At 40.2% G+C, this 144179-nt stretch overlaps 1 protein-coding gene across 2 annotated transcripts; it reads left to right on the plus strand.

The window, feature by feature from the left end:
- The first annotated feature begins 17735 nt into the window (after positions 1 to 17735).
- LOC144260508 (cadherin-9) lies at positions 17736 to 117169 on the plus strand. Of its 2 annotated transcripts, XM_077809155.1 has the most exons (11): positions 17736 to 17963; positions 66170 to 66464; positions 88871 to 88990; positions 90301 to 90468; positions 94274 to 94461; positions 96857 to 97110; positions 99450 to 99586; positions 100940 to 101061; positions 112158 to 112275; positions 112505 to 112756; positions 116682 to 117169. In XM_077809155.1, exons 1-11 carry the CDS (start codon positions 17736 to 17738, stop codon positions 117167 to 117169), a joined length of 2370 nt encoding a protein of 789 aa, XP_077665281.1. The 2 variants fall into 2 exon arrangements, with proteins under 2 accessions (XP_077665281.1, XP_077665282.1); XM_077809156.1 differs by lacking the exon at positions 88871 to 88990 and having other exon boundaries at positions 17895 to 17963.
- Positions 117170 to 144179: the final 27010 nt, after the last annotated feature.

Below are 144179 nucleotides of genomic sequence, written 5' to 3' on the forward strand. Positions count from 1 at the left end.
TGAGGTTCAACAAGGACAAGTGCAGAGTCCTGCACTTAGGACAGAAGAATCCCATGCACCGCTACAGACTAGGGACTAAATGGCTCGGCAGCAGTTCTGCAGAAAAGGACCTAAGGATTACAGCGGACGAGAAGCTGGATATGAGTCAACAGTGTGCCCTTGTTGCCAAGAAGACCAATGGCATTTTGGGATGTTTACGTAGGGGCATTGCCAGCAGATCGAGAGACGTGAGCATTCCCCTCAATTCGACATTGGTGAGGCCTCATCTGGAGTACTGTGTCCAGTTTTGGGACCCACACTACAAGAAGGATATGGAAAAATTGGAAAGAGTCCAGCGGAGGGCAACAAAAATGATTAGGGGACTGGAACACATGAGTTATGAGGAGAGGCTGAGGGAACTGGGATTGTTTAGTCTGCGGAAGAGAAGAATGAGGGGGGATTTGATAGCTGCTTTCAACTACCTGAAAGGGGGTTCCAAAGAGGATGGATCTAGACTGTTCTCAGTGGTAGCTGATGACAGAACAAGGAGTAATGGTCTCAAGTTGCAGTGGGGGAGGTTTAGGTTGGATATTAGGAAAAACTTTTTCACTAGGAGGGTGGAATTCACTGGAATGCGTTACCTAGGGAGGTGGTGGAATCTCCTTCCTTAGATATTTTTAAGATCAGGCTTGACAAAGCTCTGGCTGGGATGATTTAGTTGGGGATTGATCCTGCTTTGAGCAGGGGGTTGGACTAGATGACCTCCTGAGGTCCCTTCCAACCATGATATTCTATGATTCTATGAAGCCTACATAAGAACAACCATACTGGGTCAGACCAAATGTCCATCTAGCCCAGTATCCTGTCTTCTGACGGTGGTCAATTCCAGAGGGAATGAAGAGTGATGAATGAAGTGATCCATTCCCTGCACTCATTGCCAGCTTCTGGCAGAGGCTAGAGACACCAGCCCAGCCCATCCTGGCTGTACATCCCATCCCATCCCATCCCATCCCATCCCATTCCCTTACACTGCCCTGTCTGTACCCATCTATTGTCTCTTGTCTTTTACTTAAATCGTAAGTTCTTTGGATCAGGTACTGTTGGTTTTGTTCTGTGTTCATACATCAACTAGCACAATGGGGTTCTGGTACAGGATTAGGGATTTTAGGGGCTATGGTAATACAAATAAATAATAAGTTAAGGGAGAAATGAGAAAAAAACTTGTTTCAGTAACATATGTGAGACATACACCTGAAATATATAATAGAATGCATTGATGTAGAAGCCACACAATGAGAGAGATGAGACAGCGGTGTGTGTAGTGATAAAACAAATCAGCAGTACCAGGTTTACAAGGGCTCCCATGGCACCAGGCCCACACTTGGAAGGGGCTCACAAAGGGTTAATCCAGCCTGGGCCACAGCCCAGCAATGTGAAGAGTCAGCAACTTCCTGGCACCAGCTGGGACACTCAGCAGCCTGGGGAGCGCAGTGCACAGGTTCAAAAGGGACTGGGTGTTGCAGGGAGTTGTAGTTTGCTGCTGTGTTCTGCTGAGGCCCTGGGACCAGTGCTGCCAACTGCACAACTAGTCCCAGAATGCCCCATGCCATGCTACCAGCCACCCCAGCTGAAGTTGTCGGAGCGGACCAAAGAGAAACCCCAAGCAAGGAAATGCTCTGGTGCAGGGAGAGGGTTCATGGCGCTAAACCCACTGCGCTCTCCTCCCGCTTGGAGCTCCTGGCTCCCCCCACCCCTGAGTCTCCCCCACTCTTCTGGGGTGTTGGGGAACTGGGGCAGCCCCCCAGTGAACGTGATGCCCGGGGGCTCCTAGGTACCGTCTTGATCCTGCACTTCAGGGTGGGAGTGGTTATCTGTGGTCCCTGGGAGCAGGGCAGGGTGGGGACAGTGGGGCTTGTCAATGCTAGCTGCCACACCCCCTGCCAGTGGGAATGCCCAAAACTGCCCCCTTGCACTCTGGGGAGGGGAGCGGGCGCAGCCCAGTTTTTGAGGAAAGGAGCAGTTGTGAGGCAAGTTGTGGTACAATGGGGGAACTGGCGGTTTCTCTGTGTGGGGGGTGTAGGAGAAAGGGGTGTTAAGGTGGGGGTTGGTGTGCAAAGGGAGGGAGGGTAGAATCTGGGTTGAAGGTGGGGGTTGGCTCATTGTGGGGGGTGTAGTAGAAGAGAGGGAGGTGACAGCCCTGGGGTGAAAGTGTGTGTCAGGGGGTGGGCAGTAGCAGGAAGATTGAGGAGAGCCTTTGTTGTGGAGTTAGTTGTGTGGGATGGGGACAGTAGGAGGGATGGGGCGGGGAGGGGGAGAAAGAGCCCAGATGTGAAGATTGGGATAGGGGCTTGAGGCTTGATTGTGGTAGCCTTTGTGGTAAAGTGTGTGTTTTCTCTCAGGGGCCATTTCTCCCTGCAAAAGATGGGCACCAGCAATTTTCCTCTCCACACTCCGCCCCAAAGTTTTGTAAACATTATTGTACCAAAGTAGAAAATGCAGCTTTCAAAAAATGTATTTACAAAACATAACTTTGGGTGGAGAAGGTGGGGGGGGGGAAGGGGAAATGCAGGTGAGACACCACTCACTGATACATTCAGGCATAATATGGCTCATAAGTGTGCTAATTAAGCATTTGTGTTCAGGTCCCCAAGCAGGCCCTGAGTATTTAAAGAAAAAAGACAAAACTAACAAACAACCCCTCTCCCACACAAACCAAATTCAGTGGTGTTCAGGGTACATTGATGTTAGCCCAGTTTGTTCTCTATGGGCTGAGTGGAGGTCTCATTGTGGCTTTAAATATCTTATTTTGTTTTTGAATAAATGTTTTCATTCCCATCCCGGCAGTACCACATTTACTATGGCATCAGTGGTGCTATCACACTAGGACCACACTTGCAAAGGGCACATCACAACCACATGGGGGCCCACAAATATGTTTGTGCCGGGTCCAGAAAAAAGTTAATCCAGTCCTGCAAATCAGGCACATTCTACCATGCTGAAACAGTTATTTCAATGATGTAATCCACTCTAGTGGTAAAATAATTAGGAGACCTTCCACAGGTAGGGCCAGGCCAGGTCTTCCCCTCCCAGGATAAAGGGCAGAGGAATGAGCCCAGTAAGGGAAATTTCTGCAAGGGGTATTTCCTCATGGGGATCCCTCACATTCTTCTTTGGGGAAGGGGGGGCATGGCTTCTGTCTTCACCCAAGAAAAGGGTAGGAGACCCCAGCCCAACCCTTGTGCATCTGTGGTAAGCCATGACAATCACTGTAAAGGCTATGTGTTTCTACACTGGTTTGGGCTGCTGGCAGGGATCTCCCACCTCTCTGGCAGTGAAGCTCCACCTTCAGGGACTCTTCCTAGGCTGTAGCAGTCTCCCCCGTACAATTGAAAGGTAGTAAAACCAGAGGGGGCTAATGTCTTTTCTAGGTGAGGTACACACATGACTAGAGGGTTGACAACATTTGTCACCACCTCTAACCTCATCCCATCTACTCCTCCCCTCCAACAATGCAGATTCCAGACATTCATTAAGGGTTTCACTAGTTTCCACATAAAAAGAGGATATGCATGTGAAGACCCACCTCTTCATATGGATCTAGTGGGGTATGATCCAGCTCAGAGTGATGAATGGCACTGATGGATGTGGTCAGCTTGCTGTTCTGATTTTTAAGACGGGACGCAGTATTTCATCATGTTAATATTCAGGTTTCTGACTTGTAGAATGTTACCTGTTAAGTTGTTGATTCTGCAATACTCTTTCTTCTGGCCAGGTCCCCATTTAGCCCACCACTTCTGGCGTTACAGAGTCCAACAAGACCACAGTCCAAATGCCATCTCCAGATAATGGTCAGCCAAACTCTGTGTCACTATATCAGTGTCTGGCAGGGGAACCCAGGTCCACCTGCTACACTGGATTCTGGCTCAGGAACCCTATAAACCAGCAGTCCTCTTCTGCTCAGTGCCCGTCTCTCTTGCTGTGTCCCATGGCTCCTGACTATCCAGAATCTCTCCCTTCCCTTGCCAGTTTCTGGGTTTATCATAGGAACTTACTCTATTGCCCAACACTACTTCAACCTCTCCTACACTCTTGCTAAACTCCTTACTCCAGGGCAGGATTTCATGGCTTCTTCCCCTGGATTTCCTTCTTGTCCCTGACAATGTCCCTCATCTTAGGGAGTGATAGCAGACTCCTCCTTCTACAGCCCCAGCTTTGTAGTACTGTCCCAAACCTTCCCCAGCTGGGCTCCCCTCTCAATTAACCCTTGCTCTACTTCTGTCAGGTAACACCAGGTAATCTAATTAGCCTCTAAAGTCCTCATTAACCCTACCAGGGCTGGTATTGGTGCACAACCCAACACACTGATCTTACCTCCCCAGCTGACAATTAGAAACTTTGAATTAATATTAGTGAAAAAAAACCTATATTTCTTATTTCAATACCTATTGCTAATTAACAACAAGGAGGGACAGTAAAAACTATCCTTTAAAGCCCATTTCATATGGCTATGATGTATAAATATTTAACTAGAGAGTTTGGCTTTAGGCACAAAATTTGGATTTCTACCCAGATCTGGGTCTATGTCTGTATGAAATTATCCCCTAAGATTTAAGGGTTTTATAAACTAAGGTTTTCGTTTGGACCCATTTTTCTTTTCACATGGCCACTCTGTAATACCATAGTTATATAACTCTCCTATCTGTGTACTGCTGTTTCTTCCAAACACACAGTGCATCATCATGGAAGACCTTTAAAACTATGTGTAAAAATAATGTAAGAGCATCAAGAATGGGTGATATACAAAATCAGCCAGAGTTTGCTTCTCAAAGAAATTTTCAAACCAAAACTATGTTGTAATTTATCTGTTGGACAACTAATTTATCTGTTGGACAATTTGACAACTCAGGGTCCGTCCTGTCACCACCGCCTCTTCTGTCAAAAGCTGCAGGATACCTCTTCTTATCTATAGGGGTACTCTGGAGCTCACTGAAAGTAGTAGCAACATTTGGGAGGGAACAAATAGAAGCTCCTGAAGTAGTTAGGAAAATACTATACATTTATCTACTTCTCTATTGTATTCCTAAAAGGCAGACACCTTTGTTTACTGGCATCCCAGCTGAGAGAACAATCCCGGCCCATGTTTGGTAAATTTTTCAGAGTGTGGGTAGAGATTTGTGAACACAATTTGCTTCAAAGTAAAGTCTCACTTTGCAAATAATAATACTTGACGCTTGTGTAGAACCTTCCATCCAAAATAAAATCTAACAGTGTTCTGCAAATTTATTTTTTGGCCCACAAACACCCCGCCCCTCCTTGTTTGGTAGCTAAGTATTATTTTTCTCCATTTCATAGAAGGGGAACTGAGGCAGAAAGAGACCAAGTGACTTTTTCAAAGTCACATAAGAAGAATCTGGCAGAGTCAAGAAATCAAGAAAGAGCTCCTGACTCCCAGTCCTCTGTCTTATAACAAGATAATGGTTATTTTCCGCTCTCATTCAAGTATTGACATTCAATGTGACTTTTTTACACAATTCTAGTTAAAACTGCTAGATCAATTAACTGGTTAAATTATTAGTACTGTATTGTTTGTGTATATAAATACACAAGAACAAAAACCTCAAAGCAAAATGCATGTTTACACTGAAAATACAATGAAAAAGGTATGCAAGTCTACAGGCACATAAAATTGAAAAATAAAGCACAATGTTATGGCTCCCTCTTTTGGATATCGGATATCAAGTATTTATTTGTAAGAAAACTCTGTATATTCTCAGCACCAAAACATTATACAGGCATCTAAGTTTTCCTGAGGTACTATTTAACGACAGTGGAAAACAGAGTGAATAAAACATGTGTTTTCATAACAGTTTCTTGTAAAATGTAATCATAATGCACACAGAATTTGGGCACTGTATAAAAATAGACATGCTTTTGCCACTTAGTGTTTTGACTACATTTTCAATGAAATGTTTTAAAATATTAGTGCATGGTAGTAACTGTAAAAACTGAAAAGTAACAGATCTTCATGAACAGCTCTATTTTTGCAACGAGGGATGTGCTGTGCTTCAAAATAAGAGTATCAAGGGAGTGTATATGGAGAAACATTTTTAACTGACTTACTTTTCAGACCAATATATATAAATCTATTAAAAAAAGGCAAATTGTCTCCCTCTCTTAATATTTTGTCTTCAGCTACATCACTGAAACATAAATCAACTGTAGATTTTTTGGGGGTGAGGGGAAGGGGGCTAATCCAGGTTTGATAAAATGTGGCCAGATCCAAAGGTCCCTTGAAAGCTTCAAAGAGTTTTGAATCAGTCCCCTGAAGAATAACATTAAAAGACTGCTTGCAACTTAGCACAAATACATATTATTGTAAAATAAACGGCCATTTAGAGGGAAAAAAAGTCAAAATGAAGTTAGAACTTAATCATTTAAATTAAGGGCCAATTTCTGGTCTCAGTGAAGTAAGAATCCAAGCTCTCATTTACTTCAAATCTTTAGCCTAATACTGTGACATGAACTACCAAAGCATAGAAATAAAAGGGCCTATATTTGATCCTTAACTTGCATTTTGGGTTCCTAGGCTTTGCAGCACACCACCAGACTCCTGCAATAAATATAGAGATACAGTTACACATTTAAGATGGTTCACTACATTCAATTTTCTTAATTTCCTACTTTCTATTGCTGTAGGTCAACTAGGAATGTGAATTTTTTTGGCAAAAATTATATGAAAAATTTGACCGTTTCTCATCAAAGTTTCAACCAGCTTGAGTGTCAGCTAAAACATTCTCTTTGAACTTTTCCACTTCTGCTTTCAGATTATTCTTATAGAAAATGTGTGTGTGCACATAAAAAGATACACTTTCTCTACAACATGTTAAAAGGTTTGTTTAGCACCCTTTATTATCCAGACAGCAGATCACACAACTGCTCCACTGAACATTTAAAGGTCATATTATTAAAGAATGTTATAGATTTATATATTTTACTTTTACAACATTGCATCATTATGATTATGTCACTATATCGTTACCTTCACTCTGTTATTAATAATTCATAACATGTTAGCCAGCAGGGAAATAACATCTCAATACACTTTATTATTTATTACTAATATCTAATAGTAATATTTATTATAAATGTCATATCATTCACTATCAGGCAGTTTAAGGTATTTTCGCTGCCATGAACAGCTGCTTGTTCACCCAAGTCCTTTAGCCCTCATCTTAGAGACTCCTATTTAGGAACAATTTACCGTTCTTTTGGGACAGCTGCAGTAAAAGCATTTCAATAGATTCTACTGCTTAACCTCTGCCTGACATCATAATATTCTATAGTGACACCATTTCTACAATATGATGCTGTAGAAATGGTTAGGATGTCACAGAGGATGGGGACATCACCCAGGTACTGCACCTAAAAATATCCATTCCCACGGAAAGCAAGGAAAGAGAAAATCTGACTGAACATAATTGTCTGTAGTACTTACCTATGCATTCCGTTGATACTGCTATTTCTTCGTATAGGGCTAATTCCTCTATTATATTTTAGGTCTGGTCTACACTTAAAAACTCTGTCAACCTAGACACATTGGTCAGGGATGGGAAAAATTTCACACTGAGGGCGACCTAACCCTTGGCCTACCAAGCTATCACATCTCGGAGAGGTGACGTAACTACATTGGTGGAAAAACCCTTCATGATGTAGGAAGAGTCTACGCTGTGGTGCAGTGGCAGCATCATAGCTATGCCACTGTAGCGGCTATAGCGTAGACATGCCCTGAGAGTAGTCAAGGGCCAAAACCACAGCTGAGGATTAGTGTGATGGAGCAGGATTCAGACATGATGCCTTTAACCTGCTATGCATGTAGCCTGGGAGGAATGTTGTGTTGTGTAAATGCTCTTTGTCACTGGTAGATCACCCTGACTTTGATCCTCTCTGGGTGAATTAAGATGGTTTGGGGGCTCAATCATGCTGGTGAGATGGAGCAAGGCAGCTGCACTGCATTGGGGAATGTGGCCCTCTGTTTTCCAAAGTGTGTCAGAGAAACCAGACAGGGTTTAATGCAATCATTTCCTTTGTTTTTTATTGTATTTGACTCTGAAGGGCAGTGAGAGACAGGGAGCTAGATAAATCTTGAGTGACACCACTAAATTAGTGAAGGTACTCTGGATTCATACTGGTAAAACAGATCAGAAGTTCTATAATAGTGTAATGCAGATCAGAACCTGAGCTAGGAGTTCAGACTGAAGTTCAAAACCTTCCTCCTCTAGGTCACCAGTTCAAATGTGGCCCAGGATGGCAATGGCCAAAATTTGTTTTCAGTGTCACATAAAGCCTATTTGGTGGTCTAGATGAAAGAGGTAGCGGTCTCAGTCCCACTGCTAGTGAACAAGTGTCCAAATCATAAAAAGGTATCAGTACAATTAAATGCAGTCTCAGTAGAGAGGCCAAGGATTAAATGGATAAGAAGACTGATATATTGCCTCACCCCTAGAATTAAACCCACCTGGCCAGAGTTAGAGCCTAACTCTCTACACCGGCTTTTATAAGGTCATCCATCACTGTGGCATATGAGGAATTGATGGTGTAGTATAAGAAGCTTGCACTAGTAGGACCAGTGCTATTCCTGTGGTTAAATAGAGACCTTCATTGTTCAGAGTTACCAATTTGGCACTTTTAGTAGGAACTAGTTTAAACAAACATCTGAGCTTGTACAGTTGAATTATAAAAGCTGGCAGCAGGCAGGTGTAAGAAATCTGAAACAACCTGTACCACAGGAGTACAAAGCACTACTGTTATTAACACTGTCTGTGATAAGGATTTGCTGAGGTACTGTAATTTTCTTTTATGAACTACTGTCGGTGATAGTTGTAGGCTATAACAAGTTTTCCTCTTTGTAACTCACTTTTAACAAAGCAAAGAAAATGCACAAGTCATCAGAACAATTATTATGAAGATGGAAGGGAGTTATGATAAAGATTCTTTCTGGACAGACATAAGGACAGACACAAAATCTCAACCTCATATTTATATTGACATTCCCTGCACTATTACTGTAAGTTTCAATGAGTGTATTGGGTTCTTGGAACTATAGGGCCAAATATTCCACTGTGCCAGATGTCTATCAGAATACATGAGGCAACGGGGTACAAAGGTAGCTTTAAACATGTGGGACTGCCCGAGGCCAAGTCAGATCCAGACACAGCTTAGAGCAGCCTCATGTAGGAATGTACGGACTATGAACAAGTCACCTCTTTAACTTCTCTTTGTTAAGCTAAATATATTGAGCTCCTTTTGTCTTTCAGGATAAGGCAAGATTCCCATCCTTGTCATTCTCAGGGCTCTTATCTGAATCTTCCCTAGTTTATTAAAAATATTCTTGAATTGTGGACACCAGAACTGGACACACAATTTCGGTAACGGTGACAACAGTGTGAAATACAGAGGTAATATAACCTCCTTATTCCTGCTCAAGATTACCCTGTTTATACGTCCAATAATCACATTAGCCCTTTTGACCATAATGTTGTATCAGGAGCTCATGTTCAGCTGATCATCCAACATTGATCCCTGGGTCTTTTTCAGTTTCTTCTCCCCAGGATACAGTTCTTTGTTCCTAGATATATGACTTTACATTTGATCATACTGAAAAACACATTGCTTGCTTGGGCCCAGTTTACCAAGCAACCCCGATTTCTCACTCTATATCAATGCCCTGTCCTCCTCATTATTTACCACTGCCCCAATATTTGTGTCATCTGCAAAATTTATCAGTAAAGATTTATTTTTTTCCAAGTCATTGACAAAAATGTTAAATAGCGTAGCACCAGGAACCCATCCCATCCCACAAAGAACACACTACTCAATGATTCCCCGTTCACAAAAAAAAAAAAAATTGAGACCTGTCATTTAGTCAGCTTTTAATCCGTGTAATGTGTACCATGTTGATTTTGTATTGATCGTGTTTCTCAATCAAAATGTTATGTGGTCCCAAGTCCAAATGCCTTAAAGAAGTGTAAGTATGTTACATCAGCACTATTATCAACTAAACATGTAATCTCAACCAAAAAAGATATGAAGTGAGTTTGACAAGATCTATTTTCCCCAAACCCATGCTGATTGGCATTAATTATATTACCCTCCTTTAATTCTTTATTGATTGAGTCCTTTACCAGCTGTTCCATTATTTTGCTTGGGATCAATGGCAGGCTGACAGCCTATAATTACCCAGCATTCTCTGGTCACATTATATGCCAGCGGAGAGGATGGCACAGAGCCAGCTTCACCAAATCTATATCCCAGACTGGAAGGCAGGAGATAGGGGAAATCAGAAGCTACCCTGGTAGGGCTGCTTTCCTGCACATTTGTATCACCCGGGTGGTGAAAAGGGACTAGACTAAGGTGGGGAAGAACGGGCGTCAAGATCGGGACCACTATCTATTCAAACAACACACACACACACACACACAGAAAGAAATGTAGTAACATTTTAACACCACTTGAGCTTCTAAAGTACATTTCCATAGCCTCTTATTGCTTCTTGCACACAGGATGACTTGGACAGACAGACCTGGAAAATAGTGCTCTGTAGCTCTGACCCGGAGTGGCCATTTACCTCTTTGGTTTTTTGATAGGCTTGCCCGAGCATCTTAAGTTTCACATGGCACTGCTGTGGGTCCTGTTATAGCCTCTGTCCATCATACCCTTGGAAATTTTTTTCAAATATTTTGGCATTCGTCTTTTGGAACAGAGTTCTGATAGCATGGATTTGTCTCCCCCTTACAGCGATCAGATGCAGTACCTCCCATTCAGTCCATGCTGGAGCTCTTTTGCAATTTTGGGACTCCAAGATCACCTGTGCTGCTCAGCTTGCCACAGTGGCCAAACAGGAAATGAAATTCAAAAGTTTGTGGGGCTTTTCCTGTCTACTTGGCCAGTGCATCCTGTCCAGAGCAGTCACAGTGGAGCACTCTGGGATAGCTTCCAGAGGCCAATACCGTTGAATTGCATCCACACTACCCCAAATTCATCCCGGTGATTTCGATTTAAGCACTAATCCCCTCATTGAGGAGGAGTACAGAAATAGATTTTAAGAGCCCATTAAGTCAACAAAAATGGCTTTGTTGTGTGGACAGGTGCAGGATTAAATCGATCTAACACTACTAAATTCGACCTAAACTCGTAGTGTAGACCAGGGCTCAGAGTGGGGTAAAAGTGTACTCTCCCACTCCCCAAAAGGGATTCACTGTTGGGGAGGGAAGATGGTGTTTTCACCGCCACGCTCTTCTAGGGATATGCCAGTGGACATCAAGCCCTTACCCATGGGAACTATTCAGATATGAATCAACATATCCTCCTGCCATCTTCACTCACATATGCGACTGTAGTGGCTCAGTGAAGCAGGGATTGAACTACTGCAAGTTCCCTCCAGGGGAATTTCAAGCTCTAAGAATTTCAAGCACCAAGGGTCTGAAACCTTGGATAAGCAAAAAGAAGTCTATTTTATGGCTGAACCTAGCCCAGTATCTCCACCTAGAATGTCTCTAGGACTTGCGGTATTTTTAAATATAATGCTAACTCTAATTTCAATAATAAGATAAATATTTATTTTAATAACTCCATTCATCATAGATTTATTTGCCGATAGATGTGGATATAGACATGAATTCAATAGACTTTCTAATATTTCAACACAGTGCAGCATTCACAATACTGGGCAGATTTTTCAAAAAAGAATTCATCTTCCATAAGTACCAAAGTAAGGGGACATCTATTTAAAACAGTTCAGCAGCACACTGAGTGCTGAACTTCTTTGAAAACCTGGCCCAAAGTGTCTCAATTAAAGAGTGAGATAATCCTCTCACCTCAGATTCAGAACAACATGGGATTTGTAAGATCCACATCCTGCTCTTCCTGATTTGGGGCAGGAGCTTAAACAAGGGTCTCCCATATCCCAGCTGAGTGTCCTAACCAGCTATCAGGTATTCAGGGGCAGGATCATAGAATCATAGAATAATAGAATCATAGAATATCAGGGTTGGAAGGGACCTCAGGAGGTCATCTAGTCCAACCCCCTGCTCAAAGCAGGACCAATCCCCAATTAAATCATCTCAGCCAGGGCTTTGTCAAGCCTGACCTTAAAAACTAAAGGACTCTCAGTCTCGCCTGTTGAAGCTCTACCACTTCGTATAACTAATTAAATAGCTCTTGGCCAGAGAGAGGGATTGACTCTATAGTTCAAGTTCAAGTCCCTGCATCTCCCAAGGAAGTACTTAGCTATCAGGGTAGGTCTCGCACTCTTAAAACATTTTTGTTTTTCTTGAATTGGCATTTTCTGAAGAAAAACTGTTTTGTCAGAAAATTACTGACCAGCTCTTGTCACAAAGGGCGCTGTTGATGCTGATTGTTCTTAAACATCTGGCTCTTGTTGAGGTACCTAAATAGATCAGAGCTCTTCTAAAATCTGGCCTCAATTGTAGGTGCTGAGCACTTGAAAATCTGGTTCTTAATTATTTGGAATCATTTGTTCATTAATCGTGTTCCGCCTGAAGTAAATGGCAATATTTCCACTAACCCCACTGGGTATAACATTAGATCCTTAATACTCACAGTCTGTGATAACCACCATTAAATCTATTTAAATTCTACTTTTGTGTCTCCCTAAACCCCCCAAAGTATTCTGCTAATGACATTAGATTTGGCTCACGTCCGCTAGGCTTCTTAGTGCACACACTTTAATTGATTTTTTTTTTCACCCTTTTGTTCTTTTTAGTATTTTCCCCATCTTTTATATTTTGGAGGGGGAAAAAAGGACACGCACTCCACATTACATCTACAAATATCTTGCTCTTTAAAAGTCATACTGATCTCACACCTAATTCTACAGCCTTTACTCATGTTAGTAGTTTCACAGAAGTCAGAGCCAGGGACTACTCACATGAGAAACGACTACAAAATTAGGCCCACACTGCTGCGTATCCTATATAAAATATGTGTCCCAGCTTTGTAGATTCTTTGGACCTTTAAGAACAAGAAGTACATCATTTTTATGTAAAGACTTAGGAGAGACATATCTAGTGCTTCTACTGCAGATAAACATACACTTTAGTCAGTTGAGATATGATGGACCATGCTTATGCATCTATATTCCATTATTTTTATTTTTTCATTTGGAATGGAACTTTATTTCAGTGTCAACAACTGAAACAAACTATTCTGCATGCTCTATTGTAAAGTTGCTGAAGGTTAGAATAGACGCATATCATGCTTGTGAGTGACTGTGCAGCACTAATTAAATACATTACCATGGTGATTGCTATAGTAACATTTAAATTGGCATCATTGCTAACAAATCCCTGCTATTGATCCCAGCAGGCCTTATTTCACAGTACACCTCAAGAATCTAAATAGAATGTTTTACATTCAAAAGGCTTTAAGAATTTTTTTTCAATTGCTAATGTATTAAGGAGAATTATGTCTTTCATATGAAGATAATTCATTTACCTGGAACTCCCTAAGGACTTTGATATCAAACTCACTCACTGCATTGGAAGATTTTAATGATTTCAGGTTACTTCCACAGACAGCAAAAAGCATTCATTTTCTACCATTCAAGAGCATCAGATGTAACTGGTTTGCAACCTGAAGAAAGGATGCAGGTCACAATATGTGCATTCAAGTGTCTATATGAATAGCGTGTCATAAATAATGTCTTTAACTCATATGTAACTAAGGAAATAAAGTGTTTTCCATTGTGTAAAAAGAAGGATAGATCGATTGACTGGATGGTGGGAAAGACTCAAGCAACAGATGCTGGATAGATGCTGTAATATAGTATCTGACACAGTACATTTCACAAGTTAGAAAGAAAACAAACAAAACCTTTCCTTCCATTCTCAGACTTCCATGCCACGCTGCTCCTATTGAAAATCAGAGAGAGTTTTGCTATTGGTTTCAGCGTAGACATTATAACATCCCACCATTATAACACATTTAACTCTACAGAGAATGCATACATCTACAATATTATCACACACAATGGGAAAAGTTAGATCCATGGTTCATTAGCTCCCAGAACACAGGCCTCTACCGATTGAGATGAAAGAGTTTGGCTGACAGTACAAGACCTATTGCCCAGTAAGCAAGCCCAGTGAACCATTCACTAGAGGGCAGCACCATGCAGAAAGCCAGTTCACTATAGTATTTAACTCCTGCCCTGACTGGAATACAATGTGGAAGCAGACAGTCTTTCCAGTATATCCTCTGTTAAAGAATTACTGCTTAGCAGGGCAGAATTTCTCATTGCAGAAATTCCTAGAGCTGCTGCCTTTAACCTCACTCATGGGTAGAGCTTGCTGTTGACTTCAACCTACGTACTACCTAGCTAAGTGGGTTAGACATGTCCATTGGTCCATGGTTCTGCATTGGAAATAGAGTGTATTGGCCGATGTTGAGTTTCTAGTGTTTTCTTGAGTAGGTGGATTTGGGAGGAATAATTATGTAATCCTAGAAGCCTTAAACAGAAGGCAGATTCTGTTGTGAGATATGTGGATGTATGGGGGTTCAATAAACAACAGGAAAAAGTCCATATATTCCATGAATATAATAAAGTATATTGAGAAAGACATGAAAAAATAAAGAGACAAAGTGGATGAAGAAATATATTTTATTGGATCAACTTCTGGGCCAGCTTTCAAGCTAAACAGAGCTTTCCTCGGTTCGGGGGGTGGGGGTGGGGGGATGGAAGCTGAAGAAGAGCTCTGTGTAGCTCAAAAGCTTGCCTCTTTCACTAATATTTTCCAGTAAAAGATATTTCGTCACCCATCTTATCTCCCTAATATTCTGGGAACAACACTGCTACAATAACACTGCAAACAAATGAAAAAATAATTAAGCATTGTAAGTACAAAATAGCAGAAAGTAAAATGTACTCCCTAGATTTTCTCAAGAACACTTTTGTCCAAAAGTTGATCAGAAACTAATTTAATGTTGTATATTGCTCTTGTTGCTTAATGAATATACATTTAAATATATATTTTCACTGCAGAGTATTTGGAGTTGCTCATGGAGCTAGGCAGGAAACAATTTGCCCTTCCTGAAAACATTTTTGAGATTTCAATAAATGTCCTGCTCCACACCAGGATGAAACTGAGAATTTAAAAAAAAAAAAAAGTGAAAAACAAGAGGGACCCACTCCAGACTAGCAAATAGCCCAGTGATTAGGGGACTCAGCTGTGATGTGAGAGACTCAGGCTTAAGTCCCTGATTCAAAACAGATAGATGAATACGGATCACCTGCTTCCCAGATGAGTACCCTATGCACTGGCCTATTGGATAATCTGGGCTCACTCTCTGTTGTTTTGATACCCTCCAAAAATGCATCCTGGACCTGAGAAACCCTCCCAATTAAAGTTTCAACAAAATGAAACATTTCTTGCAAAGTTATGTGGTTTCAACAAATTGGGATTTTCTGATGAGAAACTGTTTCATTAAAAAAATTCAAACCAGCTCTAGTTGCTTATAATTAAAATGAAACTTAGATGAGTTTGTCACTTAAAACAAAATAAATTATTTAAAAAAAAATAAACTCCATTAGATTTGAGTCAGGTGAGTCTGAGTTTTATAGTAACACACTATCTATTACGGGACACATTCTTCACTTAACAAGTTGGGAATTTACAGGTGTTAAATTAGCCACAGGAGAGCTCTTCCATGGTTCTCTGAACTCAACAGGAACATACTGAGAATAACAGGAGACAAAATGAGATATTGAATATACCTACAGAATTCAAACAAAACATGTTCTCTAATTTATGCCAAGATCTATGTACATGCACGATTTTATGCAAATCAGAGTTCATTCACTGTGTGCTTTGATTCTTCAATTAAAAAAAAGAAATGAAGAAAATTAGAATTTTCCTGCATTATAACTATAATTTTCTGCATAAATTAGACACCTATTAAAATGTTTTCTTTTTGTTTTTAAAACATGATGCTAGAGAGTGATAAATATTTCAAGCCTTCACTTCTTTCTCAGATAAATCTCTGATTGAAGTAACTAAAATACACCAAGGCTTTGATCCTGCTTCAGAATCCCTGTGTCCATGTAGAGGCTCACTGACAAACTGGATTCCCCACAGATGCAAGGATCTGTACTAGCCAGGCATGGTGAAGAATCAAGTCTAACTTTATAATCATTAAGCTCATCAACTTTTCCACTGAAACTGTTTGTTGACAGAAAGTTTGTTTTCAGCTAAATTCACTGTTTTGTGAAAAGTGCCTACTTTCTGCAGAACATTTTAACTTCTTAAAAATACAGACACCTGAAAAACAAAACAAACAAACAAAATTATGGCTGAAAACCACAACTTTGTTTCAGAATTGTTGCCACTGTGTCTTATGGCAGTTTAGGTGCCTCATTCTCCTCTTTGGGGCAGGGTCCCCAGCCAGACCACATCTCCCGTAATGCATCATTGCCATGGAACTCTCATAATGGAATGCAGCTGTTAAGAAAAAAATAAAAACCATGTAGCTGCATGGGAGTTGTAGTCCAGCCAGGGAGCCCAGCCCATGGAAGAGAACGACGCCGTGGGTCATCTGAAGGAGAACTCCCATGAGGCACCTCAGTGGCATTTGCAAATCAAACATTTTGGTTTTCAAATGAAAATTTTCAACTTTTGGTTAGATTTGTAGGGTTTTTATTTTTCATTGAAAAGTTGAAATTTTCTGTGGAAAAATTAAACAAAAATGACTTTTTTTCTCTTTTTTGATTTTGTTTCTCTATGGGGGGTTGACGGGTGGGGAGGTGTTGGGAGAGACATTTTCAGATCAGCTTTACTCCAAATGCAAAATGACTCCAGTGGAATTTTCAGACATAGATATCTTACAGAATTCATCTAATAAATATAATTAATCCCAGTTCAGGGGACCTGCAGGAGGCCCTTTTCTTCATTTACGCTCTTCTGAACAAATCCTGCATCTATAGCACAGTAAGTCCCTTGGCAGAGGAACTGATGCAGTTCCACTGTATAAGCAAAGGCAGGATTTAGGCGGTGGGTACACAGGAGGTGTGTGTCTCTCTGCACTGCAAATCTTAGCTTCTCTGGAACCATTGTGCAGAGGGGGAAGGTGGGATAGTAGCAGGCAGGGGCAAAGCCAAGGTGAGCCATGTGATTGAGTAAATCGAAATCTTTGTTTCTGTGTGGATTCTCCATTAGCATCATAGTAGCAGCTAGGAACTGGCTCTGTGATTTAGAACCCAGCTAAACATTGTACCTAAATAACGGGAGCCTGATTAATTTTTAAGATCAAGAAACATATTACCTGATTCAACAATTATTTGTGCATGAAATCATATACCTGGGAAAAAGAGGGAGAGAGAGGAGGACAGAGGAGACTTAAAGAGCCTGATACATACAAATTAATCTAATTTTAGTAACAAACTAAAATACAGTGGTTGTACAAATGATTGGCCCATTTCCTGTGCTGGCCTTTTGTGTGTGCAGTTTTCTGATTTACAAGCGCAGCTGTGGCAACCAACCGCATGTGCAAGTTAGGAATGCGGTTTTAACAACCAGGCTGCAAATATACTCTAACAAATATTGATCTAGAGACGATTACAATTCACCCAGAAACTTTTGTCCATTTCACAGGTCCTTTAAAAGTGGAATACAACCTTTCAAGAGTTTTGTTCTGGTGAAACAGGAGAGACGTCAACTCCAGCAGCGTCCTTTCTAAAGCTGCAAACAATGAGGACTTGCTACTGCTTGTCATTTCTGTTCTGGACCTGTATGCTTCATGTGGTTCACATGACACCATCCCCCAAAAGGACTACCAAGTATTCACAAAAAGGAAGGATACTGGGGTTTTCACAGGATGTTGGGAAAACCCTGCACCGCAGCAAACGTGGCTGGATGTGGAATCAGTTTTTCTTGCTGGAGGAGTACACAGGTCCAGATACTCAGTATGTGGGCAAGGTAAGCTTTGCATTTAAAAGACCACATAGGATTGACAAATCAGACAAGTGGTGCTTTGCACAGTTCTTCTTACTTGATTTCTTATATAAAACAGGTGGTCTTATTTTCTCATCAGCGCTAAAGCAAAGCACGCATAATGTATTATAGTTTGAGGGAGAAGGGTTAGGAACTGGGAGGCGGAATGTCGTGATGAAACGGCAAAAGTTCAGCCTAAACATTACTAATTCTTGGTTAGACAAACACACATTTGTGGGGGTGTTTCAATCACTGTATCATTTCAAGTCCGTGTTCAGTTGTCAAAGATAAATATTACAAGGGAGAGCTAAAAGATAGGTTCCCTCAATGACACCCAATCTTTTGTGATATTTGCAATTATGCAGAGATATATTCTCCACTAGATGCACACAAAATTCCATTTGTTAATAATGAAAATGTTATCCATGTACAGTGGAGACATTATGTTATTAAGAATGGTGGTTGAGAAAAGAAAAGATCTTCAGCCTTTTTTCCAGCAAACAAACTCTAATCTTTACTTAGATTACTTGAAAAAAAGTGAGTCCTCTTCCAGCTGTTAGCTCCAACAGCATCCCTGAATTCTAACTGAATCTTTGTGACTTCAAGTTGACCTCTTGCCTTTCCTGGTGATAATTACATCAAGGAGTTTCAGATTTGCAGCCTTTGCTGTGCCTCACCATCTGCCCTGACATTCCCTGTTTTCTGGCAAGGCCTTCACAAAAACAGAAATCTCTGTCTTGGAAAATCATTTAAAAAAAAAACAAGAAATAGGAAACTGCAGCAAATTCGGACCTCAGTCACACAGATGTGGATACAAAGTAATTTGATTGACTTCAATAGATTTATGCCAGTATAAATCTGGAATAACTGAGATCAGAGTCTGAATCTCTCTCTCTTTCTCCCTCTCTCTTTAAAAAAGAAAATGTATCTATGAAGGAAGGGACAACTTTGTTGAATCTACAGCAGATGGTATGCCCACCTCACCCAGTCGTGCATTCCTTCAATGCCCAAAATTCCCACTGACTTTCAGGAATGCACTACTGGACCAATAAAGACACACCCCATACTATGCATTACCCTTAAGACCTGAGATCATTTCATGATCTGACAATGTACATAATGGCCATGATTCTGCTCTCAGTGTAAAACAGGAGTAATTCCATTTCAGCCAGTTATGTTATCATAAAAATGGTGTGAGAGATGTAGCAGGCCCAAAGTATGACAAACAGGAAAGTCATCTAAGGGTTTTGTTTTGTTTTTTAAAACAACTCTTAGAGCAATATCTTTTCTGAGAAAAGCTTAAGTCTCAGTTTAGTATTCTGTCTCTGAATCTGATGGCAATTAGCAAATTGTGTTACATGTGAGGAGAGAACACTTTTATTCAGACTCATGGGGACGAGTCGGTAGCAAGAATTCCTAGCCAGCCCTTCTTTAATATGGAGAGACATAGACTGAAGGACTCTTAGAGTAATATAATAATGTTGTACTAGAAAGAGAATGAAATGAATTCAGAAACTCTCATTGTAAGCACACTTGTTAGAGGATCAGATAGTTGACAAAATTAATATTTATTTTTCTCTATAGTGGATTCAATTTCTGATCAGTCCCACTGAATAATGTACAACTACATTAGTGTATTTTGCCTATGACATAACAATGTGTTATTAGGAATTGGCTGGGAATGGATTACTTGGCTGTGCTATCTGCTTGCATATGAAAGATATATTAAACATTATATTTATAGACATCTCATATAGGTGAGCATTATGCTTTTATGTCACTTAAAATTTTGACTTGACTTATACCTGTGGATCCCCATTTACTTTAAGTGCAGCACTAACTAACATCAATTTTGTGTCATTACTTCTGAACACACTTGTACCATATTCCACAGTAACTTTCAACACACTTGTTTCATGGAGTCTCAATTACTGGGATTCCTCTGGAACACATGGGTCAGGTCCGGATTCTCGTGGCACTTCTTTAAAAGTGATGAGATTGTGTTTGTTCACAAGAAGGCTTCCAAAGAGAAAATGTGCCATAAGTACTGGTGTGAAGCTCTGTTTGCATAAGGAGTCACATCAGACATGCTTCCACAGCCATCTCCTAAAAGCCATCTGTGGCTTAGGAGTTGGAAAAGGAAGGAGGGAGAGAAGCAGGAAGAACAATAAAATAAAATCAACAGTATCCATGAGAAGGTGGAAGAGTTGGTGGTAATTGCGGGGGAGGGAGGAATAAACATCCTTATCATTCCCTATCCCCAGTAGCAGCTGCAGCATTCACAGGGTAGCAGTACTTCCCAGGCTCTATCTTCAGTGTGTGTGTATATGTGCATATGCACCCATGTGCATTGTACATTGTGTAGCCTTTTTTTTTTAATGTAAAGTGAATTTTGTAATGTGGTGTTACACCACCGAGGGTTCAGCTACAGTTTCAAGCTCAACAGAGTGAAAGTCACATCTGATACTTGCTTCAGATTTAGAGTCTCTAGGATCACAAAGACCAAGGATGGTGACCACACATACATTTCACAAGTATAAGGTCTAGTCTGTTTTTACAAGTTTTATTAAAGTTACAGTTAAAGTTGTGATTACTCAGGCATATAAAAATCCTATAAAGCCCTAAGAACAAGTTACAAATATAGTTATACTCACATCCATAAGGATATTCTTAAGATCTGATGGATGCATTGTCAAGTGACCATTTGTAGAGGGATGGTTCCTGCTGGAATTTTCTATAGGAAACTCAATTTTCCTAATCTGGGCACACTCTTTTTATAATGTGGTTCTGACTATACCTCATTATCATTTACACATATATTGCACCCTGCAGTTAGGGCATGTGTTAGAAAAACATGACTGCTGGGTATCTTGTAAGAAAAAAAAATACTCTTACTGTGTTTTATTTTGTTTTTTTGCAATATTGCCCCTTGGTACATCTTTTCCCATAATTTTATGGCATCGGGTTATTCTTCGGTCACTTACTTATGTCAGCATTTCTTATCTGTAAGGCCTAAAATAGCTAAGCTAAAATCTTACAGGCCTCAGCCTACAGGTCTTGCGTTTCAGCCTTCCTTCCTTAGATACTTTCTACACAATTATCCCTTCTAAATACTGATCAATTTTATACTTCTATAATCCTACAATTTAACTCAATTTAGCGTACAATGATTACATTGACATAATGTGAGTTAATCATAACATCACACAATAAATGAACAATAAACTAAAGTCATTGGCTGCAACTGCTACACTAAAGCAAAATATAGTCAAACCCATCTCTTCAAACAGGCACTGCAGTGAATATATGCAAGTTATGTAACAGAATCAGAAGCTGTGTTATTAATTGCCACATTACATAGAGGGCATCGCATTGTATCACACAAGAATCAGGCCTAATCCTTCACTCACTGAAGTTAATGGGAATGTTGCTATTGACTCCGGTATGTGAAAGATGGATCCCATATGATGCGATATCATGTGAGAGGATTCAGGACTAGAACTCTACCAAAAACAACAGGAGCATTAGCAGCAATATGTCACTCATATAAGCATCACACAAACATATGAACCCCCTCCTCCACCATCCTGTGACCGGTCAAGAGCATTCACTGCATCCTCTGTATTCAAAATTTCCCCATCTCAATCCTGCTTTTTCCAATCAAAATATATTAATTATACTGATATTTCTCTACAGCACTGTGGTTTGCCAGTACCAGACTGGCATAGGAAATCTGTTGGTGGTGTCCTTCTTAGGTCTACTTCCTAGAAAATGCATGGGGCTTAATCATACATTCTTGGCTCATGCAGACCACTTTCTCCTTCAGAACTATGAGAACCTCTCTTGTTCACTGTGTACACTGGTAACCAGGAAATGTAGTTATTAATGGGACACTGTTTAATATTAACACAGCAGGGGAATCCCAAGTTATTAAAGAGATCTGACAATACACTTTGTGTTTAGAACCAAGCAAGAACACAATTACTACAAGCTGTCTGTAACAATAACTATGTTAAATCTATGAGTCAATTCAATCAACGTACTTGCTCTATGTAATGTTGTTTATAGGATGCACCACAAACACAACAGTTACCCAAATTTTCCTGTCCTAGTGCTGAGGCTATTAAATAAGATAATGGTACGCTAACAGATCACGCATGCCCTACCAATTATTATTGTATTGCCTTTGTTAATAACAGTGGTGAATGGTGATATGTGGTAGAAAAAGGAGCTCAGTAAATTCAGTTAATGCACTTGGCAGATATAGGAAATATTGTTGATTAGGATACACATATGGGGTATTTAATACAGTTGGCCAAAACCAGGGCACTGTGTAAATTAACAATCTAGGAGACACAGACCACAGTGTATCTTTCACTAGTAGGACACATATGCCACATGCCATTATTTTGTATCAATTGGCAAGAGAAAATTGAATGTAAATCTGCAGAACAGTCAATATATCTGTGATGTGTCTCTCTCCCCTTTCCCACACACTTGGTCAGAAAGGGATCCATGTATTTTTTTTTCAATCTGGGATCTACATATACAGCCAAATATAACACTTGTCCATATACAAAAATGGAAAAGTTTAAAATGTCCTAAAATTCTCTAGGCTCACTACTCTCTCATTTTCTCTCCTGAGCTTCCCGTTCTTTTGCCCTTGAAAGGATCAAAGGCAGACTAAACTAACCTTGCCCTTCTCTGTATTCTTCTTCATCTCAATTATATTATGGTAGTGCCTAGAGGTTTCTGCTGATAACTGGGCCTCATTGTACTAGGCGGCATACAAACACATAGGGAGAGACAGCTTTTCTCCAAAAGAATTTACAATCTAAATAGGCAAAAGTAAGGCATGCAGAGTCAAAGAGCTACTTAAAGGCTAGGCCATCCAAACTGGGAATAGAAACATTACTATGTCACTTAAAGGGATCAGTCACCCAGAAGGTCTATCTAGTATCTAATACCAAAATGAATAATCACATTATTCATCTGAGTAATCCACAATCTTAAATTTGTCAAATACTTGCGAATGATGAGCAAAGCTGTCAAATTCATTTGACAATTCTCAAACACAGTAGTAATGAATTGTTCACTATGAGTTGTTCACCCAGCTATGTGTATACTTGGGATAGATTTCCTTGTAAGAATCCTAACACAAACACCTTTAGAAGAGAGGGGGTAAATCATTTGTTGAGTTATTCTGGGGACAATAAAAATATTTAATACAAATCACACCCATTGGGTCCACAGGTCCCAAGATCTCCTTTGCCCTCTACAGGGAAGGAACACATATCCCAAAAACTCAGTTCCACTCCCCCACCCCACCATCTATATGCAAGAGTAGGGATAGAGCAGAACCCCTGACTTCTCTGCAGGGACTAGGGAAATGGCACTGCAACTATTATGAAGTCCTATATAATTTAGCAAGGATCAAACTGGTAGAATTCTATAGAATTTACTCCAAAATCTATAGAATTTAATAGAGAATCAGATCTGTTCCATAGTGGATTTTTAACCATTCTATAGAATTCCATGACACATAAGTCTCATGGGGTAGTCAAAAAGGACCTAGAGAAAGGATCTCATTCTCTATTAAATTCGAAACAACTTGTTCATAAAGAAAGTGAAATAGCCAGGAGGAGAGGTGAGGCATCATGATCCGGGAAAGACCTGAGGCCCATGCAGTTTTCTTCATAAACTGCTTTGTTTCAGTCCCATGTTCAACCTCTTCGGAGAGTAAATCCCCACTGAAAATCTTTGGATTTCCACAAGATCGTATAACTCTCCCCTCAATAATATTTTAAAGTGGCTACTTATCTTTTATTCAGTATTTTTCTTTTCCAGTCCAAAGGAATATTGAGTCGGTGCAGGCACTTCATTAAGCCTCTGAAATCTAGCTCTAACTTGTGCAGCTTGGAAGCTGCTATCCAAAAGGTCAATCGAGAGCAGTTTTCTATAATTCAGGCTCACACGTAGCCTAAGAACATATTGCTTACAAAATGAGATATTGGTTTCTATTCTTTCTTTCACTGACTCTTTCATGATCTGGGGTAGGTTCAATTTACCTGCTGCACATATTGCTGCCAAAAGCATTTCATGTGACCTTTACTCACCACCCACTGTTGCCTAAGAGAAGAAGAACATGTCTAGATTTAGCCAAATCTCCGCAGAAAGCATTAAAACAAACCCCAAAGCATGCATCCAATACAAAAAGAAAGTACCCATAAGGATCATATTCTTTCAGAAAAGGCAAAGCTAAAGTAAATGAAACCAGGCTATGATCAGATAGTCTGTTAGTGATAATTACCTACATTTTTTAGAGACAATATTGAATTCAGGTTCCTCAGTTTTTGGGCAGCCAACTTCACACCCCTTAAATGGGCCTGATTTTCATAAAGTTATGGTGACCCAACATCTTAAATATCAAGACCCTAACAAAGGAGCTTCTAGGTGGCCAAACATTCCAGCAATGAAAACCACTCGTAGTTCTCGAAATTTTGTCTGTTATGACACACTGTAGCCAAGGCAATTGAGTCCTGAGCTGCATCCTTGTGGCTAGAGGTCAATCTGCAGTGCCTTGCTAATAACTTCTCCCTCAGCCCTGGTCTACACTACAGGGTTAGGTTGAATTTAGCCATGTTAGGTTGATTTTATAATCATAGAATATCAGGGTTGGAAAGGACCTCAGGGAGTCATCTTGTCCAACCTCCTGCTCAAAGCAGGACCAATCCCCAATTTTTGCCCCAGATCCCTAAGTGGCCCCCTCCAGGATTGAACTCACAACCCTGGATTTAGCAGGTCAATGCTCAAACCACTGAGCTATCCCTCCCCCTAATGAATGCATCTACACAAGCAACCCCGTTCCGTCGATCTAAAGGTCTCTTAAAATAGACTTCTGTACTTTTCCCCGGCAAGGGGAGTAGCGCTAAAATTGACCTTGCTGGGTCGAATTTGGGGTAGTGCAGATGCAAATCGATGTTCTTGGCCTTCGGGAGCTATCCCAGAGTGCTCCGATGTGACCGCTCTGGACAGCACTTTCAACTCCGATGCACTAGCCAGGTACACCGGAAAAGCCCCAGGAACTTTTAAATTTCATTTCCTGTTTGTCAGCGTGGCGAGCTCAGCAGCACAGGTGATCATGCAGTCCCCCCAGAATCATGAAGGAGCTCCATCATGGAGTGAACAAGAGACACTAAATCTGTATGGGGAGAAGAATCTGTGCAAGCAGAACTCAAATAAAAAAGAAGAAATGCTAATATATATGCCAAAATCGCACAGGGCATGATAGACAGAGACTACAACAGGGACACACAGCAGTTCCACGTGAAAGTTAAGGAGCTTAGGCAAGCCTACCAAAAGACAAAGGAGGCAAATGGTTGCTCTGGGTCAGAGCCCCATACATGCCGCTTCTATGATCAGCTACACAGTATTCTGGGGGGGGGAGTACCCCACCACCTGTCTGTGGACACCTGCAAAAGGGGAATCACACCACAAGGAGGAGGATTTTGTGGATTGAGGAAGAGGAGGAGGAGGAGGAGGAGAATGCGCAGCAGGCAAGCACTGAATCAGTTCTCCCTGGCAGCCAGGACCTTTTCATCATCCTGGAGCCAATACCCGCCCAAGGTGGGATCCCCTCCACTGAAGGCAGAGAAGGCACCTCCGGTGAGTGCACATTTGTAACTACAGTATGGGGTTTAAAAGCAATAGTGTTTAATGTTTGATTTGCCCTGAAGAATTGGGATGCATTCGCGGCTAGTACAGCTACTGGAAAAGTCTGTTAACGTGTCTGGGGATGGAGCGGGAATCCTCCAGGGACATCTCCATGAAGCTCTCCTGGAGGTACTCTGGAAGCCTTTGCAGAAGGTTTCTGGGAAGGGCTGCCTTATTTCGTCCTCCACAGTAGGACACTTTACCATGCCAAGTCAGTAGCACGTAGTCTGGAATCATTGCAGCACAAAGCATGGCAATGAATGGTCCTGGGTTTTGGTCGCATTCAAGCAACATTCGGTCTTTATCTTTCTGTGTTAGCCTCAGGAGAGTGATACCATTCATGGTCACCTGGTTGAAATAGGGGAATTGTTGTAAGGGAACAGTAAAAGGACCCTGTTCATGCTGGGCTGTTTGCGCTTGGCTAATAGCTACGCGGAGGGGGGAGGGGTGAAGGCATCATCCCCAGTAGCCATGCGGAGGGGTTGGGGCAGGTGTGTGTTTCACGTCCACCCAAAAACCGCAGCCCCTCCTTTTAAATGGTAAACCCAAGTGACATTGCTTGTTACGGGAAAGGAGGATGCTGCAGTTTGAAAACATTCCCACATGTTATGAAGGCATTAGAAGCCAAACCCACATACCCTTTGGCTTACCATGGCTGCCTGGAAACTGAATTCTGTTGCCCAGCCGTGTGTGATGTGTCACCGTACCTGCAGGTGCGCAATATAAAAGGCAAAATGTGACCTTGTACCTAAAGCACATGTGCTGTCTGTTGTGAATTGCTTGATTCACTGCGGAAGAGTCTCCCTTTTGTTCTCAGAAATGTATCATCTTAAATTTTACTCTCCCTTTTTTCCCCCTGCAGATGCAAATGTGTCTATGCTCCCCCATCACCTCCATCCCTGAGGTTATCGCAGATTAGAAGGCAAAAAAACTGCATTCGCAATGACATGTTTTCCGAGCTCCCACACTGATAGGGCACAGCTGAATGCATGGAGACATTCAGTGGCAGAGTCTAGGAAAGCATTAAGTGAGCACGATGAGAAGAGGCAGGATGCAATATTGAGGCTAATGGGGGAGCAAACCAACATGCTCAGGTGCCTGGTGGAGCTGCAGGAAAGCCAACAAGAGCACAGACTGCCGCTACATCCATTGTACAACTGCCTGCCCTGCTCACCAAGTTCTATATCCTCCTCACCCAGATGCCTAGGAACACGGGGGGAGGCTCCAGGCGCCCAGCCACCCCACTCCAGAGGATGGCCCAAGCAACAGAAGGCTGTCATTCAAACAGTTTTGATTTGTAGTGTGGCTACAATAAGCAATGTGCCTTCCCTCCTCCCCCACCCCACCCTACCCCACCCAGGCTACCTTATCAGTTATCTCCCGTTTTTTTTTAATTAATAAAGAAAGAATGCATGGTTTCAAAACAATAGTGACTTTATTTCCTTTGCCAGCTGTGATCAAAGGGGGGAGGGTGGTCGGCTTACAGGGAACTAAAATCAACAAAGGGGGAGGGTTTGCATCCAGGAGAAACACACAAAACTGTCACACCGTAGCCTGGCCAGTCATGAAACTGGTTTTCAAAGCCTCTTTGATGCCCAATGCTCCTACCTGTGCTCTTCTAATTGCCCTGGTGTCTGGCTGTTCAAAACTGGCAGCCAAGTGATTTGCTTCAACCTCCCACCCCGCCATAAACGTCTCCCCCTTACTCTCACAGATATTATGGAGCACACAGCAAGCAGTAATAACAATGGGAATACTGGTTGCGCTGAGGTCTAAACTAGTCAGCAAACAGTGCCAGCGAGCTTTTAAACGTCCAAAGGCACATTCGACCACCATTCTGCACTTGCTCAGACTATAGTTGAACTGCTCCTTACTCCTGTTGCCGGCACCCAGTGCCCAGAAGCAAAACAACAGCAGGGGTTTGTTGCCCAGTGTGCGTCACCCAATAAACACAACGGGGTGGAGAAGCAGAAAAGTTTATTTGGAATTTTAAAGAAAGGTACAGGGAGATAAATCTTAAATCCTGCACACCAGAGCTGGTTATTATATACATTTTTATATTTTTTAATTTTACTGCATTACATATTAGCTAATTAAAGCTTTGCACAAATACTTTACCTTTTTATATGGGTTATAATAATGTTTATTTTTTGCAATTTTTAACAAGCATTTTTAGCAACTTAAACAACTAGCACATTCTGTCTGGCCTTGTAGCTGGTTCTTTTTTGTTATTTTTAATTTGGCATTAGCAAACTTTACACTATGAGGCATTATTTACAACTGCAACATTGTTTTAAGAGCAAAAGAGCTTACTTAAACCAGCCAGGCCTGAGTTCTATTAAGGGGGATTGACAAGAAGCCCTTAGGTCTTCAGCAGGGAGATTTTCTCGACCCTTATGGCCTTCCATTCTCTCGATTTAACTAGTGGCCATGCCCTGGGGTTTTCAACACTCCTGTCCAGGCTGCCTGTGTATGTCTTCATGAGCCATGGGAGCAAGGGGTAGGCTTGGTCTCCAAGGATAACTATTGCGTTTCAACATCCCCAACAGTAATTTTCTGGTCTGGGAAGTAAGTCCCTTTTTGCAGCTACTCAAACAGCCTGGAGTTCCTAAAGATGCGAGCATCATGCGCCTTTCCCAACCATCCCACGTTGATGTCGGTGAAATGTCCCTTATGATCCACCAGAGCTTGCAGCACCATTGAGAAGTATCTCTTGTGGTTATGTACTGGTTGACTAGGTGGTCCAGTGCCAAGATAGGTACATGCGTTCCGTTTATTGCCCCACCACAGTTAGGGAAACCCATGGCAGCAAAGCCATCCACTATGACCTGCACATTTTCCAGAGTCACTACCCTTGATAGCAGAACGTCAGTGACTGCTTTGGCTATTTGAATCACAGCAGTCCCCACAGTAGATTTGCCCATTCCAAATTGATTCCCAACTGACTGGTAGCAGTCAGGCGTTGCAAGCTTCCACAGGGCTTTCACCACTCTCTTCTCAACTGTCAGGGCAGCTCACATCTTGGTATTCCTGCGCTTCACGGTGGGGGAAAGCAACTCAGAGAGTTCCAGGAAAGTTTTGCAGCCACTGAGAATCATCCCATACCTGCAAGACTATGCAGTCCCACCAGTCTGTGCTTGTTTGCCTGGCCCGGAATCTGCGTTCCACTGTATCAACCAGCCCCACTGCCGCCATGATGTCCCGATTTCCACATACCATGCTTGCAGGAACGTCTGTGTCATGTCCTCCTCACAATCATCCTCGTGCTGCCGTGTCTTAGCCAGGTATGCACCTACTGCAGTATAATGTGTGAGGTGTTTACAAGGGTCGCAATAGCAGTGGTGAGCTGAGCGGGCTCCCTGCTTGCCGTGCTATGGCGTCTGCATAGGTAACCTAGGAAAAAAGGCACAAAATGATTGTCTGCCATTGCTTTCGCAGAGGGAGGGGCAACTGACAACATGTACCCAAAACCACCCACGACAATGTTTTTGCCCCATCAGGCATTGGGAGCTTAACCCAGAGTTCCAATGGGCAGCGGAGACTGCCAGAACTGTGGGATAGCTTCCCACAGTGCGCCGCTCTGTAAGTCAATGCTAGCCACGGTAGTGAGGACACACTCCGCCAACTTAATGCGCTTAGTAGGGACATACACGATCGACTGTATAAAATCAATTTCTAAAAATTGACTTCTATAGAATTGACCTAATTTGGTAGTGTAGACACACCCTGCCATTAGACTGCTGCAGTTGACCTGTGCCAGCTGACTCAGGCTCCTGCGGCTCAGGCTAAGAGGCAGTTTAACTGTGGCATAGACATTTGGGCTCAGGCTGCAGCTTGAGCTCCGAGACCCTCCCACCTCACAGGTTCCTAGGCCCAGGCTCCAGCCCAAGCCCAAAGATCTATACAGCAATTAAACAGCCCCTTAGCCCAAGCCCCTTAGCCTAAGTCAGCCGGCATGGGCCAGCCACAGGGTTTTAATTGCAGCATAGACATACCCTCAATGGGCTCCATACACAAACTCAGCGCAGATTTGTCTTATACGTTCACCACCCTTTCTCAGAGTTTATTCAAACAAGTAAAGCTCCGAAATAAAATTCAAAGTCTCAAATCAAAATCCATCAGTTTTACCCTCTTGTCGGGGCACTCATGGGCTTTTCCTCCCTCTGGTGTCTTTAGGGAAACCCCATGACCCAGGTCTTCCTGCTGGAGACTGTTCCCTTCCAGCAGTCTCCAAGTCACCCTATTTCCAGGCCTTCTTGCATCTGGTCTTTCCTGTTTTGGCAGGCCACTCCCTGCTGGAGTCTCAAATTTCTGACCCTGACTTCTAGATCCTCTGGTATTGAAGTCATCCCTGCAGGAGCCTTTCTTACTACCTGCAATTTCCTAAATTTTCATGTTCATTTCCATTTTCCTCTTTCTTTCCCCTCTCTCCCCCATTACTGCAGCCAAATGCTGCCCTTCACAGGGAATGTCCTGACTCCAGTAGGTTAGCCCCAGGCTCTCCAGCCCAGGGGCAAGCCATCCTGTTAAACTCACTAACAATACATTTCTGTGATTTTTTCAAAGGAATAAAACATGTCCAGTCTTGTTAAGGACACAGCTTGTAGCGATGCTCAACCAGCTATATTGTCTCAACATGAGAGTTAAAATACCTCCATAGATGAAGGACACTGGCTTGCAAAATAAAAGACAGCTACTTAGCAGATAATGGGTGAAGGTCTTGATGATTTCTATTAGAACCCTCATAAATTACACAATTAAAGTCACCAGCTAAAATCTATTATAAGATGGGCAGTCTGATAAAAATCCACTCAGGTTTTTAAAGAAGAATCCTTTCTTCTTCTTCATCATAGGGATAAATGTCACTCAAAATGTTGATCAAAACTATCCCAAACCATGAATAACCTATCCTTAACAACTTTCATGACAACAGATGAATCAGGCTTCACTTTACCAGAAATAAAATATCAACCCAACCAACACTTATACTGAATCCCTGGCTAAGAAAAAACTCTTCTCTTCATTCAGTTAACCAGCCATTTACATTCAAGACATTTGCATGTGTCCCTGGTTTAAAAACAAAACATGATAACCCCACTTAGAAATTAACTTTCTTTTGCAACAGATATTCAAACACAACCATTCTTTTCTCTACGTCTCTGCACTTGTTAGCATTCAGAGACAGGGCCGGATTAACTTTTTGTGGGCCCAGTGCCAAACATATTTGTGGGCCCCCATGGGGCAAAGTGCAGGGGGGCAAGATGGTCAGTCTTTAGAGTGAAGGGCGGTCTGGGGGCAATGAGACACAGCGCAACGGGAGCAGCCCGGCTCGGAGCAGCCCAGCAGGAGGGCACTGTTTACAAACCTGCAGCTGCCAGACACACACTGGCCTGCCCAGCCCAGCCCTATGCTGCCAGCATGCCCCTTCCTCTTGAGGGCGGGCCTGCATCACACCACCCCCCTGCCCAGTGCCACACTCTTATGCCCAGCGCCCCCTCACCCAGAGACCTCCACCACAGATCTCTATGCCCAACCCCCATCCCTCCTAGAGACCTCCCCCGCTGGCCTCCCACCACAACTGCACAGCACCCTCCGCACCACCCAGCTCGCCCAGCGCCCCCCGCCCATAGACCTCCCCACTGCCCACCAGCTTCCTCACAGTCCCACCATCACAACTGCGGAGCACCCCATATTCCTGAGGGGATTCTGAACCAAAAAATTTAAAATTCTGTGCACAATATTTTAAAATTCTGAAAATTTTATTTGTCAATAAATAAATGTGGAGGCTCCAACATGGCAGTGGGGAGCACAGGCAACTGGTTGCATGGAGGTGGGAGATTACCCTGCAGCCTCTCCCTGCCCCACACCCCGGGACAGGGACTCGGCAGTGAGGCTGCACCCAACCCTGACACTGTGCAAGGGCCAGGCCTTGCCGCAGAAACAACCTGGGGCCCTGCCCCCCTGTGCCAGGCTCACCCCAGCAGCAGGATCTAAGTGCAGAGAGACTTAGTGTGTGGGGATCCAGGTGGGGTAAGAGAGTTCTCTGTGTGGCAATCTGGGTGCAGGTGGCTGAGTGGGAGATCTGGATGCACAGAAGCTCATTGCGGGGTGAAGCAGCAATGGGACTCTGCATGGGATCCAGGTGAAGGTGTTTGGTGCTCAGCATGGGGGTTCTAGGTGCAGGGGAGCTGGGGTTCATTTGGGTGGGGGTCCAGGTGCAGGTGGTTGGGGCACAGTGTGGAGGATGCCTGGGGGGCTCATCGAGATGGTACAGATGTAGGGGGGCAGGGCTGGTCAGGGTGAGGGATCGATGGGCCTGCTTAACAGGGGAGCCCCAGCTTCTGCCAAGGGGATGCCGTATGCTCGGCTCCAGCTTCCCCCCTTCCCCCACATTCCCCATCCCTTTCTCTTCCCCATCCCATGCCCCTTCCCCACTACCCCATCTCCTCCCCATCCCAAACCCTTCCTTCCCCACTGCCTCTTTTCCTCAGCCCCCGCTTCCCCAGCCCATGCCCCTTCCTCATCACTCCATCTCTGCCCCAGGCTTGGTGGGGGCAGGAAAGAAATCACCCCCAGTACAAGCCAGCAGACCGGAGTGGGCTGGGTCCGTGTCACTCCACTTCCTGCTGCCGGTGATTGCAGGGCGGGCCCGACCCCGCACTCATGGGATGGCAGGAAGTGGAGTGACCCAACCGCAGCCTGCTGCGCTCTGGTCCCCTGGCTCCTGGACTTTTGGGGGCGCTCCACTTCCTGCCGCCTGGTGAGTGCAGGGCGGGCCCGACCACTGTCACCATGGTAAACCCGGTACTGTTCAGAGTTCCACAAGTAAGGTGGCTTACGATAGCAGTACTCATTACAAGACGAAGGGGAGAGACAAGGCAGAAAGAACTACAGAAGAGAAAACAGAATATTTCATTAGGTTACTAACCCCCCAGCATTGCTGCTATATAAAGTCTCATGATTCTCTGTCTCTCACACACACCACATCACACCGACACACACACACACTTCAGCCATCAGTTTCTACATTTTTTTATCTTTTTTTCTTACTTAATTGAGCGGTAGAGTATTTCATCTTACTGTAAAGCAAAACAGATTGGGATCTGGAAATTTTCTTTTACATCAACTCCACAATTCCCTTTGGTTGCATTAAAAAAACAATTAGCATTTTCCATGATATATTCTGTTTTAATATGCTGAGTAGCAGAGTGATAGAACACAGAGTCACTGATGGCATCATCACACCCATCACTCCCATTAGGCTTCAGCCATAGAGCTGATGCAGGGAGCCCCAGACAGATCAGAAGAGAGAGGCTGCTGGCACTGAGGGGATGACACAGTGCTGGGTGCCTAACACCACTTAAAGTGCTGCACTGAGCAGAAACTTCATTTTGCCAAGTAGAATTTTAAAATATTTCCCCCCCAACCTCAAAACCAAGATGAATCCTTTTTTTGCAATGATGTCATCGCTCAATTTATTTTTAAAGATCTCTTTTCACTGTTGGATTTCAGTTCACGCTCTAGAGACTGACCTGTAACATCTATATTGCTTATCCTGAGCTACCATTGCACTTTGGGACTCAATTTTGGGGGCATTCTCCCTAGTATCTACCATATCTCTCAGTGCAAAATTGGTGTCACCCTTTCTTGGGATGGATACATGTGAAACATTCTCAGGAGCATCTGTACTTTGCTCCCATCCAGTCCTGGCACAGCTTCAGATGCAGATTCATCCTAAGACCTATCGGTTGTCGGGCTTAGTGTGTGGGTGCTTGGTGGCGTTGATGGTCTCTGATATATAGGAGGTTACACTACTTGATCTGATGCTGCGTTCTGGTTTAAACTCTATGACTGAGCCTCACTCCAAAACACACCTCCTGTTAAAGTCATGTGCATCTTCAGTTCTGCCCACAGATATAAATTCCCTCAAAGCTGCCTATTTCTTCCCCTGATATTGGTACCAATGTGCCAAACTTCCAGGCCACATATTCAGTTGAGCCAACACCAGTGTAATCACACTTTTCAAGCTTATAGTTTAGAAAATGTTTAAGGATTTAAAAACACAATTCAATCTCAAAGACTTCTTGGTGAAAATTCATAACATTTCACCTAATGTGCACTACAATCAAATGGCATCTTTTTACACAGAAGTTGTCAAAAAGTTTTTAAACAATGGCTTTTCCATTGAAAAATAACCTTTTTTTCCTAAAACTAAATTTCACAATTCTAAGGAAATAATTCAGGGTTTTTTAAATTAAACCAGAAATGAAAAAAGTTAGTCCTCCCAGTCCTTTTCCACCACCATCCTCCTTTTTCCCCCACCTGCAACTGTCCTTTTACAGCTGTGCAACCTTTCATAAGTTCCAGACTGGCCAAACAAGCAAAGTATCATTTATGCTATATTGCATGCAGTGGCAAAACAGGAAAAGAAATAGAAGGCATGGGGTGGAAGAAAAAAAGTGGGGAAAAGGCAGAGGAATAAGCACAGGGGAAAAGGATGAAAATGAAAATTCACTGTTTTTCATAAAAAATAAAAATGAAAACATAGTTCTATTTGAAAAGCTGCAGTACAAATATGTCTTCAAAAGTATCTGAATTTTTTATTTTCTTTTTCAACTTGTTCTGTTTTTAAGTGTGCAGTTAGCCTCACCATAACTAGCCAGATCAATAGCCTGCTGGTAATTACCAAATGGTGCTAGACTGGAACTTGGAAATAGTTATCTTAACAACTGATATGGAAAAAGGTAAACCATGAACAAAGGAATGTTAGTTTACAACAGTCTCCTCCTCAATTACTTTATTAGCTAAACTCAACAAACCATGAACAGGTTTGCTCATTTGAGAATCATGATTGCTCAAGAATCTTAGAGCATATGTATTATTTATTGACAGTGAACTGGGTTTTCTACAGACAACACTTCATTGAAACATTTCCTGGAAGCAAGGTCTTTAAAACCACAGCTGTGCTCCAAATCTTAGGGCTTTCATTCAAAAGTGGTGGCTTTCCCTGAATGCCAGAATGGCCAGGAGTTGAAGACTAAAATCCTGATAAGAGCTGGTTGAATTTTTTTAATAGAAACATTTTATAAAAATTCAAATCCCTTGATAAGCTTGTTTAAAAAAAAGATTTTTTTTCACAAACAAATACATATTTATTATTGTTTTGCAAAAGTAATTTCAGCTAAATTTCAAAAAACCTGAAAATGTTTGAAGTGGTTTAGTCCCTATCATTCATATATTTATGCATGTTTTAACTTCATACTCACGGGTAATCTCATTGACCTCAATGGGACTATTCACATGCATAAAGATAAGCATGTCCATTGGCTAGGGAACAAGGCTAGAATTAGGGAGACTTGAGTTAAATTTCCTGCTTTGCCACAGACTTCCTAGGTGACCTTGGGTATCATAGAATATCAGGGTTGGAAGGGACCTCAGGAGGACATCTAGTCCAACCCCCTGCTCAAAGCAGGACCAATCCCCAACAAAATCATCTCAGCCAGGGCTTTGTCAAGCCTGACCTTAAAAACCTCAAAGGAAGGAGATTCCACCACCTCCCTAGGTAATGCATTCCAGTGCTTCACCACCCTCCTAGTGAAAAAGTTTTTCCTAATATCCAACCTAAACCTCCCCCACTGCAGAGGTAAGTAGTAAGTGAAAGGGGTAAGTAGTTTAGTCTCTCTGTGCCTCAGTTCCCCATCTGTACAATAGTGATAATAGTGCTTCACTACATCACCAGGGTATTGTGAGGATAAATATATTAAATAGCATGAGATGTTCGATTACTGGAGTGTTGGGGTGATAAGTATGTAAGTTAGTTAGATACTTATGAGTTTGCAAAATTGGGAGCTAAGTCCACTAAACCGCACATGGGAAACAGAAAAAAAACCCCAAAAATATTACAGAAGAAAAAAAATGTAATTAAACAAATGTACAGCAAAAGGAAAAGAAGAAAAGAAAAGCAGAAGACAACTCAATTGTTGCTCAACCCAGCCTCCTTCTCAAACACTTTCATATTCCCAAGCAAGACAGGGATATTTTACTTAAATTGTAAGATCTTTAGGGAAGACACCAACTTTTTCTTATATGTTTGTACTGCACCTAACACAATGAGTTCCTAATCCATGGCTGGGGCTCCTGGGTACTACTGCAACAGAAATAAAAAATGATAATAATATAAGGGGTATGTGTATGAGAGAAATCAAGGGATATGTGTATGTATGCACAATTGTATAGATATTTGGGTGGTGTGGGGAAGGAAGATGTGTGTCTGGCCTGGTAAGTTTTCTTAAGAATTTTGCAAGGCTAATATCACCACCTTTATCCATATACATGATATAAACTGCACATGTGATAAACAAATGTATCATGCAATTTTTGATGTTCCTCCTGTCCTCTGCCCAGCATTCCATCTCCCCTGGGTCTTATTCTAATAGTCCAAGTCCCTGGGCAGCTATAGGCAGCCACCTTTAAAGAAAAAAAATCAATAAATCCCAGAAAAGTTTCCCCCTTTCCACTCAAAAAATGTGGAATTTTCCCTAAATAATTACACTCACCAAAGGCCTCAGATGGGTCACACTCTGTCTTAGACCAGATTTTCTCTCCATAAAAATGCTTTATCACCTATTCCTGCAAGTTTAAGCCACTGGAAATGAGCGTTAGACCATGGAAATTTCCAGATGTATCATTTGCCTCTTGTCAGGCACTCATATGCTATATAAAAAAGGGGGGGGGGGGCAAAAGGCATTTCCTGAGATGCTTTCCATATTGCATTATATTTAATCACATTGATTACAACATCGTAGAGATGCTGAAAGGGGGAAGCATTTGGACTGTATTGTGGTTTTCTAGTATCTGCCAATCTAATGATAAAATGAGTGTGAAACCCATCAGAACAAATCAACATGTAACTACCTAGAAAGGGCAATTTACCTGTCTGCCTCAGATGGTGGTATTGTGCAACTTCTTGTTTCTCCCAGGAAGGCTTTATGTAGGGAAAAAAGGGAAGCTGTCAACAAGCAACTGTCAAGAATATCAAATCTTTTCTTTGCCTCCCTGTACACGTCTGATGCATCAATCCTGTCCATTGCATGAATCAGCCCACAAAAAACTGAAACATAGTGAGCCTCAAAGAGTGATATGATATGTCTAGCCAAGATAATCTGTCAATTTAACACTATACCGTACACCAATCAGCAGAGCAATCTGTAATCTCTAATCAGTTCTTATAGGGATGCATTGCTACAGTCAAAGGGTTGCTTTATATGTGGACTAGGAAGAAATCATTTTTTAAAATAATTTCAACAGATAACATTGATGTTTATTTTTAATCTTTTTTGTGTTTTAAATTTTCAGTTATGCAGCATTATGGCTTTTAAGCTTTTTTATTGATTAAATTTCCACAGTGGGGGAAATTATGGAGTGAATCAGAAACAGGAGAAGTGAGACAATAATTATTTAGTGCAATAGACAAAGCTTTATAACCATTACAAAACAAACTGTCAACCACACACCTATAAATATATACAAGGTAAATATCCAAATCTAGTAAATTCTCAAGCAGCGTTTTTCTTACTTTTGCCTATCTGTAATTTTTGATTATCATTGATGGAAAAAAGTTGTCTTTTTTAGGGGGGAGGATTTACAGTGAAATTGATATTGACTAACATTTACCACAAAAAATCTATTCCTTCCAAGCCTATTTATATGTATTGCAATGGCAAACAGATTTAGTGTGAGCAAAATTATGCTGTCAGTTACACCAGTCCAAATTGAAGAAACTGCTGAAGTCTCTCCTTTCTGTTTTTATATTACATAGAGGCAAAACAAGTTAGAAAACTCTTTAACCTCTGATAAACAGCTATATTTTAACATGCCATGAATTATGAGCCCCTCCCTTGATTAATTTACTTCAGATCTCATGGAAAAACTCAACTTGAAAATTAGATCTCATATACTAATACAGAAGCAAAGATTCTGTGTGTGTGTGTGTGAGAGAGAGAGTGATTTGAGAGAGGGGGCTAATGTCAGATTATAATGGAAACTGAGTTTCAGCCTTAACTCTGCACCAACTTTCTTTACGGTATTCTCCATTTATATGCATGAACTTCACTTGTAGGGGGAATGCCATCAACTTCTAGATTTACATTGTCTAAAACTTCCCATAAAAAAAAACACAAAAACTTGCAAACTTATTTGGAAAAGCTGTTACAGATCCATGATCCAGGGGGGAGGGATAGCTCAGCGGTTTGAGCATTAGCCTGCTAAACTGAGGGTTGTGAGTTGAATCATTGAGGGGGCCATTTAGGGATCTGGGGCAAAAATTGGGGGCCTTGGTCCTGCTTTGAGCAGGGGGTTGGACTAGCTGACCTCCTGAGGTCCCTTCCAACCCTGATATTCTATGATTTTAAGGGCAACTTTGAAATTTGGCATCGGGATAGTCCTGGGATCAAAGAGGTGCCTTTTGCTGGACTCCCATAAATCCTCTGTTTGAGGTGAGTTACATAAAGTTAGTCCTTTAGATAAAGCAGAGGCTTGTGCTGCAGTGTTCAGATTTAGAGTTCAGATCCTGTTCCTGATGCATATTGATTGGAAGGAGGGGTGTATTACTGGTGCACATAATCCAATTTGGTTTTGATTTTTTTTCGTTTTCAAAAAAAGAACCCTAAGAAATTACAAACAAAAACTATGTTAAAATAAAATTATTCAAATTGTAAAACTAAGCACTCAAAAGTTAGGAAATGAAGGATTTAAGGTTGTTTGTGAAACCTTATGTTGGTCTCTTTCTGAATATGCCCTATGATACATGATCACAAATTACTTTTTCCACAGGTCCCTTGCCTCATTCAGTGCTTAGGAAATGAATCAAGTTTGTGCAGTGAATGAAGCTGTTATCTTTAGGATCAATTCCTTTTTCACGCTAGAAATTGAGGTAGCTGTGAAGAAAGAGACTGAGGCAACAGCAGGGATGGTCTTGTGGTTAAAGCAGGTGAATGCCACCTAAGATAATGCATTTCTATTCCTACCTGTATCACACAGTTCCTCTGTGATGCTGAACAAGTCACCAAAGTTTTCAACACAAATTGCATGTTCCTCATTTTCAGTGCCCTGGGACCTAAATTTTAGAAACTGTGAGCCTTTGCAATGGCAGCTGAAGTGAATGAGAGTTGTGGATGGATGCTCAGCACTTCTAGCAGTAAGTCAGCGTAGTCTGGAGAAAGGTGTGCTGTCTTGGAAGTCAAGATGTCCGGAAATCTAATTCTAGATCTACCACTGATACATTGTCTGACATTGGACAAATCACTATCTCTCTGTCTCAGTTTCCTCACCAGTAAACTGAGAATACTACTACTTACTCATCAACCTCAATGGAACAGTAATGATGAGTGTACCTACAAGATGCTAAGTACTCAAGAAATCAGGCTCTAGGTTTCTCAACATGGGGCAAAATCAGTAAGTCACTGAAAATTAATGTGTTCTTCCCCTGGTAGTGCCCTCCCTCTACCCCTTCTACATCCACCCTCAATCCCAAGCTCTTACCCAGAGAGGTGGTCAGGCTTAAGAGCACCATCCCTGCCAGAGACCAGGCAGTTCTGGGAGCCTCCTCCTCCTCCTGCATCTCCACTTCCCCAGGAAGCACCAAAAGCTTGGATCCAATCCTCCAACCCTCCTGGGGACTGGGGTTTTCTGATGCCCCATGCTTTGCTTCTCCCTGGAGGCTGGCGCTGCCTGGTACCCATGGGCACCAGAAGGAATACAAAGGTGTGGGGAGTAGCAGGGGGCAAGCAGGTGCTTGAGCTCGTAACACCCATGACAGTGAGGCAGCTAGGTGTGTAGCAACCAAGGCAAGGTACTAACAAACTTCAACAGGACTTTATTTTTAAAGTGGAAACCTTTTTACCAAGGTGCTGCTGCACCCTCGGTAGCTCTCACTCTGCCTCCTCAACTTCCCACCCCTCCTTCCTGTTTCCTGTCCTTTCAGACTCCCAACAGCCAATGCTCCCAGTTCTAATAATTACAAGCAGCATCTAAACACCACATTCCCTCCTCTCTTAAAAAACTCTCCCAATTAAAATAAACATTGTTTTCCTAACCACAGGAACAAATATGAAACAAGACACTATACCGTAGGCAGAAATATTACACTGAAAACAGTGTAGACACTACATAACATAGTCTCTAGTCCAGACAGCTGGTTGTTTGCGTCTGACAAGCCATCTCTCAAGCCCCGGTTCCAGTGCAATGTCTTGTTGTGTTGATACTACGGTGAAGTCATCCAATGCAGAATGGGTGTTGGCATAATCTCCTCTTGGTGCATAGGCAGGTGAAAATAAGAAGCATTCCATACCCACCCATCAGAAAGTTGATAGGTGTAAGGTCCCTTCTTCTCTATGATTTTAAGAGAAGCTGTGAATTTATGGTCCCCTTTGCATAAAATTCCAGGTTTTCGTATTCTAATGAAGGAACCACACTCAAACTTTGGTTCCTTAGCACCCCGCCACTTGTCTGTGAAAGCCTTATACTTTACTTGGTTCTGTTCAACTGTTTTTCTCACATCATCCTTGGTTGGGGCATCAGGTCATGCCTTTAACAGTCCAGCAATGTTCAGTTTAGTATTCGTCTGTTTCCCTTGCAGTAACTCTGCGGGTGATCTTTGCGTTGTGGCATGTCGTATAGCCTGGTATGCTTGCAAGAAATCAGTAGTGAATGTTATCCACAATCACCCTTCCAGTTTAGCCGTTTGCAAACTGTCTTTCAAACTTCTGTTAAACCATTTGATTTCCCCATTGGCTTGAGGGTAGCATAGGGATGAACTTCTGTGTAAAATGTTCCTCTCTGCTAGAGAAGTTTCAGACTCCAGGGAAGTAAATTGACTAACATTATCAGAAACCAGTTCTTTGGCATTACCTTCCCTGCTAAAAACTGAAGAGAGGAACTTAATTACTGTAGCAGAAGAGATTTGTGATGTAAACACTACCTCAGGCCATTTACTGAAATAGTCAATTAAAGTGATGGCATAATGGCAGTCACTTGGAGCAGTATCAAAGGGTCCAACAATGTCAATTGCCACTTTTTTCCATGCAGATTCAGGAAGAGGAACAGGCTGTAATGGAGTGGTACACGTCACTGCTATCTTATCATGCATTTGGCAAGTGACACAGGATTTTATGAGCGCTTCAGGTTGAGAGTCCATCCTGGCCACCAATACAGATCCCGTAGTCTTTGTTTGGTTCTAATAATTCCTTGATGAGTATCATGTGCCAGGTGTATGAGTTTTGACTGTAATTCTTCTGACACAAGTAGCTGGTATGTACCTCGTAGCACACAGCCATCAAGCAAAGAAATAGAGTTCATCCTGAACTCTAAAATGAGACAGCAAAACTGGGTCAAGGTTTTTAGAGTTATTGGGCCATCTCTTTGTCAGAAATTCCTGTAGTTTTTGTTGAATTGGACACGCTGAACAAGCAGCTTGAAATTGTTCCCTTGTAACTGCAGTACGAGTGCTTGTAATAAGTGCAACTACTACACCCTCATCCTCCGGTGGACCATCTGGTGAAGGCAAAGGCAGGTGAGAAAGGCAATCAGCTACCGCATTTTGGTTTCCAGGCTTATATTCCAGTTCATAATTGAAACAGAGTAGTCTTGCAGACCATCTAGCAATATGATATCCTGCTCTTCCCAGTCCTCTTATGGTGAACAACGTCGTCAAAGGGCTGTGGTCTGTGCGCAACTTGAACATGCAGCTCCACAGGTAACTTCTCCATTTTTCAGGAGCCCAGACACAAGCAAGTGCTTGTTTTTTGACTGTATAATATTTTCTCTCAGCATTATTTAGTGTTCTTGAAGGAAATGCAACAGTTCTCTCTGTGTTGTCCTCTTGAAGTTGTGTGAGGACAGCCCCAAGTCCATAATCGGAAGCATCAGTAGTTACAATTGTGGGCAATGCAGGACTGAATAGTGCAAGTACTGGACTATGTATAATCAAGTCTTTCACCGTTTTGAAACTAGCTTGTGCATCCATTGTCCACACTAAGGTTGAACTTTTCCATAGTAATTCTTGTAACAGTTCAATGACAGAAGCATAATTGTGAATAAATTTTGCATACCAGAAGGTAAGGCCCAAGAAGGAACATAAGGTTTGCAAATCTGTTGGAGGAGGAGCATTTGAAATTGCCAGGATATGATCTGGATCAGGTTTTAGTCCAGCCTGTGAAATTGTATGCCCAGAAAGGAGAGTTCAATTTGTCTAAACTTTCACTTGGACCTAGTGAGCTTGAGGCCTGCTTTGATGATGCAGTTTAGTACAGACTGCAGGTTATTGTCATGCTCCTCAGAAGTATTTCCAAACACAATAATATCATCCAGATAGCACTGAACTCCATGTTGATTCTTCAGAATCAATCACATCATTTTTTGGAAGGCACTCGGGGCAGATGCGAGATGGTATGGAACACGTTTAAAATGAAATAGTCCCTCATGTGTAATAAATGCTGTGAGGTCTCTGCTATCTTCATGTAACATAACCTGGTGGTATGCGCTCTGCAAATCAAGAGTAGAAAACATCTTTGCTCCATGGAGTTCTGTCAAGGTTCCTCCCCCACTCTGAACTCTAGGGTACAGATGTGGGGACCTGCATGAAAAACCTCCTAAGCTTATCTTTACCAGCTTAAGTCAAAACTTCCCCAAGGTACAAAGTATTCCACCCGTGGTCCTTGGAATGGCCGCTACCACCACCAAACTAATACTGGTTACTGGGGAAGAGCTGTTTGGACGCGTCTTTCCCCCCAAATACTTCCCAAAACCCTGCACCCCACTTCCTGGACAAGGTTTGGTAAAAAGCCTCACCAATTTGCCTAGGTGACTACAGACCCAGACCCTTGGATCTTAAGAACAATGAACAATCCTCCCAACACTTGCACCCCCCCCTTTCCTGGGAAATGTTGGATAAAAAGCCTCACCAATTTGCATAGGTGACCACAGACCCAAACCCTTGGATCTGAGAACAATGAAAAAACATTCAGTTTTTTACAAGAAGACTTTTAATAGAAAATAGAAGTAAATAGAAATGAAGAAATCCCCCCTGTAAAATCAGGATGGTAGATATCTTACAGGGTAATTAGATTCAAAAACATAGAGAACCCCTCTAGGCAAAACCTTAAGTTACAAAAAGATACACAGACAGAAATAGTTATTCTATTCAGCACAATTCTTTTCTCAGCCATTTAAAGAAATCATAATCTAACACATACCTAGCTAGATTACTTACTAAAAGTTCTAAGACTCCATTCCTGTTCTGTCCCTGGCAAAAGCAGCATACAGACAGACACAGACCCTTTGTTTCTCTCCCTCCTCCCAGCTTTTGAAAGTATCTTGTCTCCTCATTGGTCATTTTGGTCAGGTGCCAGCGAGGTTACCTTTAGCTTCTTAACCCTTTACAGGTGAGAGGAGCTTTCCCCTGGCCAGGAGGAATTTCAAAGGTGTTTACCCTTCCCCTTATATTTATGACACGCCCCCCAAATCTCAGCTAGGGTGAAACACTGGCTGGGATTTCTTCCTGGAGCTCTAGGAAAAACAGAGTTAATAAGACACATGCATCTCTAAATATACTACCAAGTACATAAAGACTAACAATATTTTCCACATCTTAAGGACGATTTTAACCAGTTGATTCTGGGAAACTTTCACGGGAGAGTGCATCAGCCACTTTGTTAGAAGCTCCTGAGATGTGTTGGATGTCGAAATCAAAATCTTGGAGAGCTAAACTCCACCGAAGAAGTTTTTTGTTAGTTTCTTTGACGGTGTGAAGCCACTTCAGTGCAGCATGGTCGGTTTGCAGGTGGAAACGCCGTCCCCAAACATATGGGCGTAGCTTTTCCAGAGCGTAGACAATGGCATAACATTCTTTTTCAGTGACTGACCAGTTGCTTTCCCTCTCAGACAGTTTTTTGCTGAGAAACACTACAGGGTGGAATTCTTGATCAGGTCCTTTCTGCATTAAAACTGCTCCCACACCACGCTCGGATGCATCTGTGGTTACTAGGAACGGTTTGTCAAAGTCTGGGGCCCTTAGTACAGGGTCAGACATGAGTGTCGCTTTAAGCTTGTTAAAGGCCTTCTGACACTTTCCGGTCCACTGAACAGCATTTGGCTGTTTCTTTTTGGTTAGGTCTGTCAGTGGGGCAGCGATTTGGCTGTAGTGCGGTACAAATCGTCTGTAATAACCAGCCAAGCCTAAGAAGGATTGAACCTGTTTCTTTGACTTTGGGACAGGCCACTTTTGGATAGCATCCACTTTGGCCTGTAGGGGGCTGATAGTTCCTTGACCCACCTGGTGTCCAAGGTAAGTCACTCTGTTTAGGCCTATTTGACACTTCTTAGCCTTAACAGTTAGTCCTGCCTCCCTTATGCGCTCAAGGACTTTTTGTAGATGTTCCAGGTGGTCTACCCAGGAATCCGAAAATATGGCCACATCGTCAAGGTAGGCGACTGCATATTCTCCTAATCCCGCTAGGAGACCATCTACAAGTCTTTGGAAAGTGGCGGGTGCATTTCGCAGCCCGAAAGGGAGTACATTAAATTCATACAGCCCGAGATGTGTGATGAAGGCTGACCTTTCCTTGGCAGATTCATCTAGCGGTACCTGCCAGTACCCCTTTGTTAAGTCCAAGGTAGAGATGAACTGGGCCCGTCCCAGTTTCTCTAACAGTTCATCTGTGCGTGGCATTGGATAGTTGTCTGGGCGAGTTACAGCATTTAGCTTACGGTAGTCCACGCAAAAACGTATTTCCCCATCTGGTTTGGGAACTAGAACCACTGGAGATGCCCATGCACTTTCAGAGGGGCGGATTACACCCATCTGTAACATATCCTGGATCTCCCGTTCTATAGCAGTTTTAGCTTGAGGAGACACCCGGTAAGGTTGGACCCTAATTGGGTGAGCATTACCTGTGTCAATGGAGTGGTATGCCCGTTCAGTCAGTCCTGGGGTGGCTGAGAACGTTGGCGCGTAGCTAGTGCACAGCTCCTGGATCTGCTGTCGCTGCATACGCCCAAGGGTCATGGAGAGGTTCACCTCTTCCACACCACCAGCACATTTCCCTTCGTAGTAGACACCTTCAGGCCACTCAGCATCATCATCTCCCTGGGCTGTAAACTGACAAACCTTTAATTCTCTGGAATAAAAGGGCTTTAGAGAATTAATATGGTACACCTTAGGCTTTCGGTTGGAGGTGGGGAATGCTATGAGATAATTAACAGCTCCCAGGCGCTCCTGGACCGTGAATGGCCCTTCCCACGATGCTTCCATTTTATGGGCCTGGAGCGCCCTTAAGACCATGACCTGGTCTCCTACTTTGAAGGAACGCTCTCTGGCATGTTTATCATACCAGGCTTTTTGCTCTTTTTGAGCATCCTGTAAGTTTTCTTTAGCAAGGGCTAAAGAGGTTCGGAGGGTGTTTTGTAGGTTGGTTACAAAGTCCAGAATGTTAGTTCCTAGAGAAGGTGTAAATCCCTCCCATTGCTGCTTCACCAACTGCAATGGCCCCTTAACCTCACGGCCATATACAAGTTCAAATGGGGAAAACCCTAAACTGGGATGTGGTACAGCTCTGTAGGCAAAGAGCAACTGCTGCAACACTAGGTCCCAATCATTGGAGTGCTCATTTACGAATTTACGTATCATGGCCCCCAAAGTTCCATTAAACTTCTCCACCATGCCATTTGTTTGATGGTGGTAAGGAGTGGCAACCAAGTGATTTACCCCATGAGCTTCCCAAAGGTTTTTCATAGTTCCTGCCAGGAAATTAGTCCCTGCATCTGTGAGGATGTCGGAGGGCCAACCTACCCTGGCAAAAATGTCTGCTAGTGCCTGGCATACACTTTTAGCCCTGGTGTTGCTTAGAGCTACTGCTTCCGGCCATCGGGTGGCAAAATCCATGAAAGTCAGTATGTACTGCTTTCCTCTGGCTGTCTTTTTCGGAAAAGGACCCAGAATATCCACAGCTACTCGCTGAAATGGAACTTCAATGATGGGGAGTGGCTGGAGAGGGGCTTTGACCTGGTCTTGGGGTTTTCCCACTCTTTGGCACACCTCACAAGACTGGACATAGGTAGAAACATCCTTGCCCATTCCCTCCCAGTGGAATGACCCCCCCAAACGGTCTTTGGTCCTGTTCACCCCAGCATGGCCACTAGGGTGATCGTGGGCTAAGCTCAAGAGCTTGGCCCGGTATTTAGTTGGAACTACCAACTGTCTCTGAGGATGCCAGTCTTCCTGGTGTCCACCAGAAAGAGTTTCCTTGTATAAAAGTCCTCTTTCTACAACAAACCTGGATCGATTAGAAGAGCTGAGAGGCGGTGGGTTGCTCCGTGCCGCCGTCCAAGCTCTCTGGAGGCTTTCATCTGCTTCCTGTTCGGTCTGGAACTGTTCCCTTGATGCTGGAGACATCAGTCCCTCATTGGATTGTGGACCTAGGCTTGGTCCCTCTGGAAGCAATATAGGGGATGGAGCTGTTTCTGTTGACTGTGAACCGCTCTCCGCTGGTGCACTATTTTGGGATTCAGGCTCCGGCTGAGCCTCTTGTGTAGGGTTATCGGCTGCTGCCAGTTCAGGTTCAGTGGGGCCCTCTGGTGTTGAGGTTGCAAGTACTGGATTCAGTGCTGACACAGGGTCTGGTGTTGGTTGTTCGGCTGGTTCCGGTTCTGGGACTGGTTCCGTCTGGGTCTCTGGGACTGGATCCACTACTGCTGTTGCAGACATTGGCCTAAGGTCCAGGTCCATCACCTCTGACTGGGTCCTGATAGCAGTTTCCGGAACAGAGCTAGGCCTCACGGCTTGTTTAGCCTGGCTGCGGGTGACCGTTCCCACCCTCTTGGCCTGCTTCACATGATTGGCCAAGTCTTCCCCCAACAGCATGGGGATGGGATAATCATCATAGACTGCAAAAGTCCACATTCCTGACCAGCCCTTGTACTGGACAGGCAACTTGGCTGTAGGCAAATTGAAAGAGTTGGACTTGAAGGGTTGAATCGTCACTTGGATCTCTGGGTTGATTAAATTGGGGTCCACTAAGGAAGCATGGATAGCTGACACTTGTGCTCCGGTGTCCCTCCACGCGGTGACCTTCTTCCCGCCCACACTCACAGTTTCCCTCCGCTCTAAGGGTATCTGGGAAGTATCTGGGCCTGTGGACCTCTGGTGTGATTCCGGTGCAATGAACTGTAATCTGTTGGGGTTCTTGGGGCAGTTGGCCTTTACATGCCCCAGCTCGTTACATTTAAAACATCGTCCAGCTGACGGGTCACTGGGGCGAGGAGGGTTGCTGGAGAAATGGGTGGCAGGACGATAAGGGGTCTGGAGGGTTCTTTGGGAGGTAGGTGGGGCCTTGGGCGGCCCCCGGTAATAGGGTGTGGTCTGGGGTGGTCCCTTCTGGTCTCCGCTCCAACTGCGACCAGTTTTCTTCTTCTCTGCCACCTCCACCCATCTGGCTCCAATCTCTCCTGCCTCGATTACAGTTTTGGGTTTCCCATCTAGGATGTATCTTTCTATTTCCTCAGGAACACCCTCTAAGAACTGTTCCATTTGCATTAGGAAGGGCAAATTTACTGGAGATTCAACACTTGCTCCTGATATCCAGGCATCCCAATGTTTCACAATGTGGTAGGCATGTCGGGTAAATGACATGTCTGGTTTCCACCTTAGGGCTCTGAACCTCCGACGAGACTGCTCGGGTGTTATCCCCATTCTGACTCTCGCCTTGGATTTAAACAGTTCATACTTGTTCATGTGTTCTTTAGGCATTTCAGCTGCCACCTCAGCTAAGGGTCCACTGAGCTGCGGCCTCAGCTCTACCATGTACTGGTCAGTAGAGAGGTTGTATCCAAGGCAGGCCCTTTCGAAGTTTTCTAGGAAGGCCTCAGTATCATCGCCTGCCTTGTAGGTGGGGAACTTTCTGGGATGGGAAGTGGTACTTGGAGAAGGATTACTAGGGTTTGTTGGGATATTCTGCTGAGCCTTTATCTTCTCCATCTCCTCCACATACTTCCTCTCTTTTTCCTTCTCCTCCAGTTCTTTGTCCCTCGCTTCCATAGCTCTCCTGTGAGCAGCCGCTTGGTGTTGTTCTGCCTCCCTTTCTTGTTCCTTCTTCAGCCACATGAGTTCTATCTGTCTTTCATGTTCCCTTTGTCTTTCCTCAGCCTGAAATTTGGCTAATTCCAGCTGTAGTCGAGCTGAGGATTTGGTCATTCTAACCTCTCTGTTTTTAACTAACTTTACACCCGAGGTTTAGAAATAAACAAACAAAACTTGGCTGTAAAATTTTGCTGTGCTGGAATAGAATACCTATTCTCTGATAGTGATTGTCAGCCTACAGAAAAAGACAATTCCCTTGTCTCTGTTCTGGGCCCAACTTAAAGCAAAAAACCTCCAAACTACTTGGAAACCTGCTTACCCAGCCCAAAGAAAAAGCAAATGGGTAGAACACACACCCCCTATTTACTTTTAGGAAGAAAAGAAAAAAAAAAAACCTCTGGGTTGGAAGACTGTGAATTTCCCTGCAGGAGTTAAGTACCCTGCCTCCAGGCAAAGAAAACCTGCAATTCACAAGATAATCCCCTTTTGTCTCTGCTTGGCCACAAAGCAGGGAAAACCCAAGATGCTTTCAGTTTCAAAGCTGCTTCAAAGCCACAGGAAAAAAAAATTCCTTTTTAAAATCTGTATTTCTAGTTCAAAAAATCTCAACTGGATCTCAAAATGATTTCAGGTTAATCCCACCACTATGCCACCATGTCAAGGTTCCTCCCCCACTCTGAACTCTAGGGTACAGATGTGGGGACCTGCATGAAAAACCTCCTAAGCTTATCTTTACCAGCTTAAGTCAAAACTTCCCCAAGGTACAAAGTATTCCACCCGTGGTCCTTGGAATGGCCGCTACCACCACCAAACTAATACTGGTTACTGGGGAAGAGCTGTTTGGACGCGTCTTTCCCCCCAAATACTTCCCAAAACCCTGCACCCCACTTCCTGGACAAGGTTTGGTAAAAAGCCTCACCAATTTGCCTAGGTGACTACAGACCCAGACCCTTGGATCTTAAGAACAATGAACAATCCTCCCAACACTTGCACCCCCCCCTTTCCTGGGAAATGTTGGATAAAAAGCCTCACCAATTTGCATAGGTGACCACAGACCCAAACCCTTGGATCTGAGAACAATGAAAAAACATTCAGTTTTTTACAAGAAGACTTTTAATAGAAAATAGAAGTAAATAGAAATGAAGAAATCCCCCCTGTAAAATCAGGATGGTAGATATCTTACAGGGTAATTAGATTCAAAAACATAGAGAACCCCTCTAGGCAAAACCTTAAGTTACAAAAAGATACACAGACAGAAATAGTTATTCTATTCAGCACAATTCTTTTCTCAGCCATTTAAAGAAATCATAATCTAACACATACCTAGCTAGATTACTTACTAAAAGTTCTAAGACTCCATTCCTGTTCTGTCCCTGGCAAAAGCAGCATACAGACAGACACAGACCCTTTGTTTCTCTCCCTCCTCCCAGCTTTTGAAAGTATCTTGTCTCCTCATTGGTCATTTTGGTCAGGTGCCAGCGAGGTTACCTTTAGCTTCTTAACCCTTTACAGGTGAGAGGAGCTTTCCCCTGGCCAGGAGGAATTTCAAAGGTGTTTACCCTTCCCCTTATATTTATGACAAGTTCTGAAAATACTTCTTCTATGTGAGGAAGAGGATGGCTGTCAATCACAATAGCTTTATTTGGCTCCCTTAAGTCCACACAAAGGTGAATGCCTTCACCTTTCTTCTGCATCACTACTGTAGGTGAAACCCATTCTGAGGAGTCAATCTCTTCAATAATGTCCTCTTGAACAAGTTTTCTAAGTTCCTCTGAAACAGCTCCCCTGACTGAAAATGGTAAGCACCGTAATTTCTGTCATACAGGCATCACATTATTCCGCATTTTAACTTTATGCAGAAACCCATAAGCACAGCCAAGTTTCTCCTCAAGCTGGTACTGGGTCCCAGCTGAAACTGGTGTGTGTACCGTAAGAGTGCTTTGCTGAGGAAGATCAATTCGTTCATTAACTACCCTGAAATTTAAAGCAGCCAATAAATCTCCACCAAGTATAGGAGTGCCTTTGTGGACAACGTAGAACTCTGCAGTTACACAGCAATCACCAAAAGTAACTATTGCTGGCAGGCAGCCATGTACTGGAATGTGGTTTTTCAAATAGCACAGCAAGTGAAGTTGTGTTCAGTAAGAGGCACATCTTTAAAGTAATGCAAATAGATGGAATCAGATAGTATAGAGACTGCTGAGCCAGTGTCCAACATTAGCTGAATAGAGCGTGATTTGCCTGAGGGTATGATACAAACATTTACAGTGCACTTTATTTGTTCTGGAATATGTGCAGTAGTAATTTTGCTCAGCACAGTAACATCTGGAATTGTAACTGCATGCACCTGTTAATTGAACTAGCTGCTGCGACATATTTTAGCAAAATGTCCAATCTTTTTGCAATGATTGCACTGAGCTACTTTTGCCAGACAGCCTATGTAGCTTGCAAGGTGATGTGGGGATCCACAGCGAAAGCATGCTTTTACTGTATTTTGAATTTGCTGATTTGGTGGTTTTTCATTAGGTTTCCTCTTGTAATCATTTGTCTGCAGCAGTAGTGAACTTTTCTGCAAAGAAGTCACAGCCTGGACTGTGCCTCCTGTATCCATGCTCATTATTTTGGCTTCAGCTGTAGCTGACTCAATCTGAGTAGCAATGGTTATTGCTTTTTTTAGTATAAGTTGTGGTTCTAGAAGTAAGCTTTCTCTTACACGAAGCATGGTTGTTTTCTCAATGAGCTGGTCTCTAATCATCTCATCTGCCATATTCCCAAAATTACAATCAGACTCCTCAGGGAAGCAATATACTGCATTATAGTCTCCCCTGTTTTCTGCTCATGCTGGCGAAATCTGTAGCGATTAGCTACTATATTCACTTTTGGCACAAAAAAGTTCTTTAATGCAGTGAGTGCAGTCCTGTATTTATCATCTGCAAGGGGAAAAGTGTAAAATATACACTGCCCTTCTGCTCCAAGGCAGTGGATTAGCAGAGCACGCTTTCTTACTTTAGAAATCTCTGTAGCACTGATTGCAAGCAGATAAGTCTCAAACATATGGATCCAAACAGTAAAAGCAATTGGAGGCTCACCTGGGCTTTGCAGAAAGGGTGCAGGTGGGTTCAGAGGCAGAAGATCCCATCCTCGTCACCAAAATGTTGTAGCAACCAAGGCAAGGTACTTACAAACTTAAAACAGGACTTTAGTTTTAAAGTGGAAATCTCTTTACCAAGCTGCTGCTGCAATCTCGGTAACTCTCACTCTGCCTCCTCAACTTCCCCCCCTTCTTCCTGTTTCCTGTCCTTTCAGCTCCCAATAGCCAGTGATCCCAGTTCTAAACACCACACTAGGCCAAATTTCTAGCTCCACTTAGGGGCCACGTGGGGCCCCCTACCTCCCGCACATTGTACCCCTGCTAATAGAGGCAGCAAGATATCCCTGTAAGGCACAGATGTTCTCCTTTGTAGCATGTCTTTAGGAGATATTCCGAGACCATATATCCCTAAATACCAGGCTGTCAAAGAATTCTTAAGTTATTCCATTTATTAACACTGTTCTGTGAAAGGCAAAGTCATCAAGTTAAAGAAACTGCATCCCAGGCAAAAATCATAATTAGCACACAGTTATGGCTGAAAGAATCTGAGACTCACTTCAGCTGGAAAATCCCTAAGAACATTGTAAATGTTTGAAACCCTGCAATTTCAACACACCAATCTCCATGACATGTTCATGGCTTTAGATTTAGTGGGCTGTCTTGTTCAAGCTTCTAAGGGTAATACAGCTAAGGAGGGGTTCTAGGAGGAGAACAGGGCAAGTCAACACTCAAGAGAGTGCATCTGAGATGGTGTGGCTGCAGTGTCTGATTCCCTCTTCGGTGTGCTAAGAGCACTGAGGGAAAAAGTAGGCAGTCAGAATAGCAAATCTTTTATGTTGTTTTATTTGCAAAGCACTCTTTAAATAATCTTTAGTGAACAACACTTCAAAATGTTTTGAGGGTTTGTCTATTGCATGGGAGCACTGAATGGCATTCTTACTCTGGGCTAGGAGCGTGACTAGGAAACTGTGGTTTTTTAATGCTTTCTCTGTTTTCTTTATTAAGTTGACAGTCTGTTCCTTGATTTGTGCATATGTTTTGGGAAAATATTATTTTCCATTGTTTTTGTTATATCATTGTAGTCAATAAGTAGAAGGTTCAATAAAAAAAAAATACCAACACCACACATCAAGTGCTCTCTCTTCCACTAGCACTGGTGAGCTGTCCCAGGGGTTATAGCAGAACATTGTTTTGATTTGTTTTTTAAAGCAATTGCTGTATTTTTCACTCAGAAACTCTTGTACAATATATGATGTTCTGTTAACTAGGACTATATAAAAATGGCATATTCTTAACCAGTGGGTCTGCTGCTGTTAGAATACTTTTCAATGCAGTTTAATCTAGATTCTACTCCTCCTTATGTATCTTTGATGGAGCTGTTTATTGTATTTCAAGTTATACCTGTGCAAACCTATTATTGGCAGTCAGGTTACATGAGTGACACTGAAGGCCAAATATGACCTGCAGAACCTTTAGTACTGGTTTTGAAGAACGGGGAGGAAAGAACTCAGTTTGTTTAGGCTTTCAGTTCCAATAATAGATTTGACAAGTGAAACTCATTGAAACACAGTAAACAAGTGTGCTGATGATGCACAAGAAAAACAGAATCTAGTTCACTCTCTTGAGTGTTTTGGTTCTGCAGGGCTAATAGAATTAAACTAGATTAAAAACTTATTTTCAGTTTGCAGAGCTAGTAGTTCGGGGAAAAAAAATCTCCTTAGTTATCAATTAAGCATGTTTGATCTGAAAATCAAGAATCAATAAATATAGAACACAATAGCATCACCTTTGGGGCCAGTTTTCAGGACAGAGCCACTCTGGAAGAAAAATACATGAAAAGTGTTTCATGGTTGGCTAACTGCTAGAGCTCTGTGACTTTTTTGGATGACTAGTTTATTTGTCAAAAAATGCAATTTTGGTTGACCTGAAACTATTTGTGAAATTGATGCAAATTCACCAAATAGTTTAACCATTTTTCCCAGCTAGATTCCAAGGGTATTTTGGCACTGCTCACATAATGGGGGGACAAAGGGGTGGCCTCCTTATAACTTTTAGACAAGTGGTTAGGGCACTCACCTAGGATTTGAGAGACCTCTGCCTGCTGTGAAGAAGTGACTTGAATTTCCCACCTAAAAGTGTCCTAACACTGGACTATGGGACATTCTGATATGCGTAGTCTGGTGAGAGCATCTCTCAATCTTCCATGCTGTACAAAATGGTTGAATAATCATTGGATCAGAAAGTGAGAATGATTCTCTAGCCCTGTGCTTAGAGCACTCACCTGGCATGTGAGAGATGTAAATTCAAATCAGTGCTTCAATGAATATTTAATTTAGAGCATCTGTGGACATTTTGGTCATTCATAGAAAAGTAGAAGTGGGTGGATGGTTTGGAAATAATCTGAATTAGAATCTTCTGGGTTAAATGTAATTATTATTAATTTGGTTCAGAAGACATAGATTAATATTCAGAGTCTCAGATTGTAAAAGCAGAAGGGATTATCTAATCTAAACTGCTGTATATCTCAGGCCATAGAATTTCACCCAGTTACACATGTATCGAGCTCAATAACTTGTGTTTGACTAACCATATCTTCCGAAAAGAGACCTAGTCTTGATTTGAAGACATAAAGTTACCCCTCCCCCCAAACACACACACACTTGTACAGTTTGTCCGCAGGAATGAAGTCCTTCATAGACCCCCTTATGATTCATATATTTGAAGGCCACCAGGGACCACTGTGAACTTTTAGTCTGGCCCCCTGCATAATACAGGCTGTAGAATTTCACACAGTAATTTTTTCATTGAAGGGATCTTTTAGGAAGACATTTTAAACGCTCTCAATTTAAAATTTCCATGTGATGATGAATTTACCACTTCCCTTGAAGTGAGCTGTAGCTCACGAAAGCTTATGCTCAGATAAATTTGTTAGTCTCTAAGGTGCCACAGATACTTCACTTCCCTTAGTTACCTGTTTCAATCATTGATTAAAGTGACTGTTTCATGCTGTACCATGATGTGATTATTTCAGAACTTTGAAGATACATGGGGACTATACTGATATCTAGTAAGCCTGGATTCAAAGACTCGGGACAAGCAAATCAAAATCTAGACTGTTTCACAAAACACTGTGATGGGTTAGTACTGTAGGTTCGGGGACTACAACCCAGGGATATATCCATGGAATACATTAAAGAGGAGAAAACCCTGTGCTTTAGGATCCAATTCTCAGAGTATAGGGAAAAGCAATGAGCCAGCCACATCGTGAGAGTTGGCCCAGAGACCCTGTAACCTGAAGTGCAGGAGCCAGCTGAATGGGGAAGCTGGAGGCCAAGGAAAACCCTGATCTCCAGAATCCTGTCCCCAGAGTGTAGAAAGGAGAAACTGGCCTCAGCAAGTGAGTTCACCAAATATTTTGGACATCAGAAGAACTCAGAAGTTACTGAGTAGGCTCTTCAGCCAGTCCTAATAGAATGGCAATTTTCCGCCCCTCCAGCCCCAGCAGCATCACTACTACTCAAGCAGGAATTGCCAACACATTTCAGAGTACAGTACTCTGAGAATTTGTAACAGTGGAATGATGTACACAAGAAGCATATGCTGGAAAACAGAAGATAAGGAAAGTAAATGTCATTTCTTTTTTTTAATATTCAGTCACTTAGGTTACCATCACACACAGACTAGCAATGTTTAATTAAGAAGTTAGTGCTGATGTCACAAATTCAGATCAGGTAAATATATTACCATTTAGTACATACATAAAACTTTTGCTTAAACACATAGGAATAGGAAATTAAACCAAACCAGATATTGCCACTATAATCCATACTGAAGACCTACTGCAGTTATTAAGCTGCCTTTAGACTTTTAAATTAGTTAAAATGTTAATGTAGTAGAATATTGGCTGCTGCTGCTGTATAATTGACTGCTTTAAATTTCAAGGGCAGTTATAAAATCTTACAGTGGGAACACTGGCTTATTTCCTACCTGTAACTAGATTTCAAGATATTTTCTGTGAGGTCTCTGGATTGGCTGTGGGATCACAAATTATTATTACAACTGTATGTTATCTGTATTTGTGATGGCAATTTAATTAATTTCTCATGATTTGTGGACCAAGTCTCTCTCCTTTTCTATCACCACCTTCTCTCTCGCGTTCATGTGCAGATTTACCCTGAAAATAAGAATGAGAACAACCAGGGAGGAGTATTGGGTAGTGGTTATGTCACAGGCTGTGATCCTTGGGGACCACGTAGTCTCTCTACCAATGCAAAAATATATGAACTTGTTTGAAAATCTGTGCTAGGGAGCATCCACACTAAACTCATTGACCACACCACTTGATTGCAGGTCCCATCTCCAGATAACCACTTTGTGGTTTGAATATGAAGACGCTATAGAGTCCATGGCTTTAGGAATATCCTGGTCTGCTGAACACCAAATTTGCACTCTACTTAGCTGCTTTTTCCCCCCTACATCCACAACACTAAATGTCTTGGCTTTGAGATGATCTAACATAATTTCATATTAAGTGAATTGCTATACTGTACTAAACAAAGTTTTAAATCTGGAACTATATACTTATGACTCTTTTGCCCTAAACCATAAGAAAAGCAACATTATAAAGGTAGACTAAGGGTATGTCTACACAATGGAGACTGTACTGGCATAGCTATACCAGCTTAGCCAGGCAATGTAGAAAATAGTTTTATTTTTTCTCTGTATAGGAATACCACCTCCCTGAATTAAATTAGCTATGTCAAAGGAAACCCTCTTACACTGGCATAGCTGCATCTACGCTGTGAGTTATATTGACATAGTTACATGACACATTCAGAGATGCAGGTGGTGTGACCTCGTGATTAGAACAGGAGACTGGCCTAGCAGCTAGAGCAAAATAACCAGAGGCAGAACCAGAGGCACGATGAGGAAGAAGACAATGTTAGGAGACAGAAGTTCTCAGGAAGGTAGGGACTATGGCTGGAGCACAGCAGACAAGGGTTGGAGCAAGAGCTGGTCAGGAAGCAGGTCTGGCACAGCTGTGGTTGAAGGACAAATTAAGTTGCCACTGTGCTGCTGATGCTACAATGCTTAAATGGTGATTTTTTTTTTCTTTTTGGCCCTTCTGTTAAATGAGGGAGCACAGCCTCATAGTAAGGATTTATTGGGGCCACCTGAGCTCATTGTGTTGCAAGGCAACCACACCAAGAGCCAGCTGACTTCATGACATTACACTGGTCAGGGGTGTGTTTTTCACACTCCTGACTGACACAGATATGCCAATATAATTGTTCAGTGTAGACCAAGCCTAAAACTTCCTCCACAGCAATGCAGAATTGTTTGTATGCTAAAAATTATATTTACAGATTAAACCTTAAATGTACCGGGAACAAGGAGGCTGAATGTAATGTGTTTTGGGGGGAAAGAAACAGTTTTCCATCTGAATTGCGTGGCCTGTTTCAAATATGTAAATTGTCCATGAAGTATAAATGAGCAGAGATGTGCTGAGATGACTGAGTTGAGGGCTCAGCAACACCTACATTACTGATATACTTTGTATGAAAAGACAAAACCAAATCCATCGTTGGTTTGGGCTTTAGCTTCATTTTTCTCAGTATATTTTTCAGTTTCTAAGTTTCCCCTACTGATGTGTGATAGATTTAACCCAAAATAATAATCTCCTTTTACATTTCAATTATTTATTGCTTTGCTTCCATGACCAGGAAGAGAATAAAATAAACTGCATGCAAACCCCAAGCTCCTTCTCACAAATGATCTTATCAGAGCACACAATGAAACACACCCAGAAGTGCCAGAATGCATAAAAAGACCATGAAGCAAGCCAGCCCTCAATATTGTTAAACTATTTGTTCTAACACACAAAACCTTACCCTCCACATTGGGCAAATAAGAGTAAAATCATACAGCAAACCAGATCTTATGGTAAAATACAGTGGACGTAACAGAGATGAAAGTAATAAGGCTCCATTGAAATTACTTTACAAAACTAAAGAATTCAATAGGGAGTGATGCCCTCTTGAAAGAATCTCGTAACTCTCCTGTAAAGCACTACAGAACAGTTATAGTTCCCTCAGTAATTTTGTACAATAAATAAAAACTGTGGAAAAGTTGTAGCTTTCTATTACAAGTTATTGGATTTTTTTTTCATAGGGAAGCCGCAAGCATTACTGATATACATTGAAGAGCAGGTGGAAAAGGTAGACAAGCCCTAACCATTGCTGAAACAGAAAAAGGAGCATCCAGGGAGTGTAGGATCACACAGTAAATCAGTCCACAGTACTCACAATATAAAGAGAGGCAAAGGTGATAAACCATCTGCCCATATTAACAAAAATGCATTTTGGGACATGTAGTAAACTGGCTTTATTTCTAGCTTATTCTTATATCACCCTGGATCCCTAAAAGCACCTTCACATCCACTCAGATCTGTATCTAACCCAGTACTCTCTCCAGTTGAACCTAACCCCAGAATCCCCTAAGTATCTTCCCTCCCTGCCAACAAAGTTTCCCAGATTGACTCGCCACTCTTCAGCTTTGAAAAGGGAATCATGGCGGTTTTCAACCTCTTGATCCCTCTTTTGCAGCTTCCTCCTACTGTATCATAGGGAGAGGAAAGGAATCATCCTCCTCCCCAACATAAAGTTGACCAGAGGGGATTGTAGGCTCCTCCTTTCCCCCTAAGGCAGCACAGTCTTCTTTCCATTGCACCCCCTCACTGCTGTACAGTGAACATTGCTAAAGAAATCAACAGGTTCATGAGAGAATCGTATGGGTTCAGCAAATCCCACAGAGCCTGGGAGCAGGGAGAGGGTGAAGGCCACCACAACACCTTCTAAAAAGCATTTAACAGAAAATAGGGGCAGAGTGTGAATGGAGTAGGACAGTCTGGGGTTCGAGGGTTGGGGAGAGCTGTATGGGTGGAAGGAGATGAGGTGAGGCATGGATGATCCAAAATTAGGGCCTAGGATGAAGACAATGCAAGAATAGCATATTTTAAAACCATTACCGTATGCAGGCAGAATGCAAAGCTTTCAAAACCAGTTGTATACTTTACTGCAATATCTGCCAACATGGAGGATATGTCTACTGCTCTCTTTGTGCACCTTCCTCCCCCTTCTCTCTTTCCTTTAGCAGCATCAAGATTTCTGCTTCTCACCTCATTTCACAAAAGAGCAGGTCTCTATTCTAAACTCCCATGACTAAATCAAGGTTTGTTTTCTCTCTCTCTATTTGTTCATGACAATGTCTTTAGCCACAAGTTGCTCTTTTGGATGGGTTGGGTCCTTCTTTCCCTTTTCAGCTATCATAGGAGTTGAACAGAAATGAATTGCAGATGGCATGTTCAGATTCAGGTGAAGTGTGACAATTTTGGATTCAGTAAGTATTTGTAAATCTAGCTATATAATTTGCCTGTGTCTAGTAGAAGCCTAGATCCTGGTTCTCCTGTCACTTGCATTGATTTTATGTCAATATAACTCCATGATGTCAAGTATCAGGGGGTAGCAGTGTTAATCTGTATCCACAAAAACAACAAGGAGTCCAGTGGCACCTTAAAGACTAACCGATTTATTTGGGCGTAAGCTTTCATGGGTAAAAAAACACTTCTTCAGATAAGCGGTTTTTTACCCACAAAAGCTTATGCCCAAATAAATCGGTTAGTCTTTAAGGTGCTACCGGACTCCTTATAACTCCATGAGTTACTCCTCAGTTACACAGACATAAATGAGCTGATAATCAGGTCCTTACTGTACAGTTTAGATACATCTGAAATATGGAGGGTGAAATTTCAGTAAGGGGAAAACAGGCAGAATATCTCCTTGCTCCCCTCTAATTGGGCTGTCTCCTTCTTCAACAGCAACCTTCTGTAGCCATATTGCTGTCTTTTACTTTTGACACCCTGACTTCTCCTTCTGCCATATCATACCTACAGCACACTAGGCTTACTCCTCCTCCTTCAACAACGTCAACACCCTTTTAGACATTGTAAAGAAAGTATTTTTTTTTAATTCCTGCACACTAACAATACACACAGGGAAAATAACCACAAATATTGCTGGTGTCCAGACACTTAAAGGCCACATAACTACTATCGGCTTATCAGTAGGAGATAAGTGTGAAGCTTGAGCGAACGCAATTAGTAGTTGATATAGAGGGAATGTGGCATTAATAGGAGGCCAACTGCTGAGATCTTTCCGCTCAAATTTATATTAGAAATAGTAATATTCATAGTAAGATTATACTGACTGGATGTTTTCTGGAAGCAACAACTTTTTCATAGATCAGCATGGTGCATGAATTTCCCATGTTGCAGAAACAGATAGAATAGAAAATATCATTTGAAAGGTACGCTTATCCCATTTAAGTGGGGATGGGGTGTAGTTTCAGGGGGAATTTCCATTTCCATATTTTCAAAGCATGCTCAATTATTCTCTCAGCTAATTCCCACCACCACAAATGTCTTTGTGTCTAACAAATATCAAGAGAAACCACATTGAGGATGCACCCACGTAGCCATGTAGGAGACCTAAAGAAAAAGATTTGAATGAGAATAATATTAATAGAAATAGAACAGGATCCTTAAAGTGTATTGTCTGAGCTATGTCTTTATTCAGACATATTTCCGACAGTGTATTAATTACTGAAAACACTGACTAGTGAAAAGGGAGCATGTAGAAGCAAATAAAGCTATATCTTCCTACAGGGAGGAATTTCTACGGCTGATAAATGGCAGAGCTGAATATTTTATCAAATGTTACTTACTTCCAAAATATATATATATATACCAGTTTGAATGTATTAGGGGCCCTTTTGTGTTTGTTTTTTTTGTGAACACCCCCAAATATATATACTCCATATACGCACGCACACACAAGATACCGAATTTGCAAAAGTTTATGAATTATACGCATGTATATCTGGCATTTGCGTTGGGCTCAATACTATTCTTGTTGACATAAATGGGAACAGGATTGGGCTAATTATTTTCTTCTTATTATTACTTGGTTTTAGTAATAAATGCATATCTTAATAATAGTTTGACAATATATTGTGTCTGTAACACATACATATTTCAAATCATATTTGTATGTGACCCACTGTGGGCTTCTTTTGGGGTAACTGAATCTTGAAATGTTGTAGAAGTATTTTCGATGTCAAATTTTAAATACTTTTGTAGAAGAGAAACAATAGTGTGATAGTGGATTAGTGAAAATTAAATTATAGGACATTGGTATAATTGTATTTATAACTAAATTCATTTGGCTATAAAGATGTACAATACTATCTGCAACCACTCTAACAAAAATAATGCAGTACATTTTGCATTTAGATGATAATGGTGCCACTGCTCCATTTTACAAAGTAGTATTTTATTTCAGTGAGGAAACCAGGTAACTGCTAAATAAAAACAACACAGTGATGATGTCTAAAACTATCATACTGCAAGTTTCCTATGTTTTCTATCATAGGCAAATGAATTTTCCTGCAGTTTTTAATACAAGTAGAACGATTTTTACATTTGCTAGAAAACAAAGATGCACTATGTTGTGATAGTGTTGCAGATTATACTTCCAGCAGTGTTACTGACAGAGCAATGCCAACGGATATGGAACCTTTTATCACAGGCTGCCAGTTCAAACATAGCCCCAAATCAGTAATGTCTGGACATCAAATACTGCCTGGTAGTCTACATGAAATGAGCAGATTGTCTCCACACAATTCCTAGTGGGCAGGTGGTCTCTAAAACCAAAATCACTATTGAAACTGATTGACAGCTTTGTGACTAGTTTCAGACGAGAGGTCAAGGAAACTTAACTGTTATGGAGGGGTCAAAGTACATTGAAGAGGCAGCATGAGCAAACTTTAAAAGTCACTGTCAATGCTATAAGTGATAAAAGAATAGATAGATAGAGGATTTTACCCTCCAGGGTGGCAAAATCTTTCATGAACACTGTATTACGTTTAAAAAGGAAAAAAAAAAGTTGGAATGGTCCAGCTGTTGTTGTTTTAAGACGGGCTTTGTGCAAAGGAATAGTTAATTTCATTTCATCTTTCCTTAAATTATCTTTTTGACTACTGAAAAGTTTAGTTTGTTGTAAATAGTTCATGTGATATTTCCAAGAGCTGAATCATAAAATAAACAGAGCTGGTTGAAATCTGGAATTTCTATTCTGTTGGAAATTCTGACATTTCCAAATTTGTTTTCATTTGTGATTTGAATGGAAACAAACAAACAAACAAACAAACGAAAAATGAAATTTCCTGCAAAATATATTGTTCAAATTGTGTGTCTGTTTGTTTCAGGTCAAAATATTCCTCTTCAGGAAAATCAAAATGTTTCATTCAGATTTCAGACAGTATAATATAAAATAAAAAAGTATAAATTACTCAACAATATTCTATAATATTCAAAATTAGAATGAAACATTTTGATTGTATTGAAGTGCAACATTTAAATAAAAATTTCAAAAAATCTCATTTGAAATGAAAAATCAAAACATTCCATTCTGATAAGGTTGAAATAGAACATTTTCATCTTATTCAAATTATTTTTTTCTAAACAAAATTGTTGAAGTTAACACATTCCCACAAAAAAATTATATTTCAAGGAAATAGCATTTTCCAATGGAATAATATGCTTTTGGAAAATTATGGAACTACTATAAAAATAACATAACAGCTCAAAATTAGAAACATAAAAAATAAAATGTACAACCATGTTAAACCTTCTTGCTTTTTGGGCTTTGTAATAAAAATAAAACTGTCTTACTGTTTCCTAGAAATATTTCACTGAGTTTCTGAATTTTAGCATCAAGTTCCTATGTCCAAAAGAAACGTTTAAGGAAGTGATGAGCATTCCTCAAAAAGGTTCTCAGTCGAGGTGTAATGTAATCATCCAAGAGTCCATGGATTTTTATACAAAGTATATACATGCTATCTAAATCTCTTCCTTCTCTATAAGTAGGCTAGCATTCTCACAATAATGATCTATAAGAGCATCTGAAGACTGAGAAACTAATATTTGCCTACATATTACCTTCTGCTGTGACCCCCTTTAGATTTTATCTACTAAGGAGGGTTCAAAAGTGGAATGGAAGACCCCTAAAAAAGTACTTTGTTTCTCCCTGATGTGGTGATATTGTTGCAGTGTTACTGGATGTGCTGTATTTTATGCAAGCGGTAAGGCTGAAATTCGGGATCACGTCGGGCTATTAAAAATTCCATGACACTTTTTACAAGAAAAGGAATATTAAATCAATAAAATATGCAATTGGGTAATTGCATTCTCTCTATTTAAATACCTCTATGCAGTCTCACAGGGATGTTTTATTTGTAGAGCTGCCTGGGAAAGGGACTTCCAGGTCCACAAAAAAAGTCATGTTTTTGGAAAATTTGTTTTTCCACATTGGTACAAATCTCTAAACTTTTTGTGTGTGTGGACATGTAAGTCCATAATATTTTATTTTAGGAACACTAAAACCTTCCCACAACGGAAATATTTTGATGTTTCCAAAATGACATATGCTCTCTGGGCTTCCAGGCTCCTCAGGATCCTATAACTGGAGCTCCCAAGCTTTTCAACTTCTCAGTATCCTGCCAGGCAGGTAGCCGAGAAGATAAGGACCCTGGAAGCACAGGAACCACCAGCTCCAACCTCTCCACCACAAGGTCTGCCAAGAAGCTAGATAGGTGGACTAGTGGATCAGAATCCATGCAGGTGTCCATCAGTTTCAATTTGGCAAACTGGCAATGATTGAGATCGAACAATGTGTTGATCTTTATGCAAACATAGAGGAAGACAATCCCTTCTCCAAGGGTCTTACAGTCTCAATTGGATAAAGGAAAAACAGTTCAATATACCTACTACAAAGACTGATGGTCAAAACATCAAGTGGGCTCTACGCACTGTCCTTTCTATTTTGTTTTTAATTAAAAATGAATGTACGACTGGTGGATCATCAAAGAAAGGAGTCATGAAAGAAATGTATGTCAAGAAGGGATGTGAATGAGGAGAGGAAGTCACATGGAGAACAATGGGCCAAATCCAACTTTGACTTTCCATTAACTTTAGAGGGAGTTGGATAGTGCCCAAGAAAAAGGAGTGGGTTCCCAGGGTAGAAAACAACATAGAAGATATGAAGATAAAAGTGGGCATTCTCTAGTTCATATGCTGTTATATAGTGTCATTGTCCACTAATTTAACAGCTGCAGATATTGAATACAGGAGGTGGGTGAAGCAATCTTTCAGTGTCAAGATTGTATATCACTTCCTGTTTGAAAAGGACTGTAATGAAAAGCACTATGTAAATTTGAGTTTTTATTGTTATTAGCTTGACTTAAAACACTTACAAGGTAAGATAAAGTACAAACTTCTTTTTAATCTGAATAATTTAAGAAGATACTGAAAGCAGAGTTATTTGGCAAAACATACAAAGATTAAAAAATGCTTAAGCCACCCATAAAAGGATTCTTCAAATGAAGATCATATACTGTGTAGAAAATGTTAGTATTTAGATCTTTGAATAAGAATTCAAGCTTGCATTGACGTGGTAATATAATTACCAGATGCAGCCGGGCAGCACAGAAGATTGAAATGACTTCAGTGACTTTATTGACTTCAGTGGGATTGCATTTACTTCTATCAGGGTTGAATTTGGCCCTAAGGATCTTAAGGATTCATCAGTGATGTAATTAAAATAATTGTCCTTAACTTAAAAAATAACAGTGAAAATAATAATTTGAAAAGCACAGAGCATGTAAGCTGCCTATGATACTACTTAATGAAAGCCTAGGGTGAAATGCTAGCTCCACTGAATTCAACAGCAAAACTTGCATTGACTTTAATAGGGCCAGGATTTCTTGCCTGATGTGAAAGCCTTCCACAGGTAGAACTTCTTTTGAAGTTAGTGGGAGCTGCATATACAGAACACTTCTAGAATCAGGCCCAACAGGTGTATTGTATGCAGGCAGATGTGAGATCAGGCCCCAGATAGATATATAAATAGTCCTATTAGGTCTGAACCTATATACACATATTCTATTGCCTGGGAATTCCAAATAAGCATCTACCAGGAAAAATAATCACTAAAAAAGTTACATGAATTTAAGCCAGCAGTTATATACCTTGTACAGTGCACAGATACAAGAAAGAGAAGAAGAAACAAGGGACAATGACAGAAATTACCAGTATATCCAAAATATACAAAGTATGTTAATTTATTAATGCGTGAAAACTGAGTGCGCAAGTTCCACATATGTAGCTGTGGTCAACGTTACAGATAAAATAAGATAACAGTGCGCATGGAAATAGCACTTGATGACCTGTTTGTGATCAATGTCTCTGATTTATTTAACATCAACCTGATTTACTTTAACCTAGGCATTCAGATAAATCCATTTTATTCTTGAAATAAAATGTATCATGACCAATATTTTTTTAAATTATCTTTCTGCATGGCATTTCTTTATACTCCACATACAGTGGATACCAAAATATCAAAACAGCATTTGGACTTTGTGTGTGTACACGGGCACAAAGTCCAAATACCATATTGGTATTCTGAGATATTGATTTTGAGATTGGGATATATATATATATATATATATGGGTTTCACCATTGAGCCAATGCTACGTTTATACTATAGCTTATATCCTGCTTGATTTGCTCATGTAAGACGTCCCATTGTACAGATCGAATCATACTTCCCTTGATGTAATTGCAGGATCAGGCACTTATGGGTGCAATCCTGACCCCATGGATGTCAATGGTAAAACTTCCATTGATTTTAGTAGGGTGAAGATTTCACTCTGTACTATGTAAACCTTAGAAATGTTAGTAGCCATTAACTACAGTCATGCAACCAATGGTTTGAAGTATAGTATAGATCAGAAACAGGTAGCATTAGCATTGTCATCACACCGTAACTATTTCATCTAGTTGTCTTACTGTAAACAAAGCCACACTGATAACATGAGTAAAATGAACAGGTTTTGGCCCTTGGAAGAGGAAAATAAATAGGTACTTAATGCAGAATTCAGTACAGTGACCCTTTGTATCAGTAACTCCATTTTTTAGAGTTACTAAAAATCAGTAACTTCCATTTAATATTTTATTCCTCATTTTGGCAAGAACCCAGCCAGTCAGAGTATTAGGAAGATGTAACAGCAGAAGATGTGGAGACAGAAACTGTAAGAGTAAGAGTGGTAGCATGAACATACCAGCAGAAAAATAAATAGTATTGAGGAAATTTTCTGGAACTAGATCTTGAAGAACACCTACTTATAACATGCAGTGTTTTTTTTTTTTTTTTTAGGTTGATGAGTGCCCATTTAAAAATGGACAGAAGGAACCTTTCTTTTAATGTGGTTTTGTCTAACCAAAATAATATCATGGCGCATCAAGTTATCAAATCCTTGTCAGATGCCAGTAGGATGCAACATAGTTGGGATTTCTTGATGATGAAAACTGTGCTGACTACACATTACAGATGTCCTTAAAAAAGGAAATGTATTTCCATATATGCTGAATTATGAGGATGAGAAGAATAAGAATAAAAGATTTAGCCATGTGGCATCCCTTTAATTTTAACAGGAAGAGAGCTGCTAAACTCCATGCAATGCTCTGAAAGTTTACCCCCTAGTGTTCTTGAAAATTGTTTCTTGTATATAGGGGGACCAGAGGGTGGGGAATGGGGGGAGGGAGTAAATCATTAACTGAGATAGATGACCCTCAAGAAAAAAATGGAATAAAACTGTAAGGTTCTTCAGTTAGAACTTTTACATGTGCTTTTGGGAATTTCAGAAAGCTCTAATCCTTAACACCAATCTGTTCATCACTGATATAAAGCAACTGGTTCTATTCTACACATAAATCCTAATTTTATCTTACAAAAAGGACTTGAGAGTTTTAGATGTCTCTTATCTTCAATAATGAGACTTCTCTGGGTTTCTGGACAGACTGTTGAAAGAAACATCATTTTTGTTATCATTGGATTATTATAAATGTTACTGTATTATCTTCTACATTCCCTTGTGTCCTTACGAATTTGTTTAGAGATATTTTATGTGTGTGACTGAGTCTCAAATTTGTAATTTTTCCAACAGTGAGACAGAAGATAACCACTGCTGACCCCAATTACAGTCAAGATTTGTACAGACTTATTCATATATGCTAAATGATTTGGTCTGTAATAACAATACATATATTTATAGAATTCTTCTTTTCTACCTCCCTGAAGCTACACACTGACCAAGATAAAGGAGATGGAAATTTAAAATACATATTAACAGGAGATGGGGCTGGCAGTCTGTTCATTATAGATGAAAATACAGGAGATATTCATGCTGCAAAGAAATTGGACAGAGAAGAAAAGTCCCTGTATGTGCTACGTGCCAAGGCTATAGACAGAAAGACTGGAAGACAAGTGGAGCCGGAATCTGAATTTATCATTAAAATCCATGATATCAATGACAATGAACCAAAATTTACAAAGGACATGTACACCGCCAGTGTTCCTGAAATGTCTGGAGTTGGTAGGTATAACTTATCCTTATATAAAATGGCTTTTGGGGATTCTAGGATAAAAGTAACTCCTGAGTAGAATGGAGAGGTTGTTATTTGGTGTATTTAAATAGTAGTACAAGCTTCTGTGACTATCTATTCAATAACTCCTGTGGCCAGGAACGTATCACTCCTGATCAGAAACCTGGTTTTGCTTATTTGTTTCATTTTCATCCACTTTTTATGCCTTTTTCCATACCACGGGCTTCTTTATGGCTGTTTTAAACTCGTCACAGCAAAATGGGAATGTATACATAATGGTCTTATCAGTTACTACCAGCTACTTTTGCATCACTTCAAAATACCACTTCTAGAACATGTCCAACTAGTGTTTGTATAGGAATATTAACATTCCAATCAATTGGACATTTCTGCATCTTGACACACAACAATCTGTAAATATACAAGTAAAGAAATCATTTTGTACCAAAATGTGTTCTTATAAATACCTCAACTCATTTTGCTCATTCCCACCCCCACAAAAACATTCCACCTGTCTCTCTCTGTCAAGATATAAAACATATGGGAAGCGGGAGGGAGAAAGGAAAGCATTACTATTTCAGTCTAAGGAGATTTTTCTAAATGAAATAAATGTTTTACAGCTATTCACAATGGCAGCATTGAAAAGCAAAACATGAAGTGCTTGTAGGAATAGTAGGGTTAGGAATATGTTCTCAAAAGAAAATAATTCTCCGTTTTTTGTTTGTGTAATATAATGCTTTAGCTATTATCCACCAGCATGCCACTATAGGCATTCATCAAAAGCTCTCATAATTACCTAAGAGTCTAATTGTTTCTTGAATAGAGATGGTCTCTCCAACAGAGCTGGGTGGATATAAAGCACACGTGCAAAGTGGGGCAACTGGTTGTTGTGGATTTATCTGTGTTTAATCACCGTGATTTAATATCATGATCTGCTGTATCAGCTCTGCAAAATGGCATTGTTGAGAGTGGCAAAGTACCAATAACAATTTCTGACAGATACATGTGTTCTCAAAATAACTTCAAGAAATTCACCACTGTCCTTGGCAACAGTAGCACAATTATGAAAGCGTTAGAGAAAACTTCATTTTGTTGACATGAAAGGGGAATTCTTGCATTAGTTTCTGAGCTATAAAGAACACAAATAATGGTTCTCTTAAAGAGATATGGAAAATAGGGAATAAACAGAATTATTTCCAATTGTGAGGTGAGGTTTATTTTGATAAAAGTCTGTAAAGAAAAAGGTTTTGAGAATGTATCTATAGTTTTTCACTTTAAGTTTATTTCTAAAGAAAGAACTACACTGGCATAGTTTGGCATCAAAAACAAAGTGCCCAGTTCTGATTTCATGTACAACAGTACAGCCGCATTAGAGTCAGTAGGGAATGTTAGAGAACAGAATTGGATCCAGTTTCTTGGCAGTGGAGGCTGCTGTCTATGAAATATCCAGAGACTATGGTGATGGTGGTAATATAAATATAAATTTATATAGCTACAGTAGTTGGAGCTCAGAGAGTGGCTCTGACCGAATGAGCACAGCGGAGTTTGGCAGTAAGGGTAGTAGGTTGCTTAATTAGTTGTTTGTGGACTGAAGTAAAATCAGCTGAAAACAATCAGTTTATTGTGCAGAATGCCTGATCACTTGGCTTGTGTCCAAATGACATACGTGTATGACGGGTGTAAGCAGACCCTGGCCCTCAGAACCTCACTACTGTACGGCATCTTGAGGCCAGAGCTGATTGATGGGATATGCAGACAGAGGCCAGATTCTGAAGACATTGAACAGAAACACTGTAGGCAGGGCACAACTTAGAACAGTTTTCTCCCTTCCTCTTGCTCAGAAAGCAGATGGCAGATTGGGAAAGAACCAATGTGGGTTGAATGGGTAAACTTCCTTAGATGGGATATGCTTTCCAGGAGACTGGAGTACACTTGTGAGATTTAGACAGGCTGTGACAGTATGGAATTTGATAATTCAAAATTCTGTCAGCAGGGTATGTGGTGATCATGCAAACCATTCCGTGACTAGCATATTAGGTGTGAAAGTTGTGGATTTCTTGAAAGAACTTGGGTTGTTTAGCTTAGCAAAAGCAAGGCTGAAAGGGAAGATGATTGCTTTCCATAAATATGTCATGGGGGTTAGCACCATGGAGGGAAAGGAGCTATTTAAACTAAAGGACTAAGCTGGCATAAGAACAAATGAGTATAAACTGTCCATGAATACATTTAGCCTGGAAATTAGAAGGTTCTAACCATCAGAGGAGTGAGATTCTGGAACCGCCTCCCAGTAGCAGTAGTGGGGGCAAACAGCCTAACTTGTTTTAAGATGGAGCATAATCAATTTATGAATGGGATTATATGATATGGTTGCCTGAGATGGCCAGGGACTGATCTTCAGGACCCTAGAAGTCCCTCCCAGTCCTATGTTCCTATCTAATTAAATCAAGTTACATACATTTAAGCCAATTAATATTGCACAGACAGAAAAGGCATAAAAAAACAACAACAAAAAACAGCAAAAAGGGTTAATGATAGAAAGCATAGCCAAAATATAGAAGGTACATTAATACATGAATACATGAAAACTGACTGTGCAACTAGAAATGGCACAGATCCCACCTATATGGCTAGGGTCTATATGGCATGTGAGCTGAACTGAGTAACCAGTGCATTATGGAAATGACATTTAAGTAGGAATGACCTCTTTGCAATTCAATGTCTAGGATTTACTGATCACCTATATTAATTCCTTTTTATCTCTCTATGCAGAACAATCAATTTTTTTTCTTGAAATAACATTTGTCATAATCACAGCAAAATATTATTTGTATTATCCACATGCATTTGAGTTAATTTATGCCTCATATGCAATATCTCTACTAGCTGTGGTACATACTGGGTATCAGTGAATTAGAGGAGTGTAGAAGAGAAGTCTTGAAAGCTAAATTTAGATTAGAAAGTAGGCTGAAGTTCAGGGCCTCTGCTATAGCTTTCTTTGAAATGTGTCTGGTTCCAAGTACACAGCCAAATTCAAAGTCACAGTGTGTTGATGAGAAGATGATGTTTGAATTTATCAGGCACTGAACTGGGAACTTTGTGACAGAGACAATGCTAAAGTTTTGAGGGGAAAGGGTTGTGTAAACTAGGAAGTGGGGGGAAACCACCAACTATCAAGTTTCAGAGTAGCAGCCGTGTTAGTCTGTATCCGCAAAAAGAACAGGAGGACTTGTGGCACCTTGGAGACTAACAAATTTATTTGAGCATAAGCTTTCATGAACTACAGCTCACTTCATCAGATGCATGCAGTGGAAAATACAGTGGGGAGATTTATATACATAGAGAACATGAAACAATGGGTGTTACCATACACACTGTAACAAGAGTGATCAGGTAAGGTGAGCTATTACCAGCAGGAGAGTGGGTCAGGGGAGAAACCTTTAGTAGTGATAATCAGGGTGGGAGAACATGTGAGGAACGGTGTGTGTGTGTGTGTGTGGGGGGGGAATAAACATGGGGAAATAGTTTTACTTTGTGTAATGACACATCCACTCCCAGTCTTTATTCAAGCCTAAGTTAATTGTATCCATTTGCAAATTAATTCAGCAGTCTCTCATTAGAGTCTGTTTTTGAAGGTTTTTTGTTGAAGAATTGCCACTTTTAGGTCTGTAATCGTGTGACTAACGAGATTGAAGTGTTCTCCGACTGGTTTTTGAATATTATAATTCTTGACGTCTGATTTGTGTCCATGTATTCTTTTACATAGAGACTGTCCAGTTTGACCAATGTACATGGCAGAGGGGCATTGCTGACACATGATGGCAGATATCACATTGGTAGATGTGCAGGTGAACGAGCCTCTGATAGTATTGTGGCTGATGTGATTAGGCCCTATGATGGTGTCCCCTGCATAGATATGTGGACACAGATGGCAACGGGCTTTGTTGCAAGGACTGGAATTCCACCATGATTTCAACAATTTCCATCCCACCATCAACCTCAGCCTGGACCAGTCCACACAAGAGATCCACTTCCTGGACACTACGGTGCTAATAAGTGATGGTCACATAAACGCCACCCTATACCAGAAACCTACTGACCGCTATTCCTACTTACATGCCTCCAGCTTTCATCCAGACCACACCACATGATCCGTTGTCTACAGCCAAGCTCTACAATACAACTGCATTTGCTCCAACCCCTTAGACAGATACAAACACCTACAAGATCTCTATCAAGCGTTCTTACAACTACAATACCCACCTGCTGAAGTGAAGAAACAGATTGACAGAACCAGAAGAGTACCCAGAAGTTACCTACTACAGGACAGGCCCAACAAAGAAAATAACAGAACACCACTAGCCATCACCTTCAGCCCCCAACTAAAACCTCTCCAACGCATCATCAAGGATCTACAACCTATCCTGAAGGACAACCCATCACTCTCACGGATCTTGAGAGACAGGTCAGTCCTTGCTTACAGACAGCCCCCCAACCTGAAGCAAATACTCACCAGCAACCACACACCACACAACAGAACCACTAACCCAGGAACCTATCCTTGTAACAAAGCCCATTGCCAACTGTGTCCACATATCTATTCAGGGGACCCAATCATAGGGCCTAATCACATCAGCCACACTATCAGAGGCTCATTCACCTACACATCTACCAATGTGATATATGCCATCATGTGTCAGCAATGCCCCTCTGCCATGTACTTTGGCCAAACTGGACAGTCTCTATGTAAAAGAATACATGGACACAAATCAGACGTCAAGAATTATAACATTCAAAAACCAGCTGGAGAACACTTCAATCTCTTTGGTCACTCTATTACAGACCTAAAAGTGGCAATTCTTCAACAAAAAACCTTCAAAAACAGACTCCAACGAGAGGCTGCTGAATTGGAATTAATTTGTAAATGGATACAATTAACTTAGGCTTGAATAAAGACTGGGAGTGGATGGGACATTACACAAAGTAAAACTATTCCCCCCGCCCCCCCCCCCCCCCCACACCATTCCTCACACGTTCTTGTCAACTGCTGGAAATGGCCCACTTTGATGATCACTACAAAAGGTCCCCCCCCCATCGCTCCCCCCGCTCTCCTGCTGGTAATAGCTCACCTTACCTGATCACTCTTGTTACAGTGTGTATGATAACACCCATTGTTTCATGTTCTCTATGTATATAAATCTCCCCACTGTATTTTCCACTGCATGCATCCGATGAAGGGAGCTGTAGCTCATGAAAGCTTATGCTCAAATAAATGTGTTAGTCTCTAAGGTGCTACAAGTACTCCTTTTCTTTTCACCAACTATCAAGGAACACTCAAGTAAGACAGAGATCAGTTAGGGGTGCCAATATTACTAAGGTAACTCTGCATCAGATAGTAAAGAGGAGAATAGAAAATATAGCTGATATGGAGGAGGAACAACATGAGATCATCACAGAGGTACATTTTATAAATGAGGAAGTTAGTCAATAACACAAACTCAAAAAGCAATTTCTCATTGAAATCAACCTCTATACTGAAGGACTGGAGGGCAATACGTGTTGTAACTATATTAGGATGGAGTATAGGAATTACAGACCAGTGAGTCTTCCTCAAGTACAATGTAAATGCATTCAAATAAGAATTTAAACGAGTTATAAAACACCTAGTCTAACATGATGCAATAGGGACAAGCTAACCAGTTTCGGTACAGGCAAATCAAAACAAAATGCTTGGATACATAAGTAATGGGACAGCAAATGAAAACTGAAGCTCTGAAAAATTTATTATAATCACACTATAAATCAATGGTTGTCAAAACAATGAACATTAATTTTTGGCCCCAAGGAAGTCAAAGGGAGTTTTTCCCTTGATTTCAATAGGGCCATGATTTCATTCCTGGAATATTCTGTTCTGATCAACAAGTCTCAGTAGAGACTACTGCAGAAAAAGAAGAATTCAGAGATGGGTGATGAAAATCATCAGAGACTTGGAGATACTTCTACATGTAGAGAAACGGAAAAGATTGTATCTCCAATGGGAACAGGACTTCACACTAGGACTGTTCAGTTTATATAGTAGATACTGAATTATATGAAATAATGAATGACTTAGAGGAGACAAATTGAGTGATGCTATTTAACTGCTCATATAATACAAAAGCAAAGGGAAACAAACTGAAAGAAAGAAGCTTGAAGGACAAGAGGAATATATATTTATTTGAACATATTATAATTAAACTGTGGAATCCACTGGGAACCAGTGGCTTATAGGTGCTTGAAAGAAACTTCCCCTAAGGACATGTATTCCGTAGTTGTCCATTATGGAGATTTTCGCACCTTACTCTGAACCACTGACTATTGGCTGCTGTCAGAGATAGTACACTAGACTGTAAGGAACAATTGCCTGATCTCATATGGCAATTCCGATATTCCAAAGGACACAAAGGACTGATGATGTCCTTCTTAGGATGAAGTATTCAGCTTCTACATAGAAGGAGGTGATTATTCTTTGCACCACATTGGAACGTGGAAATATTACAAGAAAAGTATTCTGTGAAGCATCCAAAGATTTTAAAAAACCTGTAGTACCTTCCAACCTGCATAATCAAAGGTTTATTAAGTACACATTGGAAACTGAAAATAAACTCAGCAACATCATTTCAACTGAGGCTTTTCAAGACAATCTATAAAGGAAAAGGTAAAATGTATGTTATACTGGTGTATATATTTATATCTAGTCTATTATCTTCTTACCTTTCACAATCACAGATAAAAGTTATGTTTATCAAAGGAAAGGCCAGCATGAAAGTGACTTTTCTGAAGTTTTAAAAGAAAGTGTTACATCTGAAGGAAGTTGTGAAAAGACAAGTTAGTAGTAGAAGCAGTAAAGTGGTTGGAAACAAATTGGTCTTGAACTAGGTCAATATTACACACTTCTCTACCTGTCCTCTTAATGTCAGCAGGAAAGGCTTCTAGTCTTCGTCATTCACCAATCTCTAATATACAGTTGGTAAACATCCTTCAGAATATATTTTTTAATCCTCAAATTGACTTCATTTTCACAATAAGAATAGGTGTAATATAAAGTCAAACCACGTTCATTTATCTGTCAACTCCATTAGTGTCAGTCAGATTTAACAGATGCAACTGAGGGCTGTGTGCTCTCTCTCATTACATGCACTTGCTACAGCCACACCCACACTCAGATAAACAGGAGGAATGATTGTTTTAAAAATAGTATTATCACTTTTCACCATGTGCATAATCTCCCTCAAAAGACAGACTTTGTGTCTACACGACAAAGCTTTTAGCAACATGGCTGTGCTGCTACAGCTGTGCCACTAAAAGGCGTATGGTATAGTCGCTGTTTGTTGGCAGGAGAGAACTCTCCTGCCAACTAAAAACTTCCATCCCCAACAAGAGGTGTTAGCTTTGTCGGCAGGAGAGCGCTCCTTTGGACAAAGCATCTTTTACACCAACGCTTTTCGTAGGCAAAACTTTTGTCTTTCAGGGGGGTGGTTTTTTTAACACTTCTGAATGACAAAAGTTTTGTCTTTCACATGCCAGTGTAGACAAAGCCTAAGTACCATGCTCCCTAATGGCTTTCAATGAGACTACACTGAAATGTTTGCTTTAGAGTATTCCCATCACCTTTCTTCTGCATTGTGTCATCATAGCTACTGATAACTCAGGGGACATTGGTTATTCTACCTCTGAAACTCTTACAGGAAAAACTGCGGTGACATATGATAAACCTCATGTTTTCTATTTCTGAGTTTGCTTAAAAGTCAATAAGAATTAATTTAAAGATTTGTGTAAAATTCCATCAAGGAATATTTACATTTTTATGCTACATAGAACACTTTTTCCCCAGTCTCAGGTGCAAGAGGGCAAGGTTGAGCCTCATGGCCTTGTTATGCTCTACAAAACCCATTTCTATTAGATTAAGAATCTGGGAGTGTTAGCTGACAAAATATGCTCTGGTTAAGTGTGTGTGTGGGGTGGGGGGGGGGGAGGTGTGCGTAGCTTTGAGTTAGCATGAAAAGAAAAGCAACCAGAGTGCAGAGAAAAAATGACTTTTTCATACAGTGATATACCACATTCTGTGGTCAGATATAGCCTTTGCACTCCAAACTCTCACACTGCATAGTATAGATATTGTAGACAGAATATTTTGTACAATACTATGACACGTTTTGTGAGAATTAGGTTTCAGTTGGTATTTGCAACTTCAAATGAGTTTCAAATCCACTATATAGTGTCAAAATCTGTAGTTTCCTCAATTGTATGTATGTAATATTGTATATGTATATTTACATTTTTATATTTACATTTTTCCTGTTTTTTTAAATTAAGGATTCTTTAGTATTCATTATACAAATCTTTCTTAGAGAGAAATTTTGACATTTTCACAGAAAAATATTTGAAGCAAAATGGCAGTTCTGTGCTCAATTTTTTTAAAAAAAATATCAAGGTAAGAAAGCAAAATATTTCCATTTTCAAATGTGCAAAACAAGTTAAATGTGTTTTTTTCCCAGGGATTGGAGTACTTTTTTAGTATTGATACAGCTCTTTCTACACAGTAACTTAATACTTCATGTTCATCAGTAATTTATATGGGACTCATTGCTAATATTGTGTACTAAATTTGATGAAGAATATTCTTAGTTGGGGAAATCTCCATTTTTCAGGTTATGTTTTTTCATTTTACTGGGAAAAATCCACTGAGGCCTTGTTATTCACTTCTCTAGTCCCATTTGTATTCTCAAATTATACTTATTTCTTCCTGAATTATAATTATTTTAAATAATGTATACAGTGACATATACAATGTGAATAGCACTTTACTGACAAAATGACGTCTCTGCCATAAGGAACTTATAGCCTCGGGCTTTGATCCTGTAGGTTCTGTGCAGACAGACTCTTTTGCATTGAATTCAGTGGGATTTTGTGCAGGCATAAAGATCCTCCTGCATGGATTTGATTGTAAGGACAAGGTCTTAATTCTTTGTACAGATTGTATGTCCGCTTATGCCTACCTTTTTTTTCCTACTGAAACGCCAAAAGGGCTTTTGAGCTACAATAATTAGATGCATTAAATGATATAAAAATGGAGGATTTGGGGACATTAGGAGATAGATCATGGCAAACATGGGAAAACCCACGAGAAGGTAGATTTACAAAAATTTCCAAATTATCACACTCCAAGGAACTACTGACACAGGGAAGGGCCTGAGGTCATAGCTCTCGAATTATATAACACATACATTCACAGACGTATCACATAACTGTCTGGACATATATGGATAGCTTGGGAAGGCAGAGAAGCACTGGTCGAGCGCTGACTATGCATTTTTCACATACAGGAACGTTTGCAGGTTTGGGGGGTAAAGACTTAGCACTTTTCTTCACTAATGTGGTAAATTGACCTAAGTTACGCTACTCCAGCTACGTGAATAATGTAGCTGGAGTTGATGTAGCTTAGGTTGACTTACCCCGGAGTCTTCACTGCGCTCCATTGACAGGATACGCTCTCTGGTTAACTTCTTTACTCTTCTAAGAGAGCTGGAGTACTGGGGTTGACCAGCGAGCGCTCTACTGTTGATTTAGTGGGTCTTCACTCGACCTGCTAAATCGATGCCTGCTGCATCTATTGCAGAAGCGTTGATCTCCCCATGGTGAAGACAAGTCCTTATACAATACATGCTTCTTCACCCCTCTCTTGCACTTATCCCTTTGCCTTGTTCTGGCCAAAAGGAACATGACCAAAAGGAAACTGGAGCATTTAGCTTAAAGTGATTAATTTATATTGATTTTGTTTGATTTTTATGTACATCTTAGATATTTATTTAATATATTTGCTATTTTCTTTGATTAATCTTTTCCACCATTGTGCAAGAGAACTCCCTCTCCTGCCAGTGACCCTCCATTTTAGTAAAGATCTCTGTGTAAGATTTGAATTGAGACCAAGTGGCAGAAGAAGTTACAGTATGTTCAAATCTGACCTTTACTTCCAACTAGACAGACAGACAGATAGGAGCTTTAGAAAGTGAAAAAACGGCAATTGCTTTATTTTCTGTCTGAAAACTGATTTTCCTTGAGGGTGAAATTGACCAAAAATGACCCAAGTATTTCTTTTTCCTATCTGGTACCAAGAAGTATTGGTAATAATTTTACCAGTTTCTTTGGGGGTATGATTATTTTTGCCTAGCTCTACTTCTAAAAAATCTCTCTCTCTCTCTCTCTCTCTCTCTCTCTAAAATAATATATTTCATTTCTGTGGCATGTTTCCTCTTGTAAAGCTTTACTAATTTTATATAAACATGAATCTTTTCACCCAGCATTGGATTGTAATAATCTCCAATATAGAACGACAGCAACCATATGGAAAACTAGTACAGCAGAGGAGAGGGGATGGAACTTAGCTAGTAATATTGGAATAAACCCTCATCTCCCAAAAAATAATATGGGAACTTTAATGTGCCACAAGTAGAGGACCTTAGTTTTTATAATGTCTTATTTGAAAGAACACAGTGCACAGCACACTCAGTGTCCATTCTATATCCCTCAGAAAGATAAAGTGCTAAATCGACACTCCGGAGATTCAAATCACTAGTGCTAACTAATCCAAGTAATTCAGACCTGAAACTCAGAATCTCTAAGCCATCCTTCTGTAGGAGGGGACGCTAACAGCTTATCAGGTGAGGGGGCACAGGAGTTGAAGTATGGTAACTAATAACCAGGTGTCATTCCCATAAAGTAGGGTAGATTTCAAGGAAGTACCCAGGGAGTTAGGTGCTCATTGGCACTTCCCAGCTGATATTAGTGAGAGGCACTTAGTTATATCACTTTGCCCCATGATGAAAACTTTCCCCTAATAACTTATTCCATGGAACCAGAAGGATGAGAGAAAAACATAACTTTGTAACCCTTCCTTTCCAGTGTGTTTAAATGGCATTTGCAATCTGTTCCAAAGGTCAGGGCACTAGTTTAGAATTTGGGAGACTGGAGTTCATGTTCCTGCTTCACTACAGATGGCCTGTGTAAACTTGGGCAAGTTACTTACCCTCTCTGTGCCTCAACTTCCTATTAGTAAAACCGGAATGATAGTACTGACCTAACTCACAGCAGTGTTGTGAGGATTAATACATTACAAACTGTGAGGTCCTCACATACAAAGATAGATTCAATCCTGGCAAGTGTACAAATTTCCAACCATGACTGATAGCAAATGTGTGGTTTCCCTCTTTATCTCCCTCATATAATATATTGTAATACCATTTGTGTGAATATCTTATTGGGTCATTTTATTTCCCATTATTTCTGCATAGAAAAGAGAAAGCGTTTCTGCAGCTGACTGGCTCAGATCTTTATATTCATGTTGAAAGTGCTTTTATCATACTTATGCTCAGAAATTGTTTGATGTATCAATTTTCCTCAGTTTTACTTGAGTACTTGTTCAAATATAAAACTCTAACCTCTGGACAAAAATATGATTGGCTTGAAGTCAACACATCATCATTTTTTGCTCACATCTAATGCTGACACTGCACGGGGATACTAGAGAATACATTCTGCACTGTTAGCAATGCCGTCCTTTGGATAAGATGTTAAATCAAGGTTCCTTCTCTCCCTTTCTGATTGATGCACAGGTAGAAATCCCATAGGTACTCTGAAAACAGATTCATTGTTCTGGCCAGTATTTTCTCTCGCACTATAGACATGTTTTAAGGCCAAGACTGTGACCTGTTGTTAGCATCACAAACACATTTTCCTTACATAATATCTGAACTACAACTAGCTAACCCATTGCTTCACAAGGTATTTCAAATAATGGCTCCAATTAAGCTTGTTCATGGGAAGATATATGCCAGAGGGGTGAGTGTAAGGAGCAACTTACCTACCCCCAATGCAATGTAACCATGCAGGGAACAGCCTTTACTGGGCTGCAGATGCTGGAGATTGCAATGGTTGGGATTAGTTACCACTGCCTGCAGTGCTAATCACTTATGTCTGAGAGAGACATATGAGAGTCATATCCCATCCAACAACAAAGCAGGACCATTCAAGAAATACCTTTGCAACAGGATAGAAAAACACCATGCTGTCTAGGGGCACTTGGAAATATTACACCGATAACAGGTGTCAGAGCAGCAGCCGTGTTAGTCTGTATCCACAAAAAGAAAAGGAGTACTAGTGGCACCTTAGAGACTAATAATAATAAATTTGTTAGTCTCTAAGGTGCCACAAGTACTCCTTTTCTTTTTACACCGATAACAAAATGTCTCCCTCTGTGCTGTATTGGACTACAGAGTCCTCCCCTTTCCCAGCGCTCCACACCACAAAAAATCATAATTTAGTCTTTGTGGACAGAAAAACACTTTATGAAACTAAATTCTAACCTGCCTCAGAGTTTACTTTGGAAACATTCCTTTCTGCATTTTGGCTCAGCAGCAGTTGTTAGTAGGTTTCTGGCACAAACTGGAATTGACTAGTCCAATTTTAATATATCTGAATACAAAAACTATTTCCAAAAAAAGATAAAAACACATCTATATTATGTATACACACACACACACACACACACGTGTATATATTAATTATATTATATTTCACATTTTATTCTGCATCCTTCAAAGCCTCGGGCAAATCCTGCAGTCCTTACTTAAGCAAAACTTTCACTGGAGTCAAATGGAAACTAACCCTTTTGAAAAATAATGCCACTAATTTTGGGTGCATGAGTATGAATTTCAGTGGCTAACTTTAGGTATCCAAGTTTGAAAATGTCAGGCCTATTACCTAACAGCATGTTAAAATGAAGCATATCAAATGTGTCCATTTTGTAAGCAGAATACAAAGGCAATCTCCTTCCACCAGACGTCCCCTACAATTAGATTATTTCCAAAGTGTGCAAATAAGATCTGTTTTTAGTGCGGCGCAAAACAATATGCTGCAACTTATTTTAATACAATGTAAATTAACATAATGAAGCATCACACAGAACACAGCATAGACAAAGATGCTTTGAACACAATTTTCAGTGTTCAGTGACGATAAAGGACACATCAAATAGACTAATCACAGCATAGGAACAAAGAGCCAAGATTCTGACATCTTCACTTAAGTTGCGTAGAACCTTTTTTTCAATAGCAGTCCCATTGATTGCGACTCGGAGATTAAGGTGCTCTGTGGTTTTAGTGATGGTGTCAGAATCTGGCATCAGCTTTGCTGCAGCACAACCATGCTGACCTGAGCATCAGAAAGGAACCTCTCTCCCCTTAGTTCATCTTGGTCTTTTTCCTAATGCAGACATTAAAATGGCTTTGAAAGTAAGGGGAAAAATATAAAAGTCTGTACATTACTAGGTTTGCTGTTGCTAGATTAGCATGTTTTCATTTTAAAAACAGTTTTAGTTTAGCACACAGTTTAATTTTTTTTTAATATAATCGTTTTCCACAATGAAGCGCGCAGAGACAAAACTAATAATAGGAGTAAATGTACTAAATAAATTGTAGGAACACAGCAACATTATTATTGCACGAGCATGCGTCTGTGGTCTGTTAGTGATGGTGATTCAGCATGCATTCCATATGACAGTGAAATTTCCCCCTTGTCTATAGTTTGATGCACTGTCTTCACAGAATCAGAGATAGAAAGGTAAAAAAGGGCTGATGTGGGTCATCTGGTCTGACCCCCCAGCTTATTCAAAGGAGTACTTTCTATATTATTCCCAATAATGTTTTATCTATCCTGTTCCTGAGTATCTGCCGTAAGAGTGCTTCCACCATTTCTTTTGGCAGTTCATTCAAGGGGTCTGTAGCTTTCACACTTCACAGGGCAGACACAGGGGTGCTGGGCTTCTGAAACTGCCCATAAAATCTGTAGGAAATTCAAGCACTCAGTACTAAATCCAAGCAAAACTTTCTGCCCAAAACATTCCCGCCCCAAAAAAGCAGATTTGAGTCATCTGAAACATTTAGCAAAATCGAGTCACTTTTGCTGAATTTTACAATCAAAAAATGTCCTAGTCAAAAAAAAAAAAATCTAAATGTTTTGTTTTGACACTTTCAAAATGAAACATTTAATTTTCTGACTCAAAGTGACTTTTCATTCCAAAATATACTGCAAATCTATCTTAAAAATAAAAATTGAACATTTTGGTTTGGGTCAAACACAACATTTCCCCCCCCAATTTTGGGGTCAACACAAAAGGACTTTTTTTTTTTTTTGAAAGGCCCACAAGCCGAAAATGCAATCTCTACTCAAAACGTCTCAGGATTTCGCCCAAGAACCACTTGTTTGCACATCTTAATATCCTCATCTCTTACAGCTCTGAATAAATTATATTCCTTCATTTATATTGTTTACACTCTATAATCATGTTCCCCTTGAGTTCTCTTTTTGAGACTATGCGTCAAATTCATCCCAACTCCGCTGATACTTATGTAGTCACATCAGGAATGAATCTGATCCTATATAATTAGTGTCTGCAATCTCCTCCTTGTATCTGCTTTGTTGGCATAAATTTTATTTTCTTTAGTTTTTCTATACTGTTATAATATGGGACTGAAATTGCTCACGTTATATAATAGCACTACAAGACCAAAATTCCAACTGAGGCTGCATCAAGACTATCTAGAACAGCATTATTACTAGAGCTGATGAAAAATTTTTCAATAGAAATTTTTTTCTGTCAGAAAATGCTGATTCATTGAAATCAAAACATTCTGTGGGAACATGTTGATTTTGATGAAACTTCATTTAAAACAAACTGTTCTGATAAGGTCTAAATGTTCTATTCTGTTTCTGCTTAGAGCTTATAAAAACTTATTGGAACAAAACATTTGAATTTTCATATTGAAAAAACTTTTTGTTTCAAAATTTATTTTAGATGATATTATATTATATAACTGAAAATTAAAAAGTCAAAAACCTAACAAAACATTTTGATTTCCTCAAAACTTAGTATTTAAATTAACGCAGAACAAATGCACACAAAATCAAAAATTTCATTTTGCAAAAAAATTAAAAATTCTTTGATTTGTTCCAATTCAGAATTAACACAAATTTCAAAATTGTGGAATTTCCATCAAAATGGAAATTCCTGTTCCCATACAGCTCTGATTGTGACATTGCTGGCTTTCATATGCTCTCTCTGTCTATGAATCCAAGACTAGTAGTGTCTTTTTCCACCACAATGGCAATCTCCAAGCTCATATTGAGTTTTCTATGTGACCTCATATCAAAATATTTCTCAAATCACTTTTCAGCCAGCTGTCTCTATTAACCTCCTATCTATATATATATAAAAGATGCTTTGAGATTAAGAACAAGTGTGATCAAGCCCTTTGGGAATAAGAATATTGCTCTTTGTACAATAGTTGTGTGTGTATTAAAACATTTAAAATACCTGTCACCCACATCTAATCAGTTTTGTCAGAATACCTGCCAACTTGTTGTTCATTGAAGCGTTCATGGATGCATGCATGCAAATGCAGTCCATAAAATATCACTGTTGCCAGTAATTCACAGATTTTCAAGACCTTCCCATCACAAGGCTGCCCCAATGAGAACTACTTCACTCAGCCCCATGGCAAATGTTAAATAGTGCATGACAAATAGTGCAATGTACTGGAGGAGCAAATCAGAAGGTTTATTGTCTCATAACACCAATGTAATAATCCAAATCTCTTTAATATAGCCGATTGGGTGAGGGCAGAGGAGCACAGGAAGTGAGTCTTTATAGTTCATGCACAGGACTGGGAAACCAGGAACTCCTGAGCTCATGGATGACATTTTCAACAGAGCCTAAATGATGTAAGAGACTAAGTCCTATTTTCAAAGTGACTAAGGCACTAAGAGCACAAGTCTCACAGACTTTCAATGAGACGTACTGTATGTCTACATAGGAGCTGTAGGTGTAATTTCCAACTTGGATAGACAGACCAGTGCTAGCTTTAACCAAGCAAGTGTACTAAAAATAGCAGTGTTGCCCATTTGAAATGCTAGGTATGTATTCAGGGCAGCTATCCTGTCCCTGCTGCCCATGTAGCCATGGCTATGCTGCAATTTTTAGCATGCTATCTTGATTGGAGCTAGCTCTGGTATGTCTACCCAAGCTAGAAATTACACTTCCAGCTCTAGTCTAGACATACTTTTAGACTATGTCTACAGTATGAGTTGTGTTGTGATTCCCAGCTCTTGTACATACCCTTTCATTAATCCAATTGCAGTTAGAACGAGTATGAGTACATGAGCTGGCCATCACATTCCTGCCTTATAGTGCACACATAGTATTAGACTCCTAAGTGCAAAAGTGACTGTTAAAAATTACATTTAGGCACTTTTGAAAACTTTTACTGAGCTCTTGATTCTGACACTGATTCACTATGTGCCCTTTGGTAAGTCAGTTAGACCAACATTTTCAATTGTTAATACCTAAACAAGATTTGCATTATTTATGATATGGTAGTGCCTACAGGCCACAACCAAGATGGGGTCCTTATTGTGCTAGATACTGTAGAAACACAAAGGGAGAGATGTCTTTGCCTCAAAAAGCTTATAGCCTAAATAAACAAGACTGATGAATGGTGGGGTGGGAAACAGAGATGAAATAATGTGTTCAAGCTCATTCAGCAGTTTTATGGCATGTCCCATAATCAATAGGTGGCTTGATTCGCTTATGTGTTGAGCACCCCCATCTCCTCGTGGAAGATTATATATGTGGACCATCAGTAGGACTGAACCCAAAGTTTGTGAAGACTTTTGATGATAAAATGCCTAAATCTAATAATAGAGTAATTTCTTTCAGTGATTGCTTACTTAAAAATTGATTGCAATCATCTAGGCTCAATAGTAGCTAACTATTTTGTTGTTTTAAAAAAAAACAAACCTTAATGTGACTGGTCTAATTTCACAATGCATATGACCAGGATAACCCTGGAATTTGCTGCATTGCCTTCTGCTTCAGACTTTGGATTTCTCTTTCAAATTACAGCTCTTTATTATCTTTTCCACAAAATCCAGTATCTAACTACTACAGCAGCAAAATGCTTTCATGAATCACGCATTAATGTAAATTTTAGTTAACAATAATATCTTTATTTACAGCAGTCACATAGAAAATGATTATTTGCCACAGTTATATTAATGTTTACAGAACCAGGCTTTATCAACACACAAACACGAGTTTTCTCAGCTGACAAAAATGTCCTCACATCAAACAAATGTAAGGTCAGTCTGGTGTCCTAATAATAGTGCACCATATTTTCACTGTCATGTTAGAGATTCAGGGCTGATTTCTGATTACAGTGTGTCATGTCCTGGGTTGCTAAAGGCTGGGGGCACTGCAGAGATCATTATTTATTCTTATTATAGTAGAATCTAGAGGCTACAATTAAGCTTGAGGCCCTATTGTACTAGCTGCTTTTCAAACACATAGAAGGAGTCAACAATCTGTCGGTCTTCATAGTCTAAATAGAGGAATAAGACAAAGGATTAGAGGAGCAACAGGCATAGAGAGGAAAACTGTCTTTCCCAAGGTCACTCAGCAGGTCTGTGATAGAATCAGGAGTAGAAAACAGTCTCAGCCTAGGGCACTATCCACTGGACTATGCTGCTTTCCTTCTCAGGGACTAAGCATCCAAGCTCTGGGATGGCAGGGGTTTTCTGCATCCCATTTCTCTCAATAGTGACCCTTTTAGTTGATGTAAGTAAAGGAACTATGGGTCACCAAAAAGCTTCCATAAAGTCTTTGTTGGCCAAATGAACTGGACAAAATGGGGAGCTTTGAAGAAGAGGAGAAGCAACTGTGCAAAAAAGAAACATCCTCAGGGCTCTGCCAGAGACACAAAAAAAACTGACGTGTTGTGGGATTGTCTAGATATTACACAGCTATGATTGCTGCTGTTGGCTTCAGCATTTTCTTGAAAACTATAATTTCACCTAAAAACTTAGTTGAAATTAGATTTGGATATTCTCCCTTTTATGAATCTGAATTGTTACTGATAAGGAGCCATACGGTGGCATTTAGGCACTTTCCCACATTAAGGGCTTACACACAACTGCATCTCAGCAAGAACAATCAAGAAGGAACAATTCCTTTCCAAGTTCCCCAGTGCACAAGGTGTAGCCTGCTCCCCCACTGCATCAGGTCCATTCTTTGGGCTGGCATGGGGAAGAAGGGGGTTATAATTAGAACTGGTTTTTTTTTGTTTGTTTGTTTGCTGGCATTTCCAAAAACATTGAAAGAAATTGTTTTGGGCAGACCCAAAGGGAAACTTTTCCGCAAACCGAAAAGTACAAAAAATAATGTTGTGACAAATGAAACACTGTGTTTGATCCAAAATGCTTCATTTGTATTTTGATCTTTTAAGGATTTAATTTAAAAAAATAAAAAGGAAATTTTCAATGCGAAAATTCATTTCAAATTGAAAAAAAGGAAACATGTTCTTTAGAACATGTCAAAATGAAACATTTTGATTTTTTTTTTTACAAAACAAGACCTTTAATTTAGTTTTTGTTTTGTTTTACTATTCTATTGAAACAATTTGGACAAAAAATGTTTTGTCCAACATTTTATCCAGTCAGTCTCATCCTCTTGGCTCCTTTTGAGACTATCTGCAGCCTCAAGGATATACAAAGGATATAGTTGCTATACTTCATGCCCCACTGTTGCAGATTTTGGCAACAGACCTGGAGTATCCCTATCGGCTCCGCCACCACACACCTCACTGCTGCCAGCACAGAGGTGCAGCCAGAGTAAAGATGACATATGCAAGAAACCCAGCCTTGTGCTGATTGCCAGTTGCTATTTCAGTCCATGGGGACCATTGGCAGCGAGTGTAACTTAGAGCAGCATCTCCTCTGCTTGTAAATATTTACAGCACATTGAAAAAAAAATGAAAAAGAAACACTCAGATAGTTATAGTTCATTTTTTATGGAAGACCCATCATTTTATATTGTCTCTCTTTAATTACTGAAAAAGTCCCAAATGCCATGCTTTAATCTGATTACTTTCCTTCTCTGATTGTCTCATCATTGGTATGGTATGGTTATGCTAGAAGTGCTTCCTTAGGCTGTACCTATTGGGAGGACAGGGATGAGGAGCCAGTCTCCAGAAAGGATAAACACGTGTGGACATGTACTCATACCAATATTTCAAACGACATCACTCTGTCTTTTCCAGCTCTTTGTTCCCTCTATAATGTTTTTCAAATTTGCCAGCAGGGCATCAGAGGCATAATTACCACCAAACAAAAACTAAAGTTATTGTACTGAAAGTTGTTGTACTCCAAAGTACTGAACAGCAGGATGGCAAGGGTTAGCAGTGTTATTCAGTTTTAGCCATTCTTTCTCAGTTAGACTTTATGGAATTATTTTATTATTGTAAATGCATTATGTTTAGTGGCAAGAGCATTTACTCCACACAGTATTTCAGACAGATTAAATATACAGCAGCTTAGTCATATTACATCTGTCTATGTGGTAAGATTGCCTTATGGTCCTTCAGTACAAGTCCTCGTAATGCAATTGAGGAGAGCATTTCATTTCAACATACAAAAGAAAGCTTTGGGGAGAAAAAAAGAAAAGTGAAAACATCTCATATATGCTAGAAAGGACGAGAATGATATCATCCCTACATTTACAAAATACATGTATTTATGAAATACTGCCTCCATAGTGGTGGGAGATTTATGCTAATAGAATGAATTATAGGTTTTGTGGGGGAAAGAGGGTTGCTTTTGTGAGAGGAGGTAGGGTTGTATTGTGCAACAGTTACTTATGTTTTGCATGTGGCTCCTGATTAAAGCTGACCCAAAAAAGGGGAATCCCTTTTTGCCACATAATGTGCAGTTTTGAATAAAAGAAATGTCCCAAACTGGGACAAAATGTCAAAAATACAATATTTTTTCACAAGAAAGGTTTTTGCAGGAGTGCGTGGGTGAAATTCTGTGGCCTGTGTTGTTCAGGAGGTCAGACTAGATGATCATAATGGTCCCTTCTGACCTTAGTATCTATGAATCTATGAATCTATTCTGTTTTAGGAATTGGGGGTGCGGGTGGGGAAGCTTTCTGACTGCTGTAGAGGCCATTCAGCCTTCCATTCTGGAATACTGTAACTCACTTTTCCTGATTAGACAATTAGTTCACTAGAAAGCAGCAGCTGATACATTGCGTAGTGGCCAATTTGCACAATGGTACAAATCAAAGAAAGCATATTTCACCAGTATTTCACAAACTGCACTAGAACCCCATTCTGTGTCACATCCAATTCAAGTTCTGATACTGGTCTACCCAGCTCTGACTAGAATAGGTTACAGTTCCTTCTGCAACTTCCCCCTGTTTGGGTCTGACTGTCCCCATGATTGAGAGAGCAAAAATAAACTCAAAAGAAATATAAGGTAGAGGTTTCTCAACACAAGCCAGACCTCACCTGTGGATCACTTTCCCTAAGGAAATCATCTTCAAGCTATACTCCAAGGTTCACCTTTTCACCAAAGCATTCCCCAAATACCCACATTTGATGAACAAGGTAAATATATGTTTAAAGTTTCAGACTACAATTTAACACAAAGTACATCAGAGAGTTATTCATCCTCCTCAATAGGTTTTTGTTTTCTGCAGTTCTTATTTAATTCCTAGACACCACTGTAGCAAGCATATAGGGATGCAGATCAGTTGCTGGTTGGGAATGTGTTCTGTACACACAGCCTGAACTGAGATCTGGATCTTACCTCATAACTGGGACAGGAGGAGGTGGGTGGGGGTAAAGCACCAAACTTCCTTCAACAAAGGGCCATATTAGCCCCTGTGGTGGCAGAGGCATAATTTTACTTTTTCAACTCAGCATCTGATGAGACCAGTTATGTTCTACATATGCCTGTGAAAGAATCTTGTTCACCTTGTGAATTACTTAATCCACAGACTGGCTGGATGCTCTCATTATCTTCTGCCCTTTACTGACACAGTTATCCTTAAACACCCCCTACTTCTGCATTATCCTTACAGCTCTCATTGGTTTATAGATGACCTTTGACAGATTAAGCAGGTAAAGAGAAATCTAAAGAGCGTGGGGCAGAAATTCTCCTCAGAGTTTGACTGGTTGTGACATAAAGCATTTTTATAATTTTACTACTTGTTTTTGTTGCAGAGGAAGAAATATTTCCTGTCTTCTACCATGCCACTCACAATGCCCTAACCAGTAGGTACTGTTGCCATATCACAAATGGTAAACAGAGTTGCATCTAACAAGACCCAGTAGCAGTATCTGTCCTGCTGGCCTTGCCATATGGGAGTACCATAGAGTTCTGCTCTGTCATTCCCTTTGCTTAATGCATGCGTGAAGCACTGAAAGGAATTATAGAACACCTCTGTTCCATCAATCCCAGATAATGTGGACAAACTTTTTCCCAGTGTCTAGTCAAGACTGGTGCTTTGCTGCAAGGGTAGCTGACTGAAGCTCAACCTAGATGAGACAGAGGATGGGGGGGGGCAACTATAGGAAATGACAGAGGTGATATCTCCCCTTCCATGGATGGAGTATACCCACAGCTTTTCTTATTCAGGATCTGGAGACCCTACAGGATATCCAGAAAGAAGATGTGGCCAAAAGGGTGTTTTTCTCCATCTGCATTTGGCAAGGAGTTAATGATTTACTTTATGATTCTGTACTGACTGCATTTATCCATTCATTTGTCCCTCCCCCTCCCCCCCAAACTTCCAAAAGGGTTACTGATCTGCTCAGAAACAACAGCTAGTGCCAAACATTTTTTCCCTTTTATAGTACTTAGTAGTGCTTTGCACAGAAGTCATTTATATCTGTGTTTCACAGGATTTTAAATCTTAATCTGTGTCCAATTCAGTGTATTGGTTGTATAAAGCTATTTATGGCATGGGTCCTCTGCATCTCAGAGACCACCTCATCATTGTGGCCACCACTTGAGATTAGCTGACATGTTCCAGTTGAGATCAGAGTGTTTTCAGAGGACAATCCTCAGATCTTGGATTTGCTGCCCCTTGATCAATAAACTCACGATGTGTTGGACTTTCAGATCATGCATCAAGGCCTATCTGTTTACCCAGACTTTTTTCTGAAAGATGGGTTTAAGGGAGGCTTATTTTGTTTTGTTTTTTAAAATAAAGTAAAGTAAAATGTGTTGTTTTACATTTTAAAATAAAGTAAAATGTGTTGTTTTACATTTTATTTTAATTTTGCATGGAGAAGGAATTATTTTGTTAACACTGGATTAGTCTGATGTATTCTGTGCCGGTTTTGATTGTTCTGTGCATCTGGTCATTATATAGATTTTATAAATAGAAGAAAAATGTGTACATCAGCCTTATGATCTAAATTATCTCTTTTCATATGATAGATTCTTTGTTTTTGTTCCTATTCAGGAACTTCTGTTATTCAAGTGACAGCTACAGATGCGGATGATGCCAACTATGGAAACAGTGCCAAAGTAGTGTATAGCATCCTCCAGGGACAGCCATATTTCTCAGTGGACCCAGAGACAGGTCAGCAACCCTTTCTGTCTTACTTGTCATAATTACAGAAATACACACAGGGATAAAGATCCTTCTCACTCAAGTATTTATACCCAGTTTTATAAAAATGCTAATTAAATTGTTCAAGTACTGTCTAATATTTGTCCAAAACTCAGAATGAACATGGACTATCTATCTGGTTTTAAGCAGAAGACCCCCTTGATTTCTGCTTGAAAACTGATGGCGTGATATGGCCCCATATTATTAAGGCAGTGAACCTACAGCACCATAAAATGTAAGTTTTATTTTCTTAAAGTAGTAGGAATAGGGAGGGTATTTTATACCTGTGTTTGGCACTGGTGAGACCACTACTGGAATACCGTGTCCAGTTCTGGGGTTCATGCTTCCATAAGATGTTGATACATTGGAGAGGGTTTAGAGAAGAGCCCTGCAAATGACTACAAGATTGGAAAACATAACTTATAGTGAAAGACTCCAGGAGGTCAGTGTATTTAGCTTAACGGAGAGAAGGTTAAGGGTTGACTTGCTCACAGTTTATACTTATCTACTTGGGGTCAGAAATCTGATAATAGAGGGCTCTTCAATCTAGCAAACAAAGGTATAATAGGATCCAGTGGCTGGAAGTTGAAGCTAAACAAATTCAGACTGGAAATATGGCACAAAAATAATATTGAGGGTAATTAACTAACAGAACAATTTATCAAGAGTTGTAATGAGTTCTCCCTAAAAAAAATCTTTAACTCAAGATTAGATGTTTTTTCTAAAAGTTATGTTCTAGTTCTGCCACAGCTAGTGGACCTGAAACAGGAATTAATTTATAGAAATCCAGTGACCTGTGTTATCCAGGAGGTCAAACTAGATGACCCCAGTGGTCCCTTCTGAAGTTAAAACCTATGAATCTACTGAAGTTTGAAATAGTGAATCCAGGATAACACAGAATTCTGCCCTGTTAATGAAAAAGTGGTATAATACAGAGACCACTCCAGGGTTGTAGCTAATAACCTTATCAAAATAATAGCCAGGGAAAATACCTGAAAAGCTCTCGTTAATGTGACAAACCTAACATTTTTTTTCCTCATCAAAAGGATAATTACATGGATTTAGCACAGTCCAAACACTGAATCATTGCACTGCTATATTTCTCTCTTTTCTTGCAATCACATTAAATCGGTCATGGATTAAAAGCCTTATTTGAATACACCTTCAATTTTATTTGTTTGCCTGGGATTAACATCCGTATAATATATTTTACATAAATCCATTTTAAAACTCAGGGATTAAAGTGTTTTTTGTTTCTCCCCTCTTTTCTTTTATCCAAGGAATAATCAAAACTGCTTTACCAGACATGAGCAGAGAAAACAGGGAGCAATACCAAGTGGTCATCCAGGCCAAGGACATGGGAGGCCAGATGGGAGGATTATCAGGGACCACTACGGTGAACATCACACTGACTGATGTCAATGACAATCCGCCTCGATTCCCCCAGAGTATGGAGCCTTTAATAGTTCTGCTGTGTTTCAAAAAGCTTCTTTAAAATTGTTTAACCATCACCATCTGGGATACTTTTTCACATCTACAGCTGCACTGCTGTGTCTGCTTATGCTGCAGCTTTGTCAAAGCACATGGGAGTCCACTTTAAAAATAAAAGACAAACAAACTTCTTTAGCAGAATAAACTTACTTCCCAAACCCTTAAAATAATTTCAACAGGAGCCAATAACCCATGGTAATTGCAATGTTATGTCTGAAACAATTTATCGTTACAGCAAATACATTGTAAAATACAAGGTCAGCTTTTCAAAATAGCTCAGTATCCAACCCACTTGGGCACCTAAATAAGTGGTCTGGTTTTCCAGTCCTCATAATGGGCATTATTGGGTGGTTAAATTTTGTTGAAAATCTGGCCACTTCATTAGGTGCCAAAAATCTGGCCCTAGCTGCACGTGCTGAGTAATTTTGATAATCTGGCCCATATTTTACATGATTATATTTTTGAAAGAAAACCCGTTAGGCTGCAAAACTGGCAACCAAGGAAAAGTGGGATGGTAGAGGGGATGTGCAATGTGATGTGGACCCTTTAATCCTAGACTGCTGGTTTAAATCTGATCCCAAACTGATTAGCAATCAAAAGTTGTTAAAAGCAGCACTTGATGACTGTTTGGTAAGCTATATGAAAATAATTCAGAGTTTCAGTTCAGTATCTGCTAGGAAAATATCCACATTATTCAATTACTATTGCCTTTGGCTCTGATTGGGGTCCTTGCTTGCACTCTCATCAGACCCCCCAAAGACTGAACAAACATCAAGGCTGATTTACAGACCACCTTTCTGGATTTATGGAAACCTGTAAAGCACTCAGATACCATGGTGATGAATACAGGAAAAATACCTTGTCGCCCAGTCCAGAATGGATTATTATGTTGTGAGTTTGCTAACCTAATGACCACCTTCACAGGGCAAGCTCAGGCCACTGATTTCTCAACAGAATGCTCCCATTTGACTTTAACAGGGAGTTCTGCTAAAACATAAATCAATAGCATAATATGGTCCATGAGGTTTTATCAGATTGGAGATGTTGAACCCAAAGATGGGGTATAGTTCTTTGCACTGAATTACACGATTGGCCATGGAGTTGCAATCTAAAACTAAAGGCTATGTAATAGTAAATAGTTGTAATGTAACTTTGGCATCTGAAACCCTGGAGCCTTTGTTCCTGCTGGTAGTCTCCAAGGTGAGTAAAGGACCTGTCCAAAGTCTATTGAAATCAGTGCAAGCCTTTATGCTGACTTGAATGGGCTTTGGATCAGACCCTTAATTAGAGTGAAAGTTACACCAGTGCAAAGGCCACATACAAGGCCCTATGCAGTGCACTGCTTAAACCTCACTGAAACGCAGAAGGTGATATGGAAGGCCTTATCTGGGCTGGACATACTGAGATGATTGTAACATTGGTAATGACCAGTCCCCTTTCTTGCCTTGCTTCCCAGAATGCTGGTTTCCTGCTCCTCCTGCAAATCAAGAAATGAATGGAAAATCTACAGGTTTTCATTCCTCCTCACACAGTCATGAACTGGAGCATGTTTCCAAAGGATGCTGATTTTAAAAATCTGTTCCTCTTGTATCCAATTACCTCCCTTTCTTCCCTTTATATGAGGCTATAGGATACGGGGAAACTAGGCCCAAAGGGGAGGAAGAAGTTGCATGTGAAAGAGACAGGAATGAACTCCAAAATACTGAAAAATAATTTGATTTATTTGAGAGGCCAGAAAGAAGGGAAATTGACAGACTCTCACGAGAAGCCACCATGGCTTGGACTAAGTATTTAAAGAAAGGTTTTTAAGAAGGTACAGTTGTCTGCACACAACTAGTAGACCTGAGCTATGCACAATATAAATGATAGGAAGGGCAAGAGCTTTACAAAATTGTACCATATGATCATGAAAAAATGGACACTTCAGGAACTGAATTATACCCTAAACCAAGTTGATTATCTTGTATGCTGACAATATGCAGGTCACTGACATCATCTCAATTACAGTGACAGCTTTCAGAATCAAACTCACCCAAAGGAGGTGTTCCCCTGATATTTCTGGACTTCTCATGTCAGAGAAAAATGGAAGTGTCATGACTAAGTTTGTGCCTCTAGGATTTCTGGCTCAATTGCCAGAATGAAAAGTTTAGATAAGCCTACAAATGGAAAAGGTCAGACTTTTGAAGGCTGGTTGTCATAAGATCTAACTTCTAAACAGTTTTCAGCCTGTTGTAAGAGAGTAACATGAATTTTGCAGCCTTACTGGTTTGCAGCCCACCGCTAATTTTTCAGTTATAGGGTTGACTTTCTAACAGCAAATACAATTCAGCATCATACTATATCACCCATTTTTTTCACAAATCTCTAAAGATAAGACATTTCCAATGAGTCAGAGACTGTGATTTAGGTGCATGATACTGGGGATAGACACTCACTTAACCTTCTTTAGCCCACACAAGGATCTGTTATGATCAGTGTACTTGGGAAAACTCAGAAACTGCTCTCTCAGTGTGACACAAAATGGATGAGAGAGAAGAGAAAGGCCATGGATGCATCGTTAGAGGAGAACTAGTCATATCAAGTGATATAGGCCGTACCTGCTATAGGCTGGTGTAGCTTGTACAGTCTGTCTGTTCATTAAACCACTCAAATAGGGATTGTATCTTCTTCAGGCACACTGCCTTCACCAAGGTTGTCTTGGTCAGGCAAGGCTTCACAACATATCCTACGGGGTTCCAGTTTCTAATTGTTACAAGTGGCATGTTGCTAGTAACTAAGTGACTGTGCAAAAGACAGATAACAAATATTCAACAAATTGGCATGCAAAATGTCTGCAAACTTCTCACACCTTCTTGTTACTACTAAGTATTTGCCAACACTGTTTTAAGAATTATTTTAACGCCATATCTTGCTAATGGAAGTTCAAGTTATATTTCCTGATTGTGACTAGTCAAAAGACTCATGTGATTTTATTCCTGTTCTGCAGGAGCCTAACTTTACAGTTAGGTTTTTGGTACATATGCTGGGAAAAGATAAATTTAAAATTTACCTTCTGTACTAAGATGTGCAAGGTTAAAATTCCTTTGTCAATAGCATCCAGGCTAGTAAAACCTGATTCCACAAAGTGAATTAATTCAAGAATCTGAACACATTTGTACAATTTCATACAGTTCAAGCAGTTAGCAGGAATATTACATATTACACATCTCAATTGCTTTTTGCGATATATCTGTATTATGTGTTTCCATGAAAAACTTACATCTCACATAAAACACACTTAAAACTGTTCAAGGCAATTTCAAAATAGAAATCCTTGTCTATTGTATTTTAGTTTCTTCCTCAGATCCGCTATTTGTTTTGAAAACTGTGGTTCCTAGAGAAAAAATAACTTCTGCAATCATTGAAAACGTCTTTAGAAGATAGACAAAATAAATAAATCCATTAACTACTCAGGGTCATAATCACTGCTGTATTATTGTGCTTCTATCTATGTTCCTTTCATCTGAAGTACAAAAAGAAAAGTACATAAAGAATACAGTACTAAGTGCCTTTGAAGTGTCACACTTTCATTAAAAAAAACAACAAAACTTTTCATTGACAGTCAAGTCATCTTTGTTTTAAAGTTTACTCCTGATGACTAAGAGCACTTTTCTTAGAATGTTTCAACTTTCAAGGCAACTGAAAGAAAAAAATCTAGGGGAAACAAAAGGCATTATTTAGAGAGATGAAAGACTAAAAAAAAGTTTGATTTAACTTTTCCAGGTACTTACCAATTCAGCTCTCCTGAGTCTGCATCACTTGGGACTCCTCTCGGCAGAATAAAAGCCAATGACCTCGATGTGGGTGAAAATGCTGAGATTGAATATAGCATTTCCAAAGGGGAAGGATCAGACATGTTTGATATCATCACTGACAAGGACACACAGGAAGGGATTATAACCATCAAAAAGGTTTATTTTTCCTCCCTCTCTTTTTATTACACTTAGCACTCCAGGTGGGTTTTTTCTTTCCTCAAGGGGGAGGGCAAAGGAAAGTCTTACCTGGGGTCACCTGATGAGAAACTGTATTAGTTTTGTTGTCCTCTTTTTTCATCAGCTATTGTTATTCCCAAGGCTTGGGGGAATTTTCTTGGCATGTCATTTCACATAAAGCAATATTCTCAACAGCTGCTGTCTATCAAAGAGACACTCTCACAAACAATAGTTTTGAAGTAGAGGCATGAAAACCTGGAGGGGTTCAACATCTGAACTCTGCAGCGTGGTTCACAAGGGGTTGAGGTGAACAAAATGTTGTAGGTTTGCCTGAAGGTCTAAGTTTGATGAACTCGCACCTCTAAAGAGAACTAACCCACCATAGATAACCTATCCTCCTGTAGCCTTCCTGTCTCTCCACTGAGGGATTTCTTCTAGAGCTGCAAGAAAGGTTCAACTCAAACCTCCAGCCTACTTAAAATCTGCCCTATTTCCATCATACCTTGACAGTTACATGACATGTCAACAGGTGCTCTCAGATAAAAGGAATATACAGAACTTGAATTCACAGACAATCTGTGATTCTTTAGGGCTTGAAATTGGCCAGATAAGCATATTGAAAACTATTTTGAGGTTATTTGAATACACATTTTAGGCTACAGTTCACACTATTTTGGGTTTGTCCTTGGGCTGTTGAGACAGATCATATGGGGTAACTCATGATACTTTCCATTTCAGCCATTAGCCTCATTTTTTTTTTTCTACTGAACATGTGAACCCCTGAAAATATGAATAAAACCGTAAAACCCAAACCTTGCATGCAGGTACATAAATCCAAACTCATTTAAGCTTCATCAGCTGAGAACCTTTGCAAAGTGCTTCTGATAAAGAATTGGCAATCCCATTTTGAAAATGAAAAAAATTGGAAAAAATATGAATTATTTTCACATTTTTATGCAAAATAAGGCTGAGTGAATGTGTCTGGGCTACTGTAATTCTGGTACTTCCTAAATTTTTGAGTGCTTGACTTTGCAACCTTAACTTATTTTAATGTAATTTTTTTAATATAACAAATATGTGAATCAAAGTTGAAACTGGAGCTAGAACAACTCATTTTTATTTTATTTTGATACAACAATATGCTGGATATCATAGTCAAGATCTACAAAAAACTCAGACCCACATAGTTCATTCTATTCCACTTTTGATTGACCCAGTACTAGATTATAAATACAGTTTTATAAATCATGTTTATGGGGAATATTTGCATCAGAATCCTATAAAAATAATATACATATTTGTAAGAGATTAAATACAGCATAGAATATAAATGGTAAAACCAAGCTAACCACTGTCATAATTATGTAATTATTGATGGACACAGTCTCATAGCTAAACCAACCTAAAGTCTGGCAAACAAAAAAACCTTTTAAGAAAACCCACATCACTCATACTAAAACCTTTTTCCTTCCATTTTCTGCCCTTCTTCCAAGTTTCATCTCAAATCTGATGTATCAGATTGCCAATAGAAAAGCTTTTTCCCATGGTATTCCTAACACTGGCCATAATAAGGAAATTCAAAAATACACTCATGAGAAAGCTCTAGCTCTAATATTCTGGATTGATTGTTCCAAAAAGCAATTTTATATAAATTTAGGCTCAACATGCAAGCCTTTAGAAGCTTATCCCAAATGATGATGCCTTTGAGATTTTCCCATCACTAGTATTAATCCCCTTTACAAGATTTCAATATGGAATATGTTCATTATTGTATGTCTAGAGTACAGCAGATTTTAATTGCTTTGAAACACGGTAAGAGTTTTCAAGTACATAAAAGGTTGTTACAACCTCTGAGGATAGGACAAGAAGCAATGGGCTTAAATTGCAGCAAGGGAGGTTTAAGCTGTACATTAGGAAAAACTTCCTAACTGTCAGGGTGGTTAAGAACTGGAATAAATTGCCTAGGGAGGTTGTGGAATCTCCAGCATTGGAGATTTTTAAGAGCAGGTTAGACAAACAGCTGTCAGGAAGTGTCTAGATAATTGGTCCTGCAACGAGTGCAGGGGACTGGACTAGATGACATCTCGAGGTCCCTTCCAATTCTACAATTCAATGAAAGGAGAAAGTGACTTTACCAACTTCCTAATCACTATTACCAAGCTACATTTTGCATAATAGGATGAAGAATCCCCTGTCCTGTACCTTAGTCATCTATAATTGGCTCTATATTGCTGTGACTGATGAGTTGAGTATGTGCATGTAAGAACCCTGCTAATGCGGTCCCTGATAACTCCTGCCCCTATTATTTTAGTGCTGTATTTTTTTTTAACATTTCTTGTAAACTGACCCCAGTTTTTTATCATTTGTTCTCTAGCAGTTGGATTTTGAAAACAAGATGCTGTACTCCTTAAGAGTGGAGGCAGCCAACACTCATCCTGACCCACGCTTTTTCCACTTGGGGCCATTTAAGGACACAGCTCTCATCAAAGTTTCTGTGGAAGACATAGACGAACCTCCAGTGTTCAGCAGGAGCTCTTATATAATAGAAGTAGATGAAGATTCCAAGGAGGGAACTATCATTGGGCAAGTGATAGCTCAAGATCCAGATACTACCAAGAATGCGATAAAGTAAATATCAGTTCATGCATGGTGTAAAATGCTTTAGATGTAGATGCTCATTTCATCTTTCTCTCAAAATGTAGTAAAGTAAATGGCATATGGTCTGATCCTCAGCAGTAAATAGCAGCTTTAATTCCAAATGAGCTCAGTGACAGTAGAGGACACAAATGAGTGAAGTGACAGTTAAGGGCACTTAGCACATTACAGGATCAGGCCTACAGTGATCAAGTGGAAAGAAATTGAGCAATCAAATATCTGTGGAGATCTAGTGATGGCAAACAGAATTAATACATCACAATATGTTTTTTCAAATGGAAAAATATGGGGGTCAGGCAAAAGTGTATAAGCCTGATTATAACAAACACACGCTGCTTTGCAGAACTCTTGCTTATATCATTTTCAGGGCAATGCTATTTTACCTTATTTGTCCCTATTGGCCAGCTTATATAAGGTGTTCAAGACGGTGATTTCTGTTGGATGAACATGCAGCTCTGCGGGTCGATGGAACTCAGCATTCTGCATCACACCTTGCAACAGGCCCAGTGAATGAAACAATCCCCTGTAGAGATACACCATCTACCATGTTCTACTTCTTAAATATTTAATGATCAACATTTGTACAGCATATTAAATAGGAAACTACTGTGAGAAAGTCATAACAATTAGGAGGTAAATGTTTGGCCTTGTGCTACTGCCGTAACTGTTAGCGCATCTGCTATTATTGTCTAAACCAGAGGTGGGCAAACTATGGCCCGTGGGCCACATCTGGCCCACGAGACCGTCCTGCCAGGGCCTTGAGTTCCCGGCCAGGGAGGCTAGCCCCTGGCCCTTCCCCTGGTGTCCACCCTCCCCTGAAGCCTCAGCTAGCCATGTAGCCAGCGCTCTGGGCAGCAGGGCTATGAGCTCCTGCCGGGCAGCGCAACTGTGAGAGCCGCCAGCCTGCCCTGGTGCTCTAGACTGCGCGGCAGCATGACCGCCGGTCCTGGTGCTTTGAGCGGCATGATAAGCGGGGACCGAGGGGGTTGGATAAGGGGCAGGGGGCCCCAGGGGGAAGTCAGGGGACGGGGGGATAAGAGGTAGAGGTTCTGGAGGGGGGCGCTCAAGGGATGGGGAACAGGGCGGTTGGATAGGTTTGGGAGTCCCAGGGTGCCTGTCAGGGGACGGGGGTGTGGATAGGAGTCAGGGAAGTCAGGGGACAGGGAGCAGGGGGGGTTGGGTAGGGGGTGAGGTCCAGGGGGACGGTTAGTGGCGGGGGGTCCTGGGAGGGGGTGGCCAGGGGACAAGGAGCAGGGGGGGTTGGATGGGTTGGGAGTTCTGAGGGGGGCAGTCAGGGTGGAAGAAGTGGGAGGGGGTGGAAAGGGGGCAGGGCCAGGCTATTTTGGGAGGCACAGCCTTCTCTATCTGGCCCTCCATACAGTTTCAGAACCCCAATGTGGCCCTCAGGCCAAAACGTTTGCCCACCCCTGGTCTAAACTGACATGCATAACACTGACCATTTGTACATTAGTGCATAGACCATGCAAATTATTGTGAAACCTGCTTCAGCTACATTTCTGATTGAAAGTGAGACAACGCTGAATGATCTACGTGCACATTTTTGGGCAAAATGATGTCATCAAGCAAATTACGCATACGCTCTTCACACAACAGGTTTGTGGCTAATGGTCACTAGCTCACTAAATCAGAGGATGACTATAAATGTAAGTTAATCTTTTTGGAAGGAAAAGAGAGCTCAACAAATGCAAAAGCCAAAATTTAAAAAAATATTTTCGAGTGATTTTCTGCCCATCCTGAGAAAAACCAAAGGTGCCTTGTCTTCAGAGAGCGGATGCTCAATGGTTACCGAAATTAAATTCCTGTGATGGTGTCTGAGATTAAGCACCCAAAAAACTGAAGCATCCAAAATCTCTAATCATTTGTGAAAATCTTAAAGACAATTCAGTCTGAGTTAACTCACTATCATTCCAGAATTTGTTATATTTCTGGGCTAAAATATATTTTGTAAAATGACTCATACTGAATAGCTTCCTATACAGATGTGTTACCCTTTAATCCTATTTAAGACCAATGCCATGAAACTGACATTGTATGGGCTATGCTAAGCATATGGAGTTTACACCCCATCTTTCAGAAAGAGCCAATGTCTTAAATAACTTAACTCAATATTTACAGTACTCTGCACTAGTTATTCCCTATAGTAAGTACAGGGAACCTTAGGTAATACCATATTGCAAATTTTAAGGTAGCCTTTCCTAATGTAAAACTGGAAGCATTTAATGGTGGTTAGTAAGCAAAACTGGAAAATATAATAGAAGAGGGTGATACACACTTGTATTATATCTTGACAGATATTCTGTGGATCGACACACTGACCTCGACAGAATATTCAACATCTATTCAGGAAATGGGTCTATATTCATCTCAAAGCCACTTGATCGGGAAGAAAACCCCTGGCACAATATCACTGTTATAGCAACTGAAATCAGTGAGTTGGAGATGGCTTATCTGAAGAGAATGTTAGAACATGAAAATTTGGCAATTCTATAACAAATTTCTGTTTTAATTTTTTTTACCAGATTCACCCTTGTCTGTCTTTAAAAATTTCAGCCAAGCATATCATTTGCTAACTACAAGCCAGAAAACTCAATAGGGGTAAATTTTAATTAAAAACTTATTATTTCATGATTTTCTTACTTTTCCCCATAGTTAAAAAAAAAAAATTCAGGTCCATTTCAGTTGTGCAGAGCAGCACAAAGCCAACATAACTGGCTTCCTGAGGATTTCCCTTGCATAAATTGGTACAGAGCCAGCATAGTGATTCTACATTGCTCCCTCAGCCTCTAGGGGAAAGGGGAAATTTATAAGAAAATGAGGGCATGGTTAGAGCATTCCAGCAATTCCAGACCATCAGAATGGTCCTTTGGGACCATGGGCAGACATTAGATTGGCCTTCAGGCTGCTCTAATTTACGCCAGAGATCAACCCAGCCCCAGTCACAACTAGAGGCCTGTAAAGTTAATATATTACCCTTCCCCCCGGGCAGAAAAGAAAATCTGACCTTGTATCTTCCAAAGTGGCACACCACAATTGATTAAGTGATACGTTCTATGACACTATTTTTCTCCTCCTTACAACTTCTTCCTTCACTTTGGGAAGTAGTGAGATTAACATTGTATGAGCTGTGATGAGCATATAGGATACACAGACCATCTTTTAGAAAGAGCCATACCATTTTTTCTTTAAGAAAACTATTTTCTCCAAACACAGGCCCAACTGCCAATATTTGCTTCACTTTATTCATCCCATTGACTATGGTTTGGCCTAGGAGGTTACTTGGAGCGGCACATTAATGACAAAGGTGTCAGATACATTCTTCCTTACCTTTGTAGCTAGACAGGGCTTTGAATTGATCCATACAATATATCTATCCCCCCTGGATTAACCTCAGCAACTCCATTTTAGGACACAGATCCCAGAAAATAAGCATGCATACACTCACTGCTGATTGGAATACATTGGCAAGACAGACACCTTGGATAATTTAAAATTCTGTTTTCAACTGCAAATCAATTTAGACTGAGATAGTTTTGCCTTAATATAACATTTTTCTTTTAAAAATAATGTAATGGGTTTAAAATGTAAATATGAGTCTTAAGTATATTAAATTATATACCAGTAGAAAACTGAACATAACTGTAAAGAACATTTCTTTTATGTTGTGGGGTAGGGGAGAAATTAGATGAAATATACTTGATAATTTCACTTCTCTTACATGAACTGTAAATCTTTCCAATCCTTTTATTCCTTAGCTAAATTATAAATTATTTTCTTGTTCCAGATAATCCTAAGCAAAGTAGCCAGATACCTGTCTTCATCAGGATTTTAGACATAAATGACCATGCACCAGAATTTGCTAAATATTATGAAACTTTTGTTTGTGAAAATGCAAAAGCAGGACAGGTAAATGCATATTTAATCTACCAGCAAATTTATGCCTGTATCTTCTGTTGCTGTGTTTTATTCATTTCTAGAGTTACTCACAAGGGAGACTAACATCTTCATGACAATCTTGATTCGCATGGATGAAAAATAATAAATAATAAATCTTCTGACTGTATTTCCAAATTCAGTAGACATTTCAGGTGGACAAGGAATGCAGGATTTGGCTCTAATATAACACATACACAATATTTTATTTTTAGGTAATGATTTAATAGCCTTCGTCACAAATCTCTTTTATAGAAGGAGTCATGGATAAGTCACTAAAATTTCATATGTTTAGATAATTCTTCTTGTCTGCATGCTTACCAAAGCATTATATGATCTATTGATAACTTGAAATATGCAAAAATCCAATTTTGGAAATCTCACATATTTATGGTACCTGACAGAAACAAGAAATTGTGATATGGAACTATAATTTTAAAGCTAAAAAGATATGTCAACTTTATCAGACCTTGGTTAAGATTCAGTTTGCGTTAGATTCGAATTTGTGCAAAGGTCCAGAATGGCTCTTGCTTTATACAAACTGGATCAACACATCCTTTTAATAAACTAAAACAGATTTAAAGAGGAAGCAATTTACTAGCTTGGAGAAAAGAGAATAAAAGTTCCAGGTAGATAGTGCAGCAAAACACACATATCATGGATATAGAGAAATATTCTATTACTATTGTAATTATTACAATCTTCTATTTACTATGGATGGTTGCATCATTGTTGTAGCTATGGTAGTCTCAGGATATCAGAGAGAGAATGTGTGTGAGGTAGATTTTATTGCACAACTTCGATGTTTATGTAGTGGTCAGAGAGCTATAGATTTGAGTCCTTTGGGGATGATGTTTTGTTTGGTCCTGCTTTGAGCAGGGGGTTGGAGTACATGACCTCCTGAGGTCCCTTCCAACCCTGATAGTCTATGATTCTATGATTTACTCATGAAGTAGATGTCACTGGTAAGTTTTGCTTCCTTTCTCCTCATGTTGTGGAGATTTCATTTCAAACAGCAAAAATTGTTATCTTCCATTGCTGTTTGCAGTGTTGTTGTAGTTGTGTTGCTCTCAAGACATTAGCAAGACAAGGTGAGTAAGGTACTATTTTTTATTGGACCAATTTCATCACATACTGCCATGTACCGGGAAGAAAAAAAAATCAGGAAACATACTCCATGATCATTCAAGGAACCCAAAACAATTATCAAAACAGAAGTTGGTCCAATAAAAGATATGACCTCACCCATCTTGTCTCTCTGTTTATCATGGGGTCAGTTGACATTTCAGTTTTTAACACCTTTGTTCACAGAGTTATGCCTTCACTATAAACATTCACTCTGTGTGGAAACATTGCATTAAAAATATCTCAGTATGGAATGGATTTCTAAGGAATTAAAAGTTAAGGGCCAGACTGTATTCAGAGGCAGAAGCCCATGATAGAAAAAGTGTAGAGCCCTCTTGGGTAAGCTCTGTATGTGTAGATTTCACCTTATAAACTAGGGAACGTCAGGAAGTACAGATTGAGTGTAAGGTAGCAATTGAAACACGAAGCACATTTGAATGTTATTTTGGAAAAGGAAAGAAAAAAAAGAGGTGGCAGATGTGCAGCCAATGGCTCAACTGAGTCACATTCTGTTCACTTTATTCACCCAGTGTCACCAATTGTATGAGCCAGGCCGTGAGTTGGAAGGATAATATAACATACTTTGACCGGAATTGCCTTGGTTTGTATCAAGGACTTTCACTGCCAATATGATTCTTTTTCATACAAATATTTTCATTACTTTTGATGCACATAATACAGTAAAATAATATATACAGTAACAGCAATACTAAATTAAATGCAAATAATGGTAGGAATTATAACAGATAATGAAATAAGCACATGAAACTCTAAGCCTAATGGTACACCTTGTCACAAAATAATGTGATGTTTATAATTAGGATACCACTGTGACATACATTTTCATGTGTGACCAAGGTTTGAGATCTATGTAATGAGCTTAGAAATTTCATCCAATTACTGTTTATTGTACTCTGGTAGTTTTATTTTATAATGTATTAATTACTTTTTCAACAGAAATACATTCAGATAATTCTGGCCAGCAAGTCTGTATTGCTGGTATATGACCAGATTTCTGTCTGTGCAACAAAACCTCTTTGTATAGTACAAGATTGTGGACAAATAATTTTTAGAATCTCAGTTCAGTGATTGATATCAATGTGAGTCATGGTAAAAGCTTTAATAGAACTGGGCAAAGCAAAGCAAGATTAAGCATATGTAATATTTTGAGTGAGGGAACTCAAATTTGGGGGTATGGTCACAGAACAAGTTCCACCCAGACTGGCTACTTGTCACCTCCTCTTAAATGATACCTTTCCAAACGCCAAATGTATGGAATACTCAATAATGCACAAATTACAATTTAGCTTCCCAACTAAATGTGTGGGTGTAATTCACAACACTTTCCCATTCTTTGAGTGTAAATTAGGGCTCAGATCTTCAAAGTGACCTATAAGACTTAGTAGGAGTTGGACACTGACTTTCCATGGGAGTTAATTGACTAACTGCCTACATTTTCCTTTTCCTTTTGATTCTTCAAGTTCATATTCTGCAATAATACTTTAGAGACAAATATTTTGCATTTTGCAGTTGATTTATCTGCTTGATCACTCCTCTTCAGAAACCTTAGATAAACTGGAGTAAAGGTTGAACATAATTTATCACTTAAAAAAAAGTTTAAGCCTTCAAAGAGAAGGCTGTTTTGAAGTTGCTGTTTGGTCACAAATACAAGTGTTAGAAAATCTAGATATTCTAATGTGAGGGACTACTTACCTTGCCTCCTCCCCCCAAAAAATATAATATATTCAGTGTATTAGAAAGTACAGTTAAGCTCATTTAATATCACTCAAACAATCTTAACTCTGCCCCTGCATCACCTGGTTGACAACAATCAGAAATTTTGAGACAATGTGATTCTCAAGGAGCACAAAGGACTAAAGCAGCATCACCCAAGATGTGTCTACATAGATACTTTTATCCCTTTTATATACTTTTTTTTATTATTTTATTATTTCCTCCATTTTGTTTTTGGCCCTCAGATCTTTCTATATTATTTATATTGTGACAAAGTTCCTCCTCTACCTTGGTGCATCTTGCGCTTATTGGTGGATTTGCTTGTCTCCGAGATTCATGGCAGCCCTCAGTTTGGCCGTTTTCGTGAACCCAGAGTACAGGTCAACTCCTCCTGTGTCTGACCAGGAGTTGGGAGGTTTGGGGGGAACCCGGGCCCGCACTCTACTCCGGGTTCCGGCCCAGGGCCCTGTGGAATGCAGCTGTCTAGAGTGCCTCCTGGAACAGCTGTGCGACAGCTACAACTCCCTGGGCTACTTCCCCATGACCTCCTCCCAACACTTCTTTATCCTCACCATAGGACCTTCCTCCTGGTCTCTGATAATGCTTGTACTCCTCAGTCCTCCAACAGTCTGCATTCTCACTCTCAGCTCCTAGCACCTCTTGCTCCCAGCTCCTTACACGCCCACCACAAACTGAAGTGAGCTCCTTTTTAAACCCAGGTGCCCTGATTAGCCTGCTTTAATTGATTCTAGCAGCTTCTTGATTGGCTGCAGGTGTTGTAATCAGCCTGTCTGTCTTAATTGTCTCCAGAAGGTTCCTGATTGTTCTGGAACTTTCCCTGTTACCTTATCCAGGGAAAAGTGACCTATTTAACCTGGGGCTAATATATCTGCTTTCTATTACTCTCCTGTAGCCAACTGTCCTGACCCTGTCACAATATTTAAGAGCTTAAAGATTTTACTTGACTTTGGGTAACATTTGTGTGGATTCTAGTAAGTCAACATTCTTCCCATTACATCCCCACCAAGTTTTACGTTGCTAAAAAGGAAGAGAGCAGATTTAGAGCAAATGTGTGCATTTAAAAAAAAGTAGCTGTCAGAGGCCTTGTATTTAGCTATTCAGATGCTCCTTCCAAATAGCATGAGCTCAGCATGTAATTCCAGAAATTATTTTCCCCAAATGGCAAATTCAGTAGTAATGCTACAGACATTATCTGCATCAAATATTATTCCCCAAAGTACTGCCTCCGACTTGTTACATATGCAGGGATGTGATATTTGCAGGTTTCTGTGGCTGCAGGAAAGTAGGAGATTCAAGTAAAAAATTTCAAGCATGGATATCTAAAGTTAGGCACCCAAATTCATATTTAGGCACTTATGTAAAGCTGGCTTCATTGGGAGCTGCAAGGGCTCAACACATTTAAAATCAGGTCACTTTTAATTAGATGTCTGAATATAATTATGGATTGAAATGCACATACGTGAACATTTTGGACATAGTATTTATATTCCAAATAGTCTTCAGTTTTGTTGCCTATTTTAATATACTGTACAATACTGTTATTGTATGATAGCGCATACTGTACAATATATTAGAATATACTATTATTCATTTCATACTATTCTACCTTATTTTAGAGCTCACCTAAAGCAGCCAACCTGTTAGAATTGTAATTGCTTCCTGTTGCACGACATCAGTGCATTTAACGCTGATGGTCACAGCAGGAGGGCTAGACAGAGAAGATAAGTATATGTAGTTAATTTTAAGATTTTCTTTTAATTGAGCTTAGCTGTTAATCACACCACTTTCTAAATCTCATTCACATCAGGAAGCAGCCAGAAATATCAATTATTCCTCTCCATTGCCAACTTACAATACCTGTGTTCAATGTCAGCCAATATTAGAGGGTAGATTGTAGCATATATGATGCAGCTGTGTGTGGGGGAGCAGTACAGAGTTGCAATATCCAGGGGCGACAGTGATGAGAGAGTCTATTGAGGAAGGGCATCATCTCTAGAATTGCTTTTTTCACATGGAAATATAACCTCTGCTTCATCCATTAGGATGAGTTCCAGATCTGTTCCACAGACTGGTAATGTGGGCTAAGGTGGGAGCAGCAGGATCCTGGCCCCAACTCATCTTTGTCCTCTTTTAAGTGTCACTTTTTCTGTGATGGAGCTCCAGAAGCACAAGGACTGCTATTGTGGAAAGCTCTTGCACAAGAGCCTCTCACAACCTTATTCTATGAGCTCATTAAGAGCAGTACATGATCCTGAGCTGAACTAGGGGCAGAGTCAGGCAATTCTCTCCATGGAAGCCAGGGAGTTTTACCTTAATGGAACTGCAATGGAATGAATCAATGATTGCAAAATTCAACTCCAGGATATCAACTCATCAACTCCCTATATTTGCTGAGACCACATTAACAATAATGATCAACAACAAGACTGTTTTGCTCATTGGTGCTATATTCTCTCTTGCCATTTTTGAGCTCCCAAACATCAGGGCATAGATAGAGCTCATCTTATTTGGGAAGATGATATTTTTCCTTTCATTATTCTGTATTTTCTCCACAGGCTGGGAAGGAGCAGGGAAAGGCATAATTGTCATGACACCATTGATAAATATTGATCATGCATTGTTGTACAGACCTGTAGCTGAATTATGGGTAGGCATCCATTGACTTAGTAGGGTGATATGTTAAAACTCAGCAATCCTTTTAAACGGAGGAAGAGGGGAAAGATTTTCTGACCTCTGACATGTTGGTAATTATCTCTGGGGTTAGAGCCAACTTCTGATGAGTAAATAATTTGCCTTCAAAATGCATCAAACTACATCAAAGGACAGATATTTTAGAAAGAATTCCTAAAAAGGACAGTCCCTCCCAGTTTCTTCTACATCTTCATCTTTCCCACTTACCATTATGATTGATCATTGATATACTCAGGGGATAGTGGAGTCACATCATCCCAAGGGGAGCATGGTAGGAAAGTCTCTTTGTGCCCTCCTTCCTACACATTCAGCAAAGTCCAATGACAATCTCCCCCTCAGCATATTTTTCATAGTTTATCATGGATTTAGGGGGGGATTTTTGTGGCAGACCCTTGACAAAATATGTGCAGCACATAACTAGATGAACAAATTTCAGGAAATGATAATACCGTGATTGAAGGTTTGAGATTTGTGATATTCACTCCTAGGCCTTGTTTAGACTAGTGGTGACATGCAGGGCTCATGTAGCCACATGACAAAATGAAAAGCAGGCTGTGTGCACACTGCACTCTGTAATGACAGCGTGCCAGTGAAGGGCTCTAGTAGTGGGGGGAGACAGCAGGGAAAGTCTTTATCAATAGGATGGTAGTGGGACCCTACATTGCTAAAAATAGATGTGGGAGGCACTGCTTGGGCGTGTAGAGAGCCACGTTGGGTATATACCCTGCTATTTATTCCTGTGTTAGGAGGGCAGGCAGTGTGTGTACTTTACATGCCACTGTAAGTGTAGACATACCCCTACACTGAAGTTAATAAAAAATTGGTCAATCAGGGGACTAGTAACTTTTTTGATGTTTGATATCTCACAAACAGTCAATGAGAGAAACAAACAATAGTGTAGACATTTGAAAAGCCATCTAGTGTCATGCAATATCTATGTTCATTTCAGGCAAAGTCACAAATTACTAGAACTTAAAGCTCAAATCATTCAACTGAATTCAAGGCTACACTCCAATCAGCTCCGTAATATGTAGCAGAACAAAAGCAAAATTCAGAAGCCATGACAGTTAAGCATCCCCAGGTTAAGAATACATTATCATTATTGCAAAGTACAAAACTTATGCTGTAAGTTAATTGAGTTGTTTGAAAACTCCAAAGAAGGGACTGTTTAAATAAATTAGCCTCCCTGAACTCCTCAGGAATCTTCCTGGTTTCATAGCAAGTGACATCACAGCTGCCTTATGCAAAGGGAATGAAAACTGCTGTTTTCAAAGAAAGGTGTCATGTTTCATAATGATAACCAATATACACTGACAGTGACGTATTGAAAAGGCGTGCGTGTGGCAAAGTGCCAAGCATCTCATGGACGTGTTGGCTGTCTCAAGTTTTTGTTAAAATATTATGGTAAATATATTTTCCCCAAACATTTTGCTATATTTTCTGTCCCAGCCCATTGCCTTCATGCATATTCATACAAAAGACTTACTTGGATTTTTATAAAGAAACTTTCAGTTCTGCCTTTAAGAGAATCGTCTAAAGCATGCTGAGTGACTTACAATTACAGTAGTCTGGAGCAATGAGGAGAAAACACGGTAGCATCGAAATCATCTGCAGTATGTGAAAAAGAGATGGCACTCTGTGACAGATATATAAACAGGGGCCGAATGTACAGGGGTGTTGGAACAATCTGTATAGTTGGGGTCCTGAGAGCCATTGAACCAAACTGTAAACCCTGTATATAATGGAAACCACTTCAGGCCGGCGTGTTCTGCAGCACCCACAGCACCTCTAGTTCCAGCACCTACACATCTGTGGAACCCCACCTCATGTCTGCGAGCATTCACTCATGGGGTGTCCCTCTGACTTCGGTTGGAATAAGACCCAGATCCTCAAAGTTATGAAATCACACAGAGACCTAAATACCTTCAAGGAACTGGGCCTAAGTGCTCATGAAGAAAGGTTGCACTGCTCGGCCTACATTGTTTAAATGGCTGTACAACTACTCTGTGCTGGATATAAAAATGAAGTGTTTGTATGGACATCCCAGGTTTACATTATCAGCACTTGAAAAGCTGAGTGATCCCTTCAGGAATGGGAATTTATCCTATAAATCCCAATGAGCTGCCTCACACTGATCCTCCTAAGAAAGGTAGAAATACTGACAATGCTGAATTTTTCAATCTGAGTTCATTCACCAGGCCAGCTAAACGTAAAGGAATGCATTTTTTCAATAGGTCTGATATGCTTGAAATCACATTTGAGTTGAGTAAAAGTCACTTTCTTGAAAAATTTCAGAGTAGCAGCCGTGTTAGTCTGTATCTGCAAAAAAAAAAAAAAGGAGGACTTGTGGCACCTTAGAGACTAACACATTTATTTGAGCATAAGCTTGCGTGAGCTGTAGGTGCCACAAGTCCTCCTTTTCTTTTTTCTTGAAAAAAAACTCTCATAAATCGTACAATGTCAGGCATCTCTCTGAAATCTCTGTGAAGCGTGAGTACAACTCCAAATTCAGAACTGTTTCAAAATGGAAAAAGCATGTATTTCATTTTATACCACAAACTTTAAATAGCAAAACATTGTGCCCTAGATTTTACAGTATCACTACCATACCAAAAATCAGAATGGCTAAATCTCTTTAATTTTTGCATCTAGGATTGACTTTAGTCTGTTTTATTCATGATTTTTAGATCTACAAAAGCTAACCTCATAATGTTTCTATTTTTTGTTTGTTTGTTTTGGAAAACTTTGCCTGCAATATTTTTTTTTCATTTCCCCCCCTTTGTTCTTCCATCTTTTCAAGACAACCAATACCTTTAACAAATAATAAGGGTTGTTTTTTTCCCCTTTTCTGCAGAATTATTCTCACAATAATTTTTTAGTGTAATTAGGTTCCTCTATTTCTGCCACAATTGTCCACTCTTGATATTATTTTCACTTGAAGGGAATCATATGTGGATCTTACAAACATCTCACTGATTACATCTTGAAAAGCCACATGATACTCAGCTACAATGCTTTGGTAGCTATTCTAGTTGGGTATTTTCTTACGGGATGTTTCCTAGCAATATTTGGACAAATATCCACACTATTCTAATTCTCTCTCTTCTACCTGATGTTTTTGTTCTCACATTGTCCTTCAGACCTCTACAAAAATTCAGGAGGAAATTTTTTTCAGTCAATTTGATACTCTGCTAGCCTTCCACCATAAGGAATTTCTGCTATAATGGCACTGGAATTGTAGGCTTAGGCGACATGGGGCTTAAAATGTTGTAGCTACCTAAACCCATGCCTACACTATCACATCCACCATTGCTACTGCCAGTAGCAGTGGTAGCAACACTGGGAATATTTAGAGAAAAAAGTGATAGTGGAATTACAGGTTCAATGACATGCCAACAGAGCTCCTTTGTAAAGAGTGTGAACTTGGCCCAATGTATTTAAAAAGTTCCCCAAGTGTCAGGGTCCTAATTGCTTTCAAAATGTAGAGATCTTAATGTGTACTTGAGAGCCTCATTAATTTTAAGAAATATTGCATAATCCTGCTTTAACTATATTCTGTTCATCATGAAGGACCATGACATTCATGAATTCCCTCACAGGTTCTGTTCTGATAACAGGAAACCATAAAGACCCTGATTCTGCTCTCCCCAACGCTGGTGTAAATGAGGAATAATGCCAAGGAAGTTGATGAGCCAAATTCTCCATTCACACCTGATTTACAACAGTGTAACTCTACTGACTATAATTAAATTACTCCAGAGCCAACTATTCATCTAGTGTTTTACTATATTTTCTTGCTGTATTGTCAGTAGAGTCTAAGTTAAGTCCCAAACAGAATAACTATATAAAATATTGAATGAGTGTGTTTAATTCTCATTGAAATTAATATTCAGAAAGGTGTTTTAAGGGAACTGTCTAACTCAATTGCTACAAAAGCTTAAGATAGTATTATTTAGCAGTTACTGCTTTTGCTTGGACAGTTAATGCTATGCATGTGCTCTGGAAATCTCAGCGAAACAAGCTGCATGCATAAACCTTTTGATAACAAACCCCTTTGAAGTCAGTGGAAGCGGAAGATGCCCAGCACAATGGAGACACTTAGCATCTCAAATGAGGCACTCAGCACACCGCAATATCATAAAAAGCAGGTCCATCTTCACAGCATGTGCTAGAGGAGCTCTCTGCCCAGGAGTAAAGAAGTGGTAAGGAGAGTTTTCTGCTGAGACTTATTCTGGAGTCCAGCCACAAATCCTTTCTCTGCGAAATCCACCCACTCACTCATGCCACTGAGCTATCCTGACACCTGATTAAGCCCAAAGCTTCTCCTTTTGGATAGAGCCACAACTCCGGCAGCAGGACATTGCAAAACATGCTGGATTTCTGTGGTACTACAATAGTTAGTGAATGTAAACAATCCAGTATTCATTTTTACCGTACATATGAATTATCACAGTTTATAGCATAGTAAATGTAATGACATCATGTTATAACTGCACAATGCTTAATATAATATCGGTACTGAACTCACTCTTCCTTACTGTGTTCGCTTTCCCAGCTTTAGCAACTTTCAACATCGTAAATTAGTCTGAAAAATACCAGAGTACTTGTTTTCTTTTTCTAAAATTATTTTTAATGTGGCAGGGGAGCAGAGCAGGTGCTAAGCATAAACAGACTAAGCATTGCTTAGAGCCCCGATCAGCTCAAGGGGCCCCCTATTCAGTTTTTATTATAAGAATTTTCCTGTTTTAGTATTGTGGGGAGGAGGGGCAAAATATTCCTGTTTAAGGCCTCCAGTGTGTTAGCACCAGCTCCGCAGGGGAGTCTTCTGCATTCCAGAAGGAACCCTTAACATTTTCCTCCTCTTTATGCATGCTGGCTCCCATGGCCCTATGACAGGGCTACTATCTTCCCCTCACAACTGATCTTGACTGCCCTCTCTTTTCCACCAGTGCCATTCCACAACCAGAGGTGTCCATTTAAAGTGATGCAAGAGATTTCTCCACCCTCTCCTTCCCCCAGCCCCCAACATCTAAGAATTCTGCTTCTGCAATATTTAACTTTATCTCCAGGAGAAAAAATATGTGGACTAGGACCTGAACCCATGTTTCCCACTTACAGAGCACAGTGTGTGAAGTAGCTGCTGACTTATGTAAGGGCATGGGAGGAGGCTGGATTGGCCAGAGGGGCACCCTTCACACAGCAATGCAGGGCACTGAGAACTAACTAGAACAGAAAGCTGCCTGCTGCCACCAGGAGCAGGCCCTTGTTTGTGTGCTGTTAAGTGGATGTGAAGTTAAAAATGAAAGAGCTGATGTGTTTAACAGAAGCTCTTCTTGTTTTAACGTGAGACCACCACACAGCACACTTACTCTTGGGCACTGGGTGGCTTCTTCAAATATAATTGCATAGAGTATTTTACAATATGCTATACGAAAATGCTGTCTTATTTAAAAACAAAAAAAACCCATTAAGAACATAACACCTTGTTTTCCTTATAGCTGGTCCAGACTGTTAGTGCTGTGGACAAAGATGAGCCTCCTCGAGGCCACAAATTCTTCTTTGAGTTGGTGCCCGAATTTGCAGTTCATCCCAACTTCTCTGTTGTCGACAACAAAGGTAAACAACTCTGGTCCTGCATGTCAGAGGCTTGCCAACTTTGGTTGGATGAATTTCTGGATGTTTCATCACATGATATTATCTTTAATTGAAGATTAATCTTTAATTCCTGGAGACTCCAGGGCAATACTGGAGGGTTGGCAACTCTAGCATGTCAACTCACTATTTTCCCCCATGCCAGAGACCACATCACTTTGTCACACACAGTTATTCTGCTCCTCCATTTCAGATAACACGGCAGGGATTCTCACTAGAAGAAATGGATACAGTCGCAGTAAAATGAGTACCTATCTCCTGCCAGTCTTAATATTTGACAATGACTATCCAATCCAGAGTAGCACCGGCACGCTGACAATTCGAGTGTGTGCCTGTGATAGCCGGGGGAACATGCAGTCCTGTAATGCCGAGGCCTTGCTTCTTTCAGCTGGCCTAAGCACGGGTGCTTTGATTGCCATTCTCCTCTGCATCATTATACTGTTAGGTAAGTGATCCTTGTGACCTATATGTGGCCATTTTCCACACTAACTGCTTTTTAATAGGAGGGTTTGAATGTGGACTGTAAGTCATTACAACTACTCAAAAGAAAGCTGAAAACTGGGATGAGAATGTCACTGTTTTACTAAGATGTGATATGAGGCAAATAGTAACGTAGGACTAGATTCTGCTATCCTTACTCATGCAGAGTATTTTCTTACTTGACAAGTAGTCCTCCATTTAATGAAGTTGAGTAATGTACTACTCAATAGGCGTACAGATGACAGAATCAGCCTCCTAATACTTAAAAATTAACAATTAAACCAGTTATTAAGTCATTTATATTTTCTATATTTTAAAATATAATGGAAGAGCTATATATAGAGAGTAACTTTCAAACATTTGCAAGTGGAAGGGGGTGGAGGAGGTAACTGGTGGGCATGGAAGGGAGAAGAACAGGGAGAGAGTGGAGAGACAACCTCAAGGACATCAGAAGATATGCAGGGATCTAGGATGAAGTCTGGTGAGGTGGGGTTGGGGAGATGAGGAGGGCTTTGACAACTGGAGAAAGTGCTGAGGAAGCAGGCACTGGAAGCTGGTAAATCAGCATGAATGCCATGCACAGCTTATGTAAGAGGCACTAAGCATCTGACTGTGAAAAATACTAATTCACAGAACCTTTATAAGCATATCAATAAGAGGTCTGCCCTCATAAATGCCTCTGGTTCTTATAAGTGAAGTTCTTAAACATACTTGACTAACCACTATTCCTGGCTAACAGGGGAAATTGAACAAAAATCTAAAAATGGCTGCTGCACACACAAAGAAACTATATAGAACAGAACTGTAGCACCATCTCCATTCAGTGGATCACATTTAAGCATATAGCTTCTCGCCATGTTCTCTCTTGTCCCCAGCATGCCCTCTCCTCCTTTTACTCACCAGTGCTCATGTATAAGTTGGCTCATCTTGCTGAGCACAAATGTAACCTACTTCTTAGCATGAGTTAGGCATCCATTTCTACATCTGATCCACAGATGACCTAACTGTGCTGTAACTCCTAGCTACTGGTCTTAGTCCTTTAGCTCCTGCTGCAGAGGTTCACACTTCAGCTTCAATTACGCCATCCAAAGGTGAAGATTGCTGTACTAGTATTTCTTAAAGCAACAGGATCAGTTGTTTAAATAAGTGGCTGTTAGTACAGACCTAGATACCAAGTCCTGCAAGCACAGAAGTCAATAAAAGTTTTGGCATCAATGACTGTAGCTTCTTAGGGCAAGATTTTTTTTAAAAAAAGCCTAAGTGACTTAGGCTCCTAATTCCTATTTTCAAAAGTGAATTAGGCACCTAGGACCTAAAGGGCTGGTTTACACTCCAGCTGCCGGTTGATGTAAACTACGCAATTTAAGTTATGTTAGCCTATCTCAAGCCAATGTAGCTTAGATCTACTTACTGTGGGGTCCACACTATGCTATGTGATGGGAAATGCTCTCCTGTCAGATTGCTTCCACCTCTCATTAAGCAGGAGTACAGAAATTGATGGGAGAGCGCTCTCCCATCGATTGAGCATGTCTTCACTAGACCCGCGAAACGGATGCTGCTTCATCGATTGCAGCAACACCAATTTAGCTCCATTGTGAAAACAAGCCCTAAGTCTCACTGAAAATCAATGGGATCTAGGCCATGTATAAACTAGGAGAGCTTTGCCAGTATAGGTATACCAGCATACTATCCAAACAAAACACTCCTAGTGTGGACACAGCTACACTAGAGTAACCCCACTTTTGCTGCTGTAGCTTGTTTCAGTCCCCATCTCCCAAGTGAAATAAGCTATACCAGCAAAAACTGTGATCTTTGTCAGTATAACAGCATTTTTGTGTCCTTTGTCAGCACAGCTATACCCTGTCAGAGGTCACACCTCTTCATACCCCTGGCCAACATAGCTACGTCAGCAGAAGCTGTATTATACTGTGCCTGTCACTTTTGAAAATGGGGCCTTAGGAACGTAAAGCTTGACCTACACTAAAAACGCAGGTGCCCCTGAGAGACTTAGTTAAGATGACTCAAGCACAGATATAGACAGCACTAGGTCATAATGCCAGAAGGGACCACCAGATCATCTAGTTTAATGACAGAAGGGACCACCAGATCATCTAGTCTCTCCTCCTGTATATAACAGGCCTCCACCACCACCCAGCACCTGCACATCAAATCCAACAACTCAAATGAGACCAAAGCATTACAGCCCACAGGAGACTAGACTATGATGTGCCAAAGGCAGAGAACAGGAGGGACCAAGGTGCACCAGTGCCTGAGGCCCCCACAATAACAAGGAAATGATTAAGTGAGTTATACCTCGATAATGAAGGAAAGTCACCTGCACCTACACGCTGCAGAGGAAAGTGAAAAACCTCTAAGACCCCTGCCATTCTGACCTTGGGGACAATTCCTTCTCAACCCTACATATAGTGATTAGACATAGTTAGACTCAGAGCATATGAGCAAGAACCAACCAATCAAGCATGTGAGAGAGAAAATGCTTGGTGCCACCTCAGAGCACTGTTCCTCCACATCCAATGTTCCATCTCCAGCCATGGGCGTCTCTGATGCTTCAGAGGAAGGAGATAAAAAAAAAAAAAACCTCCCAGAATATATTGGAGGGAAAAATCCCTTCCTGGCCCCTGCAGATGGCTGGCTGAAACCCTGAAGCATGAGATTTTGGGAATGTAAGGCAAACTGGATGTGAGCCCCAGGGCTATTGAGCCCTGACTCCTACCATCACAAGCAATCCGTTATACAATCACACTCATAATTGTCCAGCTCTATCCTAAAACTAAATTAAGTTGTTTGCCCCCCACAACTCCTCTTGGGAGGTTGTTCCGGAACCTCACTCCTCGTATTGTTAGAAACTTTCTTCTAATTTCCATCCTGAATTTGTTCATGGCCAGTTTATATCCATTTGTTCTTCTGTCAACCTACCTACTTCCTCTCAAGGGGGTGCATTTACTGCAGTGATTCCATTGCTGTAGCAAGTGTCTATACCAGGGGTGGCCAACCTGTGGCTCCGGAGCCACGTGCGGCTCTTCAGAAGTTAATATGCGGCTCCTTGTCTAGGCACCGACCCCGGGCCTGGAGCTACAGACACCAACTTTCCAATGTTCCGGGGGGTGCTCACTGCTCAACCCCTGGCTCTGCCACAGGCCCTGCCCCCACCCCACCCCTTCCCATGCCCTCTCCCGAGCCTGCTGTGCTCTCGCTCCTCCCCTTTCTCCCCAGAGCCTCCTGCATGCCATGAAACAGCTGATCGGGAGGTCCGGGGAGGGAGGGGCAGGCGCTGATTGGCGGGGCTGCACGTGGGTGGGAGGTGCTAGGAGTGAGGGGGGGGAAGCTGATGATGTATTACTGTGGCTCTTTGGCAATGTACAGTGGTAAATTCTAGCTCCTTCTCAGGCTCAGGTTGGCCATCCCTGGTCTATACTATAGTGCTATAGCAGCACAGGTGTAGCCATACACTCACTTGTGAAAATGTTACCCCTAAGGTCTGCATGACAAGCACCACAGAACAGAAATGAAACAAACTAAACATTATTAGGGACTATGATCAAAGAAACCTCCTCTCCAGTGTGGAACCACACAATGACAAACATTAGGAACAAGATTTTGCTTCCTGCTGAAAATGCAAATTCTAATCAATAATACAATTGCTTAACTTTAACCTAACTTTAAAATTATATATTTGTAATTCTTATATCTGAATCAACATTCACTTTATTATTGTTAGACAGTAGTTTTCCCCTATTTTCCAAACATTTTCTCTCAGTTATAAAATTATTTGTCCATTGCAAATGTGCATTAACTCCATTTCAGTGCTAACTATTTTGTTCATCTCATTATTTAGGCTACACTGCAGCTCATTATCTATTTGTTTTCAGTTTTAGTTGTGCTGTTTGCAGCACTGAAGAGGCAGAGAAAGAAAGAGCCCTTGATAATCTCAAAGGATGATGTCCGAGACAATATTGTGACTTACAATGATGAAGGAGGTGGAGAAGAAGATACCCAGGCTTTTGACATTGGAACACTAAGGAATCCAGAAGCAAGAGAAGAAAGTAAGATGAGAAGAGATGTTATCCCAGAAACTATATTTCAGATAAGGAGGACTGCACCTCTGTGGGAAAACATTGATGTCCAAGATTTTATTCAACGAAGGCTAAAGGAAAATGATTTAGACCCAACCGCACCCCCTTATGATTCACTAGCGACATATGCCTACGAAGGGAACGATTCTATAGCAAATTCACTTAGCTCTTTGGAATCACTTACTATGGATGGCAACCAAGATTATGATTACCTCAGTGACTGGGGACCTCGATTTAAAAAGCTGGCAGACATGTATGGTGGAGATGACAGTGACCGAGACTGAGAAAGTAATCTGTTACTTGGTCAGTGTTAGTGGAGGTAATGTCTATGTTACTAGATAAAGTGGCCTACACTCTCTTACTTGGAAAAAAATACAAAAAATAAGTGTTGTTTTAGTAAGGGTTTGCTTAATCAATAAGTCAACGTAAATGAATATGATTGATTTAGATATAAAAATAAAATCTATACTTCACCCTCTCTGCCTAAAAACCCCTGAAGGAAGATTCTCACAGACAATGAGAAGACACTAAAAAAAGGCTTTTTGTGCCTTTAATAATAAATAGATGGAGAACTTATACTTTTTTTTTTAATTGCTTTGCATCACATTTATTACTAGCTGGGAGATTGTGCACCCGTGTTGTAACATAATCTGAAAAAAGTATACCTTAAAAAAAGGAATTAATATTACTGCCATATTTATTGAGTTAAAGAATGTCTGTGTTGATTCATCATGATATTTTTATATATGCATATTTATATTTTTGTATTTTTATTAAATAAATTAGTATTTATAAAAACATTATTTCATTTACTTTGCCAGTCATAAATTACTGAACAGGAGGAATCATATGCTGTATGGATTTTTTCTTCAAACTAACGTCTTTACTTCAGAATAATGGCTGTACTGTAAAATGAAGAGAAGAAAAAAAAACATGAATGCGTTTCTCTTTGACAGAGCTACAGTGTAGAAAAAAATAAAAAGCAATTTTTCTGGGTAAGTCCAAACACAGGTGATTATAAATAAATGTAGTCTTACTTCAACATTGTACTGTTCAAAGGCATCAACATATAGTTTCACTGTTGATTCCACCCCTCCAGCATCCCCATTTACTGGCAGTTGGCCAATAAAAGAATTAAATACATGAATTACAGAGGATTGAAGAAACCATGAAGGTTTGTTCCAGTAGATATGTTATTCAGGCAAAAACAAATTCACTGTGCTTTTTATATTTTGATGAGAAAGCAAATGTCAGCAATCCAAGAAAGTCTGCTCCAAGCTAATCTTTTCTTTTTTTCCTCTCTCTCTCTCTCTCTCTCTTTAAGGCAATTTTTAAGGCTAATAATGCTTCTTCTTTTTTTTAAACTGAAGGGCAGTTAACAGGAATAAAAAAAAAAACCTTAATAGTTTTAAAAGATTTCAGTGTAGTTTTCCTTCAGATAAAATACCCTAGCAAATTGCATGGAATACATTTTTATCACCTAGAACACATTTACGCATTTCATAAATCTATGGATAATACTGTGCAATCAGTTTTTAAGCAATGGAGATTTTTCATTGACATCACAGGATGACATGGCATCATATTAAGGTGGAACCAGTTGCAACACGCTAATTAAGGTTGCAGCAAAGGTTTCATTTTAGAAAGTTTTAAACCTTCATTTTGTTAAATAAAAAGCCCTCATAAAATGGCAAAAAGCAAAACAAAGAATGTAAAGTTTGTGTAGCATTTCAATTTTTCAACATGATTTGATAAGTGAGTATATACAGAGAAAGTACTAAGTGTTCCAAAATCACTGTAGTTTTAAATTTTCAATGGGATGCCTCAGTTTATTTTTGGATTTTGTTTCCAAGAAATTTGAAGCCCTCTGGGCTTTGCTCTACTTGTGACAATTTCCAAAGTATTATATGTAGATAGGTAGCGTTTTTGCACAGAGTTTATTTTGAACATTTGAAAATAGCTGCAAATATATGCGCCAAGACAAGCCTACTGTATTTTGCATTGAAGACAGAACTGCTGTTGTAATACAGATTAACATCTGGAACTTTGACATGAGAGAGAACCTCACCAAAAGCTGCCGTCACTTCAGAGAAATTCTCTGGACTGTCAGGCCACAAGTTCAAATCTCTTTTCTCCCATTTGTATTTCTGTGCACTTCACCACCCTCATAGTGACCAAGACTATGAACCCCAACCTAGCAGGCAGTCAAGTATGTGCTACTACTGCATCTACCCACCCCTTACACAGGTATGTTAACAATACGATTACACAGAGTCACTTCGGGAACAGCTGCAAACAGAATCCAGACCCAAAGTTTATTTACTCAGCCATGCTGCTTTTCAAGTTCTTTGTTCAAATGTGTGTGATTTGGTTATATCTGTAACCACTACACTGTACTCTCCTCCCATACCGAAGGATAGGATCCAGGATCCCTAATCTCCACTTTTCTGCTTCTATTCAACAAATAAGTGTATAATCCACAGGGAAGTATGTGTCAGGTGCACATTAGTGGCTGCTTTACATTGAGGTCACTCCTGTGGCTCAGATGCTAAGGATGGGACTGGTAGATCAGAAATTACAGGGTTCAAATCCTGCTGATGATTCATATGAAGGGATGGTTATAGTTGCGTGTAGTAGTACTATATATTCCAAATTAATCAAATTTACATTCAGATGTAAAATTGTAATGGCAACCTCAGCAACTTTAAGGCAGAATAACTTCCCAGGGGCATGGAATGAGAGAACCACATCTGTTGGCATAAGAGGTCAGTGTTGAGGTTTGTTGTCAACTTGATGAAGTTGGGGTACACATTATTTTCAGTATCTACTGGAAAGGGAAATGAAAGCTTTAAAGTTGGAGTGTAAGCAATATGGAATTTGCAAGGTATGCAGGATGTTTTCCCCTTAACTTCTGGTTTCCAGGATTTTAAAGAATTTGTGTTGATGCTATGTATCGCTGTCAAGGTTCCTTCCCCACTCTGAACTCTAGGGTACAGATGTGGGGGCCTGCATGAAAACCCCCCTAAGCTTATTTTTACCAGTTTAGGTTAAAACTTCCCCAAGGTACAAACTATTTTACCTTTTGTCCCTGGACTTTATTGCTGCCACCACCAAGCGTCTAACAAATATATAACAGGGAAAGAGCCCACTTGGAAACGTCTTTCCCCCCAAAATCCTCCCAAAACCTACACCCCCTTTCCTGGGGAAGGCTTGATAAAAATCCTCACCAATTTGCATAGGTGAACACAGACCCAAGCCCTTGGATCTTAAGAACAATGAAAAAGCAATCAGGTTCTTAAAAGAAGAATTTTAACTGAAGAAAAAGTAAAAGAACCACCTCTGTAAAATCAGGATGGTAAATACCTTACAGGGTAATCAGATTCAAAACATAGAGAATCCCTCAAGGCAAAACCTTAAGTTACAAAAAGACACAAAAACAGGAATATACATTCCATTCAGCACAACTCATTTTATCAGCCATTTAAACAAAACATGATCTAACACATATCTAACTAGATTGCTTATTAGCCCTTTACAGGAGTTCTGACCTGCATTCCTGCTCTGGTCCCGGCAAAAGCAACACAGACAGAGAGAACCTTTGTTTCTCCCCCTCCTGCTTTGAAAGTATCTTGTCTCCTCATTGGTTATTTTGGTCAGGTGCCAGCGAGGTTATCCTAGCTTCTTAACCCTTTACAGGTGAAAGGGTTTTTCGTCTGGCCAGGAGGGATTTAAAGGTGTTTACCCTTCCCTTTATATTTATGACAATCGCGAAGCAAATTGAAGTCACGAGACAAAGATTTTGTTTGTATCAAGTCTGAAAGCTTTGCTCAGGAAAAACTCCCATTGACTTTGAAGGAAATCTTACTTGTGTTATGATGCCAGTCAGTGGTTAAAGTAGATCAAAAATAAAAGGGAGAGGTCATCAGTTTTGTCTTACTGTAAGGGAGCATTGTCAGTATTGCCTAGCAGTTACAGCTGAGCTGGGATCCACGTGTCAGAGGCAGTAGTCTGTGCAGAGTTCGGAGGAATTGCTACAGATGGGTTCAAAAAGCAAGAGTTGGGGTCAAAATCAGGCTGACAACAGGGACCAGCGGTAGTACCAGGCTAGAAGCAGGGTCAGGGTCAGGCTCCAGTCAGAGACCACAGATCAGAGGTAGTAGCAGGCTAGAGTCAGGAGGTAAGAGTCAGGGTCATACTGGGATCAGAGACGAAAGATCAGGAGATGAGGTCTGGAGCTGCAGCAGGTGCAAAGTCTGTCTTGCTGCCCAGACAACTTCTGGGGGCACCCTCCAGAGTTAAATAGGATGGTTGTCCAATCAGAGGGCTGCAGGGTACTGTCAGTCTTGGTCCCTTGGGCAATACTTCCTGTGTTGCTTATTCTCCCTAGCTGTGGCTCTACATGGCCTCCTGGTGGCACTGTGGGAAAGTCAGCCATCCCAAGCTCTGCAGACCCAGCTTCTAATCCCTGAATCCTTACATTACCCCCCTCTCCAGGCACACCCTTCCTCCTGGCAGGCACTGAGCCTGGTTTATCCAGGTGTTGTTGATGAAACCTTTTTTTACCAGGTCAGGGTAATGGACATGGACATTAGCAGTGGATTCCCAGGAGCATTCTTTAGGCCTATAGCCCTCCCATTCTATTAGGTAGTAGAGTCTCCCACTCTGCAGTTCAGAGTCGAGGATATCAAGGACTATATATACCTCAAGCCCTTGGAGCTAGACTGGCATGGGAGGCTGTTGGAACCAATCAGGAAAGGAGTCCTCTATGTAAGGCTTCAGGAGGGATACATGGAAAAGAGGATGTACCTTCAGGGATTGAGGGAGCTGCAACTGAAAGATGAAAGGGTTGATTTGCTGATAAATCTGGAATGGTACAAAGAACTGGTAGTTTAGCTCAAGTGACAGCCTGTTTGTATGGAGGTGTTTTGCTGTAATCTAGACCTTTTGACCTACCATGAGAACTGGGACTTCCTGGCATTGACAGTCTGCATATCGCTTATAGTCCCATTTCATGTCTTAAGCTCCTCCTGTATATGGAGAATTCATTGGACCCAGTCAGCAGCTGCTAGGTTCAGGGAGTCTGCGAGCAAGGCTGGGTGAAAGTGAGAGTAGACTCCATAATTTGCGAGGAAAGGACTCTGCCCCATGGAGGTGTGGTCGGCATTATTGTATGAGAATTGGCATAAGAAAGGAGGGGGAACCAGTTATCTTGGTGATAGTTGACAAAAGCGTCATAGGTATTACTCTAATACTTGGTTCACCCCCTCCATCTGCCCATCTACCTGGTGATGGTATGTGGAGGATATAAAAGCACAATTAGCAGAGTAGTTCATGCCAGAACTGCAGGCCTTGGTCTGAGGGGTGATATGGTCTGGAAGGCCATGAAGACAGATCTCATGAACCGCTAGAAGTCAAGCTATTGTTGCTGCAGAGGCCAGGCTGTGTTTTGGTCAGAGGTAGAGACTGGATCAGGCAAGAGTCAGGCTGGGATCGGAGATCAGGACACAAGGTGAGGTCTGGAGTCACAGCAGACTCAAAGTCTGTGTTGTTGCCCAGACAACTTCCTGGGGCATCCTCTGGGGTTAAATGGGACGGTTGGCCTCAGAATACTGTCACTCTGAGTTCCTGAGGAAGTGCTTCCTCCTGTGGGAAATATCAGGTGGTCCAGGCTCCGAAGACACAGGTTTAGTCCCCATGTCCGTACGTAGATGTTGCTGTTGATCTTAATGTCACTTATTTAAATGGAGAGAAAGGGAATTGGTGGAAGAGACAGATTAATTGTCTGTTAGAGGAGAAAAGTTTATTAGAGAACTATGGTAAGAGACCTCTTCTTCCATGATAGGTGCTGCTGCCCCACCTACAATCCCTTGGGAAGACTCGGTACCCCAGAAACTTCTAAATCAGGCACCAGCTTTTCCCGTAGCTGTGTCTTCAAATTCCCTTGCCTCTTTTGTCTTCACCATATCAGCCAAGGAGAGGGAGCTCTGCAGCCTATTTTCAGCAGAGGAGTGAAGCTGTGCTGACCCATGCTTTCCCCTTATTTAACCCCTGACTTCAGGATGCAGCCTAACTAACACAGGACTTGGCTGTATGGGCCCAATCCTATGCCACTGAAATCAATGGGGATTTTTAACATTGACCTGAACAGGGCAAAAGTAAGACCTACAAGAACTACATACAGAAGCGTCTCTTAGCAGTTTTCTTCTCCTTTGTGGGGAGGGAAGGAATTGAGAGAATGCACCAAAGGGTATGTGTGCATGTGTGTGGAAATAAAAAACAATTCATTTTTTCCCCCTTTTCTTGAAATTTCAAAGTACGAAATAATTCAGCCAACTCTTAGAATAATAAATAATAAATAATAAAATAAAATAAAAATAATAATAATAATAATAATAATAATAAGACAGTGGTGTATTCTGGATAGGAAGGTGGCACCAGCAATTTTTCAGAGAATAAAGCAAGTTAGTAGTGTGTGTGTGTGTGTTTATTTTATATACAACGGTTAATCAAAAGAAAATATTGGGGCCACTTCTACCCATGTAAAGACAATTTCTAGGCCCAAAGGAACAGCAAAACACAACGTATGTTCAGCTAAGTACATACTAGAGATGAAAGGAAGGGACGTGGTTTCATGTTTGGTTATTGAATAATGGCCTGTCAGGATATGGAATATATTAAACTGTACAAGTTTCCTCTGAATAATGGTCTCTTAAACTAGAGATGAGTCTGAAACCAGACCCCTAAATACCTCCAGCTATGGGCAAGTTGGGATTTGCATCTTCACTATAATTTCACAGAAATCCAAAGAGTACAAAAAGTTTATTGTTCAGCTTCAATTATGTTTCTGCAGATGTGACACTCTTCAGCAGCAAATACATTTTCATGATAACCCCATGAACTCAAAAATAGGTACAGTCCCTGTTATTGTTCATTTTGCCTTGAAATTCTGCACAGCTCTAGTCATAACATATTAATGTACCCTATTCATGCTTTGAATATACATAGTTTCAAATGCAATTGCTTTTACAGCTGATGTGCCAAGCATTTCTTCCTTTTCCTCTTATGGCAGAATGACAAGCTGAGCCTGCACAAACCCCGATTTGCAGATTTTTTGGTGGGTGTAAAAGGATAACAGTGCTGTTCATTAGGGTTTTATCCTTCAATTTTCTGTTAGATTTATTCGCCGCCACTTAGATTGCATTAGAATCAGTTTATTACCCCTTACAACAGAACAAGAATTGCTATTGACCAGTACAGGATCCAAATATATATATATTGTCAAGGACCACAACCAAAAATAAGCCTAGAGGAGGAATAGAAAGTAGGAAGATTTTCATGGAGAATGCAGTCAATGGTTTTGGTAGCTAGAAGTATGATTTAGAGGTTCTTATCCCTGGAAAAGAATGCAGTGGAGAATATGGCAAGTGAAAGAGGGGGCATGTTAGGCATTTTTGTCACTGAAAGGGACATGGAACATTATTTCAGCTGCTGGGAGGGGGGCACAGAGTGCTTGTTGCTAGGACCAAGCATGATAGTTTGGTATCTGGGGTAGTTTGGGGATGCCCATCCTTTCCTCCCCTAACTACTAACTTTACTTCCAGCCAATCTATAGCTGCCCCACAGCTTCCAGACAGCCCACATCTATAGCCACACCTATCATCAGCACCATGATGCTTCTGCGTTTAGCCTTCTTTTGGTGCCTTGCAACTGAACTGATGTGTGTTCTAAGGCCCATCCAGGAGTGTTTAATTCCAGAGAGAGAGGGAGATGGACAGTATTTCAGATAGCTCACAGAATATAGCAACTCAGCAGCAATGATGAGGCACTGTGCTGCAACTCACTCAGAAGCAGCATAGTCCCGAGTTAATCTTTCAGACAGAGAAGATGACATTGGGACAAAAGGGGAACATAGTGGAACAATATCAGGTTGTGGAACTCCGCATCAGCTGGTCCTCAATCCTTGTAAAAACAGTCATTTTTGTTATGATTTCTTCCCTCTTTTTTAATTTAACTTCCAGATGAGAAATTATCTTCTCATTGTAGAACAAATACCAAGTTCCCAAGGGTGCCCAGCTAGTAATTTTATAACAAACCTACAGGACTAAACCCTGCCCATTGTTGTGTGGATGTACAGAGAGAAAAAAGCACATGAAAAGGCTTTCCCCCATTTCTCCCATACAACTGAAAGGCTCTGTTTCAACTCAGTACTCAAGGAGTATATAATGTGTATGTCAGTGTACCATAGTCCTAAGGGGCTGGCCTGCCAGCTAAAGGGCAAGAACAAGCTCCTTCACCTAGTAGTGCATATACTGTCCTCTACAACATACTCAGAAGGAACTTTGATCTCTTCCGAAGGAATAACAGAGTGCTTTTCTCTGCATGGTGCACTGACTGCCCTCAGCCATTCTGTCCTGTGGTGCCGGAGTACTTGACACTGATGTGTGGCCAGCACTGCACTGTTTCACAGACAACCTTTATGGAGCGCTGCCAGTAAGGGGGAGATTTTACCAACAGTAATTCACTTCCAAGTTCACTGACTTGCTGATGTAGCCCATCATACCAACACAGAACGTTATATGTGATTTTGTCATAAAGTCTTGCAATGCAATTTGTTACAGGAAACAATAACCTCCTCCTAACACAGTTATTCTCTCTCTCCCTCCCAAAGCCCCAGTTTGTATAAACCCTCTTTCAGAAAGGTCTTAAGTTTGGTTGTAAATATTAACTCATGTCTGGAAATTTGGCACAAGGTTTCTTAATTCACCTTAGGTATGTATTTTATCATATTTAAAAAAAAAAAAAAAAGTTTTGTGGTATTTAAACTGGATGGACATATACAAATTAGAAGATGATTTCACCAATCACATATGGAAGATTTCTATAAAATTGAGTGGGTTCTACAGATACTTAATAGTATTCTATATTCTATATACATTTTGTTACAGAATTTAAGCAAGAGATCCTTTTTATAGTTTTTAAATGATTGTACCAGAATACTGTGCTTCTATATTAAATTATATAAGCTAATTCAAAGCACCTATGGAAAGTTTATACATTTCTACAAAGTATTCTTGGTCTTTTCCATACAGGACATAATGTACTTTTAGGTCCAAGTGTCAGTATAATTAAAAATATTTTGATATTTAATATAAAATAATATAATCTAAAATATTTAATAAATAAAAACCCATTTGCAATGGTCTGTATCTTCATTTAGAACCTGCATCTTTCTCATTCACCTTTACTATGAAAGCCACAGAGGAAAACAGTTACATTTAGGAGAAAGCACTCTTGATTTGAAACTGATCTCACTTTAATCCATCAGGGGCAAAAAGGTGCTCACAAACTATGCTGGTAGAAACCATAAATGTAGACGGAAAAATAGAAATAATTAAATCGAATCAAAGCAGTGGCTGCTAAATGAAGAGATAAGGTATTTTACACCAAAAAGAGGCTAATATATATTTATTAAACCTATAATGTATATCTATTCTAAATACATTTTACTATCTAATTGAGTGATACTTAGCCTGTGACTCTAAAGTCACACTCAATACTTCAAAGCACCACATGTAGCTCTTGTGAAGTCAGTAGGTTTGATCATAGCAACCAGAAGAAGTAAACTGTAAGTAAACTTAAAACCTATAAGAAGTAACTCCACTGAGGTCTAGGGTGTCATGTTAATATATGTGAGAGGAGAGCGAAGCCCAATACTGTTTAATACATAGATGGGTACTACTACTCTTTTCTAACTCAAACACGTTACTGGTTTGATTTTAGAATATGCTGGATTGCTTTCCCTCTCTGAGATCAGGAACAGCTGGAAGTGGAAAAAGCAATGCGTCTTACAGCAAATATTCTCCAAGAAACAGAACATGTAGCTACTCTAGAGAGGCTCTTTCTCCAGCTGTGGAATTAACATGGCCTGCCAGACAGTTACCTAGCTGCACATAACTTACCAAGTAAACAGATCAGGACTCCGTCTAGTGAATTTCACATGTCTAAGAAGCCTGGGGATTGGAGTCTGTGGGAAAGAAGGCAGTAGACAGGAAAGGCATAGCGGGAGCTGGGTTGAGGGGCTGGCTGGGGAAATCTAGTTATTGATTGGATCTATGAAAACAGGTTAGGTAGCCTTCCCCCACCCCTCCTTATTTGCAGTTTTGTCTGTACATACAATTTTATGACAGATTAAAAGGATGATGATGATGATGATGGAGTAAAACAAGTGGACATATGTTTTAAATAAAAAAAACTAGTGAAAAATAAAGGATTAACTAGGTGTAGCTATTGCACATTATTGGTATCTGGGTAACATGCACAATATATACCATTACAGTAACAGCAGAAAGGTTTGCTCAGTCAAAGGTGTTCCCAATGTGTTTCATACATGGTATCTTATACTTCCCTCATTACTTTGGAAGGTTATCAAGCGAAGTGGTGGATTCTCCATCTCTTGAAGTTTTCATTTAAAAAAATCTATGTCTTTCTGGAAGATATGCTTTATCGAAACACATGTCAGAGTAGATGAGCAAATTATCCCTTCTGGCCCCAAAAATCTAGAAAAAGCCAGATTCCCCCTCCCCCCCCCCGTATGGATGCTTTATTCTTTTGTATTTTTAATTGTCCCATGTCTCTACAGTCAGAGAGGTGAATGTTTCAACCAGAGGGACGCTTTTATTAAATTAATTAGGGGATGCAATTTAACCTCAGAACTCTCATTGACCTTGCTAAACTTATTATGTAAAGTAACCCAGTAGATACAGCTGATCTATGCAGAAGTTATATAAATCAGAATCCACTAACAGGGAGTTAGAGGCCACTCTCCCCTGCTGGCTGCAGAAGCTAGCAGTCTCTGAGGCTGTAAGCCTGATGCTGTCTGGAGCTACAAGGTGGTGGGAACTTCTAGTGTAAATAAAAAACACTGGTGATTGCACCAAAGCAGAGGTTTCTGGCTGGTTTGTGGGTGCAGAAGCTGCAGAAGTTCGAGGGGCCCACCTGTGCCCTGTTACAGGACCACACATTAGAAACCATTGGAATAAATCACAAAAGGAGGCTACATCGAGACACAAATGGAAGGATCAAATTATATTGATAAGGATTAAGAGGATAATGATATTGATAAGGATGAAAAGATAATGGCAGAAGTTGGCAACAAAAAAAGAGAAGAAATGAAACATTTCTCAAACTGTAAATGAATGTTCTGGCCTTCAGGAGAGAGGATGATCAAACTGAGGAAAAGGATAAAGATAGACAATTGTCTACCCAGTAATCAAAAGCAGATCCTTGTAACTGAATCCCTCCCAATGATCTGGTTCCAGGTAGGATCCAAAACTGGAAGGGATACATTTCAGGATCTGGTTTCATGGCTCACAAGATTGTAGAAGTCTTATAAAACCAGCTAATCTTGTACAATCTGTATCACCTATAGTCAAAATAAGATTATACTGTCTCCCAAGATGGAAGAACCTGAACACTCTTTTTTACTAGCTTATACAAATAAAAAAATCCCTCTTTAGAATCATACGAAGCTACTTTTTGGTATAATTCCTTCTCCCCAAATGTTGATCTTATTATATTGTTGTCACTGTTAGAAATTCATTCTAAGACTGATACGTAACTGTAACAAATGGTGGTTCTATATTTCTAATCTGTCAATAACTTCAAGTTCATATTAATTCATTATATTAGTAAAAGGATTATTTTGATTCTTACCAGTGCTCAAACTCAGCATGGAATCAGAAAGTCAAACTGTGTTGTTGGTTTGTTGTTGGGGGGGGGGGTTGTTTGGTGGGGGAGGGGGTGGTAATTGTTTGTTTTTTTGCTCATGCATTGCCAGCAGTATTTCTGAAATTAGAATTTAGTTTCATTTATTTATTCTTTATTTCAATGTATTAAAAAGTTTTAAAATAAAACTCATAGAACTTCAGTTCATTGTGAGCTGAAAAATAATCTAGTTTTTGCTCCCTGTATGGGCTCTAAAATGCTAAGAGCAGTAAAAACAAGTGTCATTTTTAAATAGTCACTTTTCACATTAGTGAACTTTAAAATATAATTCTAAGAAAATTACAAAAGACCAGAGAAAGAGACTCAAAATAAAAGAGTAGGTCATCAAAATTTGTCAAAAATGTAGGATTATCCTTGAATGCAATGAAATGAAGACAGGGAAAACTTCAATGGAGTATGAGGGAAAAAGCAACATCGTATCATTGAGATCTGTTAGATAGTAGAATAGTCTCTAAGGAACAAGGGTGAAAATCCCATTACGATTAAACGAGGAAATCCCTAATAAAATTAAAACTAATTGGACAGAGCACTAGCAACCACGTAACAATCAGCAACAGAGCTGATCTGACTTTTGAGAGATAAATACCATTCAGTGTTAGTCAGTGTTGTCCTTTCTCATGATTTTATCAGAAGTCTCATGATAAGTCCTGATAAGGCAGGAGGGGAATACAGAGCTCCCAGAAGGACTTTTCAACAACTAATATTAATGATACCAAATGGTTCTAAAAGCAGATTATTTTTAAGAAATGCTACTGAGGGACATGGCCCTGATCCTGCATAGATTCTGTGCAGACAGACACCTACACCTGTATGAAGCCACAGTGAGTTTCTCTTTGAAGAGCCCAAGTTTACTATTAATACTACATAAGCAAAAGCTGTGTGTGTAAATGCCAGATTTACAATCCTGCTGTGCTTTTTATGCATTTGTTTTCAAAAAGAAATGTTTATGCTAATATAGTGAAATGCTTGAATCAGCCCAGCATGTGGTATTTGTATATTTTCCTCCACTTCCAAGAAACATAGAAATACGGTATTTCATAGGCCCTAATTTCAGCATTATGCAGCAGAAATTACAAGAAAATATAAAACAATTTGGTTATCTTTGACCATTATTAGACATGGCATTCAATGAATCAGCTGTTAACAGTGTACATTTAATGTGGTGGTGTTTCTCTGGATGTAATAAAAGAAAAACAATTCACTGATATGTCAGATATGGAAATTTAAATATCAACACTGTGTACAATCTGTCTTATGCACACTTATATCAATATTAGTATTCCATGATGGACCTTCACTTTATTCATTCTGAATTTCTTTGTAATATGAAATTTTGATGTATTTTAATATATTGCTATTATTGTACCAGGAAAATTAAATAATAACAAAAATAATATGAAAAAAACAGTACTTTTTTTCTATGTAGGCAAAGACCTATTAAGGTATCGGCCCCTATGACTGGCTTCCAGCACATTGGCCTGCTCTGGTTCTCTGAGTATGACCTCTGCCATCTTGCCCAACACATTGAACAGGGGACCTCTAGAGCTAAAAGTGTGTGAACTGCTACAGCTTGAGGTAAAGAGTCATGGCTCCCTAACTAGGGCTGCAGCAGATTCATATCCTCTGTCAACTGGGCATAGTGCGGGAACTGTAGCACATGCTCCCCAGTAGGTTATATAGGCATAGGTCTTGTCTCCTCTGCCATCCAGTAATAGTCCCATACTGAAAATTGGCAGGGGAAGGAATAGGATAACATCAACAGGATCATTTTTAAAAACACTGTGAGGACGTGGGATAAAATCCTCCCGCTGTGTCCTTCACCGTGGTTAAATCCTTTAGCTGCTCCTTCCTTACCTATGAATCCCCAAATTCATAATGTCACCATCTTCCACAGTGTAGGAAATGAGGAGAAACAGGTATGGCCCTATGTTGTTTGCTGGTCAGAGCATAAAATATTTTCAGCACCCCATGAGTGGATCAGGAGGGGAAAAATATGACCAGCTAGTCAGCAGAGAAAAAAACCTATGGTCGACCAACTGAGCAGGACGAGTATGTGCTCCACCTCAATAACAGGCCCAGAGGAAGCAGCAATTTTCAGCAGTTTCCTCTTCTAACCAACCTAAGGCATAGATCACCTGGATACTAACCCTCTTGCTCAGTAAAGAGGAGGGTCTGATCTGACTTTTGAGAGATAAATACCATTCAGTGTTAGTCAGTGTTGTCCTTTCTCATGATTTTATCAGAAGTCTCATGATACTTGATTTTTTTTAGATCCTCATCTCTTGTAGAGATGTGATTATGTCTTAGCTTTGTGAGTGTGAGAGAGATTAGATTTGTATTGACATTCATAAAGAATTGACAATGAAAAGTACAGAAAGATAAATGACTTACAGTTTGTATATATTTCCAAATATCTCATGCTTCACAGGATTGTCAATAGAATTTAAGGGAAGAGTAAATTTCTAGGTTTCATGGTGCACAAAATAGCTTGAAAATATGAATCCATAAAGGCTCAAAAAGCAGAAGGCAAATAAAAAGAACTCAACTTTTATTGTTTTTAAATTCTCATAATTTCTATCCTAAACACATTGTTTTGGGGGGCCAGAATCAAGATTTTGAAAGCTGAGATGGGCAGTATTCAGTAAGCATAAATAATAATAAAGTTATAAGTTGAGCTAATTGAACATTTTCTAATAGAACATTTTTCTTCAGAAAATTGAATGTTGTCAAAATCTCAATTTTTGAAGGAACATGTCAATTTTCAATGTCAACAATGTCTAAAATTTCATTTAGAAACAAATCAAACTAAAGCATTTTTGATAATATTTTTAATGTCAAAACAGCATCTTTGGAGTGGAGTGTTTGGATTTTTCATTCAGAAATGACTTCTCACTGCAAAATTTATTTTATATGATAAAAATATTTACATTTTGAAGTCAAAATTAAAATTAAACATTTTTATTTTAAACAAAACATTTTAATGGACCTCAAATGATTTTTATTAAAAAAAAAAACATTTTGTTTCATTGGAAATTTCCATATTGGAATTTTGTTCTGATTTGGAACTAATTTATTTTTAAAATGTCAGAATTTTCCATGGAATTGAAATTCCGGTTCCCAACCAGCTCTAGTTATCAGTAAGGCTAAAATTTTCTCCTGGATATTTTTAGTAAAAGTCATGGACAGGTCATGGGCAAAAAAGAAAAAAATCTTGGAATCTGTGACCCGTCTGTGACTTTCACTAAAAATATTCATGGCAAAATGGGGATCTTCAGGTCCCCACACCACCTGAAGCAGGACAGCTGCACAGGGGCTAGGAGCCGCCTGCAGCAACTGGGAGCTGGCGGGGTATCTTTGCTACCTGCAGCTCCAGGGGTCCCCCTGCTACCCATGGAGGCTGGGAGCTGTGGGGTGTCTGTGGTGGCTAAGGGCTGCTAGAGGAGGAGGAGGTACCCCACATCTCCCTTCTCCCACAGACAGCTGGGGATCCTGCAGCTCCTGACCACTGCAGGTTGAAGGCATGGAGGTCACTGGAAGTCACAGATTCCGGGCCCCCTTTTTGACATCCCAGTGTACAATCCATCTGCTTATCTGAGTGGCATGGGATACTGCTGTTTTTATTTCTCAGTCTCTAAAATTTCTTCACAAGTAAGATGGTATTCTACAATTTTTCTTTATTAATCTACTCTCATTTCTCTATTTCAAATTACATTAAAATATGCACAACCTTTGTCATTAAAGCTTCAGTGTAATAATTATCAGTTGTGCTCACTGAATAACTAATTATTTAGAAATAATGTTAAAAGATATTTAAATGTAAATATATATCATCTGTAGGGGTTATCTGAATCCCTACTAAACTTACTATACAATTCTGCCATCATTCACCTAGAAATAATTGTGCTACATAGCCTGTTGTTAATTCATATGTGAGAAATATAATGAATTAGTGTAAAGTTTTCACTTTTGCATTAGTGAAGGAAGATTTATTAAAGATATGTTCTGTGACGTCTTCATACTGTCATTTGAGATGTATATAAAGGTGTTATTAAAAACTATTTTCTTTCATACACATGTTCTATAATGTCAAAATACTATGTAATAAAGGTCAGTGTTTATATTAATATCAGTTAATGGTAGACAAATCTGTATTCAAGCACACTATGAAAAGGATTCTGGTACCTTTGGATGTTGGAAAAGTCTTGTAGGCTGCAGGATGGAACAGTAAGTTTGTTAGCTTTTTAGGCACAATCATAATTCTTTCATCCTTTCTGGTGGTTTTGCATCACTGCCAAAAGCTGTTCATTAAACCATTGAAAATAATGATTCTGGACCAGTGAATGTCACTCTCAGCTATAGCTCATTCTAGAGGCAGTATTTTTAGTAAATATATTGTGTGTCACAGCACATCAGAGTACCCATGGATAACATATGTAGAGGGAAATACATATAGGAGGATATTTACAACTGTTAGTTAAATATAGCTAAGAGTAAAGCTACCTTTTGCAGTTACAGTCCTTTAAGAAATTGGTTATTAATATAAGCACTCTACAACTACTGTATGCTCACTTGAGAGGATCTTAACCCCCTTCAGTATGCTTACTTTAACAGCATTTTTAATACCAGAGGTCACATCCTTTTTCTTCATTAAAATGTACGAATGAAACTATCCGATTTATTATTATAACATAATATTTGGGCCCCACCCAGAGTGGGAAAAGGTGTCATTCAAGGTGTTGAAAGTTTTATAAAATTGAGTAACGTCAATATAAATGGTTTCAGAGTAGCAGCCGTGTTAGTGTGTATTCACAAAAAGAAAAGGAGTACTTGTGGCACCTTAGAGACTAACACATTTATTTCAGCATACGCTTTCATGAGCTACAGCTCACTTCATCAGATGCATATATATAATGTGACAGTCAATATAAATGTGACAGTTATTTTTAAACCAGAGTAAAGATGATAAGAAGGAAGACAGACATGGAAACATGGAAGATCGTGAATTAAGCTTTGCTTGATGCCAGAGAGGAGCAATGTTAGCACAAAAGGAGGATCCAAAACTGGAAATGGCGAATAAAAGGTTAGATTACTAGGAAACATAATCATACGATGGATTGCTATGCAGGCTATGCAGGAGGATGGAGTCATCAACATTGTCAAACAGTGGAAAGAGGTCAAAGAGTCGTCATTAGCAGAAAGTGAGGCGTCATTAACCACATTGGGGAAGTTTCCATGGTAGCCACAGCAAATTCTAAACAGAACTGGGTCATGAACACCCTTTTGAGAAGAAATTGGACACATTAGAGGTAGTTCCTCTTCAATGAGAAAGGAAAAGATATAATGACTGCACCACACCTGAAGTGGGAGGGAGGGAGGCTTACCAGAGGAAGGTAACAGTGCTTTATCAGGGGAGGGGGAGAGGTCAGAAACTGCTGCAAAAAAGTGCATAGGGGTCAGCTGGTGACTGACTCATCCCCTGGGAATGTAAGGGCAGAAGGTTTTAAAAGGTGCACACCCTGGAATTAGAAGCCCTTTTTCCAGGAAGCAAGCAAGGCAGCATCCACCCTTGCTCCCCTAGAGGTGCAAATATCAGGTTGTGTTAGGACTTGTTGTGGGCATTGCACTAGCCTCTCCTTTTTAAGAGGGTTGGGAAGGAATTTTCTGTATTGGCTTAGGTGGAATGGGCTTTTTCACCTTCCTCACAGCAGGTGCCACAGGGCACCTATTATAGAAAGGAGGAAAGGGGATTATGCTGTATGTCACAACTATTTTGTAAGTGTGGGGTGGATGTCCAGTGAAAGAACTCCATAGGGAAGGCATCCAGTGATCAAATAAATTGCCTGGTGAAGGACATAAAAGGAAATGCTGGTTAAAGGAATGGAATGGGGGTGGAGGGTCAGGGCTCCTATGATTGGTATGGCAGCGAACCCCCCTTTCTTATAGCCCACCTTAACCCTTGTATGCGGGACAGGGAGGAAGCGGGGGGGAGATGGTAAGGTCCAAATCATGGATTGGCTGGGGGACCCTAGGTGGAAAATGAAGCAGGGCTAGTGGAAGCCCCGGGTAGTTATTTGAATGAACATATTTGAATGAAGTGCCTGCACTGTACGTTTTTATCGGACAGGTAGTCCAAGACATCTAATGATAAAGTTGCAGCCTGATTAAATCCATATCGCATGTCTCCTGTCCTTTCAATGTAGCTGAACAATGTTTTAATGTCAAGAAAGAGCTTTTAAGTACATGATAAACAATGGCTGATTTTACAGAACTGGGGGAGTGCCAGAGAATCAGCTTTGTAGAGAATGGTGACTCTGTGTTTAGGAAGTAAAAGTGGGCAGCCAGGACCAAACAATGAGAGTGAAGGATATCAAGAGAAGAGGTAATTATCTTATTTTGGGGGATTTTAGGAATTTCACAGCAGGGCAAGGAAAGTGAAGAAGAAAGGATCAGTGGATGCACATTGTGAAAAAAAAGTCATTCTAAATTAAAGTAATCCTAAATTGAAGCAAACACCTTGTCCTGGACTGTAAGGACACGATATGCTAAGTCAATGGTGATGGGAATTGTACATGGAATTGCATGGAAGAGGAAGTGAGGATCACCAGTATTTGGAAAAGAAGAAAAAGTATAAACTAGGTTTTGCAGCCCAGAAGGAATCCCAGTGATTATTCTGATAACATTTGCCATAGCGGTCATGTGACGGCAGTACTTTCATGACGTCAAAATACTCCAGGTCACTGGAAATGTGGGCATTAATGGATATTGTCAATTGATGAGTCAATATGGATAGTTAAAAATAGCTAATTTGAATTTCAGCCTATAATTACCACACTGTTCTAAAATATTAATGTACTTTACTTTCAAAAGGGCTTCAAAAATTCAAAGCCAAGATGTCAAAAACATGCCCTAGGTGTCACATTCAAGTAGGTTCATTATGCCCTTAATAAAAAACAGTAGCATATAGGAAATGCAGGATTATTGGTAAAATATCATGGGAATGCTTTCAAATATTGTAAGAACATAATTACTTCTCCTCACTTCATATAATCATAGAAGATGAGCGTTGGAAGAGACTTCAGAAGGCCATTGAGTCCAATCTCCTGCTGAAAGCAGGACCAACCCCAATTAAATCATTCCAGCCAGGGCTTTGTCAAGCCAGGCCTGAAAAACCTCTAAGGAAGGAGATTCCACCACCTCCCTAAGTAACCCATTCCAGTGCTTCACCACCCTTCTAGTGAAATAGTTTTTCCTAATATCCAATCTAGGCATCCCCCACTGCAAATTGAGACCATTGCTCCTTGTTCGGTCATCTGCCACCACTGAGAACAGCCTAGCTCCATCCTCTTTGAAGTATGCATTCTGTATTTATTTACTAATGTCATTCATGATATAAAGCCTTCTGTGTAATTAGCATTATTACTGGTTAGACGAAGAAATTACAATAAAATGGATGAAAAAATCTGCTGAACTACTTAAGCCATGGATAAAAGACAGCAGGCAGCAACAATTTAATAAGCAATATAACAAAAAAGAACTAACCTGTATAAATACTACAAAACAGGGCCACACTTTCTGGACCAGCTGTAAACCAGCCCAATAGCAGCAATTTTACAGATGTGTTTATGTTAAATCATGATTAACATTAGAGAGAGCAATTTAACTTGGTAAGCACACGTATGGTGTTATGCTGTTAGCTGTTATTGTTTTAATGAATTATGCTGTTTTACTTTATAGATAAAGAGAACTACACATTGGTATGGCCCTAACATGCTATTTTTATACCCATTTTACACTATAACACCACAACAGGTAACTAAACCAGCATATATATAACATAAAATTTAAATAAAAAGATTTTTAGACGGCTGACAACACACAGGAGTGAATTCTCAACACACATTTCTATTATATTCTGTAAACAATTTTGATGGTTACTGTGATTCTTAAGTATTCATCAGTTATATCTCAAGCCACTAAATTGGCAGAAGTTTATTGTTGTCACACTGTCACTCAGCTGAACTAATCATTTATTTTGCTAAAAAGCAGTCATCAAAAATATGTTATTGAGAAAACAATGCTGAGGGCAACATTTCATATATAGAATCTAGAAAATGTATAATCTAGAAAATGTATGTAGTGTATGTGTGTTGGTGGGTTTTTTTTTAAAACACAAAAATTGCACAAGATATAAGGAAAATCACTGTCCAATCCATAAAATGATGAAAACGTGAGCTTCTGTGTTTGCTTTATACATTGTCTAATAAAAAACAATGTTATAACAAATCTATTTTGCACATTGGAGACGGGCAGTACTAGAATGATGCTAGCGATTACCATTGGTACATAGATATTTTTTGTCCTATCCACTTCTTTTCTTAAGGATTTGTTTCAATGAGGAAGAATCCACTAACACGAGAAATAAAACCCATATGGATATACTTTGTTATTTCAGATTTCTCAATATAGAAATGACGACTGGCAAATCTATAAGCATACCCAATGATCAAATGAATGCTGACCATGTGGCCAATAGTATTCCAGATCTGATTTATACAGTAATAATAAATTATAGCAATAACTAGGTCATGGCAGTCGGTCCTTTAGGTCGACCTTGCTTTCACTATGGGCACTTACAGCACATCCTCTCACATTCAGCAAACTCTCTATGAGTTGCTTATGTGGACCCCATTAATGTAGCATTTGAGCACCTCTTGATCTTCAGTGCATGGTAGGAAAGAATTATTATCCCTATTACGCAGATGGGAAACTCAGGAACAGAGAGGCAAAATGACTTGCCCTAGACAATACAGGAAATCTGTGGTGAATAAGAGACTTGAACGCAGGATCCCCAACTCCCCCTAGGCCAGGGTCCTACCCACTGGGCCATCCTTCTTCTAGGATCTGAAGGTAACTGTTTTCACACCAATATATTTAATTATTTAAATTGGTATGCTCACCCTATAACCAATAAAGATTTATTTTCTTGTAACCACTGACATATTTTATTCAAAAATATGGAGGTTTTCAGCCTGCTAGTTCCAATGCTTGTGATATTTAAAGGTAAAATTAAAAAATAGAATAAAATGTCACCAATCCTTATAGCATTATACAACTGAGACAGGAGAGATGGTCAAATGATTTGTTGCAAATAATTTAGTCAATCAATCAATGTAGCCTTGCTTGTCATTCTTGACTGAATCCTGACTACTGCAAATGTATTTGTCATTTCTAAGTATTCATTGAGGATTAAATTTAGCGTCATGCAAAAGGCTGACACAAGGCCTAAGCAATAATACCATGACCCCAGCGCTCTTATATAGTGCTTTTCAACAATAAATCTCAAAATGGGTTACAGAGTATCACTATCCTACTAAATAAACAGGGAAACTGAGGTACAGGGAGGTGAAGTGGTCACCATGCTGGCTAGAAGCAGAGCCAGGAGTGGAACCCAGAACTCTTGAGTGCCACTCCACTACTCTACCTACTAGGCTTGTGTATATGATGGTGAAGTTCACAACCAATAGTTTGGATGAACAACTTTCAGCCTGTAGATAATCACAATCCAGTTACTTTGACTATTGTTTATTTATGTCACATGATTTGTTTTAAAATTTGCTTTTCATTTTTCTTAATATATGAACAATCACCTAAGTCTCCTGGCTTTGTTTCTGGTTCCTGATTGGATGACAAACTTTTTTTAACCCAGAGAAATGAAGATTAGCCACAAATGAATAACAGAAGTGCTCTGATTCATTTACATATGCCTTTGGTTTTTATCTGAATACGTCTTTGAATGAGCAATAGCCATTCCCCAAATGTTTGAATAAAATCCTCTTTGTTCAAATGTTCATTGGGGAGGGGGAAAGGAGGCATGAACATGGCTGAACTGAGCAGCCATTCAGAATTCAGCTGAATGTTCAGACACCGTTTTTCTAGTATCTGACAAGCTCGAACAGACAGGTTATATTGATATTAGAGGAATGTATATTTCTTCCTGTTTCAAGGTTGGTCAGTGCTATATTGGCAGCACTTTATGTAGGATCAGTTCGCTTTCTTTAAAACTAGGGTGATCAAACAGAAAGTGTGAAAAATCGGGATGGGGTGGGAGGTAATAGGAGCCTATATAAGAAAAAGCCCCAAATATCGGGACCGTCCCTATAAAATAGGGACATCTGGTCACCCTATTTATAACAGTGCTGTGTAACTGCAGATCTAAATTACAGTGAAAAACCCAACATTAATGGAATGATAACATTGCAAAGTCGAGCATTTTAAAATTAGGAAGTGCCATAATTAAGGTTGCTTGTGCAATCCTAATTTGGCGCTGTTGTGTGTATGCATTAAGATACAATCTTTAACTACATGACCGCATGCTATTTTTGCCATAGGACCCTAGCTTCATTCAGTGCCGTAGGATGGATGGTGCTCACTGAATGGATAGCTGTTCAATATTTTGTTTTAGCCTCATCATACAATGTGTGACCCATTGTATTATTTACTGAATATCCTTCAGACACTCCTCTGAATATAGAGTTATTAAGTTCCTCTCCATAGCTCTCATCACTACATGAGATAGATCTGGCACATCCAGCTGATACTGTTGTTCAAACATTTCTCCAGAGCAGAGAGACCAAACCTTCAGGGTCCATGGAAAAAAATAACATTTTGCATCAACAGAATACTAGTTGCTCTCTACCTTATGTTGAGAAATGACCTTGCCATGAGGCTTCACATGTACATTGGAGCTAAAACAGACTATTGAGGGAGTCTGTGTGCTGCAGGTGGATCATTATTGTATATTTTTTCAGTCATTCAGAGGAAACGAAGACCAGAAGGCTTGTCCTTCAGCTCCAATACATGTTTTAAACACTTGAGCTGCAGGATAACTCCCCCAGCTGCTTGCAGTAACAAGTTCCTTGTTCTTTATATGAGCCATTTATTAGAGAATATCATTATTCAAAACATACTATCTTACTCTGTCATTACCCTCACTTCTTAAAAATGTACACGTTATTTCCAGTATGAATTTATCTATTTTTAACTTCCAGCCACTGGATCATGTTATACGTTTATCTGCTAGATTGAAGGGCTCATCATTAAATATTTATTCCCCATGTAGGTACTTATAGACTGTAATTGAGTCACAAATTAACCTTCTCTGTGTTAAGCTAAATAAATTGACCTCCTCGAGTCTATCACTATTAAAACGTGTTTTCTAATTCTTTAATCATTCTCGTGTCTTTTCTCTGAACCGTTTCCAATTTCTCAACATCCTTATTGAATTGTGGACATGAGGACTGGACACAGAATTCCACCATCAGTTGCATAAGTACCAAATAAAGGGGCAAAATAACCTCTCTAACTTCTACCAAGATTCATCCTAGGACATCATTAGTCCTTTTGGCCACAGTATCACACTGTGAGGTCATTGTCAGCTGATTATATTCCATGACCTGCAATTCTTTTTCAGAGTCACGGTGTCCCAGAATAGAATTCCCCATTGTGTAAGTATGATCTACATTCTTTGTTCCTAGATATATACATTTAAATTTAGCTATATAAATACAGACAATGTTAAAACAAACACTGTAAAGTAGTTTAAGTATATTACATTATCACTACTACCTTTATCACCAAACTTAAAAAAAAATCAAGTTGGTTTAACAGGATCTATTTTCTAGTGTGATTGAAATGTTTATTACAAGCTCTGTCTCAAGCAACTGCAGAGATTTTCTTACATTAACATGAAGTCACAGCTCATAAGAAAATTGTCTGGGATTTCACAATGACGAAGTATTTTTTTCCTTGCCACTGTCCTCATGCTGAGAAAATGCTAAATATTTCAAAACATTATAATAGCTAGCAAATTGTAGAGAAATTATATAAAGAAACAGTGGATTTGTCATGCATTTTCTTTCTCACTTAGGCATTTCAGAATAAATATTTATTTTGTAATGTGTCTTGCCACATTATTCAACCAAATCCACATATTGAACATGGTGGGGAGTGAGGGCTTTGTCTTGCTTTTTGCAGCAATTAATGAAAAAAAGAGTTCTGTGGTGTCAAACATTCCCTTGTGATTTTCTATTTGGGGTCTGGGCTAGCCACTCAAGTCATACCCAGGCAAGTTCCAGGCAAGCTTGTACAGCCTGAGCTGCTGCAGCTTTATTGATATTGCTATTCGAGCTAGCTAAATTCCAGCTACTTGGAGTATGTCTGCATATGCCGCAGTCACACCTCCAATTGCACTATAACCGTACCCTAAGACTGGCCATCATTATATATCTCCACCCTCAATTTATTCTGCAAATTGAGCTTCGCTGTCCTGTCCCTCCCCTCCCGTCCTTTGTTCTCTACGCACATTCACAGGGTGGTGGCTGGATGAGCTAGGTTTGTTTGGGAGGGTGGGGTGGGTAACCTGGATGGTAACCTCCTTGCCCTCCTAACCAATAGTAGACCATGCTCATGTCAGGCATGACTAAGTCAGACTAAGACTTTGACTCTTACTGGCTGGGAAGTAGCTGTCCCCTGCCTTAGGCTAAGTTGAAAGAGGAGCAAAGAGCCATGTAGGCTGACCTCTTTCTGTAAAGAGATTTTGCATTCTACCCACCCACATCCTTAGGAGCAGGGCATAGGACAATCACTTAGTCCTTATCCTTGGGAGATCATATTGGCATTTAGTGTATGATGCTGTTGTTGTTGCTACAGTAACTTATCACCATGCTTTCTTCTCTGTTCATGTCATGCCAGAATTCATTTCAGACACATGTTCAACTATATTATGCCACAACTTTAAAGGTGGACTTTGTCTTCACAGCGGATATATTTATTTGGCTCTTTGGATGGGAAGATAGGTGGAAAAAAACATCTCCCCAGAAATGTGAGATTCAGTGTGCAGCTTACAGAGAGACTCATCGACAGAAATCACCCCTAGTTTCTCTCACTGGCAACTTGAACATTCACTATGTGAAACGGCAAGGATTGGTATAAGCTGCACGCAGAAGCCTGCATGAGCCAGAGGGTATCTCTGGTCTATCAACCCTTGGGAGAAGGGATGTGGTCAGGCTCTCTGGCTACAGCCATAATTTGCTGAAAAGCCTATATTAATTCATCTCCTTTATACCTTGTTAGTTTATTTAATAAAGTCATACCATAAATTATCTCTACCTTGTGAGGTGTCTTTCTGGGGAATAACCTGGGCAATAGGTGAGATTGTTTATTTAGAGAACTGGTACTTTACTGTTTGTCTTACACATTTACTTCTTTAGTGTAATCTTACTGTTGAGAGATTTAGAACTTTACAATAACTTTTCAAGGCAAAACTAGGTATTACCAGGCTAGGTCTGCTTGCAGGAAATATACACTCAACTATGATTCTGTGTTCCTTGTGAATGCCACATCTCCTGATTACTTCAGTGGGAGTTATAGCTGTGAAAGGAATGTAGGATAAGGCTTTTAAATACAATATGTAGCAATTGTACAAGCCCCAAAAGGCAGCTAGAATGTAAAAAGTCTTTTAAAGAGGATTATATTGAGATTGAATTAACTTTTTTAAAGTACCTGGTAATTGCTATATAGTTCATAAGTGCTTTGGGATCCTTCAGGATAAAAATCACTATATTTAAATGTAAAAATATTAAAGAGAAGGGAAAGGAAAGCTAACGACCACTCATAAATGGTGCAATCTTGAGAGTGGCTGAGCCCCTCTTTTGAGGGCACTCTACACCTCCCAGACAGCATTCCCCATAATGCAGAATTCAGCCCTTAATTAACTAAAAATTCTAAGGGTCTCTCATCTTCATACCCTAGTGAGCCTAAACCCCAAAACAAATTTCACACTAAAAAGTATCAAGTTGCTTTTAATTAACAGTACTTCAGAACTCTGACTATGGAGACAATTTATTCTTATGCCTCAAGTGTATCTCACTTCATAACTAGTTAAACATAGATCTGGAATCATGTTGCTTTTATCTCTTTGTAAATGCATACATCTGCAGCTGTCAACAGGGTGGACTGCTGAGGATTGTCCTAGTGTCCACCCCCTTGCACCAGGACACCAGAAGGAGACAGATTCAGACTAGCCACCATCATCTGACTAGGGATATATCTACAATGCAAGTGCTGCAGCACTATAGTATTGCTACTTGCTACAGCCATGGAAAGGGTTTCTCTATCACTGTAGTAAATCCACCCCCTCAAAAGACAGTATCTAGGTCAACAGAATAATTCCTCCATTGACTAGTAGTGTCTACAGTGAGGGTTAGGTCAACCTAATTATGTTGCACTGTCCTGAGCAATGTAGGTTAACGTAAGTTTTAGGAGTAGACCAGGCTAGGACATCGATGAATCATCACCATCAGCTGGCACCCTGCAGCCACCACAGTAGTTGTAGAACTCGGTGCCATTGGGCCATGAGGGAGACAGAAGAAGGGGAATGCTGGAGAGGACATTTGAATGGGCGGTTGGAGAAGACCAGGAGGACTCCAGATAGGGTGCGGGTAGAAGGAGGAGTACTCAGGAAAGACCCTTGTATGTAGAAGTGTTGGAGTGAAAGGGAAGAGAATACTGGCATGACAACCTGAAAATATCTGGAAGCTGGAGACAGCCATGGTTAGGGGAATATCAAAGGCTATAACACAATGGAGTTTCAGTGGAGGGTGGACGTGACTGTTTTGGTGAGGAAGAATTCATTTTGACAGTGAGAGGAATGTGAGCTGGGCGATAATTTATTATGATTTGTCTGTGTGTGTCATAGGGTGGCCCCTCCTGGAGTACCCTCCAGTAGCAGGATAGGGCAGAAGCAGCATACCTACCTCATTTGCCCCTGGTAGGGATCCCAAAGACTCCATGATGTTCTCTCTTGACTCAACAGTAGCCTCCTTGGGGCCAGTTTATTTCTAAAATATAGCCCAAATAGTCCATAACAAAGGTCCCAAAACATAGCCCAGTTATCACACTGCATATGCTCCTTAAAACCCCACATCATCTAGTCCATAAGAATAGCCCACACTATACACTCTTTATCAATCCTCTCCTGTCTTTTTACCAGAACAGCTACCCCAGCCGTTCCAGCTGGAGTGCAATCTCATTCTTCCTAGCAGGAACCACCTACACCTCCTGCTTACTGTTCTGGGAGTTCATCCTCACCCAGGGAACATCCCCCACACACCCTGGCCCTTAGTCTTCTCCACCCAGGAGACATAAGAGGGTAAACTCCTCCACTAGTCTCCTGCCATCAGCCCTCTCTGGCCCTTGACTCCAGCTTTACCACCTAAAAGTCAGCTCCCTCTGGTGCTCTTTGGATTTCAGCCCTGGCTTGGTGATGCCAGCCAGGAAATGCCTCTCACTGCTTTCCTGCCTTCAGTCTTCCCACAGGAACTATCTCCTCTGTCCTGGCTCTGACAGCTCTCACCTGCCACCTCTCACTCCCAGTCAGCTCTCATCTGAACTTTCCCTGACCGAACCCTCCACTGTCTCAGTTTCTCCCCATTCGTATGGCCCAGGTGCCTT

Source organism: Eretmochelys imbricata, chromosome 2 (genome assembly GCF_965152235.1).
Source record: "Eretmochelys imbricata isolate rEreImb1 chromosome 2, rEreImb1.hap1, whole genome shotgun sequence".
Classification (NCBI taxonomy): Eukaryota; Metazoa; Chordata; order Testudines; family Cheloniidae; genus Eretmochelys; species Eretmochelys imbricata.

Bases quoted from the DNA above. Each gene is read 5' to 3' on its own strand.
- LOC144260508 (XM_077809155.1), top strand. From the start codon at position 17,736: ATGAGGACTTGCTACTGCTTGTCATTTCTGTTCTGGACCTGTATGCTT. The intron at 17,964-66,169 runs GTAAGCTTTGCA...ACCTCCCTGAAG, and splicing joins ATACTCAGTATGTGGGCAAG to CTACACACTGACCAAGATAA. The intron at 97,111-99,449 runs GTAAATATCAGT...ATATCTTGACAG, and splicing joins ACTACCAAGAATGCGATAAA to ATATTCTGTGGATCGACACA.